We start from the raw sequence: 144,179 nt of genomic DNA, 5'->3' as shown, positions 1-144,179 counted from the left end.
TTTATTAGTTATGCTAATAACTAAATAGTGGCTCACAGCCACTCCCCCCACATTCTTCCTCAGGCAATCCACACACAGCTGTCCATGTCCATGGGTCATGCACATATGTTCTTTGGTTAATTCCTTCACCTTCTTTCAACCAGTCCACCCTATTCCCCCACTTCTCTTACAGTTAGTTGTCAGTTTGTTCCAACTGCCCATGCCTCTGTTTCTAGTTTGCTCATTAGTTTATTTTGTTCATTAGATTCCACATATAAGTGAGACCATATGGTATTTGTCTTTCACTGACTGGCTTACTTCACTTAACATAATACTCTCTGGGTTCATCCATGCTGTCACAAAAAGTAAGAGTTCCTTCATTTTTACTGCTGTGTAGCATTTTGTTGTATAAATGTACCACAGCTTTTTTATCCACTCATCTAATGATGGGCACTTAGACTGTTTCCAGATCTTGGCTATCGTAAATAACACTGCAATGAAAATAGGGGTGCATATGTTCTTTTGGATTGGTGTTTCGGAATCATTAGGATATACTCCCAGAAGTGGAATCACTGGGTCAAAAGGCAGTTCCATTTTTAATTTTTTGAGGATACTCCATACTGTTTTACTGTTTTCCACAGTGGCCGCACCAGTCTGCATTCCCACCTAACAGTGCACGAGGGTTCCCTTTTATCTACATCCGCACCAGCACTGTTATTCATGGATTTATTGATACACAGCCATTCTGACAGGTGATATCTCATTGGGGTTTTACTTTGCATCTCTCTGATGATCAGTGATGTTGAATATTTTTTCATCTCTATGGGCCATCTGTATGTCCTCCTTGGAGAAGTGTGTATTCAGGTCTTTTGCCCATTTTTTAATTGGATTGTCTTCCTTGTATTGAGTAGTATAAACTATATATTTTGGAAAAATTGTAGAAAAGTTCACTAAACTAAAGGTACAATAAATTACAGTAATACTGGTTAAGAGCCGCCCTCAAAAAAATTCATCAAAAAGCAACTGTTTGAATTAAAATAGTCCTCTAATAGATTCTAGTATCAAGAAATGATGGGAGTTCCTGCATTTTTCACTCTCATTTTTACCTTTCCATTCTATTTAAATTATCTATACACATATATTCACTTCAAAATCAGAGACAACTATAAGTTTCAAGCCCTTTAATATACCTCATACTCTACAATTAACAAAGCACCTTTCCATGCTTTATTCCATAAAAACAAGGTCTCCAGTCCAATAAACTACAGTTTCATATGGTTTCATTCTGAAAGCAGTCATTTTTCTCTTTGCCTATGAAATTCTGTTCATTACTTCAAAAAGAGTAAACAGGCTACTCAAATTTGCGCAGAGATCTGAGTTCGGTAACCAAGAACAAAAAGAGAGGAGCTGTGTGGTTTGCTCTGATGTACTCCTCTTGAGCAACTTCAAGGCCATCTGAAAGGACAGCTGCCTACTGCAGGCAGCCGCTCTGCTGAGTGGGCAGGGAAGAGGTGAGACGTGCCCCTGGAGCACGGGAGTTTTCGGGACCCAGGGCACTGACATTTTCAGCATCTTCCAGGCTCTGCTGGGCAGGCCTTTCATGTGTGCAGGAAGGAAATGGCTGACAACTTTCTCGTCCTTAAGGAAGGCGGGCTTTATTTCCAGCTCTCAGGTCAAAAGGTGGCGGAAAGAAAACAAAACCACAGAGAGATAAAGACTAAATATAACGTCCTGTGGGGTGAATCAACACAGTTTGGGGCCCTAAAGACAGCAACAAGGCAAGGATGTGCGTAGGGCTAAATGTGCGTCATCCTTAACAGGTGGTCGTGACAGAATCAAAATGCCTGGACAAGAGAGGAAGGGGCTCGGCAAACAGGTGTGCTGGAGGGGAGGCGCGGGGAGGGGAAGGAAAAGCCCTTTAAACCAGCCTGGGCCCAGAGCCCAGACACTTTCCCAGCAGTTTACCTCTGGGAGAGCCCGAGGGCTGGGCCTGGGCTCGGAAGGAGCTAAATTTGATTTGGGGTTTTGTGGTTTGGGTGATGCACTTTGAGTTTAAAATAGAAATAGATGTGTTTATGCAGTTGGGCTTTCTTTCTCTTTGCTTTTTAATTGTCGCTTTAGAAGAAATAAATCTATGATTCACAGACTAATGACAAATAAAAGGAGTTCTCATTTGGTGATTTCCTATTTTATAGGAAGCAATGGAGGAGTGCGTTTAAAAATCACACTAAAGACATCCATCATGGACTCCCAATGATGAGTACAAGGATGATTTATTTTATTCACATAGCACTTTGTGATTTTAGCAACATTCTAATTTGAACATAAAACCATCCTAGGAAATAGATAGCTGTTTATTATTACCCATATTTTACAGGTTAGGAAGTCAGATTAATTAAAGGATGTATGTGCTCTGACAGACCGAATTATAATAACCACACGCACAGGCTGGTCTGGATCATTGTATCTCTAGCTGCATCACTGGACAGACCTCCAAATGGGAAAGCTGATGTGTGATGTTAAGGAGCACAATGCAAAGGAATAGTGAATACAAGAAGCATGAGAAAAAAATCTAGCCTGCATAGATTTTGTAACAGACTAGATTCCACAGGGAAGGATCCAAGCAACACTGCCTTACTAGGCTTTTCCAACTATGAGCTTTTCCAACTCCGCCAGGGTGTCCCCCTGGTACTACACATCCTGCCTACACGTACAAAATGGGACTGGCCATTTTTCTTTGTCCTCCATACTCCCTCCTCCTCCTTCCTTCCCTTTCTATGTTAACAACATCACCATTTTACCAGATTCCCAGAAACAAATGAGTTCCAATTTCTCCATCTTCCTTGTCTTCCACATGCAGTCAGACCTCGTGCTTCAACCACAGAAGGGCCTCTCGTATGTACTCTCCAGGCAAATGCAGTAATTTCTTCCTTCTTCTCATCCCCTGCAAGCCTATTCCACCTACTTGCCTCATGCACTAGTCCAGCCAACCTTCCCTTAAATGTGACCAGATTATAAACCACCCTGATCAATACCCTTCACTTGCCATAAAATAAAATTTAAACTTGTGACCCAGGACATTTGAGGACATCCACAGTCTCCAACTATTTAAGAAGATCCCAAAGTTACATAACAGACCATTTCCCCCTATATAGCCATTCTGAACTTAGTGACCATACACAAATTCCTACAGCTCCCTTCATCCTCTACAGAAATACCAGCACCCTTCAATGTTCAGTTCAGATGCCTGTTACTTAATGAAGCCTTCCCCAACACGCTGAGCCATCAAACATCCCACCGGTCTTCCTCTCCCCCACTGGATAGCAGCTCCCTTGCATCATTTGCCACATTTGGCCTTTGAAAAACATTGTTTTGTGTGTTTCTTAATAGATCATAATAAACTCCTTTAGGAGAAATCATATCCTCTTCATGTTCATATCCTGGAGACTGTTTAACATAACCCTTGGCTCAAAGAGGATGGCTAATTTTGCTTGTTTGTTTGTTTTGTTGATTAGGTTCCTGTTAAAGGTGAGATCATATGGTATTTGTCTTTCACTGCCCGGCTTATTTCACTCAGCATAATGCTTTCCAGTTTCATCCATGCTGTTGCAAAGGGTAGGAGCTCCTTCTTTCTTTCTGCTGCATAGAATTCCTAAAAAAGCAAAATATAACCAAAGACACTAAAACAGAGAACAGGCTGATAGTGACCAGAGGGGAGAGGGGAGGGAATTTCAGGGGAAAAGGGGAAGGGTTTGCAGGAACAAGTATAAAGGACGCATGAACAAAAACAAGGTGGGGGGAAATGGGATGGAGGTGGGGAGGGTTGGGGGAGTGGGCTGGGGTGGGAGTAAAAGGCAGAAAACTGTACTTGAACAATTAAAATTTGAAAAAAGAGGACAGCTAATAAATGTCAGTTGTAAAGATTACGATTAACTGAAGCTTGTGTGGTAACTTCTGAGTTATTAAAGCCTGCAATGATAACACCCAGGCTTTCATAACTTCCAAGGTGATGATGAAAGCGACAGCAATCATTTACCAAGTATTTATTGCTAAGGGTACTGTATACATCTGCTAGCTCACAACAATCCTGTGAGATTTATTTGTCACATTGACATTTTACATATAGGAAACAGGATTAATAACTTCCTCAAACCTAAACAGATGGGAAGCCAGGACAGATTAGGGGCTCCCGATTTCCAGAGTGTGGTCCTAACTACCATGGTATCATCACAACAGACATTACTGATGTGTTTTCACAGCTGCCCTGGAGAGTACAACCAGGTTCCCTAAAGTGGTAGTCATTTTTCACCAAGACATTCGTGCCATCTTGCCCAGCCTCCCCTTGCAAACAGCCGGATTATGCCAGGACAGGTATAAACCGTGGCTCAGGACCCAGCTCTAGGCTGAAAGGAAGGCAGAATTTAGGGCACAAAACCAGATGTGGAGTCACCGAGGTGAGGTCAACACAGGGGCAGATTCAGGAGTTGACGGGAGCTGAATCCTACAGACAGTGAAGCTGGGAGTCCAACTTGGAACCTGTACAACAGACACACGGACGAGCATAAGCACTGCTGGTCTGGAGAGACCAGCAGCGGGCTCAGAAACCACACAAAAAGCTGGCCAGCAAGGGGTCCAGGACACAGACCAGAAGAGTAGGCAAGGAGTCCAGTCCAAGCAGCCCCAAGGCCGGAGCTCCAGAACATGCCAGCCTCTGTGCCCCCTGTCGATGTGTCCGAAGTTTCTGAAAAGGCAGGACGCAACTCCCAGTGTTCTCTGACTCGAGACGTTAGGCAGACATGAGTAGAAGACCCTGCCTGAAGAAGGCAGCACTGAGGCGGGGCAGGGGGAGGGGGCTCAGAAACTCCTGCTAATTTATTTTCATATCGAGAGTACACAGTAGATATTCTGTGACCACTTGTTGGTTACCTGACAGATGACAGAGAATTGTTTGTTTTCCTCTTATGAACAAAAATAAATCAAGCCTATTTATGTGCCCCTTGATCAAATTGGCACAACGAATCAAAAAGTCCTTGAAAGGGGATGAGTCCTTTGCCTAGTGCAGCGGAGCTGATCCCCAAGGGAGGAAGAGCAGGCTGCTTCCCAAGCCCGGGTAACTGGAAACGCCATGCCTCTTTGCCATGAGTAAGCACAGATTCCTACCTATTTTAGGAGCAACACAAGAATTCTCCAAGAAGTTATGATTTCAAGTAACAGGCAGGAAGCTAGCATGATTACAATCAAAACTAGATACTTCCAGCCCTGGTCGGTGTGGCTTAATTCACTGGAGCATTGTTCAATGGCAAAAGGGTTGCAGGTTCAATTCCCAGTCAGGACATGTACGTGGATTGTGAGTTTCAATCTCTGGTCTGGGCGAGTAAGGGAGGCAAGCAGAGTAATTGTTGCATCTCTTTTGCACAGATGTTTCCCTCTCTCTCTTCTTCTCTCCCTTCCTCTCTCTTTACAAGCAATAAAAAAAATGTCCTCGGGTATGGATTTAAAAAAAAACAAAAAAACAACCTAGATACTTCCAGAAAGATTCACCCCATTCCATAACGACATTTCAAAAGCACACCTTCTTTGCTAGATAAGAAAAGTCATCATCAAATTCCCCCCAAAAACTCCAAGTTATCTCTGTTATGTCAAAGTTGAAAGCCGGTTGCTTGCTCCAATCAGGGCCCTTGCAGGTATCTGAACTCCCCAAACGCAGTGGGTCAGACAAGACACACCGTGCCCCTGGAGACCTCAGGAGGGTGGGGCTTCCCCTCCGCCGCTCCCCTCACACACGCCGGCACATCACACTCCTGTTTCCCGCGGCAGCCAGGAACCAAAGTCATCAGGTGCAAAGCTGACTTTTCATTATGTTTGAAAACCCCTAATGTTTACTTTATGATACAGAAGTCTTAGAACTTTAAATGATATAACCCCACCCCATGGGTCGCTCTAAAATAGCACTGCCTGCAATCCCTTCCACTGGGTGTTGATGAATATCCCCTTTCTGCTAAACTAGAATGTCCATGGTTCTTCCATGGTCATATCCATGGTTTTGTTCATGGTTAAAACTCGTCAACAAAGTAAGTACCTTTAAACTAGGTCATTTTAATTAGTCAGCTCTCTATTTTTCACAGATGTTGTAACCAAATCATTATTCTCATAACAGAATTTATTTAAGGAGTAAAAAATAACCCTTTTATGCCCACTCAGATGATACACAGACTGTAACCACTTATCAGTCAAGTGTCAGCCACAGAATAAGAGGGCAACACAGTCATTAAAATCAGAAATTAATATCAGTATCTTTGGCCATAAAGAATGTGATCTACGCTTTGCCATAAACTAATGCTGAAATGTTACGTTTGCACAGTTGTTTGTATTAATCAACTGAAAACCTAAAATTAATGACAGGGTGTGTTTAGGAGTAGTTTCTAACTAAGGTCGAACGGGCAGCCAACCTTTTTGGGGGCCTCTCTGGGCCTCACTAGAAGAAGAAGAAGAGATGTCTTGGGCCACATGTTAAATACACAAACACTAACAAAAAGTGATGAGCAAAAACAAGTTTTGAGTAAGTTTACAATTTTTTGTTGGGCTACATTCATAACTCTCCTGGGCCACAGGCTGGACACCCCTCTTATTGGTATAAATACAACAGCCCCTGATTAGTCACTGTATCCTTCAATGACCAAGTGGACACACTGGCCTCTTGGGATAAGTAAAAGGAATAATGTGGGCCTATTCAAGCAATGCACATCCAAAGAATGCTTCTGGCAGCCCTCACTCTACTGGCCAGCCATCCGATCTTAGACATTCCTAGAAGACCTTCTCTCCCTTCCTGAGTGGAACATACCTGGCAAGAGCACCTGAAATCTACAACATTGTTCTTATCAGACAGGCAGCCTCACTATCCATTTACAGAGGGATTGTATATATAAGGGGGGACCCCATACAAACTGGAATTATCCTCAGGAGGGCAGGCCCAGAAGATAATTCCCCCACTAGATGAAATTCCCCCACTAGGTGAGTGTCCTAGGAACCCATTTGCAGTAATGTACCAGAAGGTGTTGTTGTGAGAGGTTGTGTTTGGCTTCAGTGAATTTTTTTTAAGACTCTTTCATTGTGTTTGACCACTTCACAATGGGTGATTTATGACTGCACCTGCCTACACCGGGCTGAGTGCTCCACCATCTTTGACCAAAAACAACATGACCCCTACGCCCCACACTCCCTATTCATCTGATCTCACCCTGAGAGACTTTTTCGTTGTTGTTATCTGGGATGAAAAAAATTCCTCAAAGGGAAACATTTTGCCAACGTGGAAGAGGTGCAACAAAAAAATGGCAGAAGCACTAAAAGGCATCAAAATCATCGGTGAGTTCAAAAATTGTTTTGAGCAGTGGGAAAAAATGTCTCAATAGATATATTGCATCACATTGAGAGTACTCTGAAGGTGACTCAAGTTTAAACATGTAAGATAAGTATACAATGTTTTATAAATCAATTCTGTTTGGGGGGTTTCCCAATTAGTTCCCACTTAACGTCATCAAGTTCTTGTTCTGTGAATTGAAGCAAAATAACATATAACAAACCAAGGCTAACAGATATAAACAAGAGCTTACTTCCTGTTGCATATGTCTGGTCACAAAAACATCACCAAACTTCTAAATAAAAACACCAAACACTCCTAATAGTAAACACTGAAATAAATGTGAGCTATATGTACATTTAAGAAAGACTAATAAACAAATAAGATTGTTATTCTCCAACCTACTTATTCCAGTTCAGGGTAGGGAGTAGCCGGGCCTCTATCAGCAGCTCGGGGGGCAAGGCAGGACTTCCTCTGGGCAGGACACCCTTCCACTGAAGGGCCACTCACACCCACTCCCTCTCAGACTGGGAGAGTGTAGACAAGCCATTACACCTAACAGGTGTATGGGAGGTAACCAGATTCCATGGAGAAAACTCCACACAGAGGCCCAAGCCAGGAATCGATTTTTTTTTTCTCATCGACATTGTAACAAAAATGACTGAACAAAATGACATTATTCGAGGACCTGCTGTGTAGACTACTATGTCATGGGATGCAAGCTGGCAGTTTAAAACAAAAAGTGTTTCTATGTATACCGACATGGGAAGAGCTTCAAAAGACAGTTGACAAGCTGCAAGCAAGTTCTGAGTCATCTACTCAATAGGGTAATATTCACAGAGAGCCAGACTCACAAAAGAGCATGCAGACCCCATGGAAGGAGCAGCAGAGCAGGCAAGAATGCTGGGGCTTGGGAAAGCCATCAGCAAGGGCTTTGGGTTTGTTTGTAAGTCTTTACAGTGAGAAAGTACTGATGCTTATGTAAAGTGCCTTTGTTCCCTTCCCCTTCCCCTAAAAGGGGTTTCTGCCCACTCTCAGGAGCCACCTCTCATCAGGAACAGAGCAACCTCTTATGATGACACCCACCAAGCGCCCCTGATGGGCCAGGCAGCCCAGGTGCAACATACTATGTGTGTTTATCTTCTTGGGGGACTTCTCTTAGCTCTGGCTTTTTAAAAGCTACAAGTAGCCACCCTAGCTGTTGTAGCTGAGTGGATTGAGAGCAGGCTGCGAACCAAAGGGTCGCTGGTTCAATTCCCAGTCAGGGCACATGCCTGGGTTGCAGGCCAGGTCCCCAGTGGTGGCCACATAAGAGGCAACCACACATGAATGTTTCTCTCCTTCTCTTTCTCCCTCCCTTCCCCTCTCTCTAAAAGTAAATAAAATTTTCAAAAAGCTACTAGTAACCTGCAGAGTCTAATGGTTTTCAGTTTTACCTTTCTAACCCATTGCACCCCCCACTTTTGTGAAAATCCTCCCTTTCAGTCATTCTGTTGCCCATGTTACTATTTTGCTGCTCACAGATCCCCCAGGACCTTTCTGCTCCCTGCGGCTTCCTCTGCTAGTCCTCTGCACCGACACGACATCTCTTTTCAGAAGGAACAACTATATTTGTAGCTTGCCCATGCACTCAGAGCAGGGCTGCTCATAAACCAGGATTAAAAACAACAACACGTATGCCTTTCTACTTCCTCCAGTTTACCAGGCTTCCCTGGAGTGGAATGACACCATCAATAATTCATAATGAACCTCCAAATAAACTAATAACATAAACCACACTAATAAAACACTGTAAGTCTAGAACAGCACTAATGACCGCAGAGTGGTTACAAAATTAATGATCTCCCTGAACTCTTCATCCAAAAACATCCCACAGCACTTTACGGTTTTAAGATAATCAAGAAGCCTTTGCCCTCTTCACAACCAATTTGCTGGCTGCTCCCAGAAAGCACAAGTGGCCAGAATAGGAAGTGTGTGTCTCAAACTGGAAAATTACAAATATGTGAACCAGCTCTTGAAATTCCCCTTTGCACTGGACTAGAGCCAGGACACCAAGTTTTATACTTCCAGCCGTGCATGAAAAACGTGTGGGGATTTTTCTACTCCAACACCCACAGGCCTCTCTCATGCTGACTTCCAGAGGACAAGGCACTGAGCGAAAGCCCATTTGCCACAGTTTGACTTTCATATCTTTTTATTTATTTAAGGGTTTCATAATAGTTAACCACATTTGCTATTTGCCTGCACCCAGTTAAGAAACAGGATAAAAGATGCGAGCTCATCATTGTTTTTTAAGTAGGGATTTAAATTGTAAACCTGACAAAAGGAATCTAGAGAAGGTCTGACATTGAGTGCTAATGGAAGACAGGTAAAAGCACTAAGTCCTGTCAGATCTGACATCTCACTACACAGGAGCTTAATATGAAAAACTCCATCAAGTCTAAAGAGCTTTGCAAATGTAAGACATTATTTTCAAGGCTATTATGAAAAGGTCTAACAAGGACTTTGACCTAAGCATACTGTGGAGCAGTCAATGTAGTGTTGCCAAGCATGCACAATTTTTTTAAATTATTACTCATTGTTATCAATACAAACAATTCATGCAACAGCTGTTCGTGAGTCAAACACTAATGTTTGATATGGACTTACCAGGAAGAACCTCCAATTCTCTCAGCCTGTTTCCTCTCCCCCTCCCCTCAGGCCCCAAAGTGAAACAGGATGACTAAGTAGATTGCGTGTCTGTCACACCGTGTGTGCGTGTGCACGCGCAAACCAGCATGTGCAGCCATCACCCGCTTCTTTAAGGAACCTGCACCAAAAACACCATACGGAAGGAGCAAAGCTGAGAGTCAGAGGTGACTTCCAATCAGGATATCCCACCTGGAAGCAAGCCAGCTTCCGCTCCTTTGAATTAAGCAAGAAAGATACGACCTTTCTTATAAATGAACACACAATACCCCTGGCACAACCACTGCTGTTGGCTTCTGCCTTCAACGTGACTCCTAAGACATCTGGTAACAAGTGAGTTCCTGAAAAAGACCTCGATTCTGCAGTAAAGTCTGAATATTCAAAACAGTGGAATTAAGCTGTCTAGCCATTCTCCTTTTTAAAAAATCAAGTTTTAAATATTTTTTCCTGATCACGCTCAGAGAGCTTGAGCAGTCCCATACACTGCTAATGAGAAAAGACGTCGGTAAGGCCTTCCTAAAAAGTAGCTTGGTGTTATCTAACAACGAATGCTAGATATTGGAAAGCCATCTAAAATGCCCTCACCCTTTAACTCAGAGATCCTACTTCCACGACTTTATCCCAAGAAAGCATTTGTAAGGTCACAAAGATTTGGCTACAAGAATAATTTGTATAAAATAATAAGGAAAAAAATTGAAAAGCACCTTATAGACCCAATAATGGCCAATTACATTAACTAGAGCATATTCATACCATCTTAAATTTTGCAGTTATTAAAGGGTGAGTATGCTTATTAAGAGGAATAAAGCAAAAATGTTTCTAAATGTATATATTTTGTAAATTTTCTATATTATGTAAGTTTGTATATTGAGTGTATTGAGTGTGTATGGAATAGAAAGACAAACACTCACAAGCTGAAAGTATATACCTCAAAATGTTAACAATATATGTTATCTCTGAATGCTGGGATTGGAGGAGTTTTCAATTTTCTTCTTCTTGTATATCTGCATTTCCTACAGGAAAATGTCGTATTTTTATAAAACACTTTTTAAATTGTGTTAAAATTTAGCAATCCCAGAGATGCAGAGAACAACTTTTGTTTTGGTTTGTTTTATTGATATTATTCATTTTTTGTTTCTGGGTTTTGTTTATTTTTTGCTTGCTGGTTGTTTTGCCGGTCAGGTCACTGAGACACACGTATCTTCACAGACCAAAAGGATTTCTCCCAAGTCAGTTTGCAGGTTTTTCCGTTTTGCATGTTTTTCTGCTGACCTGGTGAAGCAAGTCTCCCATGCATCAGGGAAGGGAAACATCAGGTCGGGAAGTCAAAATGGCACAGCCCAGCTCTGCGACCTGGGCAAGGATTAAGTAAGGGTATGGAAAGGACCACTGTGAACTCCTGTTTCAGACGGATCGGTGGTCACTGCATCTCTCTCAGGTTCCATATTTATACTTCCTTCTACCACTGGGATGAGATCCTTACTCTGTTACTCCCGTGGGGTCATGGGGGTAATTCTGTTCACACTGCACACACTAACACATATGCACAACTAAATAACCTTTTCATTTTCCAAACAAGCACAAACACCCCCCTGACAATGATCAGATCATCTCCAGCTGCCACCCTATTATGGTACCTCAGACCAATCTTTCTACTCGAAAAAATTCCTTCTCACGAAGAGAAGGATGAACTATTCTAACCTGTCGTTTTCTTCCTTTACATCATTTTTTCCTTTTAGGTCATTTCCAAAATAGGAAGGTAAATATATGCTTTCAATCACCTGTGGTGGCATCTTAAATTATGTCATTTCTTAAAGAAGAAGGAAGAGGAGGAGGAAGAAATGAAGGGCAAGGAGGGGTACAGGAGAGGAAAGACGAGGAAAAGACAAGGAATGACTCGGTGGTTATCTTTCTGGCTTCTTTCCTACAGAAGCTCCACCTGTGAAGGCATTGCCTCGGTGCGGACAGACTGCTAAGCAGCCTGGCAGTTTGGGGAAGAGCTGCATGGACACATCTGCACCTCAATAAAATAACATCCGTTTTGATCTACTCCTTTAACAAGAGCAGGCTCCCATGTTGAAGACTGACCGTGCTGAAAATCTCCTTTATAAAAATTTAGAAAGTACATTATTGAATGCTTAAAATTCAAGGCCCAATATGAGAAGTGGCATTCTACAGTTCATCAGGACGTGATGGAAAGGAAGGAGTAAAGCTGTCATTATTTGCAGATGAAATGACACTGTACTTAAAGAGCCCTAAGGATTTCACCAAAAACTACTAGTACTGACAAGTGAATTCAGTAAAGTGTCAGGACTCAAAATAAATATCCAGAAACCACTTGCATTTTTATACACCTATGAGGAACTATCACAAAGGGAAACTAAGAAAACGATCCCATTTACAATTGCATCAAAAAATAAAATATCTAGGAATATTTTTAACCAAGTAGGTAAGGACCTAGACTCAGTAAATTGTAATGAAGAAAGAAATTCGTGGACAGAAAAAACTGACATCATTACAATGTCCATACTACCCAAAGCAATCTATAGATTCAATGCAATTCTATCAAGCTACCAATGGCACATTTCACAGAACTAGAACAAATATTACAAACACTTATGTGGAACCCAAACAACCACAAATAGGCACAGCAATCTTAAGAGAAAAGAACAAATTGGAGGAATCACAATACCTGCTGTCCAGCTATACTACAAGGCCACAGTAATCAAAACAGCATGGTGCTGACATTAAAACAAACATATAGACCAATGGAACACACAGAGAGCCAGAAATAAACCCACAACTTTCTGGGCAAGTAGTATTTGACAAAGGAGGCAAGAACGTACAATGGTATAAAGATACTCTATTCAATAAATGATGTTGGAAAAATTGAACAGTTACATGCAAAGAAAGAAAAAAAGAAACTGGACTACCTTCTTAGAGCATATACAAGAATAAATTCAAAATGGATTAAAGACTTAAATGTAACACTAGAAACTACAAAAATCCTAGAAAAAATATAGACAATAAAATCTCTGATACTTCTCTTAGCTGTATTTTATTCTGACATATCTCTTCAGAGAAGAGGAAAAATAAACAAATGGGACTACATCAAATTAAAAAGATTTTTCAAACCAAAGAAAACCATCAACGAAATGAAAAGACAACCCACTGAATGAGAGAACATTTTTGCCAATGATACATGTGATATCCAAGGAGTAACATCCAAAATTCATAAAGGACTCATAAACAAATCAACACCAAAAAAATCCAGTTAAAAAATGGACAAAGGACTTGAATGCACACTTCTCCAAAGAGGACATACAGATGGCCAATAGACATGTGAAAAACATGCTCCACATCACTAATCATCAGAGAAATACAAATTAAAACCACAATGAGCTATCACCTCACACCTGTCAGAATGGCTATCATCAATAAATGAAAAGACAAGTGTTGGCCAAGGAGGTGGAGGAAAGGGAACTTTCATACATAGTTGGTGGGGATGCAGACTGGTGCAGCCATTGTGGAAAACAGTATGGCATTTCCTCAAGAAAATTAAAAATCTAACTGCCTTACGGCCTAGAAATCCCACTTACAGAAATCTATCCAAAGAAACCCAAAACACTAATTCAAAAAAGAAAATACGTACACTCCTAAGTTCATTGTAGTGTTATTTACAATAGCCAACATTTCAAAGCAGCCCAAATGTCCATCAGTAGATAAGTGAGTAAAAAAGTGTAATATTACTCAGATGGAAATAACAAGGAAATGTTACCCTTTGCAACAGACGGCATGGATGGACCTGGAGTCTATTATGCTGAATGAAATAAGCCAGTCAGTGAAAGACAAATACCATATGATTTCACTTATATGTGGAATCTAATGAACAAAAACAAACTAACAAACAAAATAGAAACAGACTCATAGATGCAGAGAACAGACTGGCAGGTGTCAAAGGGGAGAGAGGGTAGGCAGCTGGATTATTAAGGTTAAGGGATTAATCAAAAAACTCACAGACACAGGCAACAGTATGGCGATTACTAGAGGGAAAGAGGGGTTATGGGGAAGTGGAAGTGGGTAAATGGGGCATAAATGCTAATGGAAGGAGACCTGACTTGGGGTAGTGAATAGACAATACAATACACAGAGGATGTGTTATAGAATTGTATGCCTGAAATCTGTATAATTTTGGGAAAATTGCAGACACAATGTGAGGTACTCCCTTTAGTACATATTTATGTTCCAAAAAATGATTAGACCAAAACTCTGTTGTTTCCCACACAAATAAAAGCGGTCCTGAGAACCAGATTTCTTCACGTGACTACAAGAGTATCTGCCAGATTAATGTATTGAATTGAGGTGTCAGTAACTTTGGTTACTGTCACCCCAATCAATTTAATACAATTTTTTTAAATACAGGAAATAATAAAGAAGTCAAATTAAAAAGAATTGAGTAGAAAAACCTTTATCAAAGTGTAATTATGTATCTTCCCATGTGTGTACTGTGCAGAATTTCTTCCCATATGCTTCAATAATTGCAAGTGATGTAAAACCTACCAAACACAGGATGTCTCACAATAGTTTCATTCACAGATACATGAGATGAAAAGAAATACTACGAAGCTATTTTTCATAGTGTACAGATAACACTCTTCGGAGGCCATGCCTGGCTCTAGAATGAACTAAAGAAGGGAGGATGGAGGAAGCAGAGGCCGATAACCCCGGTCCCACCCCCTACATATTCAGACACGGTCACCAGGAGAACCCTTCCTCTGCAGACACACAAACACGTAGGAAGACGAGGTGCCTCTCAAGGTCCATGCTCCCTACGAACAAATGGAGTCCACCGAGAATTCTCCCCAAACCACAGCAAGACATGGTCAAGGGCACTGAAGAGTAAAATAAGGTCATTTACATTTAGAATAGAAATAAGTACTAATTTCTAAATTAGTTCAAGTCAAAGGCGTAAAACTTCCGAAGCTATTTGAACGGCATTCTTGAGTGAGCCCTAAGCTTTTTCTGACGGATGTCAAGGTGGCCAAATGCCATCTGGACGCTCCTGCCCTGGTGACGCTAACGGTTCTAAATCTAGGGGGGCGGGGAGGGGGCGGAGGGCCGTCTGGTGGCATCAGAGACCGCAACTGGTGGGTGGCAGGTTTTAAGAAGAGAACTTACGAGGCTTGTCTTGGACGCCATAAGCCGAGTAGACATCCGCACCTGCCCGGCAGACAATGAAATGTTTATAGAGAGGCCCTAACAGGGTTCGAGCACAATACACGATCCCAGCGTTCTCAACGCTCCCCGGCGCCCCGCCAGGGCTGCGTCCTCGAAAACTCGGCGCCCAGTGCGGTTACGGCGGCCGGAAGACACGTTTCCGGGACCGGAAGGGGCGGAGCCTGCGGTGGCACGGCGTTTGTTCGTGGAGCGGCCAGTGCACGCAAGCCCGCGGTCTCACGTGACTTTTTCCCGCAGATGCTCTTGTGAGGGCGTGAAGAATTCTGACTCTCGGGGCCGCTTTTAGTCGTTGGGGAAACACCAGAGTTTTGGTCAAATCATCTTTTGGGACATAAATAGGCACTAAAGGAAATCCCTCAGATCGTGTCCATAATCTTCGCTTTGTAGGTTAGCGGCCTTTTGGTTTGTAGCTTTGTGCTGTTCATCTTTTTTAGGGGAAGAAAGTTCTGGTCTAAAGTAAACAATTTGTGGGTTATCGAACTGCTTTAACCCGAGGATATTTGTTTTGTTTTTGTTGTGTAATTTTATTTTTTAATTCAAAACATACCCTCTGTGTGGTTCTCCAATGCATAGTGAGGGACCTGCCTCTGAGTGCAGGCGGCATCTCTAATGAAAAACTGGAAAGAGGGCTCTTGCCTCCTTTAATGAGAAGAGAGGGACCAGGTGGACCAAATGTTATGAATTTACGTGTTACTTCCTGCAAAGGCTTGAACACCTCAGGCACCTCTGCTGATCCCAGGCATCTGGGTATCTTTTCACTGTAGATGAGTCCACTCATTTCTGTCTGTTTCTACAGACGAATTACACTGGATAAGGTGGGAGATGCCCAAATGTATGTATATATTCATGGATTTGAAGAATGTGTCCGTAGACTGATTTCCTAGTTGAGGCTCTGGGTTTGAGACCTCGGCAGAGCCATTCCATCCTCCCTGATTGCAAGAAAGTCCTCCCCAGCCCTCCTTCCCCGCATCGCCATTCAGTCCAATCAGTGACGGGAAGACACGTCAGTGCCCGAGCACTGAGTCACCTCCAAGAGCTGCCGGGTGACTTCAGGGCACTCACTGTAGGAGTTAGGGACAGCAGGGGCATGACGTTGGTAGTCTACCTGCCCAAGTGTAGAGGAAAGTACATGGGCTTGGAATCAGAAAGGCAGAGGTTCAAATTCCAGCTCTTCTGCTTAATTTATGATCGAACCTCGACAGTCTCCTCTATAAAAGTGAAGACTAAAACCTTGTTTTCACACTAATTGTGAGTTATCGAGAAACAATTACTGAGCTCTCCCACGTGTCACTCATCTATTGTAATTATTTTATAACTAACTTAATCGAATTCTTACCATATGCCAGGCACTGAGCTGAGGGGTGTGGGGGTGGGGGGTCATGCATTTTTTTTTTTTTACTGGATATTTGAAACAAGCTCTTATATTACCCCCATTTCACTAATAAACCAAGACACCTAAAGGTTAAGAAATCTGCGCAGGGTAACAACACTCGGGAATTCTGACAACAATCAGGTTTTCCTGGCATTCTGAACTCTGCATTTTATAAAGGCTCCCTGCTGCACAGTGGCTGGCAGTTAGTATGATTCTTAATTATTTACCGCTTCTTCTGAAGAGTGCCTCTTTCCCAGTTAAAAAAAATTAAGTCTCACTAGAACTTTACCCTATTGTTATTCTCCCCTTAAATCCAGAAAAAATCTTAATACGGAAGGGGGGAGAGGAATTCACACCTGCTCCACTGGGAAGTACCATGAGCAACTACCCGATGTTAGCCCCTCCATGTGCCAATCACCAAAATACACTTAGAACGCTCATCTATTCAGTGATCCTAGGAACAACAGTTTAACGTACTCGTACTAGAAATGCTTGTGCTTGAGAGTGGCTCAAATCCCTGCTACTTCCATCAGTATTCGCCTTCATCATACCGCTGGAGGCCCTGAGCAGAAAACCACTGCTTCACAGTTTAAGGAAATCCAGTGTATTTTGCTGCCCCCTTGTGGCCGTTCTAAATTTCTCGCTTCTGAGTGGATTAAAATTTTCCAATGAAAACTCCTCCCTTCAGAGGACTAAGTGTGTATTCTTTGTACCATTATATTCAATGTAAAACAAAAAAATGGGTATACAGTAGCACACTGAAGGGTAATTGATCTATGACTGATACAGTGATGATAGTATTGGAGTATGATCACTCACCAAAATTGACCTAACTAAAACATCATATTGAAAGGGACAAAAGGAAAAAATACAAATTTATCATTGTGTTATCTGCTCTTTATGTAAATGTTAAACAATTTCAAAATTTTAAATTGAAAGGCGGAAGGCACCAGAGAGAAACTGTGACTGGTTTTAATATATTTCATTCATCAATGCTGTAGAACCCTGGGGGACTCCAGCATGGTTGAGAGACTGGGAGAGACAGGAAAATGGAACAATAAAATACTACTGAACAAGTGAACTGATCGAAATATTCCTGGAAATTCTTCATTGACTAGTTTAAAATCACGTTAGTTCATTTAAACATTTATCAACCTCTTCTCTACAACTTTTTAATGCTTATTCATATTCACACAATTCCTAAAACATGCTTGAACATTAATAGGCTTTTTTTCCAAGAAACAGCAAAAACATTAAAAACAAGTATTTTAAGTACTACAGTTGTGCCCCCCAAGTGCTCACTTAGTGTCCTCAGTTAGGTTCTGCAATGTTAATTGAAACAGTGGATAACGAAACCAGCTTTACTATCGGCCAGTTCGTATAAAGTTAAGTCCCTATGGCATTTCATCATTATAACAGAACTAGGTCTCCAAGGACCTGCTGCACTATGAAATGTCCATAGTCAAACACTGAAGATTTTTCAGATAAAGTCTTTTTTTTCCTCTTTGGTTGATCTCTTTATGTCAAAATTCACTCTCTTCCAATCTTGCTTATATTGAAAGTTAGTAAACACTTTAAGTTTTGGGATAAATTGCCTTTGGGTCTGCAAAACTATCATAAGACATACTTAATATAAACCTTATATATAGCGCACAGGGAGACCTTGTTTTGCCCTGTGGAAGTACTGATGTGGGTATTTGGGTGTCGAAGGGTTAGAATCATTTAGTTACCTGGTCTGGATGGGAGACTGGTCAGATGACTAAAATTTATGATAAATATTGTACTTTCTATAAAAATAGCATTTCTTTTGATAGGAGTAAAGCGAGAAATTATATCCTCCCTTTTTTTTTTTTTTCATTGCAAAGGTTCACTGTTGTGGATCCTCTCAGGAAAATGCACACACATTCACGTGTACCATTTTGTGTTTAATTTCGTGATGTTCACAGCCCCTTTGAAAACACCCGTGGGTACCAAAGTACCCACAACGGCTTGATCTGACTGTACCCAGAGCTGTCCATTCAGCACCAGTGAGACCCCTCACATTGAAGGCAAACACACAAGCCCACCCAGGCTGAAGAACCCACAGACTCCTGTTACTGTTAAATGGTAATAGAGATACACACACAAAGCTGAGAAATGAGATTCATGGGGTGGTATATTTAAATTTCACTAAGCATTCTTTGGTATTAAAACAGTCTTATTTTCCTATTCATAGGTCCATGAAAATGCTGCACAGAGATTTTGCTAAATGGATATAATTGCTGGCAATGCTGCTGATATATCCTTATGAACTCATTTTTTTAAGAGAATACACTAAACACACAGTAGATTATTGAAATCAGGATCCTTCCAATGATACCTTTACAATTTGAAATGGATGCAGTTCGCTGATTTAAAAAACAAAATAACTGGCATGACTATTCCATTTTCTACTTGCTTGATCATTTTTTGCCTCCAAAGATCTCATTCTTTGGAGGAAAAAAAGGAATGTGCTAAATTTGCTGAATTATTGTCACAGGTTAGGATTATCGACCACCTGGCATCAGGCTGACCACTGACCTTTGTAAGGATCTGGGGAGAATCAAGACACTGCCTTTGTGCTGTTTGCTGCTGGCGAATCTGACTGTTATTTCTAAACCGTCTTGAAGTTATAGCATAAAATATTATTTCCTCTTTGCAATTTTGCTGACTTTCTAAGGGCCAAAGCAGAACTCCCCTGCGCTCGCTCCTGTGAGGAGAATGGAAATTCATGTTACAGGTCCATGTGTCTTACACATCTCCACATATTTCCATTTCTTTCTGGAGTTTCCATAAGACAATGCCAAAAAGTCTTTTACAGATTTACAAGAGGGTCAATGGAGAGTTTTGGTGGAGCTTTTCCCAACCACACCTTCCCACCGCTTCCTGCCTGCCACCCGGCACACACCTCGTAAAGGCTTTGTACCATTTAGCTCCCAGTGAGCTCTCCATTCACGTGCAAAAGATATTAACTTTACATTTTCCGTAACTTACTCAGACCACCAGAGACATCCATTCACTAAATGTCAGGCTACACGTGACATGGAAGAGTTTTCATCGGGACAGGACTGTGGATTGGGGGCAGCTGAACCCCACCCACACCCTCTCCTCTGTCACCTTTTCCAATCTGACTTCACAAAATATCACCATTTCAAGGCCATTACTCCAACAATTTAAAGGTGGGAAAGGGGTGTGTTTTCAGTTGTGAAGCGTGACTGCATTTTTGAATGATGGCAGAATCTGTCATTGACGTGGCTCTTAAAGACTGGCTACCTTCCTCTTTCTCCTCTGAATCTGAGAATGAAAGTGAACAGTTCACAGTCTCTATTGCCACTGGTTTCAACAAGTGGGCCTGGTTTTGTAACGGTCTCGCTGCACGGCCTGGAGAGGGTCGCCTGCTAACAAAGCCTAAGTTCCGAAGGGTAAAGCCACCTTTCAAGGTCCTGGCTCCCACCTTAGCCATTTCTTAAGGGCTCCCTGGAAGTGAAGAACAGGTGATTTGAGGTTTGTCCTGCCGAGCACCTTGACCTACACATTGCATGTGATGGCCGTGGGGTCACCAATCACCTCGGCTGGAAAACAGAAATTTGCCATTGCTGTTGCTGCAAGCCCAAGACTACAAGTCTGGTTCTTAGCCCCTTACTCTCCTATTTTTTCTTAGCTAGATCCACCAACCCCTGCCCCCTCAAGCCTGCCAAGTATAGGAGCTGAATAACTGTGCAGGTAGCTCCTGTTGTGTCTGGTCTCTGCGTCCCTTCACGCTAGGATGTGGGGTTGCAGCCCTGCTCCCAGACCTGGAGGCCCTGCCACCAAGGCTGCTGAGTGACTGGGTTGCCTCTCCCTGAGCCTGGGCCCCATCATTTCCTTCACTGCCATCCTTACCTGAGGTCAAGCACCCAGGGTCAAGTTCAGTCCACCTGAGCTGACTACTGCTCTCCTGTCTCTTTCCGATCAACTCGCCAGTCTCGGTTCCCACTGACATTCCCTTGCCTCTGCCCGGACCAGAACTCCACTCCAACAAAACAAGGCACCACCTAAAAGCCAGCCCCACTGCCCAAGTCCTGGTTGCCTGTCCCCATGCCCACTGGGGTAACATCTGCCCATCCCCTGGCCTCCGTCATCCCGCCCCTTTCCAGAGCCCCTGCAGTTTGACTGGCTAGGCAGGTCTTGGACCGTCTGGGGTTTTTTCCACAACTATTTCTTCTCTCCTCTTGGTACCACACAGGATACCAAGGTTCCCATTTACCCAGCTCCCCGAATCAGTCCACTTAAAACATTGGTTTCTTTGGCAAAAGGGCAAGACTTCAAAATTATTCCCAGGGTCAAGAAAGTTAGAAAACATTTTCTCTGTTTTAATGCAAATTTAAAAGATACGCAGTAGAGGCGGAGCCCTTTGTCAGGAGTCAGGCAGCTAGTACCTGCCCTGGGCTGTGTAAACTTGGTCGTGTTACTGAACTTCCGGTTGGCTCCATACCTCCGCAGCTTCCCAGGTGAAATCCGAAACTGACCTTCATCCGCAGAGGGCAAGGGGAGACTGAAGGAAGATGGACTACCCCAGGTGGTCTGTACCCCAGGTGGTCTGGTTTAATCAGCACAACTTAGGAGGCTTGTCCTGCGCACCACAAGATGCATAGATCTCTGCACCCACAGCCAGAATCTCGGAAGTTTATGTAGTGGTCTCAGGAGGGTTTGGCCACATACCACGCAGATGGTCCCAATGCCGCTTTTGTCTCTCAAGGCTGCGTCCTTGACAATAGCTCCCACTTGGGGGAAGTGCAGGTGGAACCTACATTCTAAGGACACAGAGAGAGGAGGGGCCTCTGATTGCCTGGACCCAGCTCTTGGGTCAACCTGGGGTCACCCGGTGGTCACGGCCTCTTGGGGGCCTCCTCCAACACCATTTCCCCAACACTATAAAATGGAAGCCACATGGGTGCACACCCGCTTAGCATTTCATAAGGACCAAATGAGATACTTCCAACATCATCAACACTATTGCTGTTTCAGATATCTCCTTCTTTTTTTTTTATTATTTATTTTTTATTGATTATGCCATTACATTTGCTCTATTCCCCCCTCCCTTCCCCCTCCACCTCATACTCCCCTCCCCCACCATTTCCCCCCTTTAGTTCATGAACATGTGTCTCAAATTCTTTAGATTCTGTATTTCCCCCTACTATTCTTACCCCTCCCCCTATCTATTTTCTATCTACTGTCTATACTACTTATTTTCTGTACCTTCTCCCCCTTCCCCTCCTCCCACTCCCCTGTTGCTAACCCTCCCTGTGATCTTCATTTCTATGGTTCTGCTCCTGATCTAGCTATCCTCTTAGTTTGCTTTTGTTTTAGGTGTGGTTCTTAATAACTGTGAGTTTGCTGTCCTTTCACTGTTCATCTTTTTTATCTTCTTTTTCTTAGGTAAGTCCCTTTAACATTAGTAAGGGCTTGGTGATGATGAACTCCTTGAATTTGACCTTATCTGAGAAGCACTTTATCTGTCCTTCCATTCTAAATGAAAGTTTTGCTGGGTAGAGCAATCTTGGTTGTAGATCTTTGGTTTTCATGACTTGGAATACCTCTGTCCAGCCCCTTCTTGCCTGTAAGGTCTCTTTTGAGAAATCAGCTGACAGTCTGATGGGAACTCCTTTGTAGGTGACTGTCCCCTTAGCTCTTGCTGCTTCTAGGATTCTCTCCTTCATTTTAATCTTGGCTAATGTAATTATGATGTGCCTTGTGTGTGTTCCTTCCCGGGTCCAACTTCCTCCGGACTCTCCGAGCTTCCTGGATATCTCGGAAGTCTATTTCCTTTGCCATCTTGGGGAAATTCTCCTTTATTATTTGTTCAAATAATTTTTCAACTGGTGGTTGTGCCTTTCCCCCTTCTGGTACCCCTATAATTCGGATGTTGGAACGTTTAAAGATGTCTTGGAGGTTCCCAAGCCTCTCCTCATTTTTCTGAATTCTTATTTCTTCATTCCTTTCTGCTTGGTCATCTTTTTCTTCTGTCTGGTCCTCTCCCTTGATTTGAGTCCCAATTTTCTTTCCATCACTATTGGTATCTTTTGTATCAGCATTCATTTCAATTAATTTAGCTTCCATATGTTTCTCTAATTTGTGACTAAAATCCACCAGTTCTGTAAGGATCTTTATAACCAGTGTTTTAAACTGTGCATCTGAAAGACTGGCTATTTCTTCATCACTTAGGTCTATCGGTTCTGGGGCTCTGAGTTGTTCTAGAGCCATTTTGGTTTATTCGTGCTGTTTAGTGAGCGGAGGCGAAGCTTAGTTGTTTACCAGGACGGGGCGACCCAGGTCGCTGGTTTGTGACGCTGTGTGTGGGGGCAGGGGAGAGAGGGAGCGATGGCGTTCCTCTCCGCTAGCCCAGCGCATCTAGTCACTCAAACGCCTCGGGCTTGCTTATCCGATCCTAATTTTGCGAGCCTGCTGCACCGCGCGGGTTTCCCTTCTCACTGGTTTCTCCGCACGTAAATGCGTGCGACCGACCGACCCACCGCACCTCTTCCCTGTGCGCTCCGGCAGCCAGCTCTCTGGCGATCAGCCCTCGGTTGCCTGCGCGCCCCGCGCACCACCCCGGGAATTTTTTCTTGCTAACCTGCTCTGCTTCTGGCCTCGCTCCTCCTACCGGTCCAGCCGAGTATCTAGTTGTCCTTTGGACTCCGTATTGTCGATTTTCCGTGTGGCTTGGTTGTGACTGCTGTTAAAAATAGTTGTTCTTAGATTTGGTTGTGCACAGAGGCGAGGTGGACCCTCCACCTACTTCTCCATCTTGGCGGAAGTCCCAGATATCTCCTTCTAAAGAGAAATAGTAAGGTTCCTTATTGACATTTTTCATACATTCAAAGTTACATAGAATGGTCCTATTGAAAACTTACCATGGACAGTCTTCATGGGGCATGTTACCGTGTTAGCTGAAACGCACACACGTGGGAACCGTGTCCTCACTTGGTTCTGTTCCGTGATTATTGAGATCACCACATGCCCAGCAAGGCTGCCCGTGTGCCAGCCACAGCCCTAGACTCTTACCCTTACAATTGCTGCTCACCAACCCCCCCCATAGAGTTCTTACCGTGTTCTGTTTTTTAGGTAGGAAACCGAGTTTTAGAATGTTTACAACATTTTCCCTAGACCCCCAAAGCTAGCAGTCGGCAGAGCTGATTCAGACCCCGGTCTAGACCGCATCGGAAACCATTTACGCTTTCAATGTATTGCTCAGTGCCATCTTTGAAAATTAAGTAGAACAATAAAGCATATATGTTCTTAGTTTAAGTTCTCAAACTGCAAGAAATGCTTTCTCGGGTATTTGATAAATTGCAAAGAAATTTTTACTTTAAATTATTTTTGTTTTCAGTATTTAAAGTACATTCCAGCAGTCCGTAGTGTTTTATAATCTGCGAGCTAATCTTTGAACATAAAAAAATCAGCAAGTATTGAGTCTGCCCTTTTCCTGACGTATCTTATTTCAATCTTCATTGAATGCCCTGAGAATTTCTTCTAATATGTGTTGGATTTGCCACTTCAAAGGGGTTTATGCCACTGTTTTCATCTTATAAAGTGGGGTCTGTGGGAGTAAGAATGTTGGTTTTTATCACTTAGGTGAGAATTAAGTTCTTAAACTGATAATACTGGCTGAAATACATGAATACATGAATTCAGTCACCAATGAATATTGATGTATCCAGTGTATACATGCCTGCATTTTCAGACCACAAAAGCCAAGTGTTATATTGTGATGCATTGGGCTGTGATCTCAAACACCTGCATACTTGAAATTGCCTGCTGATCTTTCATCGACATGCTTTTCGTTTAATTGTACTCTTTGAAAAAGAACTTGGCAGAGGACCGTATTAAGGAAAAGCTACTGAATGATAATAATGCAGCAGACACTGGGCTGAGTGCTTTACAAGCAACACTTCATTCTCACGAGTGCACTCTAAAGTAGGGTCTATTACTCTTTCCATTTTAAGAAGAAGTGAATTGACCAACAGGGAGTCTGAGACATGGGTCCAAGGTCACATAGCTAGTAAGCCGAGGAGCCAGGATTTCGAACGGCCTATGTGGCTCTAGACGGAGGCTTCCTCCTCGTTTCAATACCAACTCAAGTGCCGCCTCCTGCTCGGTTTCTTTAAAACCACTTTCACTATTTTTAAATAATTCTTTGCCCGTTTTATTAGCATTACCAAATCATAGTCCAGCTCCCACTCTCCCTGCAACAGGAGGTCATGCATCATGGTATCATTGCACACAAACAGAATTTTCATGAAAACTCACTGGCTCCTTAATTTCTCAAAAAAAAAAAATTAAGTAAACAGAATTCATGTTCTTTGCTCTTGGCAAAGAGACGCCGTCACTTGCCCTAGGTTTGTGGCTTGAAGCAGATTAAATCTATTCTTTATGAGCTACAGTTTAGGGAATTGGAGGCCCTGGCAAGTTGGTATTTATGTTTATCTCCAGCGGTGACTCATTTGATTCCAGCAAACTCGCCCCAAAAGCCGACCAGCTTGAAGAGAAAATGGCCCATCCAAAGATCACTATCGGACAAGTGAGACCAATTTAGACACTTAACGGTGGAAGCTGTGAATTGTTCGGGAGTTTTCGAAAGCACACAATGTCACTGGCTAGACTTTCCTGGCTGCCAAATTGCAGGAGCCAAGGGAGATGGCATGCTCTCCATAAACAGTTCTGCAGCTGTTGAAAATGTCGAGTGGTTTAGCAAGTTCTTGTCTAAAAACAACTCTTTGCCTCCCAGTCCACAGGGTCACGTAAGATCAGAGGAAAACTGACGGCTATGGGCACACTATTCTTAGGCAAGTCCTGTGAAGTTCTGAGTCTGCCTCTCACCCTTCTCTTGGGGACAGAGAAACACCATTTGCCCAGGAAATTTCTGGCTAGACTGGAAATGCAGGGAAACCCAAGGTAAGGTGTGTTGAAGGCCCAGATAATAACAGGAAGTCACTGGACGTGGAAACAGTAGAAGCAATATATATTTTTTTTACTGTTGATTTGAGAGACCTTGATTCGTTGTTCTATGTATTTATGCATTCATTGGTTGCTTCTTGTAAGTGTCCTCACTGGGGATCGGACCTGCAAAGCTGGCACATCGGGAAAATGGTCCAACTATGGCAGGGGCTCTGCTCACAGGGCCCCCAAATAAGTCTACCAAGACAGGATCTGCTTGGGGAGTCTCTCAAAGGAGAAGGGCCTTGAGCCTGTTCCTCGGTGGGCTTTTATTGGGTTTAATTTGTATAAGTACAGCTCATCAGTCATTGTCGGGCAGCAATGATCGAACAATAGATAACATCCAAAGAACTGTGAGGGCTTATTCTGAGTCCGGGTCAGATAACCAAAGCATCATAAAACTTTGGCAACAAACTCATTTTAAGCTTGGACCCTCATCATTTAAATTGAGAGTATTCTTAGCAAAGCAGGTTTCACAGGATTTTATGCATTCTTTCTTAGGCCTGATGATCGCCCTAAGAAATCTGCCCTTTCTAGCACAGGGCCACACCTACCTCCAGCATTGTTTTAGGCTTAAGTCAGGCAGGGAAAGTAAAGCAGCCAAGAGATTAGGAGACTTTTTACAGATAGAATGAGAACTCAGGCTACGAGAAGCTGAGGAGTGAGGCTCCATCACCCCTTTTCTATTCTTAGGAAACCCCCTGAGGGCCCCCTCATGACCGTGCCTGTCTCAGGTTGTCCCTCCCTTGAAGAATCTTACCCATCATTGGCTAACCAGTCATCTGCCCGGGGCCAGGCAGGATAAGTAGGCTGCACCCCTGCTGGGAAAATAAATCTTGTCTCCTTAGTGATTTATGGTCCCAAAGTCTTTTTACTCAGCCTTAGCCATGGGGGGTTACAGCTTCTGAAACCAGGCAGGGCAGTTCCCAACAAACAAACACCTGAGCTACCTGGCCAGATAGCATTCTTTCAGGCCATTCTCTATACTTCCAGGTCCCCGTCTCCTAGACCTCTGACTGTGAAGCTTACACAGCCCTCTGCATTCCTGGAGCAGCATTGCACTTGGGATCTAAAAAACACTTTTATCTATTACTGACATAAAGGTTTTCAAGCAAAAGGGCCATTTCTTTCCCTTTATGACATTCCTTTTCAATAATGCTGCAATGGGTAAAAATAAAAAGGAAACTGTGTTTAACTAAACATCAGTGCCAATATATTTAAATATGCTTCAATGCATGTATCCCTCCATCCAATGTAGGATACTCTACTTTGTACATCTGATTATCACTTGCAGAGTCATCATTTATCAGTAACATGGGTAAATGTTGAAAGATTTGCAACAGCATTTGAGATTTGATGATTGAAACTTGAACGTCAGATGAGATGGATGGACCACTGCTTCTCAGACTCCAACAGGACTGCAAACCACCTGCGGATAGTGTTGCCCTCCAGCTTCTGGTCTGCTCTGCTACTGAGCTCCTGACGGATGGAAGTGATGCTATGGCTCTGGAGGGCAAGAGCCCAGAAGGCGAATCCCAGGGTGGTACAGAGCTTCTCCAACCTGGTGAAGCTACAGCGCATCTGAAAATGGTGTCTAGGGCTAATGCCCATCAGGTGAGTGACAATTAGTCATGTTCGCAGAATCCAAGCTCTAGCTTCATTAAGACTTACCTGGTCTTAAATGGGTAGGGTGCCACCAGACTTAACTCTGCTCTTGCCTATCACTGGCACCGCGTAATCATGATACCAACTGCAAGAGGTTAAAAAGAAAAAAAATCTTTTGCTTCTTAGAGGCACATTCTCTTTCCCTGTTCCTACTTTCTGTACTTTTCCTTCAAGGGCTTCCTCCTGATAATGCCTTCCTCTGTGGACATTCCTGAAAGACATTCCTAATGTTCCAATTCACTCAAGAAATAGATGTTTACAATCATCAGGACACCATTGTGTGGGCAGGTCCCAGTGCCACAAATTCCTAACTGTGCTTGATCGCCAGACAAGTCTCATCTCTTAGTTTAAGGCTGGCCTGGAGAGGGCGGGGCACCACGTGACGAAAGGAGAGAGCGGGATTCAACAAGCGAGACCATTGCTGGTGTCCAGGTCTGGGGAAAATGTGTGAGAATGGTCAGCTCTTTAATACTTCTCCCAGACAATAAGACTTATGCATAAAAATGTAGGAATGAGAATTTTTAGCAAAACAATCAAAAGTAAATTAAAAATCCCACTGACAGGAGAAACGGTTAAATATACATAAGTGTGCATATTGAAATAGTAGGCAGCCATTGAAAATGATGTCACCTATATTCATTGACATGTAAGGTGCTCATGATATAATTTAGACAGCAAGACAGGTAACAATGGCACGATCCCATAAAGGTTTTGTGCATTGTTTGCATGTGTGAGTGTAAAAAGTGTAGAACAATGTATTTTAAAAGAACATATTAACAATTAACTTAGAATTTTGGATAAGGTTTATTTTCCTGCATGTAGACTCTATGTTTTCTCAAAATGTAATATCTTTTAAAATAGTAACAATAGAAAAAGCTGTTTCCACTTGAAGGAAAACACCTACTCAGCAAGAATTTACAAACCATGACCACCTGGGGTAGTGGGGAAGTCATAACAGGAGTTTTGTGAGTCGTTAGTGTCAATGTTTAATTCGCTCCCATGTCGTTTTCATTCCAACTCTGGCTCAAGACTTCCAGCCCAAGATGGCGAACTCACCCACTGCAACATTTGGACCAAAGTGCTTTCCTTGGCAAAACTGTGGGTGATAAATAAATGGAAACTAATTTCATCATTAATTTGAATGCATAGTTTGCCTACTGCCCCTTGATCACCAATTTAGGAAAGAAGGAACAAGACCCGTTTTTTAAATGACAAGTATGTTTTAAATGGCCTGGCCTCACCAAGCACGGTGGCTGGTCTTAAGCAAAGCCTCCCCACCTGGAAACACATGTGCTAAGACTCACAGTGGAGATGACACTATGTGATGTCCTTGCTGCTTCGGCCTGGGGCTTTTGGAAAACTGATTCTGGGAAAACCCAAGGGCCATGAAGGAATTCCCACTGCTCTGAGACCGTCAGGCTGGGAGGAGCCAGAGCTAACCACTGAGAACGGCCACCTGAAAAAACAAATGCCTTATTTCTCTCAGATCCAACCCCATTCGGCCTCCACGGCCCAGGCACCAGACCTGTGAGTGAAGAAGCTCTCAGTGACTTTTGTTCCAATGACCAGACTGCCATTGCATGACAAGGGACAAGCAGAAATGCACCCCTCCCTCCCCCCTGCCCCCACTGAGTCCAGTCAGCTCCCAGGCCCCACAGAAATGGGAACAAGCTGTTGTTCTAAGCCACTGGGACCTGGGGTTTGCTCTGCTACAGGAGATGACCAAGACACCAAGAAAGAAACCACCACAAAAAAGCTTTTACAAGTCCAATTGCCTCTGCCCAGTTTCTACTTTCACAGTTTCCTACAAAATCTTGAGTCCACCAGGGATCATTTTGGTGGGTGTACAAAGGAAGAAAGCATTGTACCCATCAAAAGAAAAATACTTAAATTAACCGATATTATAAATATGAAAGTAAAGAATGGCTTTGGATTCCCTTCCTGTGGAAACTAAATGACTGTGAGGTGGATAAAATAACCTTCAAATGTGAGGCCTGAGAATCTTGTTTAATTATGTCTCCACCTCCACATACGTCCACCTCTTACAGAAACTTACAACAAAATTCTTAATGGCAAGGAAGACCTGTCACTTAAGAAAAATGGATTGCAGTCATCCCCTTATAGTGAAGGACAGATCTTCAAAATCAATATAAGAGGGACCATTGTTGGAAAGTCACAAAAGTGATGATGTGTGCAGAGGTAGGGGGAGCCCTTCTCCTTGTAGTCTAACCCCTGATATGATATCTATCTGAGGTCAAATACTAGGGGCTTTTAAAGGGGTCAACTCCTGATTCAGCCACACCAACCTGGTAGGCAATAAGCAAGACAGAGGCAAATGTGAGCCTCTGGGTACAATTGGTGATCTCCTCACACTGTCAGCACTAAAGTCTGGTTATTCTCCTCTAAACCGGACCAATGTGGATACAAGTCAAAATGGCCTGGTCACTCCACTTACAGGAGAAATTGAAGACCTTAGCAAACCCAACCTTACTTCCTTGTACTACGATTTTCTTTCTTTCCTTCCCAGAATATCGGCATCGCGCCGCTGCCTGATAATATAAAGCAAAGTTCCTAATATTACGTAGGTTACGCATAGGATCAGAAGGAAAATGGAATGACTAGTTGGCCTGGTAGTTTCGTGTTGGGAACACATGAAGGCCAAAAAGTCTTGGTCTTAATCTTTTCATTTAAGCCGTCTGGGCTATCCCCACCACCAGCCATCCGATGCTGATAATGAAGTATCAGCCTACACTCCTAGCCTAGAAATACGAACTCTAAGATTCGTATGAAGCCCACTGCACATGAAATGGCTTTCTAATGAGTCCTCAAGACTGTGACACTGTTGTTCTGTTTTCTTCCGTTATGTTTTGGAACAGCAGTAATAGAGTTGGGGGCAACAAAAGAATGAGCAGTTCAGGCAACAATTTTACCTATAGGGCTGCGCGGCTTACAAGCAGCATTTCTGGAACAAAGGGTTTCCACGAGCAACTCAATTAATAGACAGACTCACGGCACTTTTTAAATGTCTTTTATTGGTGGTACATCTTTCAATGAGACGAACACCCCATTTCTTTGAAGGACACCTTGCTTCTGAATAATTATGTTCCTCGTCCTAGCTCTGAAAGTCACAGTGAGCACTTTGACAGAAAGAGGTGGTTGGGTGTCTTTTGCCATGGTCACCATCTTCTCAATCTTTGAACTGTTGTTTGAGTCCATTCACATACTGACACAACACCAAGCACAACACACACAGCGCGAAGTTCTACACACACACACACACACGCACGCACGCACTGAAGACCCGTTACAGTGTCTGGGGCTGTTCCTTCCTCCTCAGCAGCAGTGTGAAACTGAAGAACGTCCTGAGATGGGAGATCCAAGTGTAAGCTCCTTCTCCACAGAGAAGTCTGACTCAATCTCTCAGTTTTATTTTCCTGGTGAGGTGGTGAGGGTGGAGCCAGAGCGGCCCCCGTAGGAGCTGGGTAACAATCACTCAGTTCCACTAACATCTCAGCCATTTCCTTTGTCAAAAATACAGATTCAAAGAACTATTTTGTGGCACATCCTTGATTCCTCCTGTGCTCTTAGATCAGAAAAGAGGAAGGAAATTATAAAGTTATGCTTTGCACAAGATGCTTTGATTGGAAATCTCATCATAGAATAACCTATAAAAGGCAAAATTACCCCCACCTTTGGCAATTAGTATAATCCCTTGGTTATTGACCATTAATTCCTTCTTTATGAGCAGATGAATTTCTCAAAAATAAGGATGTAGGACAGGTGGCCTCTCCCAATGTGAAAAGCAAACATGGTTTCTTTAAAGCCACATGGTCCTTCAATTCAGTATATTTCAGGTAACTCTATAAAAATTTAACCTACAACAATACAAAAACTTGCATCTACCCCAAGTCCCGTGCATGAGCTATTTCATTGGTTTCAAATTTTTGAGATAACATCAACAATGATAATAAGCAGTAGTTCAAAAGAAAAACAACAAAAAAATGTACACAACCTTGATAACGGGAGAGCTAGGCTAACATGAAAATGCACGGAACCCTAAAGCCAACACAGCGAGGACAATAAAGGCACGCTTGCCCACACACACAAAAAAAGGCATTTTTAAATACAACCCTGCAGCTCAACTGAAGTTCTCAGTTGATATCTATAAGTTCCCTTTCCCTATACAATGTTAAGAAATGTTCTCTCCTTGAGAAAGTTGTCCCACACATTTCCATATAGGAAAGAACATAGTTAAGTAAATCCCACCCCCACCCCACCCACCCTCCACCACCAGTTCCTTTTTTGCTTCGGCAGCTCCCAAGCAACAAGTTCCCAGGGCCAGCACAGAAATTTAACAGTCACCTCAAAGGCATGGACACATTCTACCCACATCCTTCAGAGGTCTCTACTTGATGAACCTCTAATGAATTCCAGACTCTACAGTTCACTCATAAAGAAACAACACTGCAATCCATGAAGAAGAGATGGATTGCTTGAATTCCCCCAGGGAAAGTAAGCAGCATGCACCACCTGGCAGGAGAGATGAGGGTTGCGGGTCGATGACGGAATCCACGTGGTGGCCGTTCTTTCATTTCCAGACTCTCCAGAGACACAGCGTCGGAGCTGGGTTTCGAAGGGCAGGGGTGCCCAACCCTCACATCCCCTTCCAGAATACCTCAGGTACCAGGAAAAGATAGCAGAGCCTCCTAACTAGCATATGGAATTACTTCTTTCCAGCATCCAGGGATTTAAACACCAGCCGTGTTTCTACCTGCCCAACAGCTGTCTTTACAATCAACAGGACTTCAAAGCAAAGTTGCAGCGCCAGATAGGAAAACAGTCAGCCATATATACAAATACAAGAAATGTCTATCATGATATTCACACAGCGTAAGGGAAAAAGTGGGTTTTCTGTTTCCTTACAAAGACCCGAGTAATAAATGGAAGCAACATTTTCAGAGATAAACAACACAAGGGAAGCTGGGGAAACCCACCTAGTTCACTAAAATTCATGTGAAGTTCAATTCCATAAAGAAATTATACTGAGCATCTCATCGAGATTTTCACACACTACATAGAAAAATGTCCATGTACTGAAATTAAAAGCGTGAACTACATCCTTAACACCTCTTCCAGCTGTGATTGGCCCAACGTGATTATTGTGTACACCGGGAAATACGCTCCAATTTATTGTGGGAGTTAATTACACAGAAAACATTTTTCCTTTCAAACTACCTGTTATTTTTATGAAAGATCATTTTGGTTCATGTAGAAAATCACACCACTCAAAAAATAAATTTGAGACTGAAGAGTTAAGTCAAACACCAGAGTACTATGACGGATAAATGGTCTGAATTTTCTTCATCAAACCTCCTTGGGTGACTTACACAGAGATTGGCCAGGAACACTACAGACTGTTGCCAAATGTGACTCTCTGACCCACAGAGTGTTCTGAGATGGCTGGCGTGAACCCCCAGCTGTGAAATGGGTTCTGGTGGCAAACGGGCCATTATCGGAATTCACCACGGACTCTAGACATGTGTGTAGAAGGTACTGGACATGAATCTGCTGAAGTCCAAACACTCCCTTGTGCTCAATTCACGAGCAGATTGGCTTCTGCAGTTCTCTGCTTCCAAAGGCTGTTCCAGGTTGTCCTGGCCTGTAAGCTTTGTAATCCCGGCAACAACAATTCTGTTAGCTGGAGTTTCAGATCCCACCCTTATCATGTGCCACAACTGTCCAAAGCGTTTTACTTTTTCCTGCACATCAGTGAACAAAAATGACAATTCCTGCCTCTGCAAACAAAGTTAGAAATGGAGCCCAGTCACACCATCCTTGTCCCTGAACTTGGGTTATTCTCACTCACTTTAGAAAAATAACCAATTTAAGGTTCTATAGGCATGGCCGTCCCACACTGATGTCTTTCAAACGATGTGGGCTTAAAAATGAAAATCAATGGCTCCCTCTTCTTGCCCTTCCTTCTCCCAACTCTCTCAGCATACTCCCGTGAGTCCAAAATCCAAGGACTCACAGATGTTGTTGGCCACAAAATTTCCCAACTGTTTGGGCTGTTTGGGTGTCCTCAAGTTGTCACTTAAAGTTCCCAAGCCTCGAATAGCCAGAGTTCCAGTTAAAAGGGAAAATGTTGGTAGCCACAAAGTCCTTGACCTTGCTTTGTATTCCTACTCAGGATCTGCTGCTTGGAGGGTGATGGTTTCAGATGGGCAAGGCTGACCTTCATCACACTCTTTTCCCTTCCCCTCCCCACTAGGTGACCCAGGGGGGCACCACTGAATGGGGCCTGGAAACCACTTCCATGTTCTTGACTCTTAACTCCCCGACTACTGAACACGCACTAGGACAGACAACCTGAGATCAGAAGAGAAGAAGAAAACAATGACTTTTCCACACAATCCACTGCTTCTGAAAGTCCCAGCTAGTTTGGGGTGGTTGTTTCAAACTATACCTTCCAGCTCTTCTAGTGAAGACCTGTAGTGTATTTCTGTCAACATTCCCAGCTCTCTACATTGTGGGAAACATAGGTGCACAAGGCCACCTTGGGTGTCTGCCTTTCTTAAAGCCACCAGAACTAAAGACTGAGCAGCTCAGTTCTCGATTTGTCTTTCTTTAGCCACAAGATAGCTGATGGATGGGTTGTATACTCTCAAAGTATGCGATCACCCATCTAATTTTTTTTTTCTGAGTGCTGTATTTTAAAATGGTGACTCTGTAGAATCAATAACACCAGGGAAAAATACATGAGAATTTTCTGATATCCTATAGCCACTCTCTGAATCTTCTTAAAGTTCCTTATTTTTAGTAGAAATAATGAATAAAGGTTTGGCTTTCTGATGTTTTTTTCCTCTTGCCCCAAAGGAGATTATCTCTGGAGCAATACTGAAGATAAGTTAAGGAACATATACCTGTCTTCCAAATTCTTTTATCAGTTTGCTCATTCCTGGGTTTCCTAGTTTATCACTGTTCCCCACCTTTATCTTTTCTCCCGGCCCCAAAACATGACTTCACCTCACAGTTCAACTGTAAACTCCAAAGCCCAATGATAATCCCTAAGGCAGTGGCCCGACTTTCTTTGTTGAAATGGCTTGCAGACTCCAATACAAACACTGGCAGTGTCCAAAATGATGTTAACTACTCATTTCTGGCCACAACAGAATATGACTTAAGAGAAAAACTACCCAACCCAGCTGCTCTTCTTTAAAGACCAAAGGGAAGTTTTATTACAAGGTCAATATTTTGAATGAGGGTTTGGCTAAAAGTTCTCTTAGATATCCTTTACATTTTTAAGGGGGACAGTAGAATCCATGTAGGCACACCATGCAAAATTGTTGATTCTGAGTTTGGATAAATATAAATAGTTGGGTCAGTTCCTTTCCACAGAAGTGTTAAGTCAGCCCAGGCCATATGGGATGGGCAGAGGAATAACAAGAAAACGAAATCAGGGAAAACATAAAAGATTGAGATGGCCGGGCTGAAGCCACAGACTCTGGGGATAACTTAGGAAGTTCTGTTTCCTATATTAAGGCACAAGTAAGAGCTTAGACTTCCCCGTGCTTTCCCTGAAGTTGGTTTCCAAGTCATAAGAGCAATCAGCCTCTTCACTTGAAAGGGACCTTGAATCCCAGAAATGCAAATGTATAACCTGGGGAAAACTTGGGCATGCCAAGATTCACTGCCCACTGTCCATCACTGCCCATACTGACGGTAAGTAAGACAGAGACAATGCAAATCTCCCCAAATCTGTTATCGCCCAAGAATAAAGGGTTCTGTGGCCTAGCTCAAGTAACATTACAAGTGATATCAAGTTGACAGTCTCGGGGACAGAGGCCGAATGTTTTTGAATTCTATTAAGTTGTGTTACAAGGAGATAAGGGTCTCTTTTTAACAAAAAAAATCCCTACCACGAAGTCCTTGACCTTGCTTTGTATTTCTGCTTAGGCCCAAGTCCCCTCCACTTCAGATAGGAAAGAGGTTTTTTTTTTAAAGAAAAATTGCTTATAAAAGGAGTTTGGGTCAGACACTGAAAAACTAAACCCCAGCCTAAGTCTTCATTCCAAATGACCTTATCAGAAAACCTTCAATGATAGATTATATTTGTGTAGCTGTAAACAGTGACTCTCTAAACCTCGGAAACATGACATCTTTGCAGACACCAGGAGCAGAGGGGGAGTGATGTGTTTGGTGTCAGCGGGCTCCCCCCAGAGAACAACGTCAATGTGAAGGCTCTGAAATGCAGGTTTTGTTTCCCTAGGTGAGGAAAAGCATTCTTTCAGGTAAAGTACCAGATCAAATACTTAAATGTGCTTTCTTAAGGAGTTCCTGAGTATAATTTATGTCTGTCTGATGATGCAGCAGGGAAAAAATGTTTCTGAATATGAAAGAGACTCTAGCCGGAAGTGAGATGTGTTATACTGTTCTGGAAGAAAACAGAGATAGCTTGGGTGACTGGCTGGCTGTCATCTGCAAAGCATTCTGTACAGAAAGAAGGGGGATGGACAGAACTGTAGACAGAAGGCGAAGCCAATTACACAGTGGTTGTGGTCCCACTGGGAAGACAGAGCTCCCCTGGGAGGCTACAGAGCCCCGAAATTCAACCAGGGCTGGCAACCCAAGAAAATCACATCAGAAAGGAGGCATTTTGCATAGACCTCTTAAAATATAGAAACTAATGATTTAAAAAAGGATTAAGGCAAAGCAGCCTCATCGTTTCAAGTCCAGAGACGATCCTCAAGGGTAAGGCCGAGGTCTGCTGTCACAGTGAGAGCGTGGAGCTCCAAGTCCACAGAGAACAAACCATTTTTTTATTCCTTTCTTAAAAGATGGCAAAAGAGATGAGATGGATGAACTGGAAGAGTCTAAGAATTTTACCTGCCTTCTGCCTCTGACATAAGCCTGGCCTTCCAAAGGCTCAATCCTGATACAGTTCAGGGAGAAAAAACCCAAATGACCATCATCAAGAGATGAGAATGCAGGTCAGGTCTAAGAGAGGTGCGTCTTTCATTTCCAAGTTGAAATAAGTTATGCTGGGTATTTATAAACAAAAAATTAAAAAGTAGGTACTCAATTTAATCTAAATAAAATTGTCCTATTGGCTTCTACAGCAAGGAATACTTACCTGAGGAAATCAAGAGGCAATTTTCATGGGACGAACCAGTTTCCATCCTTTCCGAATTTTTTCCTGTGTCCATTTATCTAATCTGCCTCAACAGCTGCTGTGCTACACACTACATGGAAGAACTCTACACACATCATGTAAGGGTTTTATTTTGAATGGTCTAGGATTGGCACTGGCAAACCACGGCCTGGGGGCCAAATCTAGCCCATTGCCTGATTCTCTAAATAAAGTTTTATTGGAACACAGCCCTGAGCTCATTCACTGACATACTTATGTGTGCTTTCACACCTACTAGTTGCAACAGAGACTGGATGGGGCATAAAGCTGAAAATATTTATCTCTCCCTTTCCAGAAAATGTTTGCCAACCCCTGGTCTAGGGTGTCACGGTCCACATTCTACAGAGCAGAGGTTACTGATCTTATGGGGTCTTTACACAGTACTCCACTCCCCTCCCTCTCAACAAAAAATGGTTGCAAAAGTTTCATGTACAATGCACATGTTCCTAGGGAAAACATCCCAGCAATCACCAGATTCCCAAAGGAAACCAGAGCACCCCAATTAAAGCCAAAGCAAACTGAAGGGTGTCTTTAGCTCCAGGCACACTGAACAGTGCAGACAGACAGACAGACAGACACACACACCCCAGATGAGAGGAATGCGGACCCTCCAAACAAAGCATCTTTTTTCTTCTCCTCTCAGGTTTGGTAGCTTCCTCCTTCTAGACTTACTCTGGCATTTTTCCATCTGAATATGTAAATTGTCAGGGGTCTAACTGAAAATTATACCTTCTACTTATTAATTCAATAAAAATCAAAGATTCCTTTAAGCCAGCAAATCTCCCTTTAAGCTTTAAGCCACAGATAGACATGAAGAAGGCAACATCCCCAGCACAACAGAGCTTTAATCTATTTTACGAGATCTGACCACCAGCTCCAACAAATTTTATGACTATGCTATTCCCAACTTCAAGGCCGCCAAAAAAAAATTGGATTGGAAATCAGAACTGGGAACCCACTGTACTTTTTCATGCAGGAGATAAAGTGTTTTGTTAGATACTTGAGAGAAACTGAGTAGTTTCTGAGCAGAGCTGACCAAGCCCCTTGGTCAACAAAAGCATTTTTACTGTTCAACTATGAACACATCCGTCTCTCCTCGCCTCCTTTGTGATTCTACTCCCAACATACAAAATCAATTGCACTGGGAGACACCAGGGGCCCCTTTAGTCTCAGTGCCAGTCTCCTCTCATGCTGGGGGTGACGAATATTTCATTGTCTAGATGATGACACACGGCAGGGCAGGAGTGATGAAAGGCCAAAGAGGGCAGGACCTCAATTATAAAGCTAATCAGCCAGAGGCAAGCAAGACAATAACGATGGTGAAGCACAAAGAGTGAAGTGATACAGAAGGCTGAGCGGCCAGGAATTCCATTTTGTAACCAACCGTGGACAGCGCGGACATCAGCAGAGCAGACATCGATGGTCCCCAAACTGTGTGCTGAGACACACAAGCAAGGCGTGAGCTCACAGGGGCACCACCAGAGAGGGTACATTTTTAAAGGAAACACAGCAACACCTTTTGGACACTATGCAAACTGCCACTGAAGTTGTTGGAACCTAGTTACCCAATAGGTGGAATTATTCACTATTTCTTTTGGCCCAGGGCACCATGAGAAAAATTCCTAAGACAACCACCCGGGTACCACGAAGAGAAAGTTTGGGAATCCCTGGCATATACTCCTTTTTTTTTTGGTGGGGGAGGGGAGGCTTAGAGAACAGACAGGAACAGTAAGATACAAACAGTCTCGGGCTCTACCACACAGACTCATTTTCCATTTCAGACAGCTCAGTGAAGATAGAGGCTGCTATTTAACCACTTCTTCCTGAGGACAACAGTGTGACTACACAGTCTTCAGAACAATGGAACTGCCCCTCCATATGAGATGGATATAAAATCAGGGACGACCTAACTGTGTTTTATCATCAAATTTATACATTAGGTGAGTTCTTTTCCCTTCAAAGTCTGGGAAGCTCTCCACTTATTTCAGAAAGGCTGACATTACTTAAAAGCAAATGTCCACTTTGGGGGGAAATATACTTTTGAAGTTATCTTCGGGGCCCATGGCATGGTCTTTTAAAAAGATGCGGTAGTGGCAAAACTTCAGCTGCGAGGGTGGATTTGAATTCTAGAAATTGCCAAACACAACTTGGCACTAAGTCTGATCATAAAAGTCAGGTAAAGCAAAGGAGAAAAATACCTGGTAAGGATTTTTGTAAAGCAAATGAACAGCTAAGGAGTAATTATAAAACGATTCTGCGTGTCACACGTGTGGGCGAGGACATGGATTCCGAAGCCCTTCCTGAAGGAGAGGGAAGGGGCAAAAATGTTTTCCAGCACTTTTTATATAAATGGACAGTCTTTACAGTGGCTGCCCCGAAGGACGACACTCAGTGATGCAAACACATATAAGGCAACGGTCTTAAAGTCATTCGCATTACCTCTTTGGCACCCCTTGGCAATCAACGAGCTATATGTAGATGGACAGTTTTATAAACATAAATCCGATTTAGAATATAAACAATGATATGATACCAAATCAAATACATTTGAAAAAAAGGGCATAACCTCTTTTGTAGAGGTATTCTGACTGGTCTACACCTCCCTCTCATTCTCTCTCTCTTTTTATATAGATATATACACACACACATATATACTTACCTGTATGTATATGTATTATCTGTATATACTTACAAGTGTGTATGTGTGTGTATATATACAGCTGTACATATACATTTGTATACATATATATGCATATATGTATATACAGGAGATTCCCAACTTATATCAACTTAGGTATAGTTTATGCATCTCTATATTTATTATAATATTAGTTGTTTATAACTTATAACACAGTTCTCAAAAAGCACATTCTAAACTTTAGACTTGTAAGGCTATCAAGTCATTCCACTCTGGTACATAAGATACTTAACCATCATGCAATACATCATGTCCCTGGGGAAAAAACGTCCCAGAGTCCAAATCAGTATTGCAGGAGCATGCCTTCTCTGACGGTGGCAAAGATGTCCCCACTGGTGAGGACAGAGAAAGAAGTGGGGGCTCCTGTTCCTCTCTGCAGCCACTCATTACTCTCTGCAAATGTTCAAGACAAATTTTAAGTCAAGTCTTTCTTTACGAGGTACTACACCAGTGTTCTCCATCCTGGTACACCTCGGAATCACATGAGCGGCTTATGAAAAATACCAACTCCCAGGCCCCACCCAGGGCCCAGGGGAATCCAAATCTTGGGGACCCTGACATTGATGATATTCCAAGCTCCAAGCTACTCCAATGCTCACCAAAATTGAGAACCACTAACTAACATCTCTACCCCAGTATGATTGTTCTGGAAGCTCAGGCCCTGGGCTTACCGAATGGAGATGTGCATACATGAGAAACACACTTGGTTAAGAATATTTCCAAGTAGAAACCACACTGAATAACAGTTAAGAGTAATCTGACCCAGACCAGAAAGATGTTTTGCTTTACATATTTCACAAAGCTGTAATGGAATGACCTCAGATTTGTTTCTACTACTTTCTTTTTTCATAAGATGGATAAATAAAGCAAGAAATACAGTTGCGATTTTTTTTTCTTCTCTGACTTGGAGGGAAACTTGCAGATGTAGAAAGATTGGTCAGAAAATGAATTGTCATGACCACTAGGATAACACCCCTTTGCTGGCTGGAAAAAGATGGGAACAGAGGTAGCTTCAGAGCAGATGAAACGGACGTTGAATCAAACAGGTATCTCTTGCAACCGAACATGAAGATGTGTATGGAAATGCCATAGCCACTTTGGGCAACTGCTGTGAGCTAGAGGTCAACAACCAAGAGAAAATGCAAACAGAGAAAAATATAATTGCACTTCAAAATCTAAAAGGGGAAGAATGGGAGGACTAGGGGAGCAATCATCTCTTCATATTTGTGAATTTGAGACAAGAAAAGAAACAGAGTGTATCCTCTTCTTCCTCGTTTTATCAAAATCTTCTGCCCTTGTACTGCCAACAGTAGCCTTGATGTTCCAAAAGCAATGTGTCTGGGTTAGAATCGGTAGTTATGTTCCCTGTGGAGCACTTCACCCTTTGACCTTCCAGGAACCTAAAGCCCAGATCAGAGAACCCATTGGCCACAAGGAAGAGTTCTTGTTCATTGTTTACTCAGTCTGCTTGGAATGCACAGTGCAGCTAGCCTCCTACTGTGGAGCAAGCCACTGCATGCTACTGAGGAAGGCCGTGGCCTCAATTCAACTCGTGGAAATTTGGCAGTCTATTATTCCTAGGAAAAATTCACCCCTCCCCATTATCTCCTCATCTTATCAAGGGACGACTAACTGCCTTTAATTTTCTTCTATGGCAGCCCTTCCATTAGTAGTAAGGCTTCGTCATTGAACAAGAAAACAAACAAACAAACAAAGTAAAAGAGTACGTTAACTACAAGGCAGTCCTTGGGATTTGTACATTGTAGGAGGGACAACAGCAGGAAGAACAAATTCTCTGTGTGGTTTGATGTGATACTCCCTTCTCGGGACTGACAAATGTCCTCCTTACTAAATATGGATGTTCACAGAAGCCATTTGGCAGAATGTGTGACTTATCAAATATACACACACACAGACAGAAAGATGGGTGATAGGAAAATTACATCACGAATCACATTCCATTAATACTATACCACAAATGTCAAGAGAACCAAATTGGTGACTCTTTGAGTTATGATAACAATGATTTTTGTTTTTCAAAGTTAGGAAAAGAGTCTGACCAGGATACCTTGCCACTTCACCTAGAATATGTGGTTATTACCCAGGACTGAGCAGAAATTGGAGAACATGCGGCAGCCGCAACAGCTGAAACAGATATTTCACAAGAAGAGCTGCTTGTTGATACTTTTATAATACTCTTAAAGATGCATATTAAATAATTTCCTCTGGACCACAGACACAATTGAACTTAAAAAATAAAAGCCCTATAAATATTGCCAAACCAACCTCGTCTTTTGTATCTCCCTCCCTGCATAAAATGAGATCTTTTCAACCAAGCGCTTAAACATAAATATTAAAATAATAAGTTGGACAGACTACAAATCTACTTACAATGTCGTCACTACTGTAGCACCTTTTTTCCAGGGCCAATGCATTCATTTTGTAAAGAACAAGAAAGTCTGAGAAGCTTAAGGACTCATATGACACATCATTAAATATTTAATCACCTTTTTAAGTCCTAAGCCTTTCTATTTCATCCATCCAGAAGTTCATTCTATACTATAGATTTCAAGGCCCCTTTTGGAGGGGAAAAAAAAAGAAAATGGGGAGAAAAAAGCCTACTGAGAGGCAGGGTTAAATTATCTCAAAGATGAGTTTCTATTGGCGCTTTAGTAAACTTGCGTCACCCGGTAAACCCACCAATCCACAGGAGGGTCCACTGATTGAGTCCATTGCTTTTAGTCTCCAATAATCAGTTTTACAAAAGATGCCACATCTGTTGCTTTGGATTCGTGTAGGGTGAAAAATGGATGTTGCTGGGAAAGAAAAGAAAAATACATGGTATTAATATTTGTCACTGACAACATAAGAAATTAGCTAATTAACAGAGCTGTTTGATCAACACAGTAAGTGTGCCTATCAGGGCTTCACTGGACTCTTCCTACCCCGTCCCAAATCAAGTACACATCTGGTGATACAAACATCTGAAAGATATCTCCTCTTAGTCGCCACTCTCCCATGTCAGAATGTTTCCACTACACCGTATCTATAGCTTAAAAATATAAATGAAATTAGGCTACACAGATCTCATCTATGGTAAAATACAAGGGCCAGCAAAGACAGTCCCAACTCCGATTTACAAATAACCCTGTTCCCTACAAAGTAATTTCAGACTGATATGGCAGCAAAATAATTAGAAATGTCATGGGTGTATGCACAGCCATTTCTCAGGCAACAGGTAGCAGAGTGAGTAAAAGACCAATTTGGTGGAACAGTAAACGGGTAAGGCATTGCCCGTTCTTGACATGGGAGGGCGAGTCTGCACTGAAAGACCAAACAAAGCCACTTTCTAAGCTACATCTACAGCCACGAGCTACATGTATGTCTCTCCTGAGGAAGAGTTGATGCTTCTGAAAAGTAATGTAGACTGCCAAACTCTAGGTCTGTGTGGAGAAGATTCAACTCGGAGATTAGTGATTGAAAAGCAAAAGGAATGGTCTGTATTCACACGGGTCAGATTAAGTAAACTTCACAAAACAGCAATCCAGCATGGTGCTGGGGGAATGAGCATGGTACGACACAAGAGGCTGCACATTTCAAAACAATTCTGAAGGAAACAAAGCCATCTTCTCTGCACCAGAACCATCCTCCCTGAATGGCTCATTTTCACTGCAGTAGGTACCCAGCAGTCACACTGGGACCTACCACCTCTAACTAAAAGGAGATACATCAGCTCATGATCTACGGTTCTCAGAGGGGAAACAGAACCGACCAGCCAAATCAATGAGGACGATCCCTTCGAGTAGACCGGGCACCAGGCATCGCTCCCCGCTGCTCCTGCTGCCCCCCGTGGTCACCTTCCTGATTGTCTGATGGCATCATTTTCAATGACTGGGAGAGCAGCTAAATATGAGCATTTCTGCATGCAGACCAGTATGTAGATGACTCACTCTGTTTCCCTGACTGGGGATTTTAGTTTATAACCTTCATGTTGCCTAGCTGTAGGTTTTCTAATTATATTTGTTTTAAACCTGACAGCGGAGGGCTGGATGAGTCAGCTCTGTGGGGAACTGAATGCCCACCCATGCAAGTTTTAGGAAACAATGCAAATGGGAAAGGAACAAAACAATAAAACCCCAAAGAAGGTAGGAGGTCACTTCTAAGTATCAGGACACAGAAAATGGAAAGAGGTTTGCTGTTTTTGCCTATCTGAAGATAAAGGTTGGGTGCTGGCTCCATGCCTCACACCCACTATATTAACTGAAGCTCTTGATGTTGGGTCCTTGGTCGTGAGCTCTCTGGATAAATAAATACAGCATTACTTTTGATTACTAACCACTTACACAGCACACTTACCAAGTGCTTTACCATCATGCTTATTAGCTTTCCCACATCCTCTTGACATTTGGCGATCTTTTAATGTACTTAAAAGCCTTTGACTATCAAAACAGGACATGTTAAACCTCAGATTACCTCAAGGACTGCGTGCCAGGCCCGCCAGCCCCATATTGCCTCTGGTTCTGCTGGTGGCTTTGAGCTCAGTGGATGTAGCCCAAGTCTGTGAATGAATTCAATAACCTGACCTGACATCTTAAAAAAACAATTCTCAGACGTCTTTCAGTTTATTCTCAGGCTGGGAAAATGCTGTGAGAGCCAGAGGGCAGAGAGAGGGGAAGCAGCAGGCATGTCAAAATGGAAAGTGACTCGCCTTCTTGTGTGGGTTTGGAGGCTGTAAAAGGTTAGGGGGAACCCAGTCCCTTCTATAAGCAGCGCACTAAGAATAACAAGGACAGCAACCAAGAGATGAGCAAATTAGGCACCATGAAATCATCTCCAGGCTGGGTTTCTCAAAAAAAAAGGAGTCAGGTACAGGAAGGAAGGACTTCACCAGTGGCTGTGCCTGGAGAAAACATGGATATCCACAAACGGACTGCAGCCAGCAGCCAGCAGCATGAGGGCACGATACGGTCACCAGTGCTCCCCATATCCTACGTATAGCAGGTCATCCCTCAGGACAATGGGTTCAGTCAGCAGGTTTAACACTGTGATTCAATTGAGAATGTCCCAGGATGTGTGGAGAACCTCACCAGGCAATCACTTGTGTTGCCTGGTTATGATTTCTGGTGATTAACATCTGGGACGGGGGTCGACTCTAGCCCACTTCCTATTTTCCAAATAAAGTTTTATTGGTACATGGCCACATCCATTTGTTTACATACTGAATATGGCTACTCTCACAGTCCAACAACACAAGTGAACAATAATGACAGCCCACAATGCCTAAAACACTGACTCTCTAACCCTTTGCAGAAAAAGCTGGCCTGTAGTCTGGAAGAACAAATCCTCCAAGGGGAGTTAGGGAGAACAAGCAAATGAGATGATATGAAAACAAATACACCCACCCAATCCAAGTTAGAAAGAAAAACATTTGAGATTTCTATAAGAGGTCTATGTCTGGGTTGGGGCCCTAATTACAGTGTCCTTCACCTGGGGAAAGGATTTTTGTTTTCTTTTCTACCTCTTCACCAACTCCTACAATCTAAACAATGGCTTCTCGGCACGCATTTTCCCAGTGCTAAAGTCAAAGAGTTTGGACTCAGATTTTCCACTTAAAAACCTCAATTCCAAAGAAAAGCAGGGAGCAGTTATGGCCTTAAAAGGCAAGTCCAGTTCCAGTACCACAAAGACTAATGCCCTAAAAGGAAAAGGCTGCCCACACAACCTTACCACATTGATATGTCAGCCACAAAAGACCACAGCATTAGAATACACCAGAAAGGTAGAATCCAACATCCACTGCCGGTGTATATTAAGCTGGAACTTGGCATTTTTTCTCAAGTGTGTTCCACTGAAACCTCTGATAAGAAGTCACTTGGAAGGAAAAGTAAAGGTTTGCATTTTGCAGTCAGAATTATATAGGAAATGTTCCACAGGACCCCCACAGGGATTACTCATGTCTATTGTGCTTTATGTGAAATTAATGTTCAAATGCTCTGGGGGATGCATACGCACCCAGCAAAGGGGACTCCAGGACTGAAAAGACCCCTCTCCGGCTGGCTATGACAAACCCAACTGGGGGGAAATGTTCAACCCAAACATGTAGTATGCTAAGATTTTCTCAAGCATTATTCACCTTTTCTCCCTCAGCTGTGGGTGTCAGTTTAATAAACGTGGTGGAATGCTGAGTCGCAGGGGAACCCTTTGAAAGGGGACAATGGAGGCCCACAGAGCCACCCATCTCTTTTCAAACTTCCCAGAGTTCCTTTTCAGTCACCCAACTGGAGAACAGTCCAGACTTAAATCAAAGCTTCACCCACAGGACTGAAAATCCATGAGTTTGGCTGTGGCTATCACCTATTGCTGAATCAGCTCTGTATAACTCTTCCGGGCTTGACATCTCCAAACTATACTTTTTCTCTTTGTCCACAGCTTTACTGAGATATAACTGACATATAACATCGTGCAAGTTTAAGGTGTGCATCGTGATGATTTCATACATATATTTTTGCAAAATAGCATAACAAGGTTAAGGAGCACATCTACCACCTCACATAGTTACCATTCTTTTTGTGTGGTGAAAACATTTAAAAGTTAGCCCTGGCTGGTGTAGCTCAGTGGATGGGGGGGGAGGCTGTGGGAGTTCTCTCCCTCTCCTTCCTTTCCCTAGATTTAATCAAAAAGTTATTCTTTATCAGCTTTCTAGTACACAGGGCAGTACTGTTAACTGGAGTCAGCACGTTGTACATCATATTCCCAGAACTTCTTTATCTTATACCTGGAAGACGGTACCCTATGACCTCCACCACCCATCCCCTGCCCCAGCAACCACCAATCTACTGTCGATTTCCATGAGTGCTAGTGTTTTAGATTCCACATATGTGTGATCATATGGAATTTATTTGTGTTTCTCCCTGTCTGGCTTATTTCACTTCGCATAATGCCCCCAACCTTCATTCACACTTTCGCAAAAGGCAGGATTTCTTTCTTTTGTGGCTGAACAATATATTCCTTTGTGTGTGTGTATATCACACCTTCTTCACCTATTTATCCACCAAAAGACACTTAGATTATTTCCATGCCTTGGCTATTGCAAATGCTGCTGCAATGAACATGGGATTGAGATAAGGATTTCCTTTTCTTCAAATATACACCCGGACATGGAGTTGCTATATCACACAGGAGTTCTAATTTTGATTTTTTTTAAGAACCTACATACTGTTTTCCATAGTGGCTGCACCAGTTTACATTCTCACCAAGAGAAGGGTACCCTGTTCTCCACACCCCCACTCACACTTGCTATCTCTTGCCTTTTTGATAAAAACCACTCTGACAGGTGTGAGATAATATCTCCTGGTGGTTTTCATTTGCGTTTCACTGATGGTTTCACTAATGTATTTATTGGCAAAAATCAACAAGTGGGATTACATCAAACTAAAATGCTTCTACACAGCAAAAGAAACAATCAACACAATGAAATGGCAATCTACAGAATGGGAGAAAATATTTGCAAACCATATATCTGATAAGGGATTAATATCCAAATTATATAAAGAACTTATACAACTAGATAGCAAAAAAAAAAAAAAGTCTGATTTTAAAATAGGCAAAGGAACTGAAGAGACATTTTTTCCAAAGAAGATGTACAGATGGCCAACAAGCTATACCTTTTCCAAGTCAGAGCCGCCTCATCTGACCATTTGTTAAGAGATAGCAGGACCCTGTATCGGTATCGCCTGCCCTGAGTCGGTCTGCAGCCGAGCATGGCTTGTGTGTGAAGGGAAAGGAGCCAGCATTCAGTGCCCGCTGAGTAACTGCACTCCAGTAGGAACGCGGTCACTGCTGTCTCTGGTCTCTTCTGAGATTGTGCATGAACAGAACCCTTCCATCCCCTGCTAAAACTAAAACCTTGATAATTGTATCAGATGTAGGGAGTGGTTAACACAAATTAGTAAATAGTCTAAATTTTATATTTCAAAAAAAGGTGTTTCTCCCACGTTCAACCATTCAACATATAATGAGATAAGAATGATCAATTTAGGTATCTGAAGGAATCATTTGGTCTTTGCCAGTGTGGCTTAGGCGGTTGGAGCACTGTCCCATAAACCAAGACACTGTGGGTTCGATACCAGGTGAGGGCACATACTCAGGTTGTAGGTTCCGTGCCCAGTCGGGGCATATACAAAAGGCAACCTATTGATGTTTCTCTCTCACACTGATCTCTCTGTCTCTCAAATACAATAAAAAAAAATGTCCTTGGGTGAGGATTTAAAAAAAAATAGAATCACTTATCAATAACTAGCTTAGAAATGTAGGTACCACAACGTAAACAAAACTATTTTAAAACAACAAACCTGAAGTCTTATTTTCACTCTTTTTTCATAGGTCCTTCAAATGGAAAACTGTGAATGCTGAAGCTGTATAATTCCAATTATTAAGGCTTTGTCTTTTTTCCACTAAAGTAAAAACCAGAAGGAAAAAAACAAAGAGATTCTTTCCTCCCTAAACACCCACCAAAAAGAAGTTCATCCAAGTAATCCTAAATATTTTATCAAAAATTGGTCACTCATGTAGCACTTAAATTTCTCTCATAATTAAAATCTGTTAAATCATGCTTTCCTTCATTGTGTATTAGTAATTTGTGACTGTGTATCTTTGAAGTTTGAAAATATAAGTCTTATAGACATAATTTGGTCTACGACATTGTTTATCAGCATGGAAAAAGTGCTCAGACTGGGAACCTACCCCTGTGTATAGTGAAGAAGGATTTAGGATGAAGCACTCAACTCTTTTTTTCTTCGGTTCCCTTCCAGTTACCAACATCTCACTGAGTCGGCACTTCAGTATGGTTGTTCGACTCTAATGTAGGTCTTAGTCACTTAGTCACTTTATCTTTACTAGCTTAGTTTGGACACGTTTACACCACTGACAATACTCACCATAAGCTCTGGATATGTCGGCCGTTCTTTGGAATTCTTCTTCAAGCTTAAAGAAAAAAATAAATCACATTAAAGCTAGAAACCATCTGTATTATCACTAGACGAGCATTGCAGAACTTGTTGAAAACTAAACTTAACCAGCCTTAAAAGTGTACCAAAACCATAGATCTTCTATCCTGCCTTTCTTCTATTAACGCTTATAAATTGTGGTTTAAATCACTCTTGGTGCACCTTACGGGGAAAAGTAGGTCTGTGTGTCTTCGTGTTTGTGTGCGCCGTGCTCACTTTCCTTTGATACTTACTTTACCGGCACCATATAAACTAGCTTTTCCAATCGACAGCCATTATATTTCAAAATACGGCTCTACTTTCCTTCAAAACAAGTTTTACTCCACCCGCCTTGGTCAGCGTTTCTTACATTTGTTATCGCTTCACTATCTTTGATAGGTTCCTTCCCTTGCTTCTGACACCCCTGAACGTATCATTTGCTTTTATGTAGTCTTAACCCAACCTGCCTGAGACAGACACAATACACACAATGCGGTGTGTAAGGCAGCGCCACTCGTTGCGGGCCTCTTTGTGTTCTCGGGAAAAGAAAGCACACCCAGCCTCTGACTTGGGAAGCACGCTTCTCAGAAAGACTCTGTGGTCATGCACTCCTACCGGGTGGCTCCCATGGATTCAGCTGTCTATATACACAGACATTTGAATGACATTTGACATTGCAGACAACGGTCATAAAATGGTAATCAGAAGAAACCCATTCCTCCACCCACCCTGTATCCATCCCGAGCCTTAAAAATGGAAAAAACAAAAGAAGTGGTTTATTTGGAGTTGGAATCCCAGGTTACAAAATGGAGACAAGGATGATTTTTAAAACTATGATTTGCAAGGCAACCTACAGACTGCCCTGCCCATTGGGTCACAAGTCAGACATGAATGGAAAGGCACTTTGCCTGGTGTTGACGGAAGCACAATGGGACTGGTTATTAGGTTGCTGGGATCTGTGTGAATGGATTGTTTGGAGCAGATGAGACCTGGTCTGTAGGACACAGCCCCGCAACCAGGGCGGTGGGAGCCCAGTACAGAACCACAAAAGAGTGAAGTAGTTGAGACACTTTGAGAAACTGTGGTTTAAAATAAATTGAAATGAAGAAAAGAGGAAGCTTTTGGACCAAAACAACTGAAAGCAGCCTACCAGTTTACTGCAGGCAATTCTGTGGGTAGAAGCCAGGGGACCTGAGACAGGGTGCAGGTACATGTGAGGAGAGAAGTTTCAGTCTGGAACTGAGGGCGGATCTAGGACCTAGTGACCTCAGTGACCAGACAACCTATGAGAGAAAGTTTCATCTCAACTGAGGACAACAATAAAGAGGGAATTAGAGAGAAGAGTTATCAACTGTCAAAGTGGATCGACATGGGAAGGTGCGCCTGAGTGAAATGAATGATACCTCGTCACTCCCCCTTATGACTCGGCATGTCCCTATACCCTGAGATTCCTTAGGGCGTTCCTGGTGGTCCTCAGCTATAGGGCACTTTGCCCTTGAGGGGTGTATTTAGCAATGTCTGGAAGCGTTTTGGTTGGCACAGCTGGTGGGAGAGGAGGGTGGTCCTGGCAGCTACAGGCAGAGGCCAGGGATGTTGCTAACCATCCTCTCATGTACAGAACAGTTTCTCGTGACAAAGAATGATCCAGCCCCAGATGTCACTAGTGCCAAGGTTGAGAAATCCGGGACCAAGTACATTGGGTGTCCGTCCTGTTTGCTACCTCCTATCACCTTCTCTGGAATGAATTTCACTTAGAACGGCAATTCCAACCTTTCTCATCTCATGCCACACATAAACTAATTACTGAAGTTGTACAGCACACCCCAAAATTTATTTTTTGCCAATCTGAGAAGAAAAAAATAGTTATAATTTTGATTCATTCACACCAGACTGCTATTGTTGCATTGGCTGCTGTCATTTTTTTATCTGCCAATCTAAGGGAAAAGAGGTCAGCACCCCTGACTACATAGTTAGGTGTTCAGTATTTTAAAACTTCTCACGGCACATGGGTTGAAAATTGCTGACTCAGAGGCATCTCCAGCTGGTTCGCCTGACATTTGGGCACATTCTCACCACAACCGCCCCTCCCTGCCCTCACCCCTGAAAGCAAAAGTCCTTCCTTCTAAATTCAAGAGCCACTTCACCAAGAAAGAAACACAGAAGCAGAAATGTGATCTCAGGAGTGTTGCTGACTTATACGCAGAGACCCTGGTGAAAAAACCAAACAGGCTAATATACAAAAGCCCTACAAGCCCTACATCTCCAGCTATTGTTCCAGAGCAAATAAAAAACCAGAATGTCTTCTCTATAATCCGAACAATTTACCTTGCTAAAATCAAGAATGAGAAACATGAATTCAACATTACATCCACGCCCCATATGGAAGTGGTTTGGTGGACGGAACATGCAATCAGCCAACAGCCCCTCACTCCACACGGTCTCTGAAACACTCCCCTTGGGGACCACGCCCCACGGGCATGAGAGTTGGGGAGAAGGGCTTGTTTCCCAAATGTTAAAAACAATGGCCTCTTTCGTCCACCAGAAATCTTTGCACGGCTGTTGAATTCTAACCTTTTATTTAGTAGATAGTGAAATTATAGTCTCTTTTCTCCTCAGGTAGAAGAACTTGAAACTTCCATTTTTAAGGAAAGGTAATTTTACATCATCATGTCTTTTCACTTCCGGAAGAGTTTAAGAAAATGTCGCTAGTATTTTTTTGATCTGTATAAAGAAAATGTGGGGAAAGTACCCCAAGTTTATCTGGCATATTGTGATAAGATTTCCTGAAATCTCAGAGATTGCTAACCAGTAGGCTCATTCTTGATTTACGGTCCCTGATTAGAAAGCTCAAAATTTAACACGGCTGTGTGAATGAATAATATGCTTACACAGCAAACCAACGCTGTTTATTAAATTAACATAACAGATAGAACCCATTCCCTCTATATTTTAAGTTGAGAACACTTCAAAACATGGCCTAAGAATAGCAAAGTAGTATAGGGTAAGGCGAAAAGGCTAACTTCCATGTTTAATAGGAAGTGCTTGAAATTCGGTATAAAATAACAACTGTGGAGTTCAAAGCTACACCAATTGCTTTTTGGAGTGAAGTCAGACTTTTGAATTTTCAAGTGGCTTGTCATTTTCAAGCGTGCAATTAGCTAACAGCCCTAATTCCTCTTCCAAGTGCCACAACACACGCTCCTGACCATGGCCGACACTAAAACACAGCTTCGTGCTGTCTTGAGAATTGCTAGCTTGACGTTTGTGCTGACCAGAGGATTTCTGCCTATTCGAATTCCCCACCCCCTCCCATGGTTTCCAAGAAGTCTATGTGGTACATCCACAAAATAGAAACACACTCCGCCTCTCAAGCCATACCTATGTCATAAGCTAAATACATGTCCAGTGCCTCTTTTTGCTGTCTTTCCTGAACAAGTTGGGAACTATATTGGCCTGTGTCTGTTTTACACTAGTTCCTCTGAGTCAGACGGGATCCATGTCTGGATGGGCCTCCAACACACACCGCCATGCCGGCAGGCCGGTCAGCTGGGCATTGAGCCTCTTCAATCGGCCTCAAGGGAAAGAGAAAAGGAAATCCAGCTATTCTGGGGTTCGGGAGTTGGTTTCCAGTGACTGCCTTCAGTCCCCAAGCCCATGAACCTACAGGAAGAGGTTATGGTAAAAACTTTAGGCCTGCAAAGATACTGTCTTGAGAAACTCATTTGTTAAGCCTTCTGCAGGCCTAGAAGGGATAGCTTTTCTATCAGACTTCTCTATGCTAAAACTCCCAACTCGGTGTACCTGGTCAGCACGACTTATCCCAGGAGCTCCTTCAAACCTCTATGATAAGAAGGCCTTGGGTGAGGAAAAAAGAGGAAGAACATACCATTCAGGAGTCCCCGTTTCAAAATAAGTACACAAAGGAAGGGTTTGGAAACTCTCACTGTGTTTTTGTTCTTCAAGTTCATAAGGAATAAATGCCTGAGCGTTTTCTTTTCTCCACCCCTCTCCTCAAGATAATGTTTCTCTGATGTTATTACAAAAGAAATTGGTATCAGCTGGATCTCTGGGCTGTGGCTCGAACTTAGGGTGTGATAGAGGTGGCCTGTGAGTGCTTCCTCCTCTAACCCACAAACCACCAGCAGCGATCAGAGGACCAAGCTGATTCCCTGGATGAAGGTGTAGAGCAGGGGTCCCCAACCTCGGGGCCTGTTAGAAGACATCCTGAAACCAGCCCCCCACGCCAGCCCATGGAAAAATTAGCTTCCACAAAACCGGCCCCTGGTGCCAAAGAGGTTGGGCTGGTGTAGAGTATTTAGCACCACCATCATGTCAGCAGAAGCTTAGTGGGGACGTCTTCCATCAAAGACCACGAATACTCCGACGGATTCCCTAGGCTATGAAGGATGCACCCTTTCTCTTCTACTTCTGCATGTAGCTCAGAGACAGATGTAGAAGTTAAAGACATAGATGTATTTATCTTGAAATTTGAAATGAAATGTTTTACTTTCTAAATCCGTATTTTTCTTCCCTGACTTACGACAAAGAGTTGGGGCTTTCTGAGATGTCTGGAAGGATCATAGCCTGGTTAGGTCATAAAAATACAAAAAATGCATAGAGATGACTCAGAAAAGGGGTTCTTCCATGAAAATGTGTCTCAGAAATACAGTTTTCACAGAGAAAAAAAGAGAAACAGCCATAAAAAAAGTTCCACTCAGAGGCTCTGTCCTTCTCTTCATCGTGAAATAGAAGAGGTTTTCTTAGGTTGTTATCATTTTTCCATCCTTTCCACCCAGCTCCAGATCAAACTTTAAAACTAGCAGAAATAAAACAAGTGGAATAATTAGACAGCCACTGGGGAAGGTTATACATCTGTGTGCTAATACGTATGGAAAATAAAAATGCTTCCGTAAAGATTTAAGCCATTCGTAAAATCTTTTTTTTTCAAATCAGCACCATTTTTGGAAGCATCTCATCATGCTCCCAACTCAGCTTCAAAATAGTGGTCACACTAAGGACGTATCAAAGACACTATATTGGTTTATGATGGGCAAAAAGCTCCTGATATGGCACGTGAAATAGGAGAGCCTGTACTCTTAAAATATTTGACCAAGCATAAGTAAGAACATGCGTAAAATTCCCCCTCTACTTTGCAATTCCCATACCAGCAAAATGAGTCCGCTTTCACACAACTGATACTCTTAAGCACCACATTCTACAGCACCAAAAGTCTGAAGAAGACTGTATTCTCTGACAACTTCAATGCTAGTGATTTTGAGTTTTCTCTCTCCCTCTCTTCTTCTCTGTCTCAGTAAATCCCATCAGCAACCCAGACAAGCTGCCTTGAGTGTGAATAAAATGAAACAGAATTAACAGTATTAACAGGATTGACGGTTCCAGGAAAGCTGGAAAATGTCTACGGCTCATAAGTTTTAAATTTACAAGCTATAGTAGCTGGGACTGAAATTGGGAGAAAAAGAAAGAAAAACGGAGACCTCGGATAGGGCCATCATGAAGACCACGAGTGTTCCAGGTGGCAGTGGGGGGGACAGGGGGGACAGAGTGGGCGGACAGGGGGTGACACTATATAAAGAACAGTAATACAAGTGTCTGGGGTTTCCACATCCGTGCACATACATTAAAAATAGTGCGCATTGATTTTTTTCAAGGTTTTCATTTTTTAAATATCTATAAAAAGCTTTAACACTCTGATTCTTTAAGAGAAATCCTAAGAGAAAGAAATACTTGGCTAAAAAATGTAATTGGATGCTTTTTAAACAATACATTGAAGAAGAAAAGCAGCTCCTGGACACAAGCACTGGGTTCACAGGTCTAAGTTTGGGGCTCTTGACCCAGCTGTGTAGTACAAGGACTGGAGGACACTTGGACAGTGCTACTGTTCAGCCCAGTGAAACCAGCATCTCTGGGGGGGGGAGGCCTGGGTGAAGCAGACCAGGCACAGGAAAGCTCTCTCATAGTTCATACGTGAGCAGCCAGAGCTGAGAGCTACTGAGTTAAACTGGTGATTCACCAAAGGCAGGTCAGCTTTCCAGAACCTTTCACACCAGCCTTGTTCTCACCAAAGTGTTCTGAAGTACCCAGAATCTTGGAAAAGGGGCAAGCAGGACAAGGGTTATAAGGATAGTTTGAAAAGACTTCTCTAGTTAAGACCCTTACCGCCCCTCTTGAGAATAGTTGGTCCAAACTCTCCAAAATGACTCATCCCTTTTCCTACATGACTTCTGGATATGAAAAGGAAAAAATTTTAACTGCATAAGGCAAAATCATGAGCCCATCTCACCCTCACAGGGGCACCCCCATATCTGTCACATCCCCAAGAAAGAAGACAGGAGGACACACGTTGGCAGTCCGGAGGATCCACCATCATAATGTAAGGGATGCTAGAGCCTTTAGTACTAGACCTCAGTGCTCCAGTCCCTCTCTGGCATCCAGGCAAAGCAAAAACGATGGTAGGCCTCCCTCATACATCATTAGGGGCAAGTACCAGAGGTGACAAGGGGCTAGAGCTAACAAAGAGTCCAAGAGGCCTCAGTTGCACCAGCCAGAGACAGTTGCTTCAACTCAGCACGTTTCCCAATAAAAGCTGTATTCAGAATGCTTCTTCCAAAGAGCCTGGGAGCCAAGGGATAGCAATGTTGAAGGAACTGGACTCTCGAACAGCCTTCAGAACTCCTGCCCCTTCCTCCACAGCAAGTGGCCGGCCCTGCTCCTGTCTGAGAGCCCCAGCTTGGCCCGTGACCATCTCTGATTCCCCCTCCTCCCCATTCTCGCCAGTGTCCGCAGGACGCCCCACTAAACTAACTCGGCGCCGTTCTGTGCTTTCCCTCGCCACCATCACTTCCCAGCATTACTTGCAACGGCCGTGAGCATCAAGTTACGTTAGGCGACATGGTCCTGATGCAGAAATCACTAGATTTTCTGAAGAAAACTATCCCCTCTCAACATCAGCATCCTTGATTCCACTGGCAATTTTGATACAAGCAAAGTTCACAGCATTAGTATGGCTCCTTTTATCTTTCCACTCCAACTATCTTTAGATTCTCTTCTCAGACCCCAGTTGCTGTCCATCAAATGGCCATGGGCACAGGGATCCACAGCCAGCAAGTACTCTGTCGGAGACAGCCTACTAACCACTGGAACTATCGCAAGACTTCTAGGTACATAAGAAACACTCTGAAATTAGCCGCCGCCTTCTCACCCAAGCTCATTCTTTACATCTTACCTACTTCCTATCTCAAAACCCCCAGTGGGTCCTACCATCCTTCTCTTTATACTCCAACCAACATCCAATTGCTTCAAGCTCCCATAATGGAGTCTCTTGCTTTGCGACAAGATGCAGGATGTTTTTTTCTGCTTGGAATATCCTTCCTTCCCCTACTTGCCTTTCACTTGGAGACTATCTCACATGGTCTCAGCTCAGGATACATCTCCTTCAGAAACGCTATCGTAATGCCTTTTCTTTGAGTTCCCCCCCCCATACCCTATGAATATCTCCATCATTGGGCCTGCCGTGTTGTATGATAATTATTGGTGGATGAGACTCCCCTGCTTGACTCTGAGCTCGGTGAGGGCGGGCACTGAACAGAAGAAGCATCTCTGTTGCTCCAGCAAGGAGGGCACACTCCATAAATGCTTTTGGAATGAATGTATGCATAATGGCTTAACCCCGATGGAGGGTATTCATGAGAACTCTTCTTCCTTGAACACAGCGTCTGGGAGACGAGGCTCTCTTACCACTGTGAGGTAAAGTCCACAAACTCTTCGGAGAACTTGTCTGCTGGGAGCTGTGGCGACGGCTCCTCCACCACCTGTTTGAGCTGCTGGAAAGGAGTTCCCCACGAGTCGTAGGGAAACCGAAGGATGGCCAACTCAATCTGGAGGGGAGAGGAAAACAGGGAGAGAGCAGCTCACACGTGGGTCCTTTACAGAGACCACGGGGTTTTCTCCCAGGAGAACCAGTGGAAAGAAACGATGGTGAAGTTCAAGGACAACTTCAGAGGGAAATGAACTAAAACTATGTTCTCTACACATTTCCCCCAGTTCCTACTGCTAGGGATTTTCAAATACTACCTTACTAAGCCTATTTAAAACTGGGTGCTCACCAAAACCCACTGTGGTACTTTAAAATTACAAGCTAGTGGTCTTGAACTTGAGGATGGAAAGCAACCACGTTTTTTCAATTGCTGAGTCGGAAAAATGATTCTCGCACTCAGCCTCTTTCAGAGCTGTGTGCGTCTGCTGCCACCTGCAGGTCTCCCGCTGGAATAAAATAAAAACAACCTAGGACCGAAGGACTGATCTTTCTCTGGACTTGATGTAAAGACCACTTTCCTGTTATAAGATCCCATGTTTTCTGGACAGAAACATGAAGTTGCTCACGGGATTTAATCAGCCGCCAGGCCTGGGAAAGAGTCAGGACCGCAGTAGAAAGCTTCCGGCCTTGGTGACGCAATGAACAGCAATGATGGCCAAAGTTAGTAACTAAGCACCGATCGTATAACTTGAGGGCTGTGCCTACAGAGATGATACTACTGAGTCACGTCTTTTAGCCACATGTGACTCCCACAGCCAATACTTCTATCATAACCGAATTCTGAGAAGCACTGCCCATGTCCTGGACAACAGCCCTATCGGGGTCCTTGTGCCTTGATTAAAGTAATTTAAAGAAAACTATGGGGAATTACAGGCAGGCCTCTCATTTTACAGACGACAGTAAGACAGCCTATGTACATCCATCCTCAAGGGCATACAACTACTTAGAGGTGGAAAAAAGAGAAAAACTGGGTTTGCCCAATCCCAGTTCAGCATTTCTTCCACACCACGCTGCAGACGGCTGTCACTCAGAATCCCTGCCAGCTCACGCAGGAAGGGTGCCTGAGACCAGCACTTGGGGCACTTGCCTCTCGGCCTCCAAGACCTCCCCACTCCTGCGCATGCCCAGAACCTCTCGGTCCATGAAGGTTATCAAACACTACCATTGTGATGCCCAGACTCCAGATGTCCGACTTCACGCTGTATCCCTTCTGGTTGAGTTCTGGGTTTATTCTTTCAGGCTGGAAAGGAGGCAGAAAGAGACCAGTGAGATGACGTCCTTAGCTCAGTAAAGTCTCGGGGGGGGGGGGGGAGGGGCGGCACCACCTACTAAGTGAGCTGTCCGATGCTGTTAGCTTTGCCTCCGAAGAGACTCACTAACTACAATAAATATCAGTGTCTCTATAGTTACTCCTCATCCTACAATTAGTCTTCTTTCTTGGAGACAATAATAAATCAAAGTCCCCTCCCAATTCAAAACTAATTTCAATTGTCCTCCAGAAGAACCAGGATACAAAGTTACTTTGCCAGTCAAGAATGTTCCTTGTTAAAAACACCAACAGCCCAGAACTTGGTTTAAAAAAAAAATCATCAGCCCTGGCTGGTGTAGCCCAGTGGATTGAGCGTGGGCCTGTGAACTAAAGGATCACGGTTTGATTCCCAGCCGGGGCTCATGCCTGGGTTGCAGGCCAGTTCCCAGCAGAAGACACACGAGAGGCAACCATACATTGATATTTCTCTGCCTCTCTCCTTCCCTTCCCCTCTAAAGATAAATAAATTTAAAAAATCTTAAAAAAAAATAAAAGACTTAAAAAAAGAATAAAAAAATGGACAAGAGGCACTGGGCTACCCTCTGGTGTTAATAGACTGAAATGCTTTTAGAGCAACAGGGACAAGACATTTTTAAATTCCAGCCCAAGTCCATTTCAACATAGAATACAGGAATCCTCTAAGTGAAAAGGGGTCCCAAGGTCTCTGCTAATGGCAATGAATGCCCACAGCTATGAGTTTCTCTCAGGACAGACCTAGCCGACTTATGTGGGCAATTGAAATTCAATGTACTGTTCTGTCCTCAACAAACAAGGTAATACCCTCCTGCAACTCAGGGCGGAAAACTGTGTGGGCTGTGACCATTAGTTACATGTTGTTTTTTTCCAAACAACATAACTTTTTGCTTATTTTTTAAAATAATATACCTTTTTCAAAAAAATAATATAGATGAATCAAGTAACTAAAGACACCAGACAGGACATATTTAAGAAAAAAGGTGACGGAATATCTCTTGCATCTCAGATACATTTCCGTTTTCCCTCTATAGCCATCCGGTTCCTAGCTCCTGGCAGGGTCTGCATTCTAAGGAGTCACCCCGGGGCCATGTACTTACAGCCATGTATGGCTTGCACCCTGCATCAATAGTTTTAGCAACTGAGTCTACAAGGTAGCCACTGATTCCAAAATCGCACATCTTCACTTGGCCCAGGGTATTGATCAGCACGTTGGAGGGCTTGACGTCTGAAAGCAAGAACAACCAGGAACCCATTAGCTCAGCCTGCTGGGAAGATTCATCCCTCCACCACCAGAGGGCCCCAAATCTCCATTTCTCCTTCAGCTTTCCCCATGCCCAACATAAAAGTAAATGCCATCCCCAACTCGGCTATGTACTTCTTATTCCTGAAAAAATGATTACTGAGTCAAATGCCCATTTTCATGGGCATAGTCTAAATAATGCAAGATGAGTAAGTTCTAAAGATCTGCTGTACAAGGAGGAATAAAAACAAAATCTCTGAATTATCTTCTGGAAGGTGGGCCCTTATACTACAGGTTTCCCCCACTAGGTGAGTGTTCTAGGAACCCATCTGTATCAGTGAACCAGCTGGCATTGTTGTGAGAGGCTGCATTCAGCCTCAGGGATTTTTTTTTTGAAGATTCTTTCAATGCATTTGCCTATTTCACGAATGGGTGACTTACAAGCACACCTGCCCACCCTGCGCTGAGTGATCTGCAGTTTTGACTAAAAACAGCATGGCCTCCCCGTGCCCCACCCTCCCTATTCACCCAATCTTGCCCCCAAGCAACTCTTTCTTTGTTTGTTTCCCAGGATGAAAAACGTCCTCAAAGGGAAACATTCTGCCGATGTGGAAGAGGTGAAACAAAACACGGCAGGAGCACTGAAAGGCATCAAGGTTGAGATATTCAAAAACTGTTTTGAGCAGTGGAAAAAAAGTCTCAATAGGTTTATTGCATCAAATGGAAAATAGTTGAAGGTGACTAAGGTTTAAACATGCAAGAATAAATGCAGTTTTTTATACACAAATTCCAGGGTTTTGGGGTCCACCCTCATACAATGTTCTCCCCATGGTGAACAACACCTGTACACTGACTGCACTTCAGATCTTGTTATGACAATAATGTAATTTTTAAAAGCCCAGTTTGGAATATTCTACTGTACATTTAGTGTAGGAATAATAGATCATGGAATGAAGAGGCATACTGGGACAGAACCAAGTACAATCAAATCAACCGATTTTGATGAAAGACCCTCCAAAAGGTGTGTCAGAGGTCACAGAGGACAACTCAGCATAAACTCGGACATTCCAGACCACGAGGCAGGTCACAGGATACACGTGTGGATGAAGGGGTATCACTGACTCCATCAGCCTGGAAAGATCTGACACCTGCCCACCCCCAGGTAGATGAGCTGGTGTTACCTCCGGGTGATGGAAATAGAAATTACAGTTAACTGGTTCCCTGTGACACTTCACAAAGTACATGGAATCAGGGGAAAAAGTTCTCCTAAAAACATTTAAAGTTATGCCTTATAATTTTCCCTTTCAGTAGAATGGCAGATAAACACATTTCATTCCATTACTTTTTTGCATTTTGTACGCATTCTCTCACATGAATGAAATACTTCAGAAGTTTTAAATAAGCCCCTCACAATCAGCTCACTTTTGTTGGTAATCTACATTTTTCTTTCTATCTGGATTCTGTTTCACTTTCTTCTTGTCCTCTTTCTCCAATTGTTAATAATAACTGCAGTAGACACACTTTTGAAGCATTTACATTATTTTCAGGCTCAGAGACTTCAGAAATTACCAAATTACAATGCCTTATTAGCTATCGATATTTCCGGTAATCTTTCCAAAAACCTGGTGGCACAGACCTCTTCCAAGAACTTGCCCTGATTGATGATCGTCACCAGTGCCCGTCATGTCCTTGCTTTACATTCTACCCACGCCACTTCCATATTTGGTGCTTTCGCCTTCCTATGTGTGCTCATGGGTCTATTTGCATACTTGCTTATGTCCCAATCAAGAATTCCTATGTAGGAGTTTAATAACAATATGCTTTCTTCTCAGATACCTCTCAGAGCATCTATCACAGTGCTGTAAAAATACAGTGCTATATGATGCTGGGAAGGTGATTTTCAGAGATAAATGGGTGGATACAGGGACTGATGAAAGATGGAAGAATGGACGTATGGATAGATAGAAAACAGATCCACAGGCAGGAAAAACAGAAGGAGGGAAAGAAAAAAGGGACAAATCTACCAATTGTTTCATTTTTATCTTGCCTCCTGCTATCTGAAAATATTGCATTTTATACCAGAACTTTTCACACTTTAATGTACACAATAATTACCTAGCCATCTTGTTAACACTCATAGTCAGTTGGTCTTATGACCTATGGTTCTGCTTTCTACAAGCTCCCAGGTGATGGGCAACACTAGATGAATTTTTGCCCTGTTCTCTGAAATTGTGCATGGGGGAGGGGGGGTAATCCCACAGTTCTGGTTGGTAATATTCAGCTTAGGTTTTTTATATTCAGCTTAGGTATAACCTAAAGCCCATGTCTTCTAATGTCCTTGGACGAGATCAAGAACAGCTTGATTCTGATTTGCTCTCCAGTCGCAAGGGAAAACCCTTTAGTTCTCTTGCCTGACTCAATTCCATTTCCATCCATTGTGGGGTAGAAATCAAGTAGAAGCAACAAACTTTATAACAGGAACAGCCAGGGAAGGCCCGTAAATGCTTACCTCGATGAATGACAGAGAGCTTACTGTGTAAATGTTCTAATGCTTTTACAATCTGCAAGAGAAACACAAGATAGATGTATGTCACTCATCACTGGCAAGAAGCCGAGCGATAAGTATATCCAGGTTTATCATCCCTGACTTAAGGTCCCAGGTTGAATTATTTTCTCAACTAGTGGTGGCCCTTTCCAGAAAAATATACAGGGAGTCACACATATTGGACTCCACCCACCAGAAGGATGTCTCACTCACATATCTTGGTTTTCATGTGGCCTCTAGCATTTTTTTTCTCCATCCTCCTGAACCTTAGTAGCTTTTAAGGACAAACACCTTCAGCCATTTCATTTTTTTTTCTGCTTCCTTCTATGCCTATTAGTCCTACGGAAATGTGTAAAAAATCTACAAATGAAAATTAAACTAGTGTCAGAATTCAGACACCAGGAATGTAGCCACAGCAGATGAATGCACTGCTGAGAGGCGCTTGAACTGAGAGTTTACCAAACTGAGCCAGTGGTAGACCCTTCCTTCCCCAGTGCTCACAGAGAAAAGCATTCATTTACCCACACTGCATTCAACATGCTCTGGCTGTTTCCTCACATGAGGCCTGGACATTTCACATTTTCCTTGCAGGGTTCATGAGATACTCACAGAAACTGCTATTTTCCCTAAGATGTCCTCTGGAATTGTTTGGCCTTTATCAATCACTTGTTTGTAGAATTTATCTAGCGACGTATCCATGAGCTCCATGCAGATCCAAACATCACCCTGGAGAGCAAGTGGTTAAGAAATTGTTAAAGGAGATGAAAAAGGGAAAATGAGAATACAGTGAACACCTATCAGGAAGAACTACTTCTTGCTTGAATTTTTGGAGGAAATCTACAGTTGTTCTTTACGACCTCAAAGCAATTCATAAATAAGCAAGATTATCTCCAAAGAGCAAACTAGCAGACAGCCAAGCAGAAGCAGCACGTGATCACATCAAAATACTCATAGAGACAAGCAATAGAGACCAAGAAATCCAAGCCTCTACTGTGACTGCCCCTAGGAGCTAAGTGTACAAGCCTAGCCCCACCTGACCTCCCACATGGAGCACTGGCCAGAGCTCATCAAAAGGCTGGTTGCAAGAGTGAGGGGAAGCATCATAATCCACAGCGTAGTGAAGTGAAAAGCAGAGGGGCAAAGTGGTACAAAAGCAGGCAACATAAAGTGTAGCGAGTAGCCAAAGCGCCAGAATATTTCAGATTTTAAGGATTCTACTTCAGTCGGTCTATAGACGATTGATATAGGCAGTTTTGCCAAAAGAGACAGCAAAACAGAAAAGAAAAAGAGAGAGCCACAGAGCATAAGACTCTCTATGGGAGGCATGTCAAACAAGTAAAAGCACCACAACCATGCACAGCATTTATGTGATCAGAGGTGCCTTTTGTTTAGCTATTGTTCTTTGACCTTGAATTGAAGGATCGCCTACCTCCCGGAAGAGCGCGCCATAAAAGGTGACCGTAAAGGGACAGTCCACTGTCCTCATGGAAATATCCAGATCCATCAGTAGCCTTTTCTGCTCCTGGCTATTTACTGTGGCCCGGATCCGCTGAATGGGAATGCATGCAAATATGAATGGTTACTGCCCTGAGGATGAAGCACTGAATAATGCAGGCCCCCATCCTGCAAACACTACAAAAATCCACGGTTCAACTCATGGCGACAACCTCTCGAACATCCACCTTAAGTAATTAACTATTTGTAACAAAAGAAAAGTAAGAAAGACTGTTTATTCATTTGATTTCCCTAATAATCCTTGGTTTAAAAAAACTGATTATATATTTTGGAAAATGTGCAGATGTTTGGGAATGTATTTCCAAGTTACAAAAACAGTCTGACTTCTTGTATTACATCTGTTCAGTGCAAGAAGGCCACAGTTATGAACTACTCTGTGGCTGATTTGGAGTCCTACAACAAAAGTCAAAAGCTCCCTCTTTGGGAACAAGTAAGAATATTTGGATAAAATAGCAACTGTGCGAGCATTGGTACAGCTGTGGAAAATAGAAGGCATCTAACAGAAATGGAGAAATCTCTCATTCTTATCCCAGTGACTCTGAGAGAAGAGAAACCTCTCACATCAGCAAATGTAGCCTTATAGAAATACGATTATGCCATTAAATTACAGGAATGGTATATACCAGGCTTTCGCGTTCTGCCTGCTAAGCAAAGAGTCTGCAGTAGACCTGAAAAATCTACCAGCTATGGGTAAGATATCTCCATTCTCTAAAAACAAGGGTCCGTGTCATCTGGCCATTCATGTTCCTAACGATGGCCCAAATCTATTAATTCACTTAGAGATGGGGAGTCTCCAAGGTCCCTCCAGCATCTACTCGAGAAATATGCAATGATTACACATTTCTTTTTATAGTGCAGAAACTATGCAAATTCACTCAAGATGTATTTTACCCTCCTTTTTTTCCACAAACGGAGGCAATTTTTTCCCCTCAATTCTGGTTTCCTGATTTTCAGGGACAATTCTTTAAAAGACATCGAATACAGAATAAAAGAGACTTTTCAGACATAATAACCAACTACAAAATGTGAACATTTGTTTGGATTCTAATTTGAACAACCAAACAGGAAAAACAACAAGGACAACTCTGAGACAATCAGGGTAATTTTAATTTGGACCCAGAATTCAACGACATTAAGGAAGTCCCTGTATTTTGCCAAGTATAATGCACACTTTTTTGCCCAAATTTTTGAGCTAAAAATAAGGATGCACATTATACATGGATAGTACTAATTCCATATCTATATACCATAAAACAAAAGTTTTTTTTCTGAAAGTTTGGGCCAAAAACATGAGTGCATGTTATACATGGCAAAATACAGCATTTTCCACACGTGTGGAGGGCAATTTGTTCCCTGCAAATAATCTCTTCCGTTTCACCCCATTGAAGATTATTTCCCTTCTATGAAGAGGGCTGCTTTGTAACTGGGATGGACAAACGTAAACACGACAGACAGAAAATGTCTGGGGAACGTGAACTCTACCTTCACCGCCATGATCTGCCCGCTGGGCACGTGCCGCATCTTCTCCACCACGCCGTACGCACCTCGTCCCAGTTCCACTATAGGCTCCAGGTCGTCTGCTTTCACCTCGAAATTCTGCAGGAGAGAAAAATAACGCAATAGAAAAGCGAGAAATAAACTCGACACAGACTACGTTGTCCTCTCTCTGGTTTCTCCCAACATTCCAAGGGTCACTTCTATGCTACTGGTCTCAAAGCTTCTCCAAAGGAGCCACTGAAGGCAACAGGTGTCAGGAGATGTTTAGATTCCCACAAAATGCCACCTGCTTGTCACAGGCCATACAAACATCCAACTCCAACTGAGCTTCCAAAGTGCTCAGTTTAAGTTGTCTGCACTGCAGCTCGTGGGCCATGCCTCCTCCAATATGTATTTTTCGGTCTATAAGACACTCTTCCCCCCCCACACCCCCTAATCTGGGAGGAGTAAGGGTTGTTAATACTGCTGTTGAGTTCTGTTTACATTTACATAGGTGAAATATGTCATTTATGTTACTAAATATTTTACCACATTTCTTCTTTCAAAATTTTTTTTCCTATTTTCCTCTAAAACCTAGGTGTGTCTTATGGTCTGAAGATGCTGTATGTGTAGCTGTGTGCTGACTGGCAGTAACTAGATCCATGCTTGGACTTTGACAAGTACTCTCTACTCCCAAAGAGAAGTGTCTACTCTCTTCAAATGCCTTCCCTCAAGACCACAATAGCCTGATTTCAATGTCACACTCAAAAATATCAAGTGATCCACGTACCACTTCTACTTAAATTCTAGTGTTCTGACCTACCTGCCTCACAGCATATTACAGAAAATATATTTTTCAGTGGGCAGTCAGAAAGCAGACACAATGAAATGGTCAAGTTACAAACTGGCCAATGGGAGTTTCCTCACCTGATTTCCAATAGATATGCATGCTTTGGAGTCTAAATCTCGAGGTGGCCTACGGAAAAACAGGGAGAAAACAAAACACATGAGATTTTCATCCAAAATGTCCTTCCCAAATTATGTGCAATTAGATTTTTTCCTTGGAAATGAAAACTAAGTTTATAAATAAAATAAAGCCTACACTAAAGCATAAAAGTGTTAACAGTGAAAGATTTGGAATTAAATACATTTGGAATTAAATTAATCTCTTTGAGCTTCCGTTTCTTTTCCTTCATCTTCTTTTTCTTTTTTATTTGAGAGACAGAGAGAGAGACAAACATCTAGCTGTGTCATTGTCCCATTTATTTGTGCACTCATTGATTGATCCTTCTATGTGCCCTGACCAGGAATTGAACGCACAATCTTGGTGCAACAGGACAATGCTCTAACCCACTGAGCTACTCAGCCAGAGCTCTCTCTCTTCTTCACCGTGAGGATACTAGCATACCTCCCTCATGGAGTAGAAGTATCAAATGAAATATTCCAAGTAAAGCGCTTAGCAGAATGCCTGACACAGAGTAAATATCCAATAAATATAAGCCATATGCATATAGTTATGTAAGTATATTTTATTCCAGTAGGCCTCAAACTTTTCTCAGCCAAGAACACCAATGTGCCCAATTAACCCCCCAATTTTTCCACAACTGTTTAAAAAAAAATTAGCATTGACAAATGGTTATCTTCATGCACAAAATGCACAGACCACAAGAATTAGAAATTTAGCTAGTCCCCACCTTTATAGATGGGGAAAAAAAAAAAAGATGGTCTAGAAAGGCGAACTGACTTGTCCAAGATCACGCCTAAGCCAAGACCCCTGATTTTCAGGTCAGAATACTTTCTGTTCTCCCAGGCTGTCTCATTCAGTTGTGACATTTCTTCTCCACACGGTGTGCACACTATCCAAAGGTCATCTCGGCAGCCAGAGGCCTGCTGATTTTGTGCCTCCGTAAGAAAGCACAGTCACCTCCTGTGTATTTATTTCTACTACTTCGGCGCTGCCTGGGTTGATATTAAGCCACTCTGGAGAAAAATGTTTGGTTTTGGCTGTGCACCTAATGAGGAGGCTAGAAAAGCATTTTTCCTGAAATAAACGCACCAAAAGCATCATGACACAGGAGTGTATGCCAAGAAACATACTGTTAATACAGCCAAATAATAAAGCAACTGGGGGACATTCCGTGCCAGAACTGTCTCTAGAAAAATACAAGGGGAAATGGAAGGGAAGGAAGATGAAAGGAAGAGAGAAACGCATCCCTCGCCAACACCAACTTTTCTCAATCCTAATGTATTATAATTCTACCGCTTCTGCTGAAACTAAATCAATAAAGAAAACAACGAGGGAAACATAGAAATATAAACACAGATATAAACATGAATCTGAAGCTTTAATGGTGAGCCTTCTCTCACCTCAAAATCCTCCTAAAATACACAGAATACATAAAACAAGTTTCTCTATACGAACTTAAACCCAGGGCCTGGGAGGGAGGAGGAAAGCAAAAAACACACACACAACATACACACACGTGCGGCAGTGATGCTTTTGCATACCCTGTGTTTCCGAGCAGGGACTATTTCTTCTGAAACATGGTGCAGATGAATTATATTAGTAAAAATCTGATTTCTCATTCCTAGAATCTCCAAAGCTATTTTTTCTTTAGTCGTCACTATTTGTTCATACTAATTGCAGTGGAAATTTGAAATAAAGACAAATATTACTTGATACGTGTGACTACCATAAACAATAAAAAATCCTTTGCAATTGTTCAGCATTCTTCCTTTTAAAAGCAACAGAAGGGACAGAAAGGTCACTAGTATTAGGAGCTACTTCTGTTTTCTTGCCATCCAATAGGGGTGCTGGGTAAGACCTCTCCCAGGTCTGAGAGTCTAGTAGTATTCGTACTGGGGCTCTGCAAAGGACAGCCTGGGGCCCAGCTAAGGGTGACTTTTACAAGTTTAAAGGGTTATGAAAAACCAAACAACAGAGAATATCCAACAGAGGCAACTGTGGCCCAGGTAACCTAAAGTATTTATCCTCTGGCCTTTTGCAGAAAAGTTTGCTGACTCCAGCTTTATACTAACTTTGTATTATACCTCTACTTAATAGGAGAGTTTTGTGCCATTTTTCAGGCAGAGAAAAATGAAGCACTGAAAAACACGGTGATTTGCTGAAGCCACAGTCCTCAACAGAGCTGAAAATAAAACTCCCATCACCTGACCCTCAGTCCTGACCTAAGGAGAAAAGGATACACACTGAAAACAGGGTTAAGTGCTTTACCTGCACTTCATGAACTATTTAACACCCCCCCGGACCCCCACCCCCACACGCCCTTACCATGAGTACCATCATTCCCAGGTTCCAAATGAGTTTGGGTAATTTGCTCCCAAGTAGTAAACCCATCATTCTAATCCCAGACTGACTACACCCAAGGAACCTGCTCTCGACACCGAGTCTCCCTCCCATGAACAATCAGTTCACCCAGGCTCAGGCCACAGGCCTCACCCGGTCTGCCAAAAGCATCAAGCGATGGGGCCGAGACTGAGAGATCATATTGGATTAGTTGACTCCGTGTTCCCTCCAAGATGGACACAGGAGTTTGCCTGGGGCACTGAGCCTCTGTAAGAGGATTATACTGTGGGTACATGTTCTCTGTCACTTATTCAACATTTTAGTCCACTGGGGTAAGACCCAAACTTATTACAAAATTTCTCCCCTGGGAGGTATTCCAAAGGGCACAAAGTATTATTGTTTTATACGAACAACCAGCTTTGGTGTATTAGAATGATTTATTTTTAGTACTGCATGAGCAATCAGTTCACTGGTTATTGTTACAATTCTTCTTCCATTTGACAATATTTATGAAGCATCTATCTGGGCCAGAGACTGGGCTGTAGACCCTTTATATAAAATATCATCTTTAATTTCCACATATATTATTATTATTTCTATTCGAATGTGAAGAATTGACACTGAAGCAGACAAAATAATTTAAGGTCATCCAAAGGGAGATGGGTGAGATTAGAACCCAGAGCTGTGTGTGCCATTACTCTCTCAATAACAGAAGTGGAATATCCTGCCACTCATTTTATAGCCAGGGACTGTCTGGCCGAAGTCTCTACCAATCTGATATATGGCTAGAAAGACATATTTGAGAGTCAGAGAGCCCTGAATCTGTATGCCAGTTCTTCCACTTAATAACAGTGGATTAACAATAATACCAGCAATATTTGGAGCTATCTTCATTAAAAACTTACAATGGAACAGGCTCTAGGAGACTTAGTATGGATTATGACATCTAATCTTCACAACAAGCACATCGTTGTGTATTCCTGTTTTTCTGAAGGGGAAAATAAGTCTTAGCAGGGTTAACAAGTAAACTATTCAACTAGTGAAGTTTCAATCCCAAATACAAACCTTGGCATACTAGCGCCAGAGCCTAAAGTCTGACCCGCAAGGCTATGCTCAACTGCTCTGAGCGAGGTACATGACCCTTTTCCAGGTCTGTTTTCGGACTTACACGGTGAGAGCAACAGTAACTATCCCCTGAGTGTCCTGTGAGGGTTAAATGAGAGAAGATATGGACTGGCGCAAAATCGATTTAGAATCAGTTACTGCCAGTCCAGTGAGGGGACAGCTCAGAAATCTGAGTCAAAGACACACTGGCATCAGTTACTCAGAGAAAAAGCTCCAGCAGAGGGACCACACACGTGGAACTAAAGAGAATGGAGCTCTGTCCCAAGCTGTTTATTTTTGTGTAGCGCAGCAGAAGGAGGCAGGGTATAAATGCTACGAGTCACCAAGACAACCTCAAATAATTGCCAAGAAAAATTCACAATGTGGGAGCTATTTCTTTAGGAGTAAAAATTTACACCTAAGTATTAAGAGAACAATTAGAATATCAAGGATCTCCGTGAGCTAAAGTGGTATAGTCTGCAATAACCAAGTGATGCTCTTGGCTTTACAGAGTGAAAGAGAAAAATATCTTTCAAGTTTAATCTGCACGTGAGGGAAAGGCAACATAGAAAATATTTTTATCCTTGCACATGTTTTTGTTCATTTGTTTATATGAAGGAAGCATTTAGGGTGGTTTTCAAATTTTATAAAATACAGAACATTAATATAAATTAGGAGGTGAAAAACAGAAATTGTAAAGGGAAGTAATATAAGACAGTTGAAAGGCTGATATAAAAATATATCCCAAAGAAAAACATAAAGGGGAGAAATCCATAAAAATGAAAATAGAAAGGTAAAGAAAACAAAGTTGGTTCTTTCTCTGTCCTCCCCTGAGGACATTTTTTATTGCTTCTAGAAAGAGAAGAAGGGAGAGAGAGTAACACTGGTGAGCCATAAAAGCATTAACTGGTGGCCTCCCCCACATGCACCTGAACAGGGAATCAAACCCACAACCTAGGCATGTGCCCTGACCTGGAATCAAATCTGCAACCTTTTGGTTACAGGACAATGTTCCAACCAACTAAGCAACACTGGCCAGGACTAAAGTGGGTCATTTAAAAAAAAAAAAATTAATAAACCTCTAGCAAGACTGACAAAGAAAAAAGCAAGAAAACACAAATTACCAATATCGGGGTAAAAATGGGATAGGACAATATTTCTTGCAGCCATTAAAAGGATATTTCAGAAAATACTATGAGTAGCTTTACTCTTATTAATTCAACAACTTAGAGGAAATAGACAAATTCCTTGAATACTTCAAACTACCAAAACCTATCCATGATGAAAAAGATCAGGGGACTATCCTAGAACTATTAAAGAAATTAAATTTGTAGCTACAAAACTCCAGAAGAAATGTGCAAGCCTGTTTTGCTTCACTGAAGAATTTTAGAAAACATGAAAAAAAGGAGAGAATTGCATATATTAAAATATTATGTTATATACCTAAAACTAAGATAATGTTACATGTCAATTTTATCTCAAAATATTTTCAAAGATATTACCACCTATTTTGCATAATACCTGCCAAAAATAGACAGAACTCTCAGCAACTCATTTTATTAGGCCAATATTACCTTAATACCAAACCCAGACAATAATGGCATACACCAAAAAACAAAACTCACTACAGACCAATATCTCTCATAAACTGAGACAAAATTCTTCAACAAAAGTTTAGCAGATCAAATGCAACAATATATAAAAAAGTAATATACTACATCCAAGTGGGAATTGTTTGGGGTATGCAAGTCTAGTTCAATATTTTAAAAATCAATCAATTTAATCCATATCAACAGGATAAAGAAGAAAAATCTATGTTATATCAGCGGATGCACAAAAAAAGCACTTAATAATATTCAACAAACATTCATGATAAAAACTCTCAGTACACTTCAACCTCATAAACAGCATCTACAAAAACCAAATACCATGCTTTATGGTAGAAGATGAAATGTTCTCCCTCTAAGATAAAGAACAAAGCAAGGTTACCTGCTCCCACTAATCTTATTTAACACAGTACAGGACATTCTTGCACTAAAATAAGGTAAGAAAATTAAGGTTTAAAGAATACTGCTTGAAAAGGAAGAAACAGAACTATTTCTTTTTGCAGAAGGCATGGCTCTCTATAAAATTCTAAGAAATCTACAAAAAGCTCTTAGAATTAATAAGTGATTCTAATAAGATCACAGGACAAGATCAACCAGAAAATCAATTGCATTTCTCTATACTGACAATGAACAAGTGGAAATCAAAATCAAAAATAGAATACCATTTGTAATTGCTCCCACCAATAAAAATCCTTAGGTATACAATCTAACGTAGAGAAAGAATCTTTATGGTGAAAACTATGAAATAATTAAGAAATTCAAAGATAATCTAAATACTTGGAGAAATTTACCAGGTTTGGGGGCTGGAAGACTCAGTATAATAGAAGATATCATTCTCCCTAAACTGACCTATGGGTTAAACACAATTCCTATCAAAATCTCAGCAAGTTTATTTTGAAGACATAGACAAGCTTAGTCTAAAACTTACAGGAAAAGAGAAAAGCCCTCAATGGCCAAAGTAATTTTTTGAAAGACAAACCAGGGGGAAGGAATCACTTTTCTCAATGTTAAGGTTACCATTTAGCTGCAGTCACCAACACAGTGTGATATTCACAGACACACAGACACACAGATCAGTGGAACAGAGCAGAGAACCCGGAAACAGAGGCACACAGCATGCACAATTCATATTTGACAAAGGAGCAAAAGCAAGTAAATGGAGGAGGGAGAGCCGTTTCAACAAATGGTGCCAGAGCAACTGAAAATCTGTTGGAGAAAAAGTACAGGTCAACCTAAAACCTCAGGGAGAGGGTGTCCGGCTTCACCAGAACTTTGGCTCACTCAGGGATTTGGGCCAAAGCCTCAGCTAATTAAAAAGTGTTCCTTTACTTCATTTTGCCTTCTGTTTATGTGGGATAGGACCTAGGTGTCAGGATGCTGAGTCTTCACCAAATACCATTTTCCATCTCAACCTAAGTTTTATAGTGGTGGCTCTCACAAGGATTTACTTGTTTGCTCAAATCCACATGGCAAAAGGTAAAAAGTGCACATCCAGGGACCTTTCTAGACTTACAGAGGACCCCATCTGCCAAATGCATTTGTGACGATCAATTTACAGCCAACCAGTAACAGGAGACACTGAGTTCAAAGCTACCTATTCAGTACAGACTAACTGACCAAGTGTGATTATTTCAGCTCACAGAACAGTAAGCACAGAACAGCTTCCCCTTTAAAGGGCTCTTCCTTTTAACAGCTATTTCCACAGTCAAGGCATTGCTTGCCAGCCCCCAAATGAACCCCCATTGCCCAGGCACCTGTGAAGTATGAGTGTTTGGATGAAGAAGGTGATCTTGACAACTTACGTGGAACTGGTCTGAGGTTGTTCAAATGCTTCTTTTGGAATTTTAAGGCCAGGGTTTCGCTTCTTGCCTATAAGGAAAGATGGAAGGATAAAGTTAAGGTCTGTATCACCACACTAGTGAAGGGACTAGAGGTGGCTGTAGAAGGAAAGGGCTGACCTGGGAACAGTGCTCTCCTCTCCCTGTCGGAACTGCACTTCCTACCCACGACACCTGTGAGAGACAAGCACCCAAGCGCCAGGCTGAGCAGAGCTTTCCAAAGACAAGCCATGGTCACGGATGAGGCTTTTCACCAGTCACAGGAGAAAATGTCAGTATAAGAATTCCAACTCTCTTTACCTCGGAAGACCTGGCCTTTCTCCCTGATGAGGTTTTGTCATTTCATCTTCTGTATTCTCTCCTGTACACAACGGTGGTGATGGTAGACGGTGTTGGTTATAGGTGTTTTTTTACCTTTTTAATGTCAGTCATTGTAGTCACCCCGATCCCAGTATCCCACTATTTCCTAAACTGATCTGTGAACAACTGACAAGTTAACCATGGAGGTAAAATTAAAAATACTTTCCCGCCATCTGCCCAGCCCATCCTCAACCACCTGCCAGGAGCTGAGACACCTAAGGGAGGAACACAGTAATATTTATTTACATGTGCCCTGTTCCAAAAAGGATTAAGGTAACAGATGGGCTCATGCAAGGAGGTTATCACTGCTCCGAGAGCCAGATGGGCACATAACTGATGTGTTCATCCCTGGGCTGAAACCACAAAGACAGCTTGGCTCAAATACTTTTGTTGATGAGTGAAAAAGAACAGACTGAGAAATGCCAGCTCAGGAAGCAGATGAGAAAAGAGTCGTGTAAGGGCCCAGGGTTTTCCTCATCTAAAGAGATCCTGTGGGTCTCTTCATGCCAAAGCCGGCTGGACAGAGTGGCCAGGCTCCCACGTTGCTCCTCCCCTCTCCTGTAGGATGCAGTCGAGCGTGCAATGGTGACACAGGCCCCGGACAAAATCCTGGGCAGAGATTCTGAAGCTGCAGAGGAACTTAAAAAAATCAAATATTGTAACCTGCTGGCTGGAAAATAACTTCCAAAGACTTATTCCAGCGACCACTCGCCATCACAAAGCCAGCTATGACCCAGTCAGAATTGGAATCAAGGTCTTTGGATCTGAGGTCAAAACTCTTTCCACTGTCTCACAATGGAAGGAGTTTAGAGGTGACCAGAGAGAGAGAGGAGGGACTGGAGGGAGTACGGGATTTCTGAGTTTAAAAGAAAAGCTTGCATTGGGTTCTTCTACTCACCAAGTGACCTCGGAGCCAGTTGGACTCTCCATATCCTTCCTCAGTTGTAAAATGAGGAAGTCACATCAGTACCTACCTTATTAGACTAACATGAAAACTAAGTGAGATAACATATGAAAAACACTGGGATACCTTAAGTAGCTATTAATGATAGTCATTCAGAGGAAGAATCTGTATAGTCACATTAACAAGTCATCTAAGAAATTTATGAACAAAATTGGCCATATTATCAAAGCTCAATATAATGCACAATTAAGTCTCCTTCCCCCCCGCCCCACACACATTCAAAATCTAAAATCTAGTTCAGTTCTGTCAAGTTATATAAAGCCAGAGGCAAAGGGAAAAAAAAGTCTTTTAGGAACGCCTTCCTAATAAGAGGTTTCCTCCGTTCCCTCCTGATTTGGGCTTATCTATACACTTTATAAGATTCAAAACTCACTTTTACTTTCTTACTCCTGGAGCTCAGGTGGCCATTTAGCACATGTCACCAAGTTAGTGTCAGCTGTTGACAATACACCGAGCTGTACTGTGTACCAGGAAAAACACTAAGTGTGAGAGCTGATTGTGAGAATCCGAATACTAGATATATGATCAAATTCCCATCTCTGGGCCTCAGTCAAATAGAGGGGAAATGCTACTTTAAATGAGATATTCTGGTCAGCAATGAGTAACAAATTCAACTTCTCCAGATAGCTAGGTATATATGCCAATATCGGTGACAGGTAATTCCGGTAATTCCAACAGATACAAACCCCTAACTCACTTGACATTCTAAAGGTGAAACTAAACTGGACTAAAGTGAAAACAGTTTTACCTGTGATAAAGGCTCTCGCATTGCCATTTCAGTGAACCAGAAGCAGGAGTTACTCTTCAAGTCCTACACCTCTCTCTTCTTCATTTCTAACTCAGCTCTTACAAGCTACATGTCAAAAGGAATAAGCTATTTATGGAGAAAACCTCCTTCGCAAAACTTTAATGCAGCAATGAATTAATATACCATAGCAGTGACTTATTACCTATTCACTAATAGCAATTACATGATAACTCAACAAACTATCATCACATCTATATGAAGAAAGAGCAAATGAGAGGAAGAGGGGGAAACCTTTTGGTATAAAGACTAATAGAACAAATTACCAAAATAACAACAATGTCTTCAAGGAGTGAGAAAATAAGGCCCCTAGTTCTCTTCTGACGGCAACAAGAAAAGTCCCGGGAGACACAGAAACTAGTTGAATTACTCAGTTAGAAAATACCGTGCCTTCATTTTTAGAAGTGGATCACATGAAACGAAAATCACAAGCACACACACCAACATTCCATCATTCACTTACGTGCCCACCGCTGAAAACACAGCCCAGTGAGGAGCCAGCAGGAGTGGCTCTGATGAGGTTTTCAAAGCTGCAAGGAGGGCTAGCAGGAGAAAACCCCACGAAGGCATTCTTCCCTTCGCCCAGGGAAGCCGCTCTGAGCAGACTCCGCCCCCTCCTCAAGTGAGGATCACAGCAAACCTCCAGGAGTTTATTGTTCCCGGGAAGCTGCCACTTCAGGAAGAGAGAAGGGAAGTGGGCCCATTTGGACAGCAAGGCGTGACATTAATCATTAACCAGACTTGGCGGAGTAAATCTATAAAGTAATTCTGCACAGTACAGCATTCTCCGACCCTTCTATAAATGCCTCTTTCATTTCTTAAAAGAAAGAAAAACAATATGTGGTCAGTTTCCAGCTGTGTTGATTTCAAAGCAATGTGTTCCCCCAGCAAGGCCGCCAACCCCTGATGCTAACATTTCATACTATGTTATAAAAAATTAATGAAGGAACAATATGAATAATAAGGCTAAGGCGGTCGATGAGGTTAAACGGCCTTTTCTCTTGGTAGTCTAAAGCAAAAATGAAAACGCATATCTGAACACAGGCTCTATATCATTTTTCCTTCTAGCCACAAGCCTTCTCAGAAAAACAAAAGTTTGTTGATTTCTGGAGATCTCGACAAGCTTTGCCCTCGTATCCATGCAATCCACGACGGGTAAATGTCCTGGGCCTGATGGAGCACATGCAAAGCTGTATGACCTGTGCCCAAGTGGCAGCCATGCCTGTTTTCTCTGAAAACACTGTCGCCCCGACCTCCCCATCCCCACCCCCAACACATTTCTGCTAAATTCATCTTAAACCAAAGCTGGGTCACCATGATCTTGGCCTGGAGCAAAATGGCACTGGGGGAGAAAAAAAACAAAAACAAAAACAAACCTTGCCCATCGTCAGAAAACATTTACCAGGCCACAGAAATGTTCACTAGCTTTGCCCGTACCAAAAATGATGGGGTACACAAGACCTCTTGCTCGGCACCCACTCAGAGAGGCCGAGCACAAAGGGCTTCTCTCATGTGCCTTATTACATAAAACAGAAGATCGTGCTCCCGTGCCAACCCAAACAGCAAGAGAATCCCAAGGGTCAACAGAAGGTGGCATCGTGAGGATATGCTGACACCCAAGTATTTGTCTGCTTGACCGATGGTTGGGGGGGGCATAATTAGGAGGGTTTATGATTATTGACACAGCCTGACAAAAGGATGGCATCACTTACAGCACCAAACTTATCTTTAAAATCTGTTTTTAAGATAATCTGTTTATCTTTAAAATGTGAATGGGGTTGCCAGTCAAGTAACTGGCAACCTGGAGGCCTTGGCTGCCCTCTCCTTAATCCTTGCATCTAGGCTTAAGTTCCAAGGGATTCTGGCATGAAAATCGGGAGAGAAGTGTCATTCTATGTTATTCAATGGCAATGATCGGGTGCAAAGCCACTAAGGAAGCAGAGCAGAGGGAAGGGAGTGCAGGGAGAATGCCGGCTCTGCCTCAAAGACATGAATGTGGGCACACACGCTCGCAGGCCCCAGACCCTGGACCTCACCCACCACTGAGCCTCCAAGCAACCAGCGTGCCAGATGTCCTTGGAGTTACATAACATTTAGAGAAGAAAAGCGGCAGAGCTCACTTTAAACTGTGCAATCATTTTGATTTCAAGGAGGCAGATGAGTCTTGACTTTCCCTTGGGGGTCCCTGTGGATGGGAACTTGACCTTCCAAATTCGCCTCACTTGCTGCTCACCCCACAGAACCTTCCCAGGCCTCCCTGAACACACTTTGAGGATCTCTGTCCGCAAGTGCCAGCTTTCACATTCTGGCATCTAGCCTACAAAATGAACTCAGTGCAACTTTACTGACTCTCCAGCGTTTTATTTTATTCATTTGTTCTTTTCAATGAAGAACAAATTACTCTCCTCGCCCAAAGACATGTTCATTGATTTTTGAGAGGAACGGGCTGGGGAGATGGGCGGGGTAGGGGGAAACATCTATCGGTTGCCTCCTGTTCACACTCCAACTAGGGATTGAACCACAACCTTTTGGTGTGTGGGACGATGCTCCAGACCATCCGAACCACCCGGCCAGGGCTGAATCTCTACCATTTTAGCGTAAAATGTCCAGTGTTTCTAAAAGAGGTCTCCATGACCATCTTCCATTTATATTCCTCTTACCTTTTCTCCCAGTCTCAAATTACTTTATTTTTGCATTTAATTATTACTTATTTATTATCTAACTGCCCCATAAAATTCCATTATGACAGCAATTTTGCCCAGAGACTGAAAGGTTGCAACTCATAACTTTAAATTTCAGGTATAAGAAGTTATCTATGTTTTTCAAGTACAGGAGTATCATGTCATGTCATGTATGTTTAAAAAATAATATAACAAGATTCATCTAATATCTGCAGGGTGTTTTGAAACTGTGTACACACACATGCACACACACAAATTCCACATATACACACGTTAGTGTTTTAAGCTTCCAGGTCTTTGTTAATATTTTCCCTGGAATGTTCTTATCACCTTTTTCCACTGCTTGACTTCAACACTCAGCTCAAACATGTTCTCAGGAGGTCTTGTGCAAAAAAAACATGCAATAAGCATCCCTCATCTATGTGGTCACATTTCACGTGACATACCTTTAAGTCTCCCTTCCTGCACTGAATGAACCTATATGATCACCCATCTCTTCCAGTAAAATGCAAGCTTTTCAAAGCCACACTCCATGTTTTGCCTATGTACAGAGTAAGCATTAGACCCAAGAAATAAGAGAGAACACAGCAATTGGCTCATAAATAAGCCACTTAAACTTTTCAGAGGCAAAATCTATAGGCTCTAGTAATTGACTGGATAAGACCTCTTATAAATATAATCAGAAGCATACATTTATATTAAATATAAATATAAGTATATTTATATTAAATACAAATACTTAAATATACATATAAGTATTTATATTTAATATAAGTATATAAGATCAGAAGTGTAGTAGTAGTAAGTAATAGTAGTTACTGGTAGTTGTAGTAGATGTTGCAGTTAGTAGCAGTAGTTAGTATTAGTAATTCGTAGTCATAGTAGATGATGGTGGTGTACCAATAGTAGTTAGTAGTAGTCGTGATCTGGCTTTACCACTCCTAGATAGAATTAAGTAGAAAAGGACAGGCAGGCCAGTTGGGGTGGTGATGGGAGAAGGCAGATAAGGAATTGCACTTTAAATGTGTTAAGTATAAGATGCTGGAGGGACCTGGCAGGTTTCAAGCAGGTAAATGGAGCCTAAGAGAGGTGGGGGTGGGTGAGGTGTGTACATCTGGGAGTGACAGAGAAGTAGGAAGTTAATAAGAGAGGCAGGGAAACATGAAGAACACAGGAGAATAGGGGCAGAACATTTGGAGACAATGAGATGCGGATGAAGAACTGGTGAGGGACGGAAAGAGTCTCTGGACACGCCAAAGGGGAAGCAGCCAGCTACTGGAGCAGCAACTCATTCCTGAAGGTCCTTTCCAAACACTGAAAGCACTCCCTCCAGGGTCTTCCTACAGTTCCATGTGATTGAAGCTCTTTTGTTAGACCAGGAAGAGCTGAAGTTTGTCTTGTCATGTTAACAAACTGATGCTCTGGGCTCCTGAAAGCACCTGAAAGCAAATCACTGCCAAGGCCCTTGCGCTGTGGTCTGAGCCCAGAGCAAAGGTAGGAGGCAGGCAGCGGTTAGCCGGGAAATCCCCTCATCAGCGCTCCTCTCCTTCCTCATTTATGTGCTGCTTCATTCATAGTCTTTATCAAAAGGAAATGCAGTCATGGGAGCGTAAAAAAAAAAAAACAACGCCACTTTAAAATACAAACATGTGACAGTTTGCAAAAAAAAAAAAAGGGGAGGGATAATGATGCGTTTGATCTTTTCAAAATGCAACACCGAGTTTTGGTTAGGTTTAAAAACGGCATTTCTGTTTTAGTGATAAATACGGGAATGTCCTCCAATGAAACAGCATGATTCTAGCATTTGCTTCGGAATAACGTGGTGGGGCTGGAAGACATGGAGACACCGTGAAGCAGGGTTGGCCGTGAGTTGGGAGCCGCCAGTGCCAGGCAATGGCCACACCGCAGTTCGCTAACACTGTCTGCCTTTGAGCCTGCTTGAAATTTCCCAACGTAAAGATTTTTTAAATAGCTGCTGAACCACATGAAAGTCTCTTCTAAAGTGAAAAAGGGGGATAGTAACGAATTTTTTTTTTCTTGAGAAACATGGACTCTTTTTCTCCCTTTAGTCCCAGGTCCCAATTTTAATCGTACTGTAATCTCCCCTCTGCTAACTAAAGAAAAACTACAGGGTCGTAACGTACATTCAACCAGCTCATTGAAGAGTAAAAGATTACAAGGAAATACACAGAAAAGTGGTTCATTTACGTCCTTTCTTAGAGTGTTACCAGGAGAGAGACTACTGTTCCTGTCTCCCAGCTTTGTCCAGTGTATTTCATTGTGCTGCGTTCTGTAATCATACCACTGTCCCGTGTTGAAGAACGTCTTAAAAACAGGCTCTTGAAACTCACCTCTGAAAGGATGCTTTTCATTACCTTTGATAGCACCTTTCACAAAGAAAAAAAGTATGTTATCTGTAACAAGAAGAGTTGGCTTTGCCTGCATAGTTTGGTCAATCTCTTTCTACGGACAATGTGAATGTCTTTACGTTTCCTCCTTCCACGGAGGAAGGAGGAAGGTGGTTGGCTAAAAGCTAAGGACCAAAATGGGACTCATATTCATCCGCAATTGGGAGCCAATATTTTTTTGTTTCTTTTTACCTACCCTTTTAATAACATTTTATTAAATATATGAAAAAGTAAACAAAACAGTTATAATCAACTCCTACATACCCACCCCCCGGCTTCAACAAATATCGATTCATGGCCACTTTTGCTTCATCTATACCCCACCCACTTTCAACAACATCAATTTTCAAACCAATGTGCCACAAGTACTTTTTAAATGAGCAACACTTGACTACTTTGTCAGGGGCACTGACCTCTTTTCCCTTAGGTAGTCAAATAAAATAATGACAACAGTCAATGCAACAACAGCCATTTGATGTGAACGCCCTGTCTTGAACCATAAATATATAGGTCATATTACAGAGTTGCATCCGATTTGTCATGTCACATAATAAGGTTGCATCTGATCGGTTAATTCTTGGTACTAGAAATCCTTACATACAAATATAGGCACCTGATTTTTTTTAAAAAAGTCATTATGAAGCAAAAAAAGGTAGGTAATTACTATTATTATTTTTTTGTAAATCAAATAAAAAATTATACCTGTTTTTTGTCAGACCAGCAAAAAATGTATTTTTTGGTGTGTTTCAGAGTTTTAGTAAATTAGTCTACGTATGTAATGAGATAAAGAAGGTTGAAAAATTGCTGTTCTAGGACACCAAGTCATTTCATTCATAAATATTTTACCAAATATCTCAAAAGAAATGAACTATTTCAAAAAACAACCACAATAACAGTATCATACATAAAAAATAATTTCTTGATTAAACTCGGTGTTCAAAATTCTAATTGTCTCAAATCCTTCAAACATTTTTAACTTACAGTGTGTATGAATCAAGATCAAAATCAGCTCCATGTTTCATAGTTGGTCAGTAAATTTTCTTGGGTCTCTTTTAATCTACAAGCTCTCCTTCCATTTCTCTGTCTACCGCTCCCCTCCCTGCAATTGTTTCGTGAAGAAATCAGGCCATTTGCCCCAGAAATCTTCCCAGTGGACGCCGCTGATCCTCTCCCCTGTCGCCGGTTCACATGTTCCTGTTAGAGTTTGATCAGGTTCAAACTCGACTTCCTTGTTTAGCACAACTATTGCACAGCTGGTCTCACTGGGTTCACATTCATGTTCAATTGCTGAATTGTATGCAGCCTAAGAAGCTATCTTAAACTTTTAATGAAACTATATTTTAAAAGAATAAATAAGTGAATAATAAGTGAATGAATAAGTGAATAAAGTTTGGTATTCAATAAACTTTTTCAATCTTAGGCAGTTTGATAAAGTAAATATGGGTAACTCATTGTTTTGAACCACATTTTAAAATATTTATTAAAGCTGAGTATTTTTGTATGTGTACTGACATCTGTATTTGTTTTTCTGTAAATTGAAGCCATTTTGCTCATTTTTACATTAGGTCATTGTTACTGTTATTTTACTCTTAAGAGAAGACATTGCCCCTTTTATAGTTTGTGTTGCAACACACACACGTGTGCACAAGTATGTTCACACACTTGGGGCTTTTCCCCCTTTGATTATACAAATGCAAAATTTTTTGCATTCCTTTATTACTGCTGCATTTTTAAAAATTCTCATCCAAGGACATGCTTATTGGTTTTAGAGAGAGGAGAATGGAGGACATCAATTGGTTCCCTCACATACGCACACAGAACAGGGATCAAACCGGCAACCTAGGTATGTGCCCTGACCAGGTGCTCCCTCCACTGGACCACCTGGTCAGGGCTATAGTCACTGCATTTTTATAAGGCAGGAACATCCTTTCCTCTTCTCCAAATGTTGTCTCCATATCAACTGTTAATCTATCCATTGGTTTTGGCATTAATTTTTTAAATATTTAGTTCTCCTATGTAGTGCTCCTGTATGAGTTCCTTGGCTGCCATGTCCAAAAATGATTAAATACTCAAGGTCATTGCAGACACCTTCACTTGATCCTGACTTTGAGAGAAATCGTGGTAGCTTTTAACCTTAGGAAATGATGCTGGTTTTGAATTTAGTTTGGTAGAAGTGCATAGCTATTCCTATTTCAGTAAGTAGGCTGACAGTGACTCTCAAAAATATGCCCATATCCTCATCCTGGGAACCTGTGAATGTTACGATAGTAAACTTTTTGCCAATGTGCTTCAATAAAGGATATAAAGGGTTCTGAGATGAGGAGATTATCCCGATTGTCCAGTTGGGCCCCAAGGGCCATCACAGAGTCCTTATGCCAGAGGTAAAGGGGGATTAGGCTCACACAAAAAAATCATATGAAGACAGAGGCAGAGACTGGAGGGACGCAGTTGCAATTCCAGAAATGCCAAGGAAAGCCAGCAGCTGCCAGAGGCTACGAGTGGAAAAGGACAGATCCTCCCCCACGACCTCTGGAGGGAGACACCTCAACACCTTGATTTCAGACTTTTGACCTCCAAAAACATGAGAAAATAAATTTCTGTTGTTTTAAACCACCAAGTTGTGGTTATTTGTTATAGCAGCGACAAAACACTAATACCCTGAGCTGTTAAAAGTGGGCATTGAATATTACCCAATTTCCTTTTCACGTTTATTGAAATAATCCAAGCTCCTTCCTACCATACCCAAGCTGTCACACTCTCCAACCAATGTATTTCTCACTTTTCCCTTTCTCTTTGCTTTCCATCACCACCTAGTTTTCCTTCTATTTCTCGCCTCACCTGCTTCTGCCACTGGCCTCCCAGAGCATCCTGTGACCCTGCATTACCACTGGTCACTAAAACTTAAAAGAGTCTGCTAATTCCTGGATTCTGGAAATATCTAGAAAGTTTTCAACTTGACCGTGAAGGGGCAAAGAAAGCAGCGGTGAGACATTAACTAGGAGGAGTAGGTATTAGCAGATGGGTCCATCCTGCTCCTCAGTGGATGCCCTTCACTGGAACAAGGAGAAGTTCCTGGCCTCCTTCTGACTCCTTCTAACTTTGTACCTTCTTGGAGGAAAAATCATATAAAAGAACTGTAGCCCTTTCCCCAGGCCTGTGGCACATTCTGATATTCCTCATGTGCTTTGCCAACAGACCATAAGAAGAGAAACCATGGCCAACGCAATATCAAAAAGGGTTCTTCACCTGAAAACCCAAACCCTCCAGCTTGAAAAAAAAGGAGTAATAAAATTCTTTGCACTGGGGTTGTTTCTGCAGTAGCCTGTCATCTTTCTCTCCATGGAGGCTGGACATTTTTGAGAGTTGTGTTCTGCAACCCACAGCCTGGCAAAAATGTAGTGGCCTTTGCCTTTTGTTCTGCCACACACCCTCCTGGCTTGGTGCATCTGCCCGGCCGACACTGCCGGTCAGGGGCTCATGAAGGCTGATCAATAATCATAGATGAAGGAATGGCTTTGAGAAAACCACAAAATTTAAGTGTGAGATTTTCCAGAAAGAAAACAGTCACTCACAAAAGCAAACAATCTATGTTCAAAACAGTTTTATTTATGCACATTTGCTCATATTTCAATACAATTTCAGGTCCTCACAGAACCCTTAAGGAAAAATTGAAAGGCCCTGCCTGACCAACCGAAGTCATCGTGATTAGCAGATACTGCTTCAGGGGGTGTCATAACTCAGGGCCTCAAAAGAAATGAGGTTTTCCAGTCTTAGGTAATAAGTCTAGAATGTGTTCCAGGCAGTTACCTTGAAACATGTAAATCAGTTACTCTCCAAGACGGGGCACAAATAAAAGAATATAAATTCCCTCCTGCAGCAGGAGAATGCCCCACCTACCCCCCTGATTGGAAATGTGAACAAAAGGTATAAATTTCAATGGGCTCTGTGATGTCTCATACACAGTTATGTACAATCTCCCAAAACTGGTTTGAATGGCTAACCAAAAAAAACCACAGAGTTAATACATATACTGATCTCTGGATATACTGATTTCATAAGATTTTTAAGTGGTGAGTTTTTATTAGATGGACTTTAATTGAATATTATTGACGGCAATTCTCACAAGTCTTTCTTCTTGGAAGACCACTTGGAAGTGCCCACTCACCTCTAGGTACAATCTGATCATTTGAAAGTATCCATCAAAGTTATATTACAGTTAAGTTGGAAAATGGAAATGAGGGCTGGAAAGGGTAGCAAACTGCAGCACTCCTTAGCTGTGAAACCTTGGGGAGCTATTATTCATCTAAGCCTCATCCTTACAGTGGAAGTACTACTATCGACTGTGGTGGAATTAAAGGAGCGAAGCAATGTATGTAGTCCCCTTGATAAATGTGTGCTGGATAAGTGAAAGTTGCCAAGTCGACTATGCTATTTTTGGCAACTGCTTTCTTACCAACAAGTAGCTGCTCATGAGAATAATAAAACTAACAAATATTTATTGAGAATTCATTAGCTGCAAGGCACTGTGCTCAGCTTTTTGCATTAATCCTTAATGTAATGGTCACTACCACTGCATGGGGGAAACCTCTCTTCCTCCACTGAAAGGGTCTTGTCCGATGCATAGCTCATACGGATGTGAGCAGGCAGCTTTCCCGTATAATTGTATGTAGTCCTACCACTGCGATTACTCTTCATCACAAGTCTATCTCCACTAGCTTGTAGAAGGATCAAAAGTCCTGACTGAACCCCCAGTACAGGCTTTCTACTCCGACGTCCAGACTTCTCTGATAATAAATGCGGGTTAGAAAGATGTTTACCAGGAACCACGGTGACATGAGCTCAGTCTATCGGGAGATCCAGGCTCCATTGTAAAGCTATATTGTCATAAACTTTGCCCGAGACACTTCGACACTGCTGGACTTTAGCACTCCTGATGCTAATAAAATGGAAAACATTCCTTCAATAAACCAGCTAATTTTCTCATTAAACGGTGCTCTGGTGTTTGAGAGGAGCACCACACCAGCTTTATAGATAATGTGACGATGTTTTCTACTGTGAGGTGTTTCTAAAGGAACACCCCTGCCCGGAGGGGGTTCCGATGAAATTGATAACCCTATGCCCTACCTGATATAAACTGCTTTAGCAGAAGGTTTGTGGCCAAGTGACTGAAAGTAGTGACTGTGGCTCCTGTTTGCATAATGCTGTGTCTTGGTGGCACAAGGGCTGTGTGTGTTGATACCACCTCTCAGCATCAAAGAAAGGGGCTCTCAGTCCGTTAATGGATGCCTTGGTCACCTCGCCCTGATGGTAATCTCTACCTGATGCTTTTCCCTTCCTACTAGAGGATTAACCAGTCCCAGACTAGACTAAACACTCAAGGTCACTGAGACTCTCAAATCTGGCTAAGTACCAGAAACCTTAACATTCAAAATAAAATAAAGGCACAAAACCAAATGCATCTCAGCAACCATGGGGGTGGAGGGGCATTTTCTGTGAAGGAAGAACCCCTATCTCTAAGAATGATATTTTCTCTCCGGGAAACTGCTTCATTTTCCAATGTCTAAAAAATAAATAAAATGAGGCTTTACACCAAAGAACACTCTCACTGCATCTGGCTGCATAACCAGGACACGAGTCCACTTGTGGTTGCTGGGCTTCTAGCATAATGCCTGGGAAAACATTTTTTGAAACTTTGCTCGCCTCCTATTGCAACCTCATTTCACTTTCACATCCAGAATTTTTCTAGGTATGATATGTTCAAGATTTAATTTTAGCACAGGGCTCTTAACTTCCCAACCTGTCTTGTCACTAGATGTACCTACCCATCAATGAAAATAGGAAAACACACAAACTTTTCCTGAAAGGTAACTAACTGTGAGCAAACATAAAGAGCACAGCATATTAAGGAAGGAATAAAGATCTAAGGAAACTTCTTGGTATTTGGATTTTGTTTTGTTTTGTTTTGTACATTTGTAACTGCTTTCTAAAAAATGATGGGAAATTAGAGCAACAATCTAGCCAAGCAAAGAAACATGTGAGAGAAAGGGACAAAGAGACCAGAGAAGTGAACAGAAATGATGGGCAAGGCCCCTGTGGATGTCACAAGATGTCCAACACAGAGGAGAGAGGTTAAACTCAGGGAAACGAGACAAGGACCTCTCTTAAGACAAGAAGAAAAAAGGGCTTGAAGAGTGACAACCAAGAGAAAACTCAACGTGAAGGGAAGTTGAGAGAGGCACTCATATTGACATATAACAGGGTGTTCTGCCAAGATTTCCCCTGGGCCCGAGGAAACATGAAGCCAAGACACAGTAGACACAGCCAGAATAGGTCAGCAAAGGAGTTCCTGTAGTTGCAAATGAAATTTTACCATGTACTCTTGCAGCGAATAAGCTCCTGAGGAAGTAGCTAGTGTTCTGTAAGAAATTTAAGAGAAAATTCCAATAGGCGACTCAACTATGTCAGCCTAGAAAGTAGGTGGAATCTCAAACTTCCTTATTTCTCCCAAGAACCTCCTCCATTCCAAAGCTGCTCATCATAAAATACGGAAACAAATGACTCACAAGTGGTTACCAGCTCAAGAATGACTCGTGTGAGTATGTGATGCATTTCACTCTTTGAGAAATATTAGAAAGTTTGCTACCAAAGAGTTTGAATACTTCATTTCCAAGGTGGTAAACCCCAAGGTCCACAACTGATCCATGACGTTAACTTTGTCCTCCAATTGCTACTACAATAGCTTTACTGAGATGTAATTCACGTAACATACAATTTACCTATTTACATTGTGTGATTCAATGATTTTTAGTACATTTACAGCATTGTGCGACCATTACCACAATCCATTTTATAACATTTTTATTACCCACAAAAGAGACATCACACCCATTAGTCACTCTCCATTTTCCACCAATACTACCCTTCGCTCTGGTCCCGGGCAACAGCTAGACTATATTCTGTCTCTGAGACAGATCTTGCACTCATAGGGGGATGGACTAAATGCAGAGTAGGGCATTCAAACAATGAAATTCTATGCAGATGAAAAGAGTGGAAGTTTTCTCTACATCAATATTGAAATATCTTCCATACATATTAAGTGAAAGAAACCAAGATGCGGAAAACTATATGCTACACTGAATTTTAAAAAATTCAGAAATGGATGTGTTGGTGCACGCACAAAATCTTTGTAAGAATACATTAGAAAGTAACAACACTGGTTGTCTGTGGGGAAGAGAGCCAGAATACCTAAGGACAAAATTAGGAAAAAGATATTCTAGAGTAAACATTTATATAATTTTTCAATGTAAACACGTTACCTATTCAGAAAATGAAGTCTAAAACCAGAAGAACAGAATCAAATGCCACGAAAGTCAACAGCACTTAGTGGCAAATCACAGGGCAATCTACACGAAGGACTGCGAAGAAGTGGCTCGTGGTGACGTTTCCAGAACCCGGGTTCTTCTCCTGAATCTGCTGCTAACTAGGAACGTGGAGCCATCAACTGCCTATCTTTTCTGGCCTCAATTTCTTTGCCTGAAAATTCTGGAAACCGCTTGGAGTCTATACAACCAATTAGAGTCACAAGTTTCTGGGGCTCACCAACTACATGCTAAGTTCTTCACATGTATTTGAATCTCATAACCACTCTATAAAAATAAATGATTTCCTCAAAAAATTAAAACTACAATTACCATGCGATCCAGCAATTCGGCTTCTGGGTGTACACCCAAAACAACAGAAAGCGGCGCGTTGCAGACTGAATGCCATCCCCACCGAAATCACATGTTGAAGCCCTCACTCCCTCAGATGGGTTTGGAGACAGGGTGTTTGAAGAGGTGGTTAAGTCGAAATACGGTCATTATGGTCAGTCCTAATCCAACATGACCAGTGTCCTTATAAAAAGAGAAAATTTGGACATTTTCCATTTGAACCATGTAAATATGTTACCTATTTAGAGGAAATACCACATGAAGACAGGAGCAGACAGCCATCTACACAACACTGGGAGAGGCTTCAGAAGAAACCAAGACCTTGATTTCCAGCTTCAAGCCTTCAGAATTGCGAGGAAATAATGTCCTGTCGTTTAAACTACTCAGCCTAGAGTACTTTGTTATGGTAGCCCTAACAAACTAACACACAGGTCTCGGAGAGACATTTGCACACCAAAGCTCATAGCAGCTTTATTCCCAAGAGCCAAAAGGTGGAAGCAACCCAAATGTCCATTGATAGATAAATTAATAAATAAAATGTGACCTACACATACAAGGAAATATTATGGAGCCTTAAAAAGGAAGGAAATTCTGACCCATGCTACAATATGAATGGACCTTGAAGACATTGTGCTAAGTGAAATGATCCAGTCACCAAAAAAAAAACCCCTAAATATTGCATGATTCCACTTACATGAAGTACCTAGAATAGCTGGATTCATGGAGAGAGAAAGGAGAATCATAACTAGAGGTGGGGAGAAAGGGCAAGAAATGGGAGTTGTTGTCTAGAGCAAGATGTCCTTGGAGATAAGTGATGGTGATGTTAGCAAACAATGTGAAAACAATGTGAATGTCCTTCATACCACACAACGGTACACTTGAAAATGGCTAAGATAGTAAATTCTGTGTTATATAATTTTACCACAATCGAAAACACAGTAAAAAATTTCAGTAAAAAAGTGAAATATTATTCTCACTTTACAGTGCAGAAACTAACGTGTTTTCTGCATGAAACTAACATACAGAAACTAACAAGTTCCAACAGTCAGTATTCCCATCCAGTTCTGAATCTAAACACCAAGTGCAATATACAACTTTTTCATCCTAGAACTACACTGTTTTTTTATCATTTTAAATCAAGAAGAAACACTATTTATTATTCTTGGTTTTTTTCCCTATTACTTCCAAACTCAGATTGTTTTCACACTGTTTTGCTTTCCCAACCAGCATGCTGTCTATTTAGCTGCATTGGAGGTATGAGTTTTCTTTGGAAGGCTCCTTGAGCTGTTCCCTTACCTAGTCTTGCCTACTAATCTCTATATTCCTGATACTTGTACTATGGCTTCTTATTTCAAGATCCAAAACAAGAGAAAGAATGAAGTAAAAATTTTCCAAAACACCCAGGGGCTATACGGACGGGTGCCAAGATATCTTCCTCCTTCTATGCCAAGACTATGTCTTCTAAAGTAAAATGTATTACTACCTCTCCCAATCGTCTCAGTATTCGAAAGCTGCTGGGCCAGAAGCTTTGGTCTCTGTAAAGCTGAAACTATTATTGTCCCAGGGGTAAGACTGTGCAGAGTCCTGTTCACCCTGTGTGCCGAGTTGCAAACAGGTTGGGGCTGGTGGGAAGAACGGAATGTCCTATGACAAAGAGGAGGGGCCCGAGGTAGCCACAAGCAACCGGAGTTGCTGCCACAGTGTTGCACCGTGCTATGGAACGAAAGTGAAAGAACACAAAGGGGATAAGGGGGAGAGATGCAACATTCCAGGAAATGATGCTAAATTCTTCAGAAGACTTGGCTCTCAAGAATATATGCCCCACAAATGGCTGAAAACTATGTATTTTATAATACTATTTTGAAAAATGATTCTTATTCTCTTAAATTGTATACACGAACAAGAAAGCATTCAACCCAGAAATATCAGGTTAACTCTCCAAATCCTTCTGTATTGGAGAAAAGCAAACAGCCAAGTAATCATGCAGCCAAAAGAGATATTATAGAAAATAAAAGCACATTTCCTAGTCTTAACTCCCCAGATATTCTCACGGTAAGTCAAAAATATGTTACATATTTAAAACTGCTTTGAATAAATAGGCAATTAACTGGGGCGAAGACCTTTTTTTATAGGAAATAAATGGCTGTGCCTATGGCTATTGTAGTGTCTCTTTCTTTTGCAGAATGCAACCTGTTCTAGATACGCTGGCAGCGACTGTCATCAGCGACTGGCCACACCACACTTCCTTCTGAGTATTTACATGACCACGTTATTTTTCTGTGAACTGAATGCTTGTGCAAGCACAGGCTGAAACACAGCTTGCTCTGACCTCGGAAGAAAAATGGAGACATGCATTCAACGTGTATGTAAGCTCAAAACCCCTCTGAGGGTCTTTGTCCTCAGGGCTTAAGTGAACTTGCCTCCGTGGTAGCTAGGAAGCAGGCTGACTGATCCCTCAGAGCCAGTCCTGGCAAAAGGAGGGTGAATGTCTTACGCAAGAGGGCATATAGCTAACAGTGCCACCAAAAAAGGGACTGAAGAAAGACACAGTGTTTTCGTTTTGTGCCTCCTGTGCATCAGCACTCAGTTATGCCCTGAAAGTAAAAAATAAATTAGAACAAGCCCCTATCCCTCCTCATTTCTCACCCCATTACACCCCTCAAATATTGCTCCAGGAATGATTAAGTTACAATGACTGGGCTATTCCCAGAGGCTCCGGGAAGGGCAAGGGCAGTGGTTATTTAAATGAGCTAGAGGTAGACAAAGCAAGGTGGCCCCTTTCACTGAATCCCAGTCTTTGAAGAAGTTTCTCTAGGCCTTCTTCCTGCCAGCCAGGTATAGTTTAAACTACGTAAATTGGCATTTAAGAGCCTACCACAGTCACACAGTTCTCTGCATCCCCCTCTGAGAAGTAACTAAGAGAAGGCCAAATGAAAGACCTTTCTATTGCCTTGAATTCATCTAACCTAGGCTTTCACTCATTCCTCTGGCCATGCTGCCCCTACCACCTGCCCTGTGCAGTCACACACAGAGTCCTCTGCCCAAGAGCTCTTCTTCCTGCATTTTGGTCTAGTGTTTTTTGTTGTTGTTTGTTTGTTTGTTTGTTTGTTTTTAATGAACTCACCTCTTACCTCCTATCTCCTGCCCTTTCCCTCCTCCACCTACAAGACTAGAAAGTTAACTATGCATCTACTGCTTTGCATGGCCAGGAGGCAGGTCAGTAATATTTATTCCAGGCACAACACAAGGAACTTAACAGAGGTCACCTTTGCTAAACCCTCCCAACTGCGCGGAGTTCTTATCTCCATTATGCAGATGAGAAACTGAACTTCAGAAAAGTCAGGTAAACACACCAAGCTATCACGGTAGATAGGAGTGGAGCCAGACAGTCTTGCTTAAATCCCCTATTTTCCCTCATTCGCCCATTTGGAGTGTGGTGTGTGTGCAGGACAGCGCTCGTGCACCACTCCCAATTTCTCCCCGCCCACCTCTGACTGGAGACCCTGGTGCAGCTTTCCAGTTCAGCACAGGCTCTGACCAGCTTCCAAACAGATGCGACATGACAGTGCCTCATCTTTGTATGTACCAGATGGATGCCTTCTTCTACCTCTGGATTCCTGCTCCGAGACTCTTCTGGCACTTGACAGAACCTGCTGGGCCGACTGACATGCAGAATCTAAGGGGTTAAAGCATGGGGGCCACCTGTGATCCGTGAACAATGATTGACAGGAGACGATAACTAGTCCACTGGACACACAGTTCTGAACACATGTCATGAGGCTCGTAAAAGACCCCATACATCAGTTGTCCCTAGCGGTGAGTACTGCACTGGCTGTCCCTCCTTCTCTAGTCCACCCACCTTGTCCCTCCTACTTACTGAGATGACATTGACAAATAAGACTCTTGCTCATAACCTTCTCCTTCATGTTCTGCATTCAGTCAGTAGGTAGCAGAAATGTGGGTCACACAGATGGGGGCGGGGCAGGCTACGGTTCAGTCTGCCCTGCCCCTCAAGCCATATGAATCAGCACATTCAATGGTGCTTGAGGGATTCTTAGAAGAATTTATGACCCACCTGTAGACGTCAGCAAGCCTCCTCTCCTCAGCCACTCCAGAACTGGCACAATAGACCCATGAATGGGATGGCTCAGGTGGCAGGAATGGAGGCTGTGCGTGTGTCCAGCAGTATGGGCTCCCTCTTATGACTCACTGCCACTGATGAATGTCCAATCAATCAGTGGCAGAGGCAGATGCCAAACCCTATAGCACCTTCAAGGGCATTGGCCAGCCCCTCGGTGGAAGGTTGATTATAGCAACCACTTCCACCATGGAAGGGAGGAGATTGCAATCAATTCTTACCACAATTCATGCTTACCTACTCCAAATGTAAGGTAAGAAGGCTTGCCTTCTCTGCGTGCAAGCCCTCTGCAAGCACACTATCTGAGGGTATAACAATGCCTGACCTACCAGCATAGTATTCCACGGAACACTGTTGTGGGCCAAGGAGCTGATTAATATCAAAAGACGAGCCACAATGAGCATATGACCAAGGAATCCAATAGTCTGATCACACATTTAATTGTTCTAAAACTTCCAGTTTAACTGAATGACAGACTGGCCTGTGAAAGGATCAGTTAGGGCACTAGCCTGAGAACAACCTTTGTCTTCCAGTCTCACCTTGATTCATGTCCCACCCCTGACATTTCTTCAAGGAAACTGGTTTCCTTTCAGTAGTTAGTGGTATCAAGATCTGGGTACAAGGCAGGCTCATTGTTAACTAGCATGTCACTTTTTTCTTGGCCCTTTCACCAATCAGAGGTAGGAAATGCATGAATGTGCATATAATACACCTATATATACATACAAATATACATATACCCACATAGAAATACACATAGGTATATATCTGCACATGAACATACATACATCCATATGCCTATCTTAGAAGTCATTAATTCACACCAAGACCATCACTACCAATCCATTCCCATAAGGTTCTTTTTGCCTTGTCTCATGTGTTCAATCCTATAATACAAAATTGTTTGCTCCATACTACTGTACTACTGTATGTCTCTTTTTTAAGAGGGATAAAATTTTGTCCCAAAGCTGCCCCCCATGGAATTACACTCCTGTGTTATTGGCCAACGAAGTATCACATACGTATGCCAGAACCAATCTCTGGCAAGGGGCCATCACAATTGGTTTAGACCACTCATCCACCCACCACCTCCATCCCTGGGATGGGGTCAGAGCCTCCCGTCAAATGCCCAGTCACACGAGGAGGGTGAGATACAGGAAGAGAATAGGGTTTCTAGTACAGAGAAGGAGGGGAGCGCAGGGCACTCACATCAGGGAGTCGACTACCTGTCTCTGCTACTTTAATCTAAAGCCCATAGAGTAGACTGGGCAACACAAATCCTCTGAAGTTACATGTAAAGTTTTCTTTGTGTGTGCGCATGCATCACTTTCTGGGAAGAGGATCCTCAGTCGTCATCATTTCTCAGAGGGCCCCAAGACTCAGGAAAAGTTTACAACCATTTTCTTCATTTTGGATTAGCACAGCCCTTAATCTTAATTTACAGAGCACGAGAGGTTTCTAGGAACTTAAACCCCAGTTTAGAAAATGCAAGCATCTCCCCGATTTCATTTAATGCACATTTAGTGCACAGCTGCTCCCAGGGGAGGAATCAGAAACCCACATGGCCTTCGTCAAGATACGAACGTTGGTCTCAATTTGAGTTCCTCTTGAGCTTATTCCTAGAGACCGACTTTTCAGGCTTCTAGGGCAATTAAGGAGCACTAAATCCTCTGCGAATTAGACATGCCGCCTTTAAACTCTTATTCTTCTAAAGAAAAAAGGGGACCGAGTGGGAGTCCCAAAGGAATAAAGGAAAGAGAAGTGCAAACTGTCATAAAGAAGAAGAAAATCCCTGGCTTAGGAGCCAAAGAGCCAATGTCAAGGCAGGTTGTCAGTTTCCATGTGTTCTCAGCATTTTATCCCATTGGCCCCAAATGCAGACTTCAGAGTCCCAGAAATATTACCACCATCTGGGACAGCTGTGGTAATAGAAAGAGATCAACATGTCCAGGGCTTTAATCTGCTAGGGCTCCTTCAACAGTGCTATTTATCTATCTGAGAAGGCTGAGTACAAAGGCAGCTACTGCAGGCATTATTTATGCCGGGTAGGGTGGGGGGTGGGACATTAAAAAGCATGTGCGCTTGGGTGTGGCTTTTAAATTTTTGCCAGGCAGACAACTGCTGTGCAGAGAGATAAAATCATGGAACCTAGATTGTTCGTAGCCAGCTCGGTCACAGGGTGAGTCTATAAAGTGATCATCCCAAATGGGACACACTTTTGAGAGCGAAAGAGAACACTGTTCATGATTAAACCAAGACAAGAGCTACGATGGGGTGCAGCCTCAGCAAACCTAGACAGCTGGCACCCTACTCAGTCAGTGCTTCATAACACTCTCCTTTGCTCTGGTCTCTGTCATTTGTCCAGCACGTAGCATGTGCTTTACATCGTGTTAAGCATCACAGAGAATATGAAAAAAAATGAAAGTACAATGATATATATACCATAGCGCACCATACCATGGAGTCCTAGCCCATAAGGAGCCCTCTCTCTTCGCTCTTACCATTACCGTGGCTGCCTAGAGCAACGTCCCTTTTGGTAGCCTTGAAATCAAAATGAACTGACGTCTACTCTGAGCTAAGGCATTAGGACCTTTTGCATGCTTGGGTTTTTAAATCTTTGATTCAGAATATATCCAAGTGACTCACTGGACTATTTTGGTCTTGGGAATTAAGCTGCATTCAGAAAGTCTCACTGCAATCTCATGTACCAGGGTAGACAGAAGCCTTCCTAAGAAACCTCTGGAACATCCACCTGAGACTGGGGATTCAAACACATCACATCAGGTACATTATTGAAAATCTCTTGACTTCTGGTGATATTTCTACATTTTAAGTCATCTCCAAATCCTCTCCTAGGTGGATAACTGTTTAGGAACCGTAACCTCCACGCTTTCCGAGTCCTCTGAGATAAACAAAGCATTTCAAATCTGGGACCCCTGGTTTATCGCTCTCTTTATTACTAGCCAAAATTTTTAAAAAATGAAACAAAATTTAAAAATCATCTTACCACTGATGCTCTAAAAATACAAAGGCATCTACTGCAGTCACTATGCTGGTTTGGGAGGGGGAGGGGTGTGAAAAAAGCATGTGCCTTTGGGTGTGGCTCTTGAATTTTGGCCAATATTAATAATGATTTTTGCCAGTAATAACAAATTACTCTTGGAAACAAAATCATGGATTTTTTTCCTGAAAATCCTACAGATTTCCTGAATTCAAAAGTAGAAAATATTTATTACAAAATCTAGAAAACAAAGAAACACTATAAAAAAGAACATTGAAATTACCCAAATTCCCACCACTAGGCAAAACCATCTGTTAATATTTTGGTGCACAGCTTCGCCATCATTGTGCACACATACCTATAACTATACTTACATAGATACAAAAAAATTCTCATAAAATTAAGGCCACATTTTATGTATAATTTTTTTAAATGCTTTCATCCCTTAGCATTTTATTGTGAATGTATTCTGCAGGCATCAATCCTCCTTTTGTAAACATTTTCAGGTGCAACATTCCCCAATCAAAGCACTACAAATACTGGCTGTAAAGATGTTGATTGCAAAGTGACCACTTGCATAGCTAGCGTGCTTTTTAGTAGCATGTGTGAAATCTGTCTGCCTTCTTAAAAAGAACAAGTTGAAGAACAATATGCTAAGTCACTCAGCTTTACAGAACTTGGAATCAATCCACTTGGAACAATCCAAGACCTCTGCAATGGGCAGAGATCAAAAGCAGGGTTGTATCAGACTAATGGCTGATCAGAGACACAAGAACATGCTCTGGAGGGGAAGATCTGCTAGATACCACCGCTTCTAGAGAAATAATTTTAAACGCCTGTAAAATAATTTAAACAATTGTTATGCTTTCTACAGGCTTTTCACTGTGCTAAGTAAGGGTGATACAAAGATGACTGAGTTCTAACCTCTTCTCTGAAGGACTTTAGAGCCTGCAGGGTGATGCAAATTCAAAGCCGACACTTGGAATGCTTGAGTCTCCTGGGATTCAACTGTGGAGACTGGGCAAAGTGAAGTTATAACAAGTCAGTGAAAAGTATAATAACAGCTCGTGCAGACTAAATAGATTTTTTTCCTATCCTACTTTGATATTGTGTGATACATATGTTCAATCAATGTACCTACTATATATACTATTAAGCTCAACAAACATTTATTGAGGTTTTATGATGCGCAGGCACTGCGCTGGGTGCTGTGGCTACAAAGAGGAGCCGTGCCTTTGTTCTCAATGAGGTCACATTTTAGTAGAGATTACAGATACTACACAACAAATAATTATATCAGGACTTGCAGAAGCGTAAACAGGGAGTTCTGAGAGAACTTGAGCCGCTAAGCATGCTGGGTGAGGCTATCTGTATCTCAAAGCTAGTTCCAGGAAAAGTGCACACTGGAGGTGGGCGTGGGAGGGGTAAGAGACAAAGTTAGAAGAGGCCAGGCATTCCAGTAAAGGCAAGGGGCAAACACAAAGTCAAAAGCAGAGAGGTGTGGTATCTCCAAAAGTTCCTTAAGGAACGTGTGAGAGTACAGTGCAAAATCTTAGGCAGACAGTGCCAGAAAAGGAAAGCAGAGGTAAGCAGGTACAGCCATTGGAGAGTGAGAAGCAACAAATTGGTATGGCCATGGTTCTGTTTTAGACAATGACTCTGCTTCACACTCCACTGAAGAAATGGAAGGCATGAGATCGAATCTTATTAGTCTCCCATCACAAGCATCCATCTTCTTCTCTTCTCTATGAAGGGAGACATGCCCCTCCCATCTGGATACAGCCACTCCTATCTTGGTAAGGACTCCAAGGCTTCTAGTATCCCTTCCCTGCTGATACTCCCCACAGCATGTTACTCTTGTGTGATTTATTCCCATCATTAACCTACTAGGCTCTTGTATCTGCCATAACATACACTTCACTTCACTCAATAACTCCCTTCAGTCTTAACAGTTCTTTACAGAGCTGTCCATGCACGATGTTGTACCTACATCCTGACTTCTCCTTTCATTGGCAACCCACCAAAAGATGGCTCTCCTTTGCTCTCACAGCCCTGAAAAGAGCTTTTACCAAGGTCACCATCCACCTCTGTGAATATGTTTGTCATGTGACTCTGTGGCAGGCAGAGTAACGTCCACCCTCCAAAGATGTCCACATCCAATCCACAGAACCCATGAATATGTTACCTTACATGGACAAAGGAACTTTGCAGATATGTTTAAGATTAAAACCTTGAGATGAGGAGATTGCTTGGATTGTTTGGGTAGGCGCAGTCTAATCATTTGAGTCCTTAACAGTGGAAAAGGAAGAGAGGGTCCAAATCTTCTTCCTCTCAATAGATGACCCCCTCCACCCAGCTGTTCAAAACCACCATCCTTAATTTCCTCCCATTCTTTTGTTCCCATGCCCTATCCAATAAAAGTTCCCATTGATTTTATATCCATAAGTTATACTAACTGGGCCCAACTCTCTCCATTTCTCTTGCTAACATCTAAGCCTACACCATCATCACCTTTTACTTGGACTTCCACAACAACCTCTTCCCTGGTCTCCAGACTCGCTCTTTCATCCTCCTCTGACACATGCTCTACAAAGCAACAGTGATAGTGAAATGTAAATTGAATAAAACTGCTCCTGTGCTTAGAATTCCTTAATGGCTTCTCATTGAACTTGGAGTAAAATGTACGCCTTACTATAGAGCCTGCAAGGTCCTGCCTCGGTGATATGATCCTGCCCATTTCTTAGATCCCATCTTCGATCTCTCTGCTCTGATGGCTCTGTGCATGAATCGTTCTCTCGAGTTTTCAGAGAGCCCACCAAGCTTTTATACAACTCAGAGTCTGTACAAACTGTCTTTTCTGTCTGGAACATTTATGTCCCCACTTCTTTCCATTCTGGTTTCTTCTCATCCTTTGGATCACAAGCTTAAATGTCATCATCAAGGAGAACTTGTTCATCTACAACATACAAAGCTGTCCACCCTTTTATCCTCCATCTCAAATTGTTTCCTCTTGATATAGTTTATAAACATGTTTGTTATTTGCCTGTGTACCTGGTCTTGTTGGTCTCCAGCACTAGAAAATAAGTGAGAGCAGAAACAGTGATGAGTTTGCTGTGTTACACCCAGCCCTGAAAAGAGAGTGGACTGACTCATAAATGGTTGCTAAATTACTTCTTTAGTCATTCTAATGGCAGACAGAGAGTGGATTGAGATGGCGGACAAGACTGGAGGCAGGAAAACTGAGTGAGAGATTACGGCAAAGTTCCAAATGAGAAAAGAGGGGAGCCCAGGCTTCATCGTAATGGTCAAGATGGAGAGGAGGAAAAAACTGAACTATAACCTAGGAGAAAGGGCAGGTTCCAACTGAGGAGAAAAACACAAGAGAAGCAGATAGGGCAGGTGGGGAGGGATGAATTTGGGTTGAATAGAGTGTTGCTGAGGGATCAACCAGGTTAAGAAATAGGATTAGACCATCAATCATGACTTGAGAGTTATGGTTATCTACAGTCCAAATTCGTGCATATTACCATTTTATACTATAGTGCTTTCAGGATGTTCCCTGTTGTCTCATCAAAAAACATCTTAAGTCTAGAACCACTGTTTAATCATCAACCTAGCAGTAGTAAAAATGGAAAGGGACTCAGTCCGGAACCTTCCTCTAGAAGAATCAATCAATACACAATGAAAGGAAACTCACCACAATGGCATCTGAGAACTAGATGCAACCCCCTTTCCTCCCACCTCTTCCCCCCACCCACCTGCCCCCCATCATCTTAAACCATCCTGGCTACAGATGGGCCCCTTCCTAACAAAGACCAGCCAGTGAGCACCAGCCAGTGAGCACCAAGTGGCTATGATGCTTACAGAGCAGATCAAACAGATATTCTTATCAGGATATCTCCCTGAGAAGTATTAAAACACAAATTCCAACCTTTTCTAGTCTCTTCCTATATATACGTTTATCATACATGGCAACTCTTCCTTTACTTAATCCCTTATACTTTGCCTTATCAAGACCTCTGTATCCCTGCTGGTATCCCTAGCTGATGTTCAGGTAGAAAGAAAGAATCGGCTGAGTAATAGCCAGCTTCAAGTAAAGCACTGACCAGAAAGATGGAAAGGGATCCAGTAAGATGACCAGTTCATGAGCCATCACTGACTCATATTATAATCCATGTTAATATTAGGATACACTTTTCTGCTTTGTATTACTTTTAACAGATTCTGTGGTAGCTCGAACTCTACAAATGGTATATCAAAAGTTCATTTGTTAATCTGATGATTTAAAACTCTGAATATAGTTTTAGAGATACACAATATTCCAACAGGGAGTCTCCTATACCTGCCCACCAAACACCAATTTAACTCATAACATAAGCAAATCATACATCTTTGCAGCTGGAACAAGGTGTTCAGTAAGTAGAAGCCATCTTATCCTTTGCAGATGAGGAAACTGAGACTGTTGCAGGTCCTGCTGGTCCTGTGAGTAATGCTTTAAATCCACGCACCAAGTATTATCTGTTTCTATGAGCAAATGCCGGGCAAAACATCCATGGCATACAGACAGAGAGAAGGCCAAGTTCATTCAGGGTGATTACAAACTTTATATAGACAAGCACTTTACCCAAGGCCATCAGACTAATAATGTGTAGAACTGGGACTTGAACCTAACGTTCTTTCGACTGCTGCTCTAGAATTCACGCAAAGAAGCCACTTTGCCATGACCCTGGAGGGAGAAAAGTGGAGGATTGCACATCAGTGCAGCAGCCCTCAATAGCGCACGCTGCTCTCTGGTCATTTTACAGAAGGGCTGCATGTTCTGGAACCCATTGAGACCAGCCAACCATTTCTTCCTTGCTGGAATGTACTTGCCGCACCAGCCATCTGACCAGAGTCCTTATCCAGGTTAGAGAAGACACTAACCCGCTCCCTGCTGCCGGAGGCTGAGGCTGAGGCTGAGGCCCTCAGGTCCTCTCTTGCGGGGGGTCCCCTTGCTGTAACCAGAGCCTGCCTGGAAAGGATTCTACATCCCAGGGGTATGAGAGAAAGCAGGAAGGCCTGAGAGGGAAAATTCAGCATTATGTTTGCACATTACAATCCCAAATGTGTGTGATTCATTCCAAATGCAAACTGAAAACCTCACTAATTTCACTTTCCTTTCCAAATTGCCTCCTTTCAACTTTTTACACATAAATTCTGACTAAAACTGACATCGCGTTTTCTGCAAAAGAAAGCAATCTGACTGCCAACCATGGAGGAAAAGTTATGAAAAGTTGATACACAGCTGTTGTTGGATTTTGGGGTTGTTTTTTTTTTTTTGTAATGTGATTGATGATTAAAATGAAATCTCGCTGCCTGGGGCTCCTTCCTGGCTACTATTAAGCTGGTGAAGTTGGTGACAGTTTCTCCTCCCCTGGCTATCAGTGTTAGACTTGGGATGAAGATGCAGAGGCCTCAGATGACCTCCACTGGGCAAGGGGCGCCTTTGGGATGCTAAAAGGCAGCTCTCTGGGAGGGCCTTGGAGGTCACCCCAGAGCAAAGTGAGCCCTACAGCTTTCTCAGCAGCCTGCATTCTCAAACCAGCTCTCCCTAGAACAAAAACGAGCCTGTCAGGCACCATAAACAGTCAGAAAAACATGCCTCTAGACAAAGCGAGGCTATTCAGCGGTCTCCGAGCTGTCTCTTCCACCCCTTGGGTTCACTGACCCAACAACTCATGCAGAGTCAGGCTATAAAATTTGGAAGAAAGAAATGTCTGCGGAAGGAGGAAGGAATGGAGACAATGGGAGAACATTTCCCTTATTCTTTCCATTCCATGGCAACCACATGCTCCCAGCCAGGCCAGCGGTGCAGGTAAGTGATCGGAAACCAGGCCCCACACAGACCGGGAAGACCACAGGGAGCGTGCGCCCCAGAGAGGGAAAGGTCAAGGGAAATCACGGCAGCTATCTTGCAATCACTTCAAGAGCTGTTGCATGGCAAGGGAAGCAGATTTGCTCTGAGTTACTTCTGGAGATGAAGGAATAAGGGGACATGAGCTGTTTCAACATAAAACGGACTTTCTCACAACTAGTTGGAAAGGGTAGTGAGCATTTTAAATCTGCACCACACAGATTTTCCTCCTACTTCTCTAGGCAACTCTTTCTTCACCCTCCCCATCGAGAGTCAACATGACCTTAGATTCTGTCTTTTAGCTCTTTCTCTCCCTGTGCCTCTCACCTGTGTGTTGTCAAGGTCGCTACGACCCCAAGCAACTTCTCAATACCAAACCTTGGTCTATCCAGTCTCAGCTAGACTTTGCACTGGTCTTCTTGCTGGCCTCCCCACCTTTCAGGAATGCATACTTCTCCGAGCCACGGTCCTCTGAGTTGTCACCGATGTGTGGTCACACTGCTCTCTATATTGAAGTCCAGACTTGTGCCCCCCTCCCGCCCCAGCCTCCTCAGTCAATACCCACTCAGGACATCACAGCTGCACCAGGTAAACTCTTACCTCCCTGTCCTGGATCTGCTCAGGCCACTGCACAAGGCCTCTGCCTCTGCCCTCCTAATGCTGCAATAGGACACATGCTCACCCTTCAAGATTGAGTCTCCACCTGCTTTCCACTCACCTCATTGCTCCCTCTCAGGCCCACTGGACCCTCACCTCCCCTGTATGTTTAACAAATTGTTTTATCCAATGACAGTACCGTCCAGTGCTAAACCCTTAGCATCTTAAAGGCAAGGGACCAAGTTTGTTTCATTGCTCTGTCCCCAGAGCCTAATTCACTGTCTGAAGTGTGTTTGCTGAGTATGAAAAAAAAAGAGAGAGAAAAAAAGAAAGGGAAAGAAAGGCAGGAGGAATGATAGGAGGAAGGAAGGGAAGAAGGAAGAAAGGAGGGAGGGGAGGGGAGGGAGGGAGGGGAGGGGAGGGGAGGGGAGGGGAGGGAGGGAGGGGAGGGGAGGGGAGGGGAGGGGAGGGGAGGGGAGGGGAGGGGGAGGGGAGGGGAGGGGAGGGAGGGGAGGGGGGGAGGGGAGGGGAGGGGAGGGGAGGGGGGGAGGGGGAGGGGAGGGGAGGGGAGGGAGGAGAGGAGAGGAGAGGAGAGGAGAGGAGAGGAGAGGAGAGGAGAGGAGAGGAGAGGAGAGGAGAGGAGAGGAGAGGAGAGGAGAGGAAAGGAGAGGAAAGGAAAGGAAAGGAAAGGAAAGGAAAGGAAAGGAAAGGAAAGGAAAGGAAAGGAAAGGAAAGGAAAGGAAAGGAAAGGAAAGGAAAGGAAAGGAAAGGAAAGGAGAGAAGGAAGAGAAGGAGGTTTGGGGGGGCAAGGATGCCCTGAATTCGGTGCATTCTTATTCTATTTCCATTCAGTTTGAGTACTTCTCCTTCCACTGGGTTTTAAAGACTTAGTTTACAGGTTCTCAAAGGGAAGATAATGACTTAGCTACTCTGAAGATGGTGCATTATGTAAAACAAGGGAAGAATCCAGTCAGAATCAACTACGAAACAACACACATCACAAGAGTCATACAGGCAATTATTTATCAGAAGAGATTTGTTAATGAACTGAATTTGGAATTAAAATAACTAGCTTAATTTAGAAAAAAATTACAGTAAACGTAAATTTGTAAAACATGTTTTTAAGTAGAAAAACCTCCAGTGACTGACTGACTACTTTCCTACTGGATGGTCCAGTTTCTCCTGGCTTTGATGCTGACAGTCATGTTCAACTGTGCACACCAGCAAAGCAGGTAAGAATGGTAACAAATGATTTTTGATAAAGTTGCCAACCTCTAAGACGTTTGAGTTTAAAATACTCAAAAAAGTCACTGGAAATGAAAATAAAGAAGTCCCTGGTGACTTTTGCAAGAAGAGATTTGGTGGCAAAATGGGGAGAGAAGCCAGACAGTTGACACCAAGAGACAGTGGGCACAGAGAAGGTGCAGAATGTCTGCAGATGCAGGCAGGGCGGCAACTCTGGGGACTGAGGCACGCATGTGGAGAGTGCGAGCTGTTACTAGAAAGGCACCCGGTGTAAACAAAACGCTCTTTTTCTTTCCCTAAATCTCGGTGATGCTGCATTTTTTTCAATGCCTTGTAAAAGTGTATTCTAATGACAAGGTGAAAGCCAAGTGGAGATCTAGGGACAACAAGAGAATGACATACTATCAACTCAACAAAAAACTCAACACAGTTAACACTAATTGTGAGGGTGAGCCTGCAAAGTCCAAAGTTTTGGAGGTAACCAACTGTAAAGATTTGCCCTGGGATATGGTTCTTAAACTTCTGGGTCATATAAATGCCCTGGGGTATTTGTTTAACGGGCTGTGGCCCTCCCCTGCGCCCCCATTAGGGCAGGCCTTGTGCATGTGCATTTTTTGAAAGAAGGAAAAAGGTGGGGGAGGGGAGGGGGAGGGGAGGGAAAGGGGAGGGGGGAGGGAGGAAGGGAGGGAGTGCGTTAGTTAGTTGTAACTTTTTTAGAAAGAGCCCTGGTAGTCTGGGGGAAACGTTATCTACAGTCATGGGGCCATAATCTGAGACCAGCCTTGAGCAGCACTTTTGAAACTTTAATTTGCATATAATTCTTCTGGAACTTGATAATTTTCTGTAGTCTGTGGCTGTCCCCTGCAATGCATAATGTTTAGGAGCATATCTGACCTCTCCCCACTACATGCTGGTAGCAACCCCCGCCCCTCTGTGACAAACAAAGCATGTCCTTAGATGTCACTTGATATACTCCAGGGAGTAACAACTCTCCCAGTTGAAACTCACTGAGTTAGAGCAGAATTCAAAGAGTAAAAGAAAGTGCTTTGGACATTGCAATGACCAGTCCTACTGAATTTTCATATTGCAGTGACCCAAGGATAACCTACCTTTCATGTCTATCATTTCTTATGGTCTGAAGAATATGAATGAGGCCGTGGGACAGTGGCAGTGATAATACTCAATGTTCCCTTTGTTGCCCACATTTCCTAGCCCTCCTTGCAGCTGGACTAACCCACGCAATCGGTGCCAGACAGTGAAATATATCACTTGCAGGCTGAGGCCGAGAGAAGCTCACGAGCTGCTCTCCAATCTCCTTCTTTCCTCCGTCACGTGATCCCAAAGCTGCAACTCCGTGATGGCGGAGTCTCCATCAGGCTGGGTCACTGAGTCACTCAGAGGGGTAGGGTTCCCTGCTGAGTCATTTGGGACATGTAGCATAAGCAAGAAATACCATTTTCCTGTGTTAAGCCACTGAGATTTGAGGGGCGGGGTGTTACACACTGAGAATAATAACCCCACTGCAATGAAAGGGCCACTAAAGTCCTCAGAATTCATAACCCAATTCTTCATCAAATTGCCCACTGCCAAATTACTTTAAAATTGTCTAAATGGACAAGATATGGAATTGAGAAGCCATACTCCCCCACAAGAGAGGAAAACGGAACCAACTAAAAGTCATGAAATAATGCTTGGTTGTGATCTAATCAGAATTCCAGGCACATCCAGAAGGGGAGTTCGGATGACAGAATTCCCCAGTGACAACGCAAGCATACCCAGAAAGAACAAAACAACAATAATAACATAAGTAACTCCTATTTGTTGAGGGCCTTTGATGTGCCCAGAACTAGATTATTTGCTTTACTTAGTTATCTCATTTAATAACCATCACAATTTTACAAATTAGATACTGGGGCAAACACAGGTGGCTGCCCACTCAGTGTGCCAACAGAATCACAGTACTGTTCACAAAATGGGTGGCAATGGTGCACCACCCCTGCCAACCTCAGGAAATGAAACATAGTTGGTTAGCTAATGCCAGGAACACAACCCTTGATCTTATAGTGGTTTTTACATTTTCATGGGGTTAAGAAGAGAAAGGGAAGAATATAGACCAGAGAACACATGTGGCCCACAAAGCCCAAAATATTCGCAATCAGATATTTACAGAAGTTTCCTAACCCCTAGTTTATGCCAACTATAGTAACCCCTTTACAGGCTTAAAGGTGAACAAGCTGCACAGCATCTGGCTCCAGGTTTGAAACCGGAGAGGAAGTCCCCTGGGAGCTCCTGGGAGCTTTCGCTTCCTGATTAAAATAATAAGACCCAGTGGAGAAATGCCCCTTGTCTTGCTGCCTTTGGATGCTGTCATATATGGCCAAGGAGGACAAGTCAAGGGAATCAGAAATCCAATCAGATACCATCCAAAGCCAGGCCGCGGCTCAATTATGGAATTAGCCAGCCCTGCGGCACTGTGGCATCTCCAGGTATCTGCAGAGTGGGTAACAAACCCTTGTTGTTGCAACCACTTTTGCTGGGTCTTCAGTTACTAACAGTGGACACAATCCTGCTGACTTTCCATCACCTCTCAGTAAACAAAACAACTCTCACATCTCTAGGAGAAGGGAACCTGAGACGCTACAGTAGTCATCACTCCATTCGCTCCTGGCCAGAAAACTCTTCCCCAAAAGCCCGGATTCTCCTAGCTCTTGCTTAGGAAAGAAAGCACTAAATCTTCCAGATTCAGCCTTGAACATGACATGCTTGAGCAATTCCAGCGTCACAAGGTTAGAATCTTTTATCCGTAAAATGACCAAAACTTTGTGAACAAAATGCCATGGGATCCCTTAAAAATGTCCCTACGCACAAAACATTACTATCCCTCTATCTACAGTTTCAAACTGTTTCAACATACCTTTAGAAAAGCTCCTTGAATTTTTCCTTTTGAATTGCCCTACATCTCTCTACATTAAGCAAACAAATGAGAAAATCATCCTGAGTTCGGTCAATTGGGTTCTCTTTAAGAAATATCATCGAATATGTACACGCCCATGACAATGTTTGAAGGTTATTCCCTCTGGACGCAGTCAGAGCATCTGTCCTGATCACTTACTCCGGCGAGACTGGCTTCTGTGGATAATGACTTAATCGCTGGAACCTGGAAGCTTTCACCCTGCTCAAAGGCTGTCACCGAAGTTGCTGATGGAAAAAGCCCTTCTGGCTAGAAATACAGACATCAGCCAAGTCACAATAGCTTCCTGATAGTTCTTTTATTGCCTCTATCAAACCACAACAAAGAGTTGCAAGTGTGTCACTGGGATGTGTTGTCTGCCTACAGCCCTTAAAACCTGAAGAATCTTCTTTTCCTAGTTATAAGCTGCAAGCCATAAACAGTTACCTACACAGGTTAAATTCCCCTCTTTATTTCAGGACATTTTTTTTATCCTTTAAATCCAAGGTCATGGTTCTTAACCTTGGCTGCACAGTGGAGTCCCCAGGGAGCTTGGAAACAGAATGATGCCTGGTCCTACCCCTAGAGTTCAGATTCATTGCTCCAACTGCAGCCCAGGCATGGGGAAGTCCAAAAGTTCCCTCCCCCAGGTAATTCTAACAGACACTCAGGGTGAGTACCACTGACCCAAGGCGGTTCTCAACCCTACACATTCAACACTTGTAAAAATAACAGGAAATCAATTATTATTAATCAAATGTGTGTGTGTGTGTGTGTGTGTATACAAAGGAAAGAGATGACCAGGATGAAGAGACCAAAATGAGGGAAAGAAAATGAATGTATTTGGCCCCCTTAGTCATAAATCTTAGTCATACCCATGTCTCCGTGAGCAACACTTTCTTAAACAGCACATCAAAATGATTTTTCAGCACACTCAGCTTCTCAAGACCGTGGTCCAGGGGTCAGCAAAGTGCTGCCCGTGGGCCAGATTGGGCCTGCCGCCTGCTTGGTTAAGTCCGGTTCCGCCGGAACTCGGCACACTCATTCATCTGCATGGTATCTGCCTGCTTCCACGCTGTACATGCAGGGGTGCAAATGAGACCGCATGGCCCACAAAAGCTAAAATGTTTACTATCTGGGTCTTTATACAAAGTTTCAGACTACTGCTCTGGTCTGTAATCCAGTATTCTAGTCCCAGGAATTAATCCGCCTCCTTGTACTCTTCCTCCACCCGTGCCCCTCCTGGCCATCAGTCTTGACCTTGTGCTCTTGACAACCCCCGGTGTCTCCGGGACTCACTCTGCTCCAACCCGCTGGGTGTCATTCCTCGGCTCTGACCGGGACATTCAGAGCACGGTGCTAAGACCATCACTCTGTGCAATAACCAGCTTTCAGCAAAAAAAAAAAATTAAAAAATAAAATAAAAACCCAGATCCCATCAACTTGCTATAATTGAATACGCTCATGTTAAGAAGCAAACCAAGATATTTTATATAAGGCTTGTCCACAGCCTAAGTTCAAACTGCCCTAATCAACTTCTGGTTTTGCTGAATTAAATTTAATTTTCTTTATTTAATCTTCTTTGCTCTACTACTTGGCTGAAACCTAAGCAGTGCATTTTAAAACGATCCCCGAAGTTCATTTCTCTGTAAAACTTTCACTATGTCAGCAAACAACAAAGGCTATTCTAAGAGCCCCCTTATTATTTTTTTGCTTTCACCTTTGTGGTTTTAAATACAGGATGACAGTCTCATTTAGGTCTAATTTACTTTAATCTGTTGGAAGGGAGACAGAAGGGAAAGACATGAGACTCTCTCGCTACCTAGAATTAAAATTTTCCTAGGAGCCAGGCCGGGTGTTAGAGACAACCAGGAACGTATCTGCTTAGGAACGAACGTTCTTCTCTTCTCTGCCCATCAGTCAAGCACTGTCTCCACTCTAACCATCTGGTACTGCGTCGTGGACTCAATTCCCAGAGTCCCAGGGCAGGAACAGAGAAAGAAGGCCTCGCACATTTCCTCTACTGCTGATATCAGATCAACTTTGACACTACCGACGTTTGGGGCCTAAAATCTCTTTATTTCCGGGGTGGGGATGGAGTCCCGTGCATTAGACGATGTTTGGCAGCATCTCTGACATGTACCCATGAGATGCCGGTAGAACGCACACAGGCACGTGCCCCCCCCCCCCCCCCACCAGTTATGATGATCGAAAATGTTTCCCGACTTTCGGGGGCAGCCCCACCCTGAGTTAAGAAGCGCTGTGTTAGAAGAACCAGTGCTGTAGCTGCTGCCTTCCCACTTGCCCACTCCTGCGTCCCCCAACCCCGCGGCTGCTGCTTCACCTTAGGCCTTCATCATCTGAATCTGGGCTTCTATAACACTCTCCCCACCATTCTCCCTGACTCCCCCCTCCCATGAAGCTCATGTATCCCCAGACTGCCACCAGAGCGGTATGAGTGATGGGGTACAACTCCCAGAATGGTCTCTAGGCCTGAGGCACTCCCTCCCTACTTGCTGAACTTTGTCCAGGGAGTGCCCTCAGTTGAAGTGAGCCACTTCATCGTGGTTAGGTACCCTCCACAGGGGCAGCCTTCCCTCCCCTTCATCTCCCTGCAAACCTTCCCCCATTTCCCCCAGTCACCCCCAGTCACCCCCATCCTCTGGTGACTGCGGGCGTACAAAGGCCTGACCCCTGTGCCTCTAGATGGGAACCATTCAGCTCCAAAGCATCCCGGTGGGACCAGTGTTACAGCAGCTTCATTATTCAACTGTTCCATCCAATCCTGTTTCATTTGGTCCCCCTCAAAAGCTAGTCCCAAAACTCTCCCCGGGATCTCCATTTCTGGGTCTATTTCCTCAGGGCCAGGACCAAAGACACAGAGTCGTCTCTCTAAATGACAAATTTGATCATATTGCTTCCCTGCCAATCAGCCTGCACTGGTTCTGCCAGGCCTACAGGGAGGGACCCTGAAGAATAATTATCAGAGAGGCATACAAGGGCGTCACAACCTGTAGACTGCTGGTAAAGCAACTCTGGGGAGGGAAAAACAAAGCCCTGATGTGTAGCATTTGCTGATCCTGTGGTGTAAATATTCTCACCACTGTCAATTTCAAGCAATCAACAGTTTAACAACAAGCTTGCAAAACTACTGGCTATTTAATAAATGGCTGTCTCTCTCTCTCTCTCTCTCATGAGCCAGACACAAGCCAGCTCCAGCATGCCGCTGATAACCCCTGACCATTTGCTACTGTGAATTCTCATTGTTCTCCTTCATGCTTACTTCATTTCAGCTGCAGAGGATTCTTGTAATTCTCATACCACCGGGATGCTTTGAGGTCCTGCGACCTTACTCATGTTGTTTTCTGTCTCGACTATGCTTCCTTTCCCGTCTGACTCATGCAAACCTACTCAACATTTTGGATTAGCTCAACTAAAATCTCTTCCATAAACATTTTCAAGATTCACCCCTGCCCATCCCATTTCACATAAAGATTAAATAGAATCCCCTTGCTTTTGTGTCTACAAGTATCAAAAATACTTTCCTACCCTAGAGTTCCTAGTCTACTTTAATGTATATGTGTGTGTTTACAAAACTGTATTTCTAGACTGTGATAACTACTATGAGGATAGGGTCTTACTTAGGTTTTTCTGGCACAGAAGATGATCACAAAAATGTGTTTTTTGAAGTAAGAAAAAACTAGCCTTACTTCCTAGCTCAATTTTATCATGAAATGCAGCTCTTAAAAAGAAAAACATCTCGAGGAAAAAATACTCCTGTTACCCCAAATGTGAAACAGGGTTCGAGCCCCCACTACCAACTCTGGAATGTTTCAGAGGCAAAGCATGGATGCAGGTTGGACCAGAGCCTGGCCTCTCAACGTTCATCCCAAACCCAGGAGTCTGGAGACAGAGCAGAAAAGCTGTGGGAGCAAGCACACCATTTTCAGGGCAAGCTGGTCCAATCCTGGTCCAAGGATTCGGGCAGGTGGACCGCCTGCTTACCTCCTGGCCAGGCAACGTGGAGACGGACCTTTCCAAATGCTGCTACGGCTTCTGACGCAGAGTCAACCAGGTGTGTCTAATGTGCTTCAGATTTAAATCAAGTGACAGGTACTCAGTGCCTGCAACTTGCAAACTACTGTATCTTTAACATAAACATAGAAATGACAACTAACCACTCAGTCAAGTCTGAGGAAAAATAATCAACCCTCCTTATGAGTCAAAAACAAAAATGTACTCCCCCCTCTGAAAAAAAAAAAAACCCTCCACAAAACCAAAAAATAATAGTAGTAAACTCTTACATATTACCTGCTTGCTGTATACCAGCTTTGGCCTAAGAGCTTTGCATATATTACTTATATATGTCAAGTTCATACACCATATCTTATGTATAATGTTATTATATGATAGCACATGTGTTATATATTATAATAATATATAATAAATATAATGCAATATAACATAAATACATATACTATAGTGTTATTTCATATTTGATGTTTTCATACATAAATAAAATATACACCAGAATCTTCACATCAGCCTTATGTCCTGGGTGCCAATATTATCGCTCTTTTACAGATTAAGAAACTAAGATGTTAAGGAATTTACCTAATGCTAATTATGGGAAGAGCCATGATTTGAACTCCGGCAACCTGGCTCCAAACTGCATGCTCTTAAACTAAGAGAAGGAGAGAAACTGGCTCCCTTATAACTTGTGACACTGTCATCAAAGGATGGGTGAAGTCCCTTTCAAAGCCTGTAAGCTGGGACGGCTGACCTTTGCCCCAGGCCTTGGCACCGCATGCGCCAGGCCGCTGGCCTGCAACAGCTACAGGCAGGGAGCCTTTCTTGTAGCAAACCATGTGAAAAACCCATGAACCCCCAGGACAGAAAAAATGAGAAGAGGAAAAGAAAGGGGAGGGGGGACATGCGGGGCAGGGTGGGGAGAAAGCACCTCAAATCTCCCCACCCCCCACCAACAATGAAAACAAACGCTCTGAGCAAGGCTGCGAAACACCAAGATGGGGCCGAACACCAAGAGGACGTCCAGTCCTGCACACAGTCCGTGCACTGCTTCCACGGGGGCTGAAGAAGGAAGACACAGGGCCCAAGAGTGGAGATGCGGCGGGAGAAAGAGCCAAAGAAAAATGCAATGGAGAATGGAAAGGGCCTTTACTAGCAGGCCGCCACTGCAAGTGGACCCAGGAGGGTGACGCCAACGGCCGCAAACCTGCGGGACAGCAATAGGAGACCCCAGTGGCACCCTGGGCAGCTGGCGCAGGAAGGCACGCACCTTAGCAACCTCTCACGAGCTCTCTGCGCGCTGCAGACCGTCACGTTTCTTCAATAAAAAGTTAGATTGCCTTTAAGTGGCAAGAAAAAAAAAAGAGAGTGCCTTTTGGAGTCTCGAGAAAAACAAGGTTGAATGAGGCCTCAGTGCTTAGAGGACTACATTGTGAGTTTAGAAAAAAAAAAATGCCCTGAGAACATTTCCCTACAGAGCTACATAACCCAGCCAACTGCTTGATTTTATGGTGCGGCAGGCAGCGCAAGACAAACCCGAGGTTTGCTGCAAGATCCTTGAGGTGAGTTTGTCTCCCTGTTTTAGCCCTAGGCTGACTTGACTGCCTTCCTTCATCCTTCCCCCGAGTCGCAGGGTCCTGATTCCACCGCGTTCCAGAAGGAGTCTCTCAATTTTGGCTTGAAAGGGCCCTGTCTGCCAACTGACCTCAATCGTCTGGCAGGTCTGCATTTCCCTGGACGCAGCCCTGTTTCTTCTTCAGCAAGTCTCCCCAGCCTGCCTCCCCGCCCGGGATCCCTGCCCCTCGCTTGCTGCTCAATGCTGTTAGGCCTTTCTTAACTGCCTCCTCTCGGGTCCGCCAATGCTCACCCCGCAAAGGCCCAAGAGAAAAATTCTTGGTCTCCAGTGCCTCCCTCTTCCAGCCCCTGTCTCCTGCACTGCCTCCTGGCAATCGTCACATCCCATTTCCCAAACTTACATTTACCTACAACTCCTTGTAGGTAGGAGCCAAAGATTACAAGAAAATATGAAGTTACAGAAATCACATCCGCCGACCTGCTAAAAGTATCCAATGTAACCACTTCACAGAATTGCATAATGCAGTATCTTTTTCCCACACACACACACAAATCATTATGAAGTCCAGGCATTGTGTTTTCAAGCACCCGTTGCCCAATACACTCAAAACACAGCCGTTGGACAATAAAAGTGGGGGTGGAGGAGGAGACCTGACCACTTGTGTTTCAGGGTCTGTGGGGAGAAGTGAACATGCCCGCAGGGCAGAGGATAAGAAGAGGCAAGCAGGCTGAGTGGCTCTGGGGAGCCCCTGACCTCAGTCTGTATTCCCCACCCTGCTATTAACAAGCTCCATGACCTCAAAGAAAATTACTCAACCTCCCTGAGCTTTGGCTTCCTCACCTGCAGAAGGCAGAAAAACAACACCCGCCTAGTAGGTGAGTAGTGAAATAATGAGCTAACACGCATATGGACACCTGGCCCACAGCAGCTTAAACACTGGTGGAGAAACTGAGGTACAGAAAGTAATTCGGCTCCTGCTACTACTGATTTAGCCCTCGTAACATGATTCTTAATCCAGCAATTCAATCTCTAAGCACTTAGTGTAGTTTAGGCTTCCAGTGCGTCACTCAAAACACTTGTTGACGAACGTAAATCTAAGCTGTCTCTGCCCTGGTGCTCTGTTCTCATTCCCTGGGAGAATGCAGAGTTCTGTCGCTGAACAGTAAAATGTCAATTACTGGCTCTATTATATAAACTTGGTATTAATGGAAACACCCAGTTTCCATTAATCATCAGAAGAGACTAAGGCAATGAAAGCTAATCTCACACTAAAGGAGGCAGCAGCTGGTAAGACAACATGCTGTATACCCAAAATACCTTTGTTGCAGGGTAAAAAATACACATTTTTCCCCTGCTCAAACTCTTTAACTCCTTTAGGTGTGTGTGTACCCGTTTGATGTCTTGTGCAATGTGACATATGTATTGTAATGAACTGAAATGCACTTGAACTAAAGTTGAGATTGATACATTTGAAACTGAACTTGACAGTGTAAATACCTCAAAATAAGGAAGAGAGACCTCCACAGGGTTTACTTGTTCAAGCCAGAGTATAGAAAGGCAATGTATCCCTCACCCAAATAACCACCCACAAGTACTAAAGCTATTGTTTATGTCCTACCAACACAACTGCTATGCACTGAATCAGGACTTCTTTTAATACCCCTAATGGTACTCAGGCATTTACAGGCAATTCATTTGTTAACCAAAGAAAAGGGAATTCTTATGGGGAAATACCCATGGCATGAGTGAAAATAGTGAAAGAGAAATTGAAAACCCAGATCTTAGGCTTGGGCCTGCCACCTGGTATTTACAGAACCCCAAACAAGCTATTTCATTTTTTTCTTGTTTACTTCATTGATTTTTAGAGAGCAAGAAAGGAGGGGAGAGTGAGAGAGACAAACATCGATGTATTGGTTCCACTTATTCATGCATTCATTGGTCGATTCTTGCATGTGCCCTGATTTGGATGGAACCTACAACCTTGGCCTGTTGGGACAACACTCCAATCAACTGAACTACCCAGCCAGGGCCAAGGTACTTCATTTAAACATGCAGCAATATCCCCTTCTGTGAAAAAAAAATAACTGGTCTACTCTATCAAGTTCTTTACAAGGATAAAACAAACGTTTATCTATGATTTTATCCATGATTTCTGAAAACTGTTCACAAATCAAGGCAATGCATCCCCATTTAAAATTTTACTTTTGTTACGTGAACTAGAATTAGGTCCTGACAAACCTAGCGAAGGCTGAGACAGCCCTTTTGCTTTTGAGGTCAGTACGTAATCTAAGACTTGAGAGTTTTCTCTCCACTGCTTAACTTCCCCGAGTCGAGTTTCCTTCCTCTATCTCACAGAGTTGGTAAAATCTTTTCTTGATATAAGTGCATTTCGGATTTCCTATGTCTCCAGCTAAAGAAAGCTGGTGGCAAGCATACAATGGCCAGCTCAGAGGTGGCAGTGGACATCTGTCATGCATTTGGCCTCTGAGTCGCTTTCCTATGTTTGGAGAGTCCTCTACCTCATGAGGCAGCGTCAGCCACCCATTATTAGAAGCTGAAAGTGCTGAATACTCACTTTGCCAGCATCCTCCGCACTGGAGTTAATGGACCCAGGACAACCACTGTAGACTCGGGATCAGTCCGCAGCCAGGTAAACAGGCAGGGACAGCACAGGAGCCATTTCAGCACTTGACAATGACAGTGGCAGCTCCATCCAGTTTGGGGAGCTTTACTGGCAGCACTTACGCCAGTGTTGGCGGGAGCAGTGGCATCTGCACAAGTCCCCCTTTTCGGTGTGTTTGGGGTCTTTGTTCCAGCTCTGTTGTCTCTGATTCTAGTTCTCTGGCCACTGTGCTGAGCTACCCCAAATTCTTTCAATTGGGTTCCCTCCCTGCCAAGATCAACATGCATCAATCTGACAACAAATTCTCATTGACGTAGAAATCATCCTCAAGGCTAGGAAACCAACCAAGACCAGCAGGGCACTCTGCTCCACCCAGAAACTTCCAGATGAGGAGCCACTAAGCCTCGAGACCCCATTCAACCTCTCCATGCGGAGTGTGCACCACACAGCAAGCACAGAGGTAGAAAAGGGTACAAAGCTTGAAAGTACCCAAACAGTTCAATGGTATAGAGACACAGTTAGACTTGGGTAATCTAAGGTTAGACTACTTAAAAATGTTTTAAGGCCAAGTCTATCCAGACCTTTCATATGCCATAGAATAAGGTACTAAAAGAGGAGCATGGATTTTAGTCAAAAAGAAAATTTAACTTTTGGTTACTCCATCACCTCCTCTCCTCCAATGCCCTAAGGACAAGGTACCCCAGACACACCCCAGTTGTACCAAAAGCTTACACACTGCACAAGATGTGCATGTTCATGCCTCCTTTGCTTTTCCTGTACTCTCCACTGATTGAAATGTGTTCTCCTTGCCGGTGAACTTTTATCCATCCTGCAAAACCCAGCTCAAATGTCATTTCCCTTGTGAAGCTTTCCTAAACACCCCTAAATTAATCATTACCACCTCTGTATTGTTAGACCCCTGCTGTAGCCATTATACCACGCTTTTTTTAGAGAGTCTGTCATTCCCCCTATCCCCCACCCCCACCAGTGAGCAGGTAAGACGAGCGAAGGTCCTTACCATGGCTCAGATTAGGTTAAAGCAAAGAAAGTACTTCAAGAGGCCCTCACTCTCAAGTACAAGTGCATAAAACTGGTCCTTACTGTCTTTGTCTGTTAATTCAGAGCCTGTCATAGAATAAGCATTCCGACTCTTAACCACTGAATGGGGAAAACTACAAGAAAAGTGTATATGATTTGGAGAATATGTACATGACACAGAGAAGGCAAGGTCGGACAAACACCTTGAATAACCTTCCTGAAGACACTTAACCTGGCCAAGCGGAGGGACAACATGGAGCCTTTTACTGCCACAGTCTATGGCTCTGTGACTCCAAGTTCAAAGGACGTTCATAAAGGAAGAGATCAGGACAGGAGGGAGAGGTCACCGGAGACACTAGCACTTGTGCTGAGGCCTGACATATGTGCAGGACTTGAAGGGAAGGAGGGGAGAACAGTCAGCCTAAGGGCAGGCACCAAGTACGGGAGGGGTGAGCTACGTGAAAGGGAAAGAAAGTAAGAGGAGAGAGTGCATGTTAGGGGGTAAAGCTAAGCTGAATATAATTGAACAGTTTGGGTGGAAAGAGGCAACACAACACCCTAGAAAACCAAGCACAGTAATTTTGGGGCTTGGGATTAAGCAATAGGATAGAAAATACAGTTTCATAATAATAGAAGACCAAGAGCTACAATTCTTATAGTCTATGAGATGCCAGGCACGTTTGGGTACTGTCAAGTCAACCTCTGTGATTATTGTGATCATTGCCCCGCTTTATGGATGTGGACACTCAGATTTAGTGCAGTTAGATAGTCAAGGTCACACAGCTGCAAGGGCAAGAACCAGATTCAATTCATGGTTTGTTGCCCTAAACAGGTCCAAGAGGAAAGGGGTCTTATTCATCCAGGGTGGGGACTGGGGTAGGGTTGGCTGTAAGGTCAAAAGAAGTGGCCCAAGGAAATGTTGTCCTTAGGGTGCAAGCTTAATACAACAAAGAAAAGACCATTAAAAGCAGGGGCAGAAAGCAAGAGGGTAGGCATAGAGGAATGAGGTGGGAGTGGGGATGGGGGGGGGGCAACTTTAGGAATTCAGAAAGCAGAGAATAACGTCACTCAAGAGAAGTAAGGGCCCTGGGATCAGAGAGACTGGGGTTCAGGCTCCGGCACCACGGCTTCTTAACTGACGTGTCCTAGAGAAGAAATCTGACCTCCCCAAGCTTCCCTTCTCACATCCCTAAAATAGAAATAATAAACCTGACTTTGTACAGATCATCTCTGAACCTTTTTCACAACCCCATGAAGTGCTTGAGAATCACAGGCCTCTAAGAAATGACAGCCTTGTTATGAATCAGATTAGATGAATCAATAAAAAGATGCATGCAGAGAAAGATGTGAGGTCAGGCCGGGGATGTCTGGTGGGGCATGGGGCGATTTCTATTCTAGATAGTCTCTCTTTTCTCTCCAAGAGGCACACTCATCTGTTGAAAGGCAGAGAAAATGGAGACGTCACAAGGCAGAAGATTAGATGACCTTCTCTACAATTCTCGAAACATTAAAACGGAAAAGGACCTGAAGAATGACTGACGGTCATACCCTGGTCCTTGAACATCTCCCATCTTAAAGAATCTGGTTCTCAACCAAGGTGTTCATGGGCGCAAAGAATGTCTCAGTTGCTGAACAAAACTTCCACTCTTGACCTGACAACCTTTCATAGGGATACATGTTTCTAATGGGAAGAATAATTTAGCTTTTGAACAAATTACTTCTTGAACAGCCTTCTAGAATGAATGAAGTTCAAGAACAGAGATTCCACTGTAAGTGAATTCTTGTCCTGCCTCCATTTTACGGGTGTGGAAACAAGCAAATTTGTTCCACAAAAGGCCAGACAGGACACACTGCAGGGTTTGTTGTCCACAGTTTCTGTCCCAATAACTCAACTCTGCCATTGCAGCATGAACCAGAGATAATACATACACAAATGTGTGGTTATGTTCCAATAAAACTTTATTCACAGACACAGGAACTTGAGCTCCATATAATTTTCATGTGGCATGAAATATTCTTCTTTAGATTTTTTTAACCACTTAAAAGTGTACAAACCATTTTAGCTGTCAGACTGTACAAAACCACACCATGGGCCATCAGTCTGCCAGCCCCTGATGTGTGCTGGTTATGGGTTCAGGCTAAAGAGAGCCAGACATGAGTTTGAGTTTTGCCCCAACAATTTACTTGGTGTCAAACTTCAGTCATGATATTGAGCCTTTCAACATCTCATGTATGGACTCCTCATTTATAAAATGTGGACAAAAATGAAACCTATTCCATACAATTTTGTGAGGATTAAATGAGATAACACATATGAGAAAGGTTACCAGAGGCTGTGGTTCAAAATCAAACCACAACAACAAACAAAACAGTAGGCTCAGGAAAACACAGTTGACGCAGTTCACTAAAAACTACCTTTGTGCCCACACACTCAATCCAATACCTTTTCCAGTCCCAAAGCCATAGTACACTTGGATTTACAAGAAGTCATATATGCATGAATATGTTCATTCATTCACACTAAACAAGTTCCCTGTCCCCTTGGAAATATTTCCCCATCCTTGAGATTTCACCATTAGAAATATGGGAAACTATAAGGAGGAAAAAATGTGGTCTATCCATACAACAGAATGCTGTTCAGCCATGAAATAGGGATGAAGCACTGACACCTGCTGTGTATAGCACGAATCTTGAAAACATTGTGCTCAGTGGAAGAAGCCAGACACAAACAGCCACACGCTGCATGCCTCATTCCCAGGAAATATCTAGAACAAGCAAGTCCACAGACAGAAAGTAGATGAGCGGTTCCCGAGGGCCGGAAGGTGGGGTAATGGGGAGCAGCTGCTTTCCACTTGGGGCGATAAAAATGTTCTGGAGCTGGAGTGGTAATAGTTGTACCACCTCGTGAACACACTAGAAACCACAGAACTGTATGTTTTCAAATTATTTAAATTGTGAATTTTACATGGATCTCACCCCGATAAAAAAAAATATAAAAGACGCATGAGGATTCTGCAGGTGTAGTAAGAAGTTCTCATTTGAGAAGTGAGAAGAAAGCCTTAGAAGCCGTGGTAGCCTACCTTATAGGCCAATCCTGTGTACTTTTAACAAATCATTTATTCAAACAGCACTTGTTGAGTACCTACTATGTGCCAGGCACTGAACCTGGCTCTGAGAATAAAAGAGTAAACAAGATCGAAAAGTATTTCTTAAAATTCTTTCCCATCTATAATTAAGCACAGCAAAACCCTCCATGTAGTCATTTCTATGAAAGTACATGCAGAATATTTGCTGTAGAATCATTATTATACAACTGAGAAAAATGGCATCATTTCTTCATCGCCTCTCATTTTCAGACTGCTGGATAACTAGCACACCCAACAGTGAGAAAAAGGAAGCGCGTGCCATCTGGATGGAAAACCTTGGAGGACTGAAGCGGGTGAAGTTGGGGTGGCCAAAGCTCCAGGGGGAAAAGGGTGGAATTCAGATGAGATCTGCTAATTAGGGAACCTGCTGTCTTTCCAAAGCTAACCCTCTCCAGGGGACACAGAAGGGTGACAGCTGCTCACTTCTCTGAGAGCCTTGTCTGCGGCCTGACAGTCTACGCGGCTGGCAGGGCAGTCACTTGTTTTCTTTTAAATCAATTCCAAATGATTGGAATCTATTTTAGATTAAAAAAAAAAGTTTTAGGGCCACCAGATCTACACTAAGCCAAAAAAGCTGATTTCTGTGCTTTTCTTGTAGACTTCGTAACCCTTCTTAGCCCTATACCCTGGCATTTTCGACACACCTACAAAGAACTAAGCTCTTTTTCAAGCTCCATTGTTTACTTTTTATTCTTAGGAGAGTGAAAATGGATAAATGCATTCTGGAAAACAAACAAGGGTCCAGTTAAATGTAAATTCAGGTTACTATGAGAGCGTGGTTTAAGTAGTTAATTTCTCCCAAACATCTATAAAAATACTAAAAACATGGATTATTTTCTGGAGTCCAACTGGTGTTGAGGAAAGGTGAGAGGTACATCACCTGCTAGCATTCACCCTTCTTAATCTTATGCTTTTTCATTCACGCCACATCTATCTCTGTAGTCCCCCTATGTTTAAGCCTTAACGTATCTTCGCCCCAAATTAGGCATTTCTTTAAAACAATGTAGTTTCCATCCAGTTACAACAAGTGGAGACTGAGGCCCAAGGAGGTTAGATGAAGGAGATGGGATCACAAATCCAATTTCAAGTGTACGTAAGAGATTAATCTTTTCTCTCTGACTGGTCACTAAGTTTGCTACTAGGAACTATGCCTATACAAGACTGTGGATATAGACTTTGGAAATTATTAGTTAAAAAAAAGAAAACTGAAAAATAACGTTAGTGACTTTATCATTTGAAAGAAACCACCTTAGGTTTGGGTTTGCATTCCATCATCACCTAGGCACTCCCGCCTGCATTCCTGGAAGACTCGAGAACCATGGAATAGTCTCCTCTTCCAGAGAACAAGACGGACTTCCAAAGGTCCACATGGTGAGGATCTCTGGCTCTAGAACACAGAGGCTGGGGTTTCTGTTCTGTTAAACCTCCAGAATGGCAGGCACTCAAATGTGACCTCATCGAGGAAGCAAGTGAGGTGAGCAGACAAGCTCCCCACTCTTGGCAGGCAGGAATGTCAAGCGAGTTAACGAAAACACACACACACAACAACAACAACAACAATAACAACAACAAAACAGTGTGGGAGACAGGCCCATATGAATAAAAATCGTATAATCAGACCTCACGGCATACCCGGTAGAAAAGTAGCAAGTGCACATTGGTGAAAAGCCAACACAATGTCATGAGTTGAGTCACCACATGGTAAGTTAAAGAAAACTGCATTCAATGCTAATCAACCTGTACAAACTCTTCCATATAAAGGTTGACAACTTTTTCCCCCTAACTGATAAAGAGAGGTAGTCGTAGACTTGCCAAAGGAAAGCTCTTCAATGCCAATTTGGCTCTCCATTTCGTACTGAGCTCAGAATATTAACAAAACCTGTTGCTAAGGGACATAGATGCATGGTTGAGTCTAAAATGCAAAATTATATTAAATATAGCTGCTGGAAGGAACCCTCTCTCAGTAGTACTTCATACTGTGTATTAGAGTCAAGCAACAAATGCCTTGGGAAGGCTTAGGCCTTCCATACCTTGGCCTGTTTTTCCTACCTTATCTCTCTCTGCTCTACTAGATGACCTCTACATTCCAACCAGTTTTAGGATTTTCTGGATACTCATGCCATTTCACTGTGCTCTGTAGACCAGCGCCGGGTCTGCTCTGACACCCTGCCTCCAATCTGACTCTCCCATTCATTTTCTAAGATTTAAGCAATTAATCATTTTTCCTTTGAACTATCACTAAATCATACATGTTGATACACCCATCTGTCCCCATTAGATGTGAGCTTAGCACAAGTAGGAATTATCTCTCTGCACACTCCCTAGTGCCTCACTGGGAACCATACTGAGAAGAATCTGATCAATGTACAGGGTATGAATGAGTGGATGAATGGCTGCCTGCATGACTGAACAGACCCATTCAATCATCTGATGGCAGATGAAGTGAAAAGAGGTCCTGATTTCCACTGTGCCTGGTGCCCTGGTGCATTTTGTATCTTTAAGCCTCAGGAGTTAGTTTCTGTCATGATAGAAAGAATATAAGGGCTCCCCCAAAAGTCAAAGGTTGACTTAGCATCAAGACGCACCTGGGTTAATCACAACTACCCAGATGTCAGTGTTAGGAGATCTGCCTTCCAGATCTAGCTCACCGTCACCTTGGTTTTGTTATTTAATTTCTCTGGATCACAATTGCTTCATCTATAAAGTGAGGTGTTCAGCCAAGATGATCTCCAAGGTCCCTGCTAGCTGGAACATTTCATGGTTCTAAACTCTTTACGTCTTGCCAGGCATCTATTGACCAGACTCTTTATACCACATACACTTGGGCAAATGTCACGGCATCAAAAAACTAATCTTGCATTCATCAACCATTGGAGACCACCAGTGTGTCTTTTCTGTGTTCTTCTCTTATTGCTTTTTTTTACTACTCAAGTGGCCTCCTTTCTTACAAAGGCAATGAGCAACAGAACAAATAACATATTTGGTCTGGGCCTCTCCCACTCATAGAGAAAATGAGAGAAGCTGAGGAGATGCATCACCTTCTTTGATAATGAAGTTCTTTTTTATTAATCATATGCAAACTTAAATATGATACAAAACACCACAGGTCACAATACTATCAAAGGTTCATTCGAGATTAAGCAGCCATACTTGTTTTCACTTTTTTAATGTATTTCCTTCCTGCTTGCTTTACTATGTCAACCTATTCATCTGTTGCAATTGTGCCCCCTACTCAGATAACCTGCTTCTACAGCACCTCTAAGCGGGCCATGGGCCACGGGCCATGGGTTTGCTTACCCCTCATGTACACAGGGATGAACACCTGACACAGGTCTAGCCAATCCAGCAGCCACTCATAACCAGAGATAGAAAATTTGATCTCAGACCAGAAATGCAACCAGTCAAAGAACGGTGGGTACTAAAACTACAAAGTCATACAGACACAGAGCTTAGAGCTCTTTTAAGCCATGTGCCTATTGATGAGTTAGCAAAAGCCTGATCTGCAGGGGAAAGCAGAAAAGACTCAGAAAAGCAGAAAGAGGGCTCCCATGAAGGGAGAGAGGGAAAAAGAGGGAGTGAGAAAATGCAGGCTCAGCTGCCATCGATTCAGTGAAATTCTCCCTAATAAAGACTCCAAACTGAGGTAAAACGAAATAAACACAAACACGTACCCATAAAGTCTTATGTAGGTATATATGTCTCCATTCTTCCTGGGCCATAAGCATCACTCCATCAATGTTATCACCCTCTCGCCATAACCTATTGCATCAGGTAGGAATCTGTCACTTAAGCAATTCCCTTATTATTATGCAACAGGGTGTTTTTATTTTTGGCTATTTTGACATGGCAGTTACGTAGTAAAAAACATGAACTTTGGAACTTCAATGAACTAGATTCAAATCCCAGCTCTGCAACCACTACCTGTATGACCTGGGGCAAGTTACTGATCTGAGTTTCAGTTTCCTCCTTTTAAAATGGGGATCATTTTACCTTCCTTGTAGGTTTTTATGAGAGTTAGAGCTAGTCAGTAAAGTCTTTATCACAAAGCCTTGCACCCAGTAGGCCCTCAGAAAAATCACTACCTCTCACAGGATAGATTCTCCTAAATAAAAATGTTGGATCAAGGGGAATGAAAACTGTACAGAGTCTTGATATGTCCCAGCTGCTACGGCAAAGACTCCGTCTACATCCCCTGATACACTTTAAAAACAATTTCTTCCTCCCAGCTTTGACTTGGAATTTGGATGTCTAGGAGCCAGGGCTGCTTCTTTACCTCCCAACCTGAGAGAACAAAACCAGGAGCTGGTTTCTGTCTTAAACCAAGCAATTGCCATTTCCTGCTTTCCTCCGGCTCTACTGGTCCCACTCGGAGAGCTGTGCACAGGTTCTCCGTGTGAAGATAGGCCTGGGCTTGTTACAAACAAGGCCCAAACTAGTTTCTGTTGCTTCTTTTCTGCGTACTCCTCTACACCCAACCTCCCCAGGGCTTCCTATGATGCATCATGACACAACAGCCGGAGGAACAAAGCTTGCTTCTGAAGCCGAAAGAAACAGGTGAGGCAGATACTCATTTCTTACACACAGCGCTCATGGGGAATAAAAAGCATATATTCACACCTGTATTCCGCACACTGGTATCTCGCACTCCTTCACTCTCTGACCCCTGCTTTCCCACAGACCTCCCTGTTTATAACTTCTCTCTTTCCCCGCCATGTTGGCTCAGCTAATACTTGACTTTCTGCCTCACGTCTGCTGGATGACCACTCCCAGGAGTACCTACCGCTGAGCTCTGAAGGATTCCTGACTTTCCCGTGGCTTTGCCTGGGCTGCCCACCTGGCCCCTGCACTTGACGCAGGCCACCGCAGGACAGTAGGACTGGCGATGGACGTCTGCCCTAAGCTGGGAAAGTTGCTTCCCTCTGACTACCCCCCACCCCCAACTACCTCACACAACATGTCCTAACACTGTCGCCCTTTACTGTCTCCTCTTACTGAGGCTGATCCTGGTGTTTTTATACCTAATTTTATGACAAACATACTCAGACGACATTAAAAAAAGAAAGCCACACATTTACTGCAATGAGTAGGCATACAGTTAAAAAGACCTTTGTTAACGATCAATATCGTAAGAGCTTGGTAACACTTGTGTGATGTTTTGTTTTGTTTTTGTTGGAGGTTCGTTTGGGGTTTTTTTTTTTTTAGGCCTACAGGCCTTTTCTAAAAATAAGCTCTTCCTGGCTACAGGTCCTTGGTTCTTGCTCTTGTTCCCTCTTAAGCTTTGTTCCATTAGGACTGGAACCATGTGACGTGAAGGGGAGGATGTGCCTTTTCCCCACTCCAAGTGCCACCTCTGTGTACACGCAAGCTGCTTGTGACAACTGAATGAGTCGCGTGTCGCATTACCACCAAACAAACACTAAGAAGCTTCGGGAATCAATTCAGCAACAGCACATGTGCGGATGTGCAAGGACTTTCTAACTTAACGCCCCCCATTTCAAAGCGTCCGGTCTGTCATTACGATCGAAAATCAGAATAAAGGGCAAGGAGGTGGTCTGTTCAAGGATCGATGGCAAGTCTCCCATTTTACTTAAGTTCCATTATACCAGGTTAATATCCTCCATCTCCTGACAGGCTTTCCTGATCTTCTCAAGCTGTTACCCCCTTCATCTTCCTTAGTATCCCACCTGCCTCTTGTACCAACACTTGTGTGCACAGCCCACAGAATAGCATTACTTTGTTGACATGCTTGTTTTCACATGGGATGGGCTGAACTGTGTACCCACCCCAAATTCCCACGTTAAAGTCTTTTTTTCAAAATTTAAAGTTTATTTTTTCAAGTACAGTTCATATTCAGTATTGCTTTGCATTAGTTTTAAATGTATATCATAGTGGTTACACAATCATAGGCTTTACAAAGTGCTCCCTGCAATCCTATGTCAAAGTGATAACTCTTAGTACTTTAGAATATGACCTTACTTGGAAATAGGGTTGTTGCATATATCATTAGTTAAGATGAGATCATACAGGATGAGGGTCAGTCAGCCTTTAATGCTGACTGGTGTCCTCATAAAAGGAGGAAATCTGACACAGGACACAAACAGGGGGAACCCCACGTGAAATGTGAAGACAGAGATCTCAACGACGTAGCTACATGGTAAGCCATGCCAAAGACTGCCAGCAAACCATCCAAATCAGGGGACAGATTTTTCCTTCGCAGCTCTCAGAAGCAACCAGCCCCATCTCCATATGGCTCTCAGACTTCTAGTCTCCGGAACTGTGAGACAGACAACACACTTCTGTTGTGTGAGCCACCCACTTCGTGATGGCGGCCCTATCAAAGGAATACGAACTACCTGACTAGGAGCTTCTTGAGGGTAGAGATAGAATTCTATTCATCTTTGTATTCACCAAATAAATGATCTGTGTTAGGTGCAGATTATTTGTTTACTTTTGTTAATGATGTCTGTGAAAGTCAACTAAGAAATATGAACACATATGGCCCTCTGTACCCCCCAACCCGCCCATCCGCTACCCCCTCTACCTGGCTAACATTCACTCTCTTGTACTTAAGATAGGTCACATCAGAAAAATAAATTAAATCTGGAAGGTCTTTCTAGCCATAATGTATCAAAATTACTCAATCTCATTTTTAAGTCAATTCCAGTATTAAGTCTGCCATTCCACCCCTGCCCCGCTGCCACTTTACCTATAAAAATAGAAGCTCATTCAGGAGCAAAGTCCCAAGCACGAAGACTTGGCAAGCCTCTTGAATGAGATGGTACAGTTGGCAGGTCCTATCTACCTGGCTGGGTCATATGGTCCCTTTAACTGTATGGCAAAGGTGAAGCAAAAACTGCCCTGTGACTTGCTGGGCTCTGACCGGGCAATTCAGCCCACCCACTACATCCACGCCGCTGATCCTGCATTGAATAAAGTCACTGAGGAGAAACAAGGTGTTTCTCAGCCACAGTTACACTGAGAAACAACCCTCTGGAAGCTCCAGAGCTTAGGTCGCTGTTTTTGAAAGGAAAATAACGATAGAAAAATTAATTCAACCTATCAACTGCATGAAATATATTGATCGTTTCAATGAAGTTTTTTGAAACTAAAAATACATGCAAAAAAAAATTTATCAACTCCCTTGTCCATATCCAATATCCTGCTTGAGAAAATAGGTTTGGTAAAACAAAGAGCCATCTGGAGCCCCTCAGGTAAAACGAGAATTCAGAAATACATGAAACAGTTTCCCTCCTCCTTAACTGACTTCAGATGATTCTAGAAAAGGGAAAAGCACTAAGAAATGCAAAAAGGCAAGTTGGCAGGTTATGAAAAATGAAAATTACAGCTATGGTCATGCTCCGGAAAATATTCCCTGACCTAGCCAGACATTGATTATTGAACCAACAGCTTGCTTTTATAATTACAGTGTGCCTATAAACCCAGCTGATATGATGATATACTTGTTTAACTATTAACTGCTAGGTTTCCTGGAGTTTCCACAATCTAAAAACACCTAAAAGTACGTGATATGATAGACTGCATTTATTGACCTATCTTGACTATAAGCAATAACGACTTCCAAAATAAAGGGAGTTCTTAGGAAACACGAGAAAGGTCTTTAAAGCTTTAGGTATTAGCTAGAGCATCTTCTCTTTTTTATTCTCTGAAGAATTGCTCTGTCTACATTAACATTTTATTGGTGCCCTTAGATACTGAGGTCAAGATTCTTTTTCCATACCTACTTAGAACCTAGGACCCAATTTCTTTATAAACTCTGAAAGTGATGTTAATATTCCACACTCATTGTAAGAACTCTTCTGATCCACAGGACCCCCCAACTCACCGCCTCTTCTAGGACTCGGGCTTATATTCTGCCCATTTCTGTGCTTTTCTTACCTCCTACTAGACTTATAAGCTTCTCAATGGGTAGAAAAACAGAAGAATGAAGCAACTCTATGTTTATGGCAAATTTAAGACAGCACAGCGCCTCCAACCCAGAAGTGCACTCAATAAATAATTACTGAATAAATGAATGCCAAGCCCTGGCCAAAGCATGTGACATGTATGACTTTGCTTAAGTTTCATAACAATCCAGTAAATGAGGTTCACTCCCTCCATTTAGCAGGTGAGGAAGCTGAAGCTGAGGTTAAGTAGATGTTTTAAGGCTCGTAGCTAGTGAAGAGGAAGAATAGAGGAGAATGAATTTCTGTATAGTTCCACCTAGCACATCTTAAATGTTTTAACAATACAACAGAAATTTCTTTGTTAAATAGATCTCAACAAATAAATCCCTTATCCAAGTTCTCACTTTAGGTATATTTAGAGTCTTTGGGATTACTTTTTTTCAAATGACAAAGGAGTTTGGCATGCAGGAACGAGTAAATAAAGTGGGGAGAATACGCTTGTAAAGTTTTTGAAATCACAGGAAGGCTGTCTCTGAACATTCATTGCAAAGGGATTCCCCTACTCCTCGCCACTTAATCCCCACTAGTTCTTCGGTTGCAGCCTTACCCTTTTCTCTAATTCATCCTTCCCATGTGCTACTGGAGAAGGGAGAAGTAAGAGAGGGAGTAAATAATTTGTAACTCAACATCCAGACCATGTATTTCCATGGCTTCAGCATGGATCACAGGAAACAACTCAAGCATAGGCATGACTGTTCTGCGTTGGACAGAGAGAAAGCTAAGAGGGAATCCGTTAGTTAAAAAAAAATTCATTCCCAAGCCCCCCTACCACACAAAGAGGTCATTCTCGTTCCTTGCACACCATCCAGTACAGGAAGAAAACAGTGGAGATGTTGGTTCATTCACAATTTCAAGGAAACTGCATTTGTTACATTTACGTAGAAATAACCAGGAAGAAAAAAAAGTCTCTAAGCCAAAAAGGGGTCACAGAACCCCTCTCGTTAGGTATGATATCAAACTGGCCATGTTCTGATTGCTGCATTAAAACAATTTAACTGATGTGCAGGAAAACACAAAGTTTGGATCTCTTTAGTCACAGCCTGTAAGACAGCTAATGGAACTGATATTTATTGCTGATATTTAACATAAACTTCCAATCTGTATAGACCAGTACCTATTGGTAAACCAATTGTACCCAGCCTCCTTCATCCAGTGGGCAATTTATACTTGGAATTCAACCTTCACAGTGAAGTAGTCAGACTCAGCATTCTACGATCAACAGAGACTTAAAGGAATATGTCGCCCTGGCTGACGTAGCTCAGTGGATTGAGCGCGGCCTGTGAACCAGAGTATCGCAGTTCGATTCCCAGTCAGGGCACATGCCTGGGTTGCAGGCTAGTTCCCAGCAGGGGACGCATGAGAGGCAAACATACACTGATATTTCTCTCCCACTCTTTCTCCTTCCCTTCCCTTCTCTCAAAAAATAAATAAATAAAATATTTAAAAAAAAAAAGAATATGTCAAAGGGAACACAGATGCAGGTCAGCCTCTTACTTCCCATCCCTGTCCCCTCTTTGCCCAAATTCCCATGGAATCCATTCATGTGATCTGGCTCTGACCATGTCTTTTGGGTAACAGGTTGATCAGTCTACTATGGAGCGACAAAATAAGTGGAGTAGCCGGGAGCTTGGGTTCTGGGGTCAGACAGACATTGACTAAAGTCTCTGCTCCGCCACTATCGGCCTTGACATCAAAGGCAGGTTCCATGACCTTCTGGCCTCAGATTGCTCATGTACAAAATGCAGCATCACCTTGTCAGGCCCTAGTGAGGGGAGAATGAGATCCTCCCTGTGCATCACTAAGCACAGTAACAGGGAGAATCCGTCGTGGTGTTGCCATCTTACAGGGCACAAATTAGGACTTCCTTGCATGTGACTTAAACTCGCCTCACTCTGGACACAGGGAACACATCTAGGCTCATCCACCAAAGCTACTCTGTCTTTACGGAGCTTCCACCTGCTCCTCCTTCCTTCCCTTCTTTTTAAGAACCTTTACCATGACCTTGTCTCCTAAATATACACAATTCCCACAAATTAAGTGACTCTACAAGTAAAAGGATAATCATACTTGCTCAAAAATAGTGTCCACCCAGGGCTAGGAGGTAGAGGATTGTGAACGTGAGAAAATGGCTCTAACTAGTATAGGAGATGATAGCCCAAAACGGCTCTGGGTGGGTTGGAGGCTGTTGGGCCATGGAAGGTGGTTTCCATCTTTACGCCACGTAAAGAGAGGATGGAACCTCTGACCTGGGTCACAATAATATTCAACAAAGCCAGGCAACAGTGGTAGCATGAGAGTTGCTTTTATTGATTTGCTGTTTAAACAAAGTGTGGGATCAAGAGGAGAATGAAGGGACAAAGGAAAGAACTAATGAGCAGCTTCTCAATGGGCAGGGGGGAGAAAAGAAATATAAAGCGAACAGGAAGGGTGCATCTGAGGGGAAAGGACCCCAGGATGGGCTAAAGGAGACCAGTAGCTCTGTTCAGCAGAAATGAGCAATAGCCTACAAATCTCATAACTGGAGAAACATCTCTCAGACATTTCCTGTGGGTGGCCCCAGAGGTCGCTGGCTGAGTAGCAAGTGAGTAAGTTTTCCAGGTTAACAACTTCCAGTTAAAGCCAAAGAGGAATGTAATGTGGGGGCCCCATCATAAAAAGACTCCAGATTGTGCCAAAGTTAAATTGTGAAGAACAAGCTCATCAAACTTTGTTTGAAAAGGGCTGGACAATAAATATTTTGGCTTTGCGGGATGCTTTCCATTACAACTATTCAACTCTACCATTGTGGGGCAAGAAGCAGCCATGAATAATGCAGAAATGAATGAGAAAAGCTGTGTCCCAATAAAACTTTATTTGTAGACACCAACTTTGAATTTTATGTAATTGTCAGGTGTCATAAAATATTATTCTTCTGATTTCTTCCCCCTGTCTTACTTAGCTCAGAAGCTGAAATTAAAAATAGGTGAGAGCCCTGGCTGGTGTGGCTCAGTGGATTGAGCGCAGGCCTGTGAAGCAAAGGGTCACTGGTTTGATTCCCAGTCAGGGCACGTGCCTAGGGTGCAGGCCAGGTCCCCGGTGGGGGACACATGAGAGGCAACCACACATTGATGTTTCTCTCCCTCTCTTTCTCCTTCCCTTCCCCTCTCTCTAAAAATAAATAAATAAAATATTTTTTTAAAATAAAAGAAAACAGATCAAGAGAGTTCCAGTAAGCGCCTACTGAATGCTTGAACTCAGAAGTGAGTTGATTGCATTACGATGGTTTGTAATAGATTTCCTGTGTGCAGGTAAGTCTATCGCAAACCCTCTGAACATCCTGAACATCCTCTCATTGTAGAAAGAGGGGGTTTCAAGGACTGCATAGCAAACGGTGCGGAGCAGCTCAGGGAAAGAAGACCCTCTAAGGAGACAGAGTTGGGGAACAAAACCCAGGGTGGAAGGGGGCAGCAGTGAGAGCGGCAGCGGTCATGGAGGAAGCCGGGAATCCTTTCACTTGGGGTGTATCTGTGCAAAGTCCCCTCTTTGGCCAGAGGGCAGCCAGCTGCAAAACACTTTCAGATTATTTGTGATAACCCTTCAAAGGTTCAAGTTCAGAGGTAAGTTGCTCCAGAGACCAGCAGAGAGGCTGGATGGATTCACTTCAATCCTATCCCGTCAAATTCTTTGGACAACTCATCTTGGTTCCCAAAATTTTTCAAAAGGAAAGTTAGTTAGCCAAGGATCCTGCAACCTATAAATCTGGTCAGAGGAGAAACACTTTGGCCATCGGAAGTTGCTTTTTATGCAATTCCCAAATAATCCAGCAAAGATATAATGGGAATACTGATGCCAACACAGAAGCACAGGGAGAAAACTGCATTATAATTTAGTTAACCCAAACTTTTTATGAAAGGTGGAGGAAAATGATGGAGATTCCTATTAATGAAAAATACTTTCATTGTTGGACATTGATTGAGCACCTATTATTTATAAGCACAGCGCTAAAAGAGAGGGAGAGGCAGAGATATGTAAGAATAAATGTTAGCTACCCAGCAAGGGCTTTCAGATATTGTCCCAAAAAGACAAACAAGGATCACAGTGGTTAAAACTTGCAGCGGTATAATGTAGGTAATGGGAATTACGATGAGAGCATTTGCAAAATATCCTCCAGCACAGGGAAGAGCAGGTAAGAAACTCCACCACCATGATTCATATATCACCATTTCTTGGGCACAGAAAAAGAACCCCCCACTGATTGTACCATCAGCCCCCTTGACGATCTGCTCCCCACAAAAGCAAACAGGAGAAAAAAAGTGAAATATACTAAGGATTATGAAGGAAAAAAATGTTTTGCAAACGTGGATTACCAGTGTTTGCGTGTGGTTTAGTGAAATGAATTTCAGGACAGAGAATCAAGAGTCCTAAGTGCTACCTCTGGCAAAGCACTTACTGCCAAGGCATCAGTTTGCCCATTTGTTAAAAGATATGGTTAAATGATAACACTCCTTTCATAGCTCTGAATTCTATCACTTATATCAGGATGCTTAAGTAGGCACATTTACTAAGGAAGGCTATGTGAAGAATTTGTTAGTGTGACTGACTTATTTAACTTGTGAGGCCGTCAAAGCTGAGAGAGCCTTAATTCTTCTACAAAATCTAGTCAAGCACCCTTTGTGATTAGACAATGCACATGAAGCTAAAAAAAAAAAAAGAAAGGGATTATTCTACAACAATGCATGTAACACAACCATGTGCTATGTAACAATTATTTATAAAACTAAGGAAAAACTACTTCTGCCAGTAGAGATATCTGAAAAATGCAGAAATGTCCAGAAGTAAGTTATTTTCCAGACTGGAATCTTAATCATATCATTACATCTTTCTTATTATTTTCACACAGGTCTTGATAGCTATAGAGAGTATAATAAAATGAGTTTATAAAATGTGATGTTTGCCCTGGCTGGTGTAGGTCAGTGGATTGAGAATGGGCTGTGAACCAAAGGGTCGGCAAACCGAAGGGTCAGCAGTTTGATTCCCAGTCAAGGCACATGCCTGGGTTGCAGGCCAAGTCCCCCAGTGGGGGCCACATGAGAGGCAACCACACATTGACGTTTCTTTCCCTCTCTTTCTCCCTCCTTTCCTCTCACTCTAAAAATAAATAAATAAAATAAAAATAAAATATACTTTAAAAAATGTGATGTTTATACAAGACATTTTTGTTAAAATTATAATTAGAACTCACCAAGGACTTAAACTGTTTAATGCAAAGTACCCATCTTTCAATCCATGATTACTTAAGCTTTGCAATTTTGGAATGTTCTGGCCTAACTCTGAAAATCATTTAATTCCCTATTTAAAAATTTAGAGATACATTTTAAAAGAAAAAACCTTCAAATATATGAAACACAAATGTTAAGAAGGGGTAAATTCAACTTCTTTATTACTAAGAAATGCAAATGAGAGTAAGGTGTTAATACCTGTTACTGAATTGGTAGCTGTTTTTTTTTAAATTTTATTTATTTATCTTTAGAAGAGAAGGGAAGGAGAGAGGGAGAGAATATCAGTGTGTGGTTGCTTCTCACATGGCCCCCACTGGGGACCTGGCCCGCAACCCAGGCATGTGCCCTGACTGGGAATTAAACCTCGATCCTCTGGTTCGCAGGCCCGTGCTCAATCCACTGAGCCACAACTGCCAGGGCTGTTTTTTGTTTGTTTGTTAGTTTGTTTTTAAACCTCACTGGAAGACATGTTTATTGATTTTGGAGAAAGGGGATGGGAGGGAGAAAGAAAAGGAGAGAAACATCGATGCAAGAGAAATATTACACTGTTTCCTCTCAGATGCACCCCAACCAGGGGCCTGGGGACCAAACCAGCAACAGCGACGCAGGCATGATGTGCCCTGACCAAGAATTGAACCAGGAAACTTTCAGTTTACAAGATGCCACTCCAACCAATTGATGCCACACCAGCCAGGGTGGTAGAGATGTTGTTTTAAATTATTCTACCCAGGATGAAGAAAAGCAGGCATAACATTTCTGGAGAGCAATTTATTTGGCAATAGTTACTAAAATGTTTAAAAGGACAAAATGGGCACTTCCAAATATTACTGGGGAGAATAAGAATTAGTATTATTAGCTCTCTGGAGGGCTGTGCATGCCCTTTGACCTAGCACTTCCACTTGCATTTCTTTAACATCCTACAGAGAAGATAAGGCAAATGTACAAAGAAGTGTGTTCAAGGTACTCTTTGCAACTTTGTTTACAGATGTAGAAAAAATGAAATTACATTAAAGTCCAATTGGAGATTGATTAAATGGCTACATTTTTACAAATTACAATAAGCAGCTGTTTTAAAAAATGAGGTGACTATATGTGTACAAATCTGGAAAGATGTCCAAGATACGTGGTAGAGTATAAGGCAATTTGCAAAGCGTTGTACGCACTATGGAAAGTAGTACACATATATGTGTGCGTGCAAATGCCAAGAGACAGTCACCAAAGTGTGAACAGGAATTAGCTCTGGGCGGGGTGACTGAGTGGTCCTTATTTTCTTATTACGGAGTTCTTTTTGGTTTGAATTTACTGTCAGCAAGTCTATTTCATTTTACAATAACTTGAAAAGCTATTTTTAAAAGGTGAAGAAGAAAATGGAGAATTGGGGCAGAATTGGATGACCATGGCAGTTTAATATAAAGCCACAGTACGCACAGTAACATACGAACTGGAATGACCATCACGGTAACACTCATCGTACTGACAGTTAACAGCCCCTCCATGTTCACAGCAGTGTTATTTACAAAAGCCAAGACATGAAAAACAACCAAAGTGTTCTTTGATGAAAGAATAGATAAAAAATGTAATATATATACACTTGATATATATATTACATTATATATATATTACATTTCTAGATATGTAATATATATAAATGTAGTATATATCCATATATACAATGGAATATTAGCCATAAAGAGGAATGAAATCTTGCCATTTGCAACAACAATGGATAGAACTTGAGGGCAGTATGTTCAGTGAAATAAGTCAAAAGACAGAGAAAGACAAAATACCATATGACCTCATATGTGAAATCTAACAAAATGAAAAGCAAAAAACAAGCTCATAAATACACAGAACAGATTGGTGGCTGCCAAAAGTTACAAACTTTCAGTTATACCATAAATAAGTCCTGGGGATGTGATGCACAGTGTGGCGACCACAGTTAACAATACTGTATTGCACATCGGGAAGCGTCTGAAAGGGTAGGCCTTACAAGTTCTCATCACACAGTCTGCACCTAACAGATGGTGCTGGATGTCAGCCAAACGTATGACCATTTCACAACATACACAACTATCGAACCATGCCGTGCATCCTGACTCTAACAGAATTGTGTACGTGAATTATAACTTAAGTTTTAAAAAGTTAATAAATTTAAGGTTTTATTTAAATAAATACAATGGAAATGGATCATATGTCAAAAGAGATTAACTTGGAAATATTTCACAGTATATTGGTAAGTAAAACAAAAGCTAACTACATATACATTAGTTTTAGACATATTTTGGATATATATATACACATGTTTTAGATATATACATATATATCCATGTTTTGGATACATGTATAGATATCTAATGGATATATGGATAAATATATATATGAAAAGAAGTCCAGAAAGGTACATGCCAAAATGTACATTGCAGTAACTGGTGATTCTTATTTTCCTTTCCTATATTTTAAAATATTTCTACAATGAACAAGTATTATTTATGTATTTTTTAAAGATTTTATTTATCTATCTTGAGAGGGGAAGGGAAGGAGGGAGGGAGAGAAATATCAATATATGGTTGCCTCTCATACGTCCCCTGCTGGAAACTGGCCTGCAACCCAGGCATGTGCCCCGACTGGGAATCAAACCGCAATCCTTTGGTTTGCGGGCCCGCGCTCAATCCACTGGGCTACACCAGCCAGGGATATTTATGTATTTTTTAAGTTTTAAAAATATTCCTTATAGATCTTTCAGATTTGAAAACACTGAAAATGCTTACAACACTAATCTGAGAAAAACAAAGGGTGAGAATCTTGACCATTTCCGCCAGCATTGAATTTCCCACCAGAGACCCCCTGCCAGCCTCTGCAGCCAGGCGCAGCCTGCTGTATACAGCTGAATGCCACACCAGCACAAAACAGGCTCAGGAAACTCAAGGTGCCTATTCTGATTTTGTGTCCTGAGATGGACGAGGTTATAAAACATACTGGCTCAGGTTACAGGCTGAGCATGACAAGTCCGTCTGGTACAACCTCACAAAGGAATTTACACAGAATGAGAAATGAACACATCTCATTTCCCAGGGTAGAATCGATTACAAACGCAAAGACCCATGCAGGGTTAAGTCCTTGCCTGTCACTGTCCCGCATGCTTCTGAATTACGCCTCACATGCATTGCTCACGTCAGGATTGACCTATAACCATATTTTTTAAAGGTGATTTTTTTTTACTTTAAAATCACTTTAAAAAGTGAATATCTACTATGTCCTATCTTAAACTAAGATAATCTATTATTTTTAAAAGGTAAATGGAGAGGGAAGTGAGGAAGAATGCCTTTTAACAGAGTCAAACTTTTTGTATATTTTCAGGTGAACCGGGAGAGGCCAGACCAACCCACCTCCCTCCCCTCCCCTCTCCCTCCCTCCCTCCTCTGATCATTGTGGCTGATAACAATAGTTTTTCTCTCCCTGGTAATGTAGATGACACATTTTTCCTGTAGCCTGTCTTCCTGTAAAGTGCAGGAATTCCTGCACTTTCTGGGTGCCCTTCCTGTTAACTTACATTTCAGATTTCCTCAAAAGGCATTCTACCGCTTTAATATTTGAAAAATGTCAGCTCAACCCCAGACAGCTAATATCAACAAGCTGAAAAGCATACCACCTAAAGTTACAACAGTGGAACACAAAATTTCTTTTTAAGAAATTCTTTCTCGGAATCTTGCTGTTCGTTAGGCTGGAAAGAAGCAACCCAGTCCTTCCAGCTCCCAGGGAGTCTGTAATTCTTTTGCCTGTGCTGTGCCTTAAATTAGAGGTCTGTAAAACCGAATTATAGTGATCTAGAAAGTTCGTAAAGGTCCTTGAATTGAACATGTTGTTAAATGCTTCAGTGCTAAGAGGTTGCATCCACCTTTCACTTTTCCTCCCATTTCATTTGGTTCTTCTAGCATGACAAAGAAGTTTTGGTACTGCAAAAAATGTCTTGGCCATTTGAGAATACGTAGCCGAATTAGGCCAATTCCACATTTAAAGTCCAGGCCAGGCTCCTTTGCCATTTCTGAAATGATCACCTACTTCTTTCTGTCCATAATTTTCCTTTTGGCCAGGAACCCCATGTTCACACCAGACGCACCTTCCAAATGGGACCCAATTAAGAAAACTTACTGATTTATTATGGGAATGCCCCTAATGGAAGCATTCCACGCTAATACATCCACAACATGAAATTAACCATAACAAAGGTTAACTTCCCAACTCAAAAACTTGCTCTACTAGGAGGGAGCTACCTTAGGAGTATATCCAAAAAAAAAAAAATGCAAATAGGAACCTGATTTAATTTAGACCCTAAGGTCCAAAGATAAGACCTCTATAACAACACCTTTCTCATGAAACTTTCCTGACTATCTACCAGAGAGAAACTCATTTGTATCTTTAAACTCCAACTTTGCCTTTTCTCTTCACTATCTATGCAATTACCCAGCATTATAATGACTTGCTTTCTTTCACCAACCACATGGTAAGTTCCCTGATGCAAATGACTACATTTTAAATATTTTTCTATGCACCGAAATCCTATGCAGTATGGGGATATATATATATATATGTGCGTGTGTATAGATGCACACACACATACACACATACATACACACATACACATACATATATGTCATAATATGTATATACAATATATTAAACTGAACTGAATGAGTGAATATATACCCAATACAAACTAATTAGATGCCATCTCTTTAATACATCGAAGCACGGAATGCCCCTGGTAAGCTGTTTCTTCTCTGCTCAATTAGACTGTAGATCTCCCCTATATTAAGGAACCTAGGTATCTCATGATGCCAATTCCTGGGTTCTTCAGCCCCCAGGTTTTTAGATTTCATGCTTCCCTAACACTCAGAGAAAAGCTGAGCCCCACCTCCAACTATATGTATCACTTTCTTTAGAATATATGTCACTTTCTTTGGGGGCTGAGATGTATTATGTCCAGCTAGTAGAATTAAAAAGTGGTGCAACGACTCTCAAAAAAGTGGCAGAAAGCTTATGAGAAACTTAAGTTTCACCAGGTCTTCACCTACAGCCTTACAATGGATATACTTACTTATGTAGTGCCCCAGGTAAGCCTAACTCACCTAGTGGTTAACTTGCCTCTTCCATGCATACATGCTCCTTTGGCAAACGCCTTCTCTATGGTGAAGGATTTGTTCTGAAACAAGTGAGCGACTTAGGGTCCTACAGGACCTGACAGCAAGCACTACCTCAGCTCTCTGATGCCATGTCAGAAATTTTATTTTTTTAGCCCCCTCCCCAGCACGGTATTAGGCTTCCAAAATACAACTGTGTGAAAAAAAAAAAAAAGAAAACAAAAAAAGTAAGGAAAACCATAATCTTGAACTTCTTACCTATTATAGCCAACTAAATATATGCAATCGCATGTAAAAGACTTCATTATGGTTGCTAATGAAACAGGACAGTCCCTGGATGTTAGTGTAATGTTTCAAAGAACAGTTTTTCTCCCAATATTCCTGCGCCCCCGCCCCAGATGCGACGCATCTCCCAAATGGGAAAATATAAAACACCAATGTCCTCACTGCTGCTTCTAAATACTGTGAGCCAATAAGCAATTGGTGTAGAGTGCAAAATCTCGGAAGAGAAAGACTTCTTGTCTGCTTTTTTTGGTAATATGCTATTATGCATACTTCACCTTTACTTCCTTTAAAAATCAAAAGTTGCTTAATGTTCAAAGCGTATCAATGGAAATTTAGCTAAACACTGGCACAGTAACGGCTCATTCCCAAAGGAATATAAGATTACATTAATTTCCTACTAGTTTAACTCAAGTTTTACCTTTCATCTTCACCCACAGACTTTTTAAAAGTTTGTATTTCTGTTGCACAGAAAATTACTTACAATATGCGTGAATACTAAAGAATTTTACAATTATATAAAGCATTGCACATTTAGACGCTACCAACCTGCTCTATCTCTCCTGACTGTGCAAAAGGAAAAAAGAGCTCAGTAATCCTAGCAGAAGAATGCAAATAACGTCAATGCACAGCTGAACTGCAAGCCCTGCCTTACAGGAACTCTCTGTGTCTGCAAAACACACACACACACACACACACACACACACACACACACACTAAACAGGAAATGCAACTGAGCTGTGGAAAACCTCAAACTTAAACATGCAATCGCTAGGCGAAAATTGCATCCATGCATTCATAAATGCATGCACAACCCTTTGCATTTTTGCAATTAATGCAAATAGGCTCTTACCTTTCGACTGAGACATTTTCCCCTTTCCTTTGATGGGGGAGGGGAGCACAAAAGACTTTGCCTTGCTTCTCTTCTGTAGCTAGTTTTGCAACAAAGATGCAAGCTGCAGGCGTGCAATCTTCATGCAAGTGGAGTTTCTCTTGACCGATGCAGCAGATGGACTTTCAGGGAATCCAGATGGAAATGCACACCTTGCAAAACAGACTGGAAAGTGATTTTTCCCCCAGTTGCAACGTTAGGGAAGGCTGTGCTGCAGCTACATGATGGGCCAGGGCTGGCAGCTAAAAGCTCCAAACTTGGAACTGAGTATCTTGTGCGCAGACGTCCTTCCTGCGAAGGGCGCGGGGGCCGCTGGGTAATGTAGTTCACAAGCAGAGTCCACGGGGCTCTGATTTAAGGAAACGTGGTTGCGCCGGTCGCTGAGCGAGGTGACTGGGTGCGACCAAGATTGCGCCCAGATAAGTCTGACATGCACTCGGTAGTAAGTGGTGGACGAGAAACGGACAAGGCCAAGGGGAGGGGGCATTTTTGTTATCGAAAAGCTCCTGAAACAACAGCTGAAGAACCTTATGTAGGCTAAACGTTTTTGGCTCGCTCAGAGGGTCCGTTTGGGTGTTTAGTATTTGCAGGGAGCACCTGTTGTTCTCTTCCTGCCTGTAGGTGTTTCATGCTCACATCTCCATTTTAAAAAACATTTTTCTCGCGTGGAGAATTTGTTGATGACTTGGCTGGCTAGAGGTAAGGTTCCTTTTGCAATTGCAGAGAAGATGCAACGTTTTATTTAGTAAGAAATGATCCAGATCCGTTATTTTAAAGTAAACTGAAATTCAGTAGTAGGGGCATTGCGGGGTGGGTTAGAGAGTTCTCATTTCTGGAAGGACTAAAGAGGAAGTTCTGCTTTTTATATATCATGGCTAATTTGATCAAAGTTAAAATATTTAGATGCTTTTTCTTACCTGGGGGGAGGAAAGTCCCTGGCCTAAGGGAAAAAGTGGGTGGTAATCTGAAATTAACAATGTCAAATGTTTGGTTTGTTGAATTTCTTCAACAAAATTAACAGGCATTTGTTGAGCTCCTGAGATGTGCCAGGCACCTTTCTAGGGCCTGGGTCATTCATCCATTTGTCACTATTGGTCATGGGTGGGGTATAAGTAGCCACATGGTGGAGGACAGAGGTGCATAGCGTTGGAACGGAGGGAGTGAGGTGGAGGCCCAGGCTGAAATGAGCTCAGACTCCTACTTCATGGAGTAGGACCAGACTCAGAAATGTGCTTTTACGGTAGAGAGGGAAGAATTGAGGATTTCGGGGTTCTTCAGATTGAGCCAAGCACAGCGGAGGAATGAGGACAGCCTATTCAGAGAACACTGAGGATAGCGTATTTGCCTGGTATACAGAAGTGGTGGGGGTGGGTGGAATTCATGGGCGTGGACTCTACCAGGCCTTAAAGGCAGGCAAGAGGTTTGGACTTCATTCTGCAAGTATCTGAAAGATGGTGAGAGGGTTTTTGAAAAGAGGCATAGCTTAATCAAAGCTATGTTTTAAGAAGGTAAATTTGCCCTCTGCGATCAAGGTGGGTTGAAACCGGGAGAGGCAAGAGATAGGTCAGGGCAGTAGTGAAATGCAAAATGAGGCCCTTTTAAAGAAGGTTCAACTAGATTTGATGACGGCTAATGAAAAACCATTGGAATTTTATGAAGAATTTTAGGACGCTGGGGCCTTCTGAGTGATGGAATAATCAGAGGAAGAAGGCCACCATGTTTCAGCTTCAAATCAGCTCCTAAAACAAATATGTGACAGGGCATGGAACTAACATTCATTTACCTGAGTTGATCCCCTCTGTTGACATAATTATGAATGAATGGACATGATTGTGAGTTAATCAAGGGCACCTCACGTTCCTAGTTACTGCCTCTGCTAAGAGGGAGGGGTTTCTGTCCCACGAACATAGATGCAGGGACTTACTAGCTCACTTCACTGCCCTGGACAAATGTATGCTGCCTGTCTCTTCCTTGCTTTCTTGCAAGCCCGTTCTCAGCTCCTCAGTGAACCAGCAATTTTTTTCTGTCTCATTTATTACCAGGAGGCATGTGTGTATGGAGATCCATTGCAGTGCATCTACTTCACTTTTCCAAACATTGAGGGAGCGCCTGCTCTGTGGCCGGCCCTAGGAGAGCAAGTAGAATTGCTTAGCCCAGGCAGGGCCTGAACAGCCGCCTAGAGCTCACTTCAGTTTGCATTTTTACATGGTCAGCAGCATTGCTTTTAAAATACCCCAGATTCCCTTCTTTATGGAAGAGTCGTAATCACAATGTGTCTGGTGCATTTTACTGCTGTCATTGGTGCTTGTACATTCTCTGCATAGGCATGCAGAGATCATAGTGGCAAATGGATTGTGTTCTGAAAGTCAATCAGGAATTTGTATTCCCACAGAAACAATGATAAGTTCAACAGCCAATGCACAAATACACCCATGCATGCAAAACACCTTTGACCCATATATTACCTGAACCCTATATTTAAAAATAGCAAGATTTATCATTTTTCTTTCTGGGAAATATGCAGGGGTGGGCCAAAGTAGGTTTACAGTGGTTCCTATGGAAAATAATACAATAATTAAGGCATAATGCTACTAGAATAAACTTAGTTTTGCATACGCACAACTGTAAACCTACTTCGGCCCACCCCTGTATTTTGCGCAGGGGCCATGCTAATTTTCTATATATCGTTCCAATTTTAGTATATGTGCGGCCGAAGCAAGCACCAACCCCTGTATTTTGAATTTCCTTCTGGAAATCATCCTCTCTGTGAAGTCTCAGACTCCAGAGGAAAAGGTCTCCCCTGCCCACATTCCTGGCTGGAGGAAAGGGCTGTCCTACTGTATGGTTATGGATTCGTGGGAATTTCCTCTTTTTACCAGTTTGTGGCAATGCTCCTAGGACCAGAATGTCTCCCACACTGGGACTCGAGAGTGAAACCTGGCGTGATTATTCTTTTGCTGGACAGTACGTCAGATGCTTCTCTTGAGGTGGCTTGTCTCCTACTTCACATCCTCCATATTTGTAATTTTCTGTATTTCAGATCTTTCAAAAATGCAAGCTGTGTGCACTCTGCCCTGGCATCTAGCTACCTTCAAGATCAGTTCCAAGTCCTCTGCATGGTATAATTGGCTCCTCAAGACCTGGCCCCTGCTTGCTCTCCAGCTTCACTTCTCACCCTCTGTCGACACACTACTCCCGCTGCCTGGCAAGCCTTTTTTTTTTTTCTCTACCTAGCCCATCCTGATGTATCCCTGAAGACACGGCTTAGCTGGCACTTTCTTTCAGCCACCTTCTGTGATACATTACCCTATGAGCACCTTCAGTGTGAATGAAATACATCCCCTAATAGCGTAGTATTCTGCACACACCTTTCCCCTAACACTCATCATAAGGCTAATAGGTGTTCATTTACATATTTGTCTCCCACAGAAGACTGGGCTCATAAAGATCAGAGACTTGTGTGCCCACTGTCCAGTATCTAGCATATAATAGGCACTCAAATGCATGCTGCAATAATGAATAGAGTAGATGAGGGCAGGACCTATGACCACAGCTAATCCAGAAAAACTAGATTCCAACTGCAAGAGAAACTTGGACACCTGGGGAAAAGCCCTCTGCTGTCAGATTAGAGGTATTTGATTCTTGGAATGAGGCCCTTAGGTTAGGTCAGACTGTCTATGAAGGAATTATTCTAGAGGTATATGTGGAGCAGGGAAGGTATTGCAGGTAGAGTGTCACAACCGGCGATGATTGTACTCCCCTCCCCCAGGGTTCATTTGGCAATGTCTGGAAACTTTTTGGTTGTCACAACCAAGGGGGTGGGATGTTGATGCTGACATCTAGTGGGTAGAGATCAGTGATGCCGGCAATCATGCTACAATGCACGTGAAGCCCCCACAACAAAGAATTACCTGGTCCAAAGTTAGTAGGGCTGACCTTGAGAAACCCTGCTGCAGAGTGATATTATGACAAATTACTGGTATTCTATTTTTACATTAATTTAAAGCTAATGAGACTTGGTAAGATGTAACTTTTGCTGTGAGAAAAACACTGGGATCTAGGAGATGTGTCTTCTAGTCCTGGCTGTAGAAAAAGTCAGCTGCGTCTCCCTAGGCAAGTCACTTCACCTTTCAGGACCTGTTTTTGATCCACTAAAATAAGGAGGGTCGGACGAAGGCTTCTTCCAGTTCTAACATTCCGCAGCTCGAAGCACAGATCTGTCTGATTAAAACCACCAATGATTTAAAGAGGGGTAAAGAGTTGGGATCGCACATTCTATTTTTTTGCATTGCCTAAATATCCTTCTGTTTAGGAATCAGAAGGGTTCCCGATGCCAGGTTCTGGTAAAACAACCAGTGATCATCGTGCTGATATCACTCAAGAAATGAAGCAAGAAATATTTGTGTTACGGTTTGCAGTATTGCCTCCCAGGTAGCAGCACTCACCTGCACACGACATTGATGTCTTACAACCATGTCTACTAGGTGTCGGCAACATGGGAGAAGAAGGTGCCAGAGTTAAAACTAAGAATGCCAGTCTGAGTGTCTACTTTTTTCAATTCTAGAAAGTCATGGTATGAATAGGCATGTTACAATAGTGAAGTATGCCAGGAGAGGTATCCGGGAGACCGGTTTAAGGGACTGAAGGGTGAGTTGGAGTTGTCCAATATCTTTAAGTACAGGTTTTCCTTTAACTGCATTAAAATACATCACGATGAATCACACTTGTTGGCAGGAATTTTTAAAATCCCGAAATATTAAATCTAGCTCAGCTTCCAGGACCCTTCCCAATATGGTACAACTGTACCTCTTCACTCACCTGCTCTGAGTTTCCTTTGTTTAAGCAATCTGCTCAAAACGGGATTACTTATCTTACCCGAGGTATGAATTTGCAAGTCAGGACTCTGCATGTTAACTGATGCTACTCTGTCTTCACCTCCTCTGCCCCCCTCCTCGGTCTTCGTTTTTCTAATCTCTTCCATGAAGTGGTGCTTGATCATATCCCTCTTTTTTAGAATAGAGCCTCCTTCCCTTTAAATACTGATGGCATTTGTTAGCTATTATGGCCCCATGTCTAATATTACCTTGCGGTAATATTATTTGAGTACAAATATGACATCTTATTTCTCTCCTATTCCTAATAGTGCCTTGGGCAGACCCACTTGCTTGTCTGGATTTGTCCCTTGAGTCTGAACTTGGACAGAGGTGATTTCATCTTTATCATGTAGCCCAGGCCTAGCATGTGTCATACAAATATGTGCTCAGTCGATACTTCCTGATTTGATGGACGGATTTTTTACACACTGAATAAATTCATCTAAAACAAGTTGATTAATGTAGCTTAGTGTTCTTTGTTAAAAGTTAAAGAAATGGCAGCACATAAATTTGATAGGAAGAATAATTTATTTAATTATGATATCCGATTATCTAAAACATATTTGGCTAATATTTTATTAAGATTCTAGGTTTTCAAATTACATTCAGATTAACCTTTCAAATGAACAGTGTCCGGTGGATCCTATGGAAATGCCAACCACCCATGCAGAGTCCTCATCAGGTTACATTTTCATTGAATAAAAAAAGTGTAATATGAATGTTCAGTGCTTCTTAGAAATTGAGGAGCCATGTAGTGCTCCAGTGTGAGGCTGTTTCAGCTTTGCCCCCAAACCACATTGAATCTCAGCCAGATACATTAGCATGAGCGGACTGACAAAAAATGTAGGTTCTAGGAAAGTAAGAATAAAAATGATTCCAGCCTCGCATTAACCCCACAAGGGTGTTAGTGTACCATCCGTGTTGCGTGTTAAGGCACCAGCAAGTAGTGAACTACTCTGAATCAGTGTGCACCTGCTCTTCCTCCTCCAGCAAATCAATCCATCTGTTTTTCACATCTGTGCATATAACATGTACACACATGTATATGCATGTGTATGTTGTGCAGGTATTTCTCTCTCTCATACAACACTCACTCATTTTCTTCTCTGGCCCTGCCCTATTTGACTTTTGAAAGTCTGAAGAAATCAGAGCTCTACAGAAGGCTAACATAAAAGGCTGTGTCCTACATTGGAAGTTCAACTCACACTTAAGTTTGGAACTCCTGTGTAATATTCCTAAGTCCACATTTAATTAATTGCTTATTTCTGTTTTATGGGGTGATTCAAGAATTGCACCTTGGCACCCAGCTTCCCAGACATCTCACTTTGCAGCTTCTTCCAGAGAGAATACCTCCAGAGCCTCGTGTTGGTACAGCATCTCCATTTTCAGCCTTACAGTGCACAAGCTCTTTCCACATGCATTGTATTATTATATCCTTACAACGACACTGTGAAATGGGCTGTCCCAACATCCCCGTTTATCATCATCATCTCCTGTTGTTGCTTTGCTTGGACAAGATGGAAAAACATGAAATCGAAACCTGTCTTGACTGCAGATGTAGAAACTTATCTTCTGATGCCTAATTTCTAACTTTGAGCTGTCCAGTCTAGTCTTGAGCTAGGTGTCTTTTAATAAATGCCCCTAGCCCTGGCTGGCGTAGCTCAGGGGATTGAGCATGGGCCTGTGAAGCAAAGGGTCGCTGGTTTGATTTGCAGTCAGGGCACGTGCCTGGGTTGCAGGCCAGGTCCCCAGCAGGGGACACATGAGAGGCAACCACACATTGATGTTTCTCTCCCTCTCTTTCTCCTTCCCTTCCCCTCTCTCTAAAAATAAACAAATAAAATATTTAATAAGTAAATAAATAAATGCCCCTAGAATTGGGCCTTTTCCAGGCAAAAAATAACCTGGTAACATTTTTGCTTCATTGCATATTAGTTATTGATGGGACAGTCTCAATTCAAGACTTATAAAGACCAAAGTAAATCTGTGTGTCTCCTTTATGCTCTGCACTTCAGCCCATAAATTGTGACAAATTTGGTAAGTGCTGTACTGTTTGAGGATGAGTTAGAAACATTGATATAAGACAAAGCACTGTGCCCTTCAAGGCTCCCTGATCTGTTTACATTGATATTAATAGATGGCTCTGGGCTTCAGTCACAGACCTGAATAATTCAGGTCACACTGACCTGCTACACTTTTTCAAAAAATGTAAGATATTCTGGGAAATATTTTAGATAGGTGATATATGCACATGCAGATTATGTAAAGTGCTCAAAAGTCCACAGAAAATTAAGAAACTGAACTACAGTACTATAGAGATCATTATAGATCACATAATAAATTAACTTTTTCTTAGTTCCATTAGGATTTGTTTCTAGAGGGAATTTTTATTATTAATAGCATATGACAGATAAGTAGAAAATGCTACTGATTTTCCATAGTTACTCTGTTTTGAGGTGGGTAGAATAATAACTTTATTTGTGGGCCAAACTTATAAAAACAATGAGATTCTATGTATGTTTAAATGAATGTATTGCATAACCAAATAATATTATGTAATTGTATCGTTTTGGAAAGTAGCGATTGGAGAAGGTAATGACCATCTGATGGTATTTTATCAATTGGGCTTCCTACTAGGTAGAGGTTAAGTATGTATGATTTACAAGGTCCATCCCTGTTCATGATTCTGTTC

General features: G+C 42.6%; 1 protein-coding gene and 1 pseudogene across 2 annotated transcripts; both read right to left on the bottom strand.

Annotated features, from left to right (window-relative positions):
• Positions 1-41,662: 41,662 nt before the first annotated feature.
• On the bottom strand, positions 41,663-136,861 carry MAP2K6 (mitogen-activated protein kinase kinase 6). 2 transcript variants are annotated; one of them, XM_037127991.2, is made up of 12 exons: positions 136,575-136,861; positions 71,881-71,947; positions 64,988-65,036; positions 64,067-64,180; positions 62,499-62,618; positions 61,679-61,795; positions 61,034-61,085; positions 58,382-58,509; positions 57,162-57,239; positions 55,921-56,060; positions 48,118-48,163; positions 41,663-41,997 (listed from the first exon to the last, which is right to left on the bottom strand). In XM_037127991.2, the coding sequence occupies exons 1-12, from the start codon at positions 136,588-136,590 to the stop codon at positions 41,920-41,922; spliced, it is 1,005 nt and encodes a 334-aa protein (XP_036983886.1). In that variant the 5' UTR covers positions 136,591-136,861; the 3' UTR covers positions 41,663-41,919. The 2 variants fall into 2 exon arrangements, with proteins under 2 accessions (XP_036983886.1, XP_036983887.1); XM_037127992.2 differs by lacking the exon at positions 136,575-136,861 and adding an exon at positions 120,751-120,771.
• A 2,405-nt stretch (positions 136,862-139,266) lies between these two features.
• Positions 139,267-139,336, bottom strand: LOC119036371 (uncharacterized; annotated as a pseudogene).
• Positions 139,337-144,179: the final 4,843 nt, after the last annotated feature.

Source organism: Artibeus jamaicensis, unplaced genomic scaffold (assembly GCF_021234435.1).
Source record: "Artibeus jamaicensis isolate MK-2021 breed Jamaican fruit bat unplaced genomic scaffold, CSHL_Jam_final contig_1998, whole genome shotgun sequence".
Lineage (NCBI taxonomy): Eukaryota > Metazoa > Chordata > Mammalia > Chiroptera > Phyllostomidae > Artibeus > Artibeus jamaicensis.
This window is presented reverse-complemented; position numbering and strand designations above follow the sequence as displayed.

Excerpts from the sequence above, each read along its gene's own strand:
- MAP2K6 (XM_037127991.2), bottom strand. Across the intron at positions 64,181-64,987 it reads GCATATCTATTGGAAATCAG|AATTTCGAGGTGAAAGCAGA; the intron begins GTGAGGAAACTC and ends TCTCTCCTGCAG. Across the intron at positions 58,510-61,033 it reads GCTCTCTGTCATTCATCGAG|ACGTCAAGCCCTCCAACGTG; the intron begins GTAAGCATTTAC and ends TCTTGCTTTCAG.